This window comes from Ascaphus truei, chromosome 3, assembly GCF_040206685.1.
Source record: "Ascaphus truei isolate aAscTru1 chromosome 3, aAscTru1.hap1, whole genome shotgun sequence".
Classification (NCBI taxonomy): Eukaryota; Metazoa; Chordata; class Amphibia; order Anura; family Ascaphidae; genus Ascaphus; species Ascaphus truei.
This window is the reverse complement of record NC_134485.1, coordinates 28,331,208-28,475,386: the sequence shown is the minus strand read 5'-3', so window position 1 is coordinate 28,475,386 and position 144,179 is coordinate 28,331,208. Positions and strand designations below refer to the sequence as shown.

Sequence of the window (144,179 nt, the reverse complement as noted above, 5' to 3'; positions counted from 1 at the left end):
GCAAGCACTGTGCGTCTCTCCCCTCACAGAGGGCGCTCCTCCGGCTGTCTCCGCCTCTCCCCGCGAAAGGCACAGCACCTCCTCACCGGAGCATCTCAGCCTCTCCGCTGAGGAGCCCGAGGTGGAGGAGAACGGCGGCCGGTACCCATAGGAACAGGAACGCGGCCGTGTGCAAGGTGAGTAAACGCAGGGGAATGGGTTATTTAACGCATCCAAGACTCACCCTGCCCTTTGCCCTCCCTGCCCTTTGCCCCCCCTACCCTCCCTGCCCTTTGCCCCCCTTGCCCTTTGCCCCCCTGCCCTTTGCCCCCCTGCCCTTTGCCCCCCCTGCCCTCCCTCCCCCTGCCCTTTGCCCCCCCTGCCCTCCCTCCCCCTGCCCTTTGCCCCCCCTGCCCTCCCTCCCCCTGCCCTTTGCCTCCCCTGCCCTCCCTCCCCCTGCCCCCCTGCCCTCCCTCCCCCTACCCCCCTGCCCTCCCTCCCCCTGCCCTTAGCCCCCCTGCCCTCTCTACCCTTTGTCCCCCCCCCTCCCTGCCCTTTGCCCCCCCTCCCTGCCCTTTGCCCCCCCACCTGCCCTTTGCCCCCCCCTGCCCTTTGCCCCCCTCCCTTCCCTTTGCCCCCCCTCCCTGCCCTTCGCCCCCCCCTCCCTGCCCCTTGCCCCCCCCTCCCTGCCCTTTGCCCCCCCCTCCCTGCCCTTTGCCCCCCCCCCTCCCTGCCCTTTGCCCCCCCCCTCCCTGCCCTTTTCCCCCCCCCTCCCTGCCCTTTGCCCCCCCCCCTCACCCTTCCACTCCATGCCCCCTGCCCTTCCACGCCCGGGCAACGCCGAGTATATCAGCTAGTTGTATATATATAAGCAATAATTACCAGAGGAGCATCCGATAATGAGAAACAGCACACTGTAGGTTCAAATCAAAGCAAAGTCTGTATTGAAAACAGGAGAGGCACTGCAACCAACGTTTCTGTCACCGCAACGGGACCTACAGTGTGCTGTCTCTCATTATCAGATGCTCCTCTGGTAATTATTGTTTTTACATTATTCTTATGGGATAAGCATCTGTGCTCTGCTTGAGTTCGTGTGCCAACTGCTTCTCGTGTGTGTGTGTGTGTGTGTGTATATGTAACGGTGTTTCTGGCACCAGCTGGACCCACCCAATCTCACATTGGCCCCTGTGGTCTAACCAGTCCCCATCACATGGATGTGTCTTGTAGTGCACCTGCTGGCTACAGGACTCCTGAGTCTCCCGCATGGTGGTAGTGGGGATATCAGCAAGACAGGTGCTGAGGTAGTGTGCTTAGAGTCCTACCTATATCCAGTGCAGCGCCTCCACCTCATCAGGATCTCTGCGTCCGCAGGGAGATGGGTCTGATGAGGACCTCCTCTGGGGTGCCTCCTTCTGTGCAAGAACTTCACTCCCACACAGCAAGGGTTGGTTGAACTCGGGCATCTTTATTGTCATCATAGCAGACTACCCCTCGCAGCGATCATACTCAGCCGCTCATTATATTACAGTTCATCCTTTTTGAAGTTCTTCCCTCCCAATGGAGTTGGGTCACCTCTCCCCTCAGGGAGATCACCATCTGTGTCAGGTTCCTGAACACAGTGTAGATACTCTCAATTATATCTGACAGCCTTAACTGCTGCAGACCTCCAGAACTCTGTAGAACTCGTGAACCATACTGATTCACACCTCTCCAACAACACACTAACTTTAGACAGTGCTGTGTCTTATATAGACTTAGGAAATTGCCACACCTCTTGTGTCACTAACAGTGGACTCAGAGCATGTTACCACTCCCCTTGAGTACATATGACATCTCACCAGGGTGTGAGGGCAAACCTCCATGATTGATGCTGGCAACCCTGTATACTTACCAGGTTTACTGCCAGCATGAGAAAGAACTGTATACCATTTTTATACATGGCTACATTCTCCCCCTGGTGAACCCCAACGATCCGGCTGGGACCTAAATTTGCCGAACCTTCCTCCAGGCAGCACTGCAAAACATAACCAACAATCATATAAAAATACATTACAGTTCTCTTTCTATATGATACATATCACAACAGTGCCTGCTGACCAGCAGACTGCACTGCTCCTAAGGAGAATTCCTCTCTACCTAATAGTAGTGCCTTGGGTCTGGCTTTGTCACCTCCCTACCAGTGATGTCTTTGACAGTGACACTATATTCTCTGGGTAGCCCACTTTCTGGCCTATACTCTACCCGGTGCATATAGACATTGCGTCCAACGCTCCACACCCTCATTAACTGAGTAATCCTCTCCTCGGTTTTGAACCCAGCGTACCCACCAGACTTGGTCATAATGTTCTCCTCAATGGTTTCCCTCAGCCATGCATTTCTCCCATCCTCGATTTCCTGCATCAAGGGCTCTGGTACATAAGGGTATTCCAACCCATGGGACTTCTTGTACCTTGTAACAATGGCCCTCTCAGCCCTGCTGGTCCTAATCAGCCTTTTATTACCTGCCCTGCCTGGCAGTACTCATGACAATGGTTCATCCGGATCTACGGGGTCCCTGAATATGGCTGTCCCCTTGGGGTCTAATACTCCAGAATGAATATCATGCCATCTCAACCTAAGCTCCTCCAACCGCTCCTCTTCCGTGAATTCCCCTACTCCCCACCAATAGTCTACAACCCCTTCTCTCCTCAAAATAAACCATGTGCGGTCCAGCCAGGCCTCATATCTCTCAAACAAGGGCACCCACCACCTGGTCTCTCTCTCCGACGCTCTCTGGTACCGCCACTGGACCCTCACTGTCCTCGGGTTCTCCCCCAGAAGATATCCCTGATGTACCAGTGGATCTGGAATTCAACCCCAACCTCTTAGGCCTACTGTTGACACTCGCAATACTGGTACCTTCACTAGAACAGGACACTTGTCACGTATACATTCCTCCCCCCGACCCATCATCGGATGTGAAACAATCACCCCAGTCCAAGTTCTCCCCAGTCCGTTCTTCGGAAGTGGCTCGGGACTCCCCAGACAACCCTAGGCTAGACTGGGACTCAGATGAGGAAGTGACAGGGGCAGGGGTCTTAACTAAGGTCGGGGGTTTGGCATAGGGAAACACCATCGGGCGACGTGGGACTACGACCCGCAACTTGTCGCTACCTTGCCATCGGACTGGCATTCCGGTTCTCCCGTTCCTTGTTCCCAGGCTTCTGCAGGGCCTGCCAGCTCTTCCCGGACCCAGTCGACCTGGTGCAGCTCGTTGGTCGCAAGGACGCGGCCATCTTCCACCTGGCTCCGCTGTGTCCGCCAGATGTGATGTCGTCGATCTCGCGGGACTCGCCGCCGCCATCTTGGGTTGGGCTCCCCACCAGAAACTCTTCCTCCACAACGACATCCGCCGCCGGAAGTGAAGGTCCTGCTCTCCGCTCCGCTCGGGCCTGGGCTAGGCCTTTCTCCGCCGTTGCCACCACCGGCACCTGTGGAGGGTAAGGGTATGCCTCACCGCTCCTTCGGCTCGGGATGGGATCTTCTCCTCCATCTGCTCCGCCAGTCACCACGGCCGTGGGACCCCGCCGCTCCGGCTGCCTCCGCACAGGCGATTTCGGCACATCGAGGCTCCGCTGCGACACAGGTAAGGCCTGCTTCGTTCACAGGTTCGCCGGTAGGCGCATCACCACCGTCATCGGGGTCGCTTGTTCCTCGTCCGAGGAGCCGAACTCCGACTCGGGGAGTGGCACTCCCGCCGGGGACCGATGTTGAGGTTCCCGGTTCTCACCTCGGTTGTAGGTTCCTTTCTCTCCCGGCTCCGTCGAGATCATCAGGAGCGATCCCCATTTTCCGGGATCGACAGGTTCGGTTTTGACCGAGAGCGAGGCTTCAGCTGTCAGCTTAGCTGTGTCCGCTCCCGCCTCCACGGTCTGTCCTGGCACGAAAGACTGCACGGCCCATAGGTAGTGGATGCCACATTGGGGGCACCTAGCCGTTGTGCTGACTACACCACCCGGCAGCCGGCACTGCATGCACAAACACTTGATTATTTCTTTGCCACCCGCCTTGAGCACCAGGAAGCCTCCTGGTGCTGAGTAGGGGTGAGCGGAGATGTCCATCTCTTCATCTGCTTTGCTGGCCATGCTGATGACAGGAAAACTTTTTGCAGAGGTCTTTCCTGTTCGCCAGCTCCTCGCAACTGAATGGCAGGGATCGGTTTAGTAGCTCCTCCCTCCTCTAGCTCCATTCTCATTTGGCACAGTTGGAAACCACTCCCCCTGGTAGATATTAGGGGATGGTCCCACAAGTTCACGGGGTGACCAAGCACTGGCGCTGAGCCTGTCACTGTCCATGAGGGCGCGGCCACAGCTTTCGCGCCATATCCCCCAGCAGGGTGGGGTTTTTTGCTTGGCGCCAATCCCGGCCAACTCCTTGCACTCTTTGCGTTTGCAGAATTTTCTGCACTCTGCCCACGCGGTCTCCCAGGGAAGCGGGAGCCGCCATATTGGTTCACTCGGCCATTCACTTTAGCAACTGAGGTAGCTTTTTGGTTGTAGCTCACCATCTGGCAAGCAGATTCTCCATTTTCACCGCACACAACCACAATGTCCTCAACACTGTCCTCCAGGGTAGCACCCCGCGGTCCTAGGCAGGCCAAAAACGGCGTGGCCACCACATTAGTGCCATTCCACAACATGCTGGCAAAAGTTCCTTCTGCAGCTTGCTCTTCCGTAGCACGCACACCACGTGCGCTCCCTCCATCTGCCTTCATCCGCCATTTTGGACTATCCGCACCGCGCGGATCTTCCCTTCTTGCGGTCGCCATCTTTTCACTGTATTTACTGTTATTGCACATGGAGCTCCTCTCTGCGGGGCAGCTGCCATTCCGATGCAATAAAGAATGCCACGATGCACCACCTACGTGTACCTAATGTAAGTCTGACTCATGTTGCACTCCTCAGGCTAGACTCACTCTCTCTGTGTATGCTGTGTCCTCCTCCCTCCAGTCTGTGCTCTGCGGTAAGTGGTCTGGAACTGGCTAGAGTACTCTGGCTTCTCCATGCAGTACTAGGGCGTCTACCTCTGTTGGCCCCCCACTAGTGCAGGTCCTCTATAGAATTCCTGACCAAGTTAACAGGCTATTCTCATGAGCATTGCATCCCACAACTAGCTGCCTCAAGGTGACTAGGACAGCTATAGCCCTGTCTCCAGACCCACTTAACTCCTCTCAGGATCCTAGGTCATCCCTGCGAGCTGACAAATCCATCAGGCCCCTGACTACCCCTAGGCTCCGTCCCATACACAGCACTGACTGGCAGCATACACTCTCCCTGCTTCCCAGTGTGCCTAACAAAAGCCTGTCCTGTTGATACAGATCTCAGCAGCGCCTCCAAATGTAACGTTATTTCTGGCACCAGCTGGACCCACCCAATCTCACATTGGCCCCTGTGGACTAACCAGTCCCCCTTACATGGATGTGTCTTGTGGTGCATCTGCTGGCTACAGGACTCCTGAGTCTCCCGCATGATGGTAGTGGGGATATCAGCAAGACAGGTGCTGAGGTAGTGTGCTTAGAGTCCTACCTATATCCAGTGCAGCGCCTCCACCTCATCAGGATCTCTGCGTCCGCAGGGAGATGGGTCTGATGAGGACCTCCACTGGGGTGCCTCCTTCTGTGCAAGAACTTCACTCCCACACAGCAAGGGTTTGTTGAACTCGGGCATCTTTATTGTCATCATAGCAGACTACCCCTCGCAGCGATCATACTCAGCCGCTCATTATATTACAGTTCATCCTTTTTGAAGTTCTTCCCTCCCAATGGAGTTGGGTCACCTCTCCCCTCAGGGAGATCACCATCTGTGTCAGGTCCCTGAACACAGTGTAGATACTCTCAATTATATCTGACAGCCTTAACTGCTGCAGACCTCCAGAACTCTGTAGAACTCGTGAACCATACTGATTCACACCTCTCCAACAACACACTAACTTTAGACAGTGCTGTGACTTATATAGACTTAGGAAATTGCCACATCTCTTGTGTCACTAACAGTGGACTCAGAGCATGTTACCACTCCCCTTGAGTACATATGACATCTCACCAGGGTGTGAGGGCAAACCTCCATGATTGATGCTGGCAACCCTGTATATTTACCAGGCTTACTGCCAGCATGAGAGAGAACTGTATACCATTTTTATACATGGCTACATATATGTAGAGGTGTCTGTACCGTGTTAGCCAAGCTTAATAATCAAAAACGAATAGACAATACCGTTCTCTGGCTAACTAGAATCGGGCCCCCGTAATGCGGCGTTTTCCGTTCTATGGTTCCGTCGGAAAGCGGAACCAGCAATTTACGGCATCTGCGCATGCGCATGCGCAAACTGGCAATTCTCCCCTTCTGCGCATGCGCACGCGCACCCTAGCTTTCTTGACACACACAGCTCTGTAACCCTTTCTATACCAATGAGCATCAATGACTGCTTTCCTGATGTCCTCAGAGATTTATTTTAATCGTGGTAGGACGTATTTCCACACATCTGTATGGTGAAGACCAAACTCAAAAGTTTCTGATCTTTATATGAGGCGGGGCCTCCCAAACACACACCTGAAGATCTACCTAATTATTTAAACATCTGATTCTAATTATCACCTTTAATTTAGCTGATAAAACCAGGATTTCACTTACTTTTTCACATGCCCTGACTCTTAATTACTTATTGTTTATCTAATTCATACATCAGTTTGTTTCAAAAGACATGGAATTGGTTAATATAAACCCTATTGGATATTTTAGAAAAGACTGGTTTTGATTCAAGAAGGTTGTCATAGAAAAACTATGAAATTTACGTATTTATAATTGCGGTTCACAACATTTTTCTCGCCACTGTATACAGTTTATACAGTAGGAAGTTATAAATCTGTACACATAAGTGTTCAATTAATTCTATCATACTCCAAGTAACTAAATGCTGTAAACTTCTACCCGTCGGAGGAGAAAGACACAGAAAAATACAAGTTATTTTGCTGAATATAAGATGTGTGTGACCTCTCCCCTAATAAATCTCATGTCTGTTCTCTGCAGGTCGGCGTTCACCTGAAGTCAGTCGTGACTAATTAGATTAATTGTGAAATAGATTATTTATATAATTCGTCACTGTCGTGTTACTTTTATACTTAACAGTTGCCAATAAACACAAGGCGACTATGCCTCATCTGCATATTGAAGGCAAATCGGGAATTCACTGGGACTGTTTTCACTACCCCGATTGTGGGTAACTATTATGCTATTTTACAAACATCCTGATTTCAGCTTTCCACTTGGCCCCGGCATTTGAAACGAAACGAGAGAACTTCCTTTTCCTTTCAGACGGAGGCGGATGGGCTCCAGGGTCATACATGGCATTCTGGCTTTTGGCCATTAAAGGATTTGTCCAAGAGCACAGGTGAATTACCCGGACAGTCCACATAGCAGCAGGCACATTTGAGTTAGAAGTATATTAACCATGCTCCGTTCCAGAGGGTGATTTATTGGGTACTGAAGTGTTCAAAACAAATCCCCGCAGAGGTTTAAGTGCAATGGGGGGAGCCGTGCATTAATAATGTGCATATATAATGTTCATATTATAAGTGCATAGTTTAAGTGTAATATAAGAGTTATACAGGAGTTTGGCAGGAGATTGGAAGGGGATTGCTCCTTGTATTCTTGATTCAACAATTTGACATCAACTTGGCAACTCTACTAGGCAGCCTTGTAACCCTGTATTTAAACACTTTCAACTCTTCTAAAGTAAGTTACACAGCCATGTCTTTTTAAACTACCTTCCTGATAATTAATCTGCTGTTCATCTCTTCAGTTCTCCACTGTGATCTCTCTTCTCCCTCTCTTCTCCCTCTCTTCTCCCTCTCTTCTCCCTCTCTTCTCCCTCTCTTCTCCCTCTCTTCTCCCTCTCTTCTCCCTCTCTTCTCCCTCTCTTCTCCCTCTCTTCTCCCTCTCTTCTCCCTCTCTTCTCCCTCTCCACCCTGGACTACTCAAAAGCCTTGCATTATCTACTGAATGTTGGGGGAGAGCTCTGAGAACCAGCACACCTACCACCCCTCATTCTAATACCCATGACAAACATTGCAACTTTGCAGCCTGCAAACAATTACTAACATTTATATTTATACTGTTACTCTCTTTAGCAAAGGATATCGAACTCAACCCAAGCCCTCCATCTTCATATTTGTCCCATACCCCTGGTAATGCCCCTTTCAAATTCCAAAAATTGAACACAAGAAGAGATGGGGGAGCACAGCGTGAGGAAAGATGGGGTTGAAGTGTGTTTTCTCTCGCTGATGGTCAATGGGGTGCTCACACCTTCAATGAACCCTCAAAGAGAGATGGGCAACCCCTCGGATGGGGAGTTGACGTATATGGGTAAATGTGTCTAGGTTCACAAAATAAAATCAATAAATGGATAACATACACGGCCTTGTGTAAGTTGTATCCCATCAAGGTTTCTTTTGCATTCGTATCTTTCTTCTAGGAGATGGTTCTTCTTTCTTTCTGATCCTCTCTTCTTGTCTTTTCCTCTTACAACGTCCTTGATGTTTGTCGTTGGATAAACAGATTCTTCACAGTAGTTCGCCTCTCAGGTGGATGTAAACACAAATGAAAAGGCAATTAGACACATGTACTGTATACACAGATCGGCTGCGGTACAAGGGAAGGAGATGAAGCAATATCTTATTGCATATATATGATAATTTTCCACTCACACGGCCTAATGTGACTGATCTCCTATATCCGTATCTTGTTAAGCACCTGTGTAGATAACAGGTCTTCAGGTATATAAGCAAACACAGACCAGAGGTCCAATGTAAAACAATGGTAGAGGGTAAATGAATTGATATGTCAAAATACTCACACGGGCCAGTGTGAGCGCACACTCGTAGAGGTATCTTTGGAACTCCAAATACTGTGATTAAGAACCCCTAGGGGCTAGATCCAATCATGGATGGACTATGGGACACTTGGCACTAGGGTGGTTATGTCTTTATTGAACAAACTAGCATACACTGACAGGTACTTTAACAAACGGATAAAAACGGATAATAAAAGGTGAAGAATTTAAAGATTAAAAACCAAGAAGCAACTACTGCTTCTAGGGGGAGAAAACTAGCAGCGTAGGGAATCAACTGGTGGTTAGTGGGCAAAAGTCTCTTGTCACCGCGTCTGGATAAAGAGTTCCCACAGCATCTCTGGTTCCTCTCTAATTGCTGCACGCTGTGATCGATGAAGAGCTATGCGTTTCGCCCTGAACAGGGCTTCCTCAGGCTCGTGGAAAGTAGAATGGCTGAGTTTCCGTCTCCTTAAGTAGACCCAGGCCAGTCCTCGATGATTTTCAATTAAAACTTCATCTTCCTGCGCGACGGAAAGCCGCCATCTTGTGGGATGCGCGCGCATCCTGCGAGTGGCGCTCGGTATGACGACTGTAGGTTGCGCCCTCATTATTGAAGGCGTGTTGTTACTGCAAAGTTATGCGCCTGCGCTTTGCAGGTTCTCCTGTGGTCCTGGAGTTAGTGCTTCCCATAGTCTTTCTTGAGTTGAATTTGATGATGTAAAGTGTTCGCATTCATATCATGTTGAGTTCGCTCCTGAGCTTCTACAATACATAGACGGGTGGTTGCATACACCCGTCACGGAAGTTAAAAGAGTATATTTTCAGTACATACAACTCCCGTATAATTAAAAATACTACAATATAATCTAATCCTACATATAATCTTTCTTAAAGAGTTGTTTACAAGATGCCAAATCATCTTAAAAATTCAATTACATAATCACATATTAAAAATTCTATAAATAATATTGCTGTCAATTAATTGTTACAATTATAATTCAATATATTCATGAACATTAAAAATAAGGATACGGATATTAAAAATAGAAATGAAATACATTCAGGAAGGGGGATGCTTTATTAGCATAGGAATGTTTATTAAATATGTAATTAAAATGGCTATTGTCAAATTGTTATTATTATAGTTCATGTTAACGATAACAATTGTAATAAGTTTAATAATTTTAATAAAAATATATATTATAAATAAAGACATTCAAATACAGTATAATCAATGATTTAAAGAATGGTTCTGAAATGTCACGCCACCCAATATGCATTTTTCCAAACGGATAGTTCCACGGTACAAATTGGCCAAACTGAACTGGGTGTAGGTATATAAAGTGTTTAAAGTGTTTATCGGGATGGGTACATACATATGGAGGCAAACAAAAGATGTGGTGCGATTACATAAAAGCCCCCAGGTCTATATCGATATTTAGACCCCTTGGTGTTAACGTCTTCAATTTGTAAATCAAAAACGTTTTCAGTCTTCATTAATGAGCTATCTACAGATTGTAAGGCAGCTTCAATGCACATGTATGTGGATGACACAATCTTATATGAACACAGCCCTCGCCTCTCTGACCTTGGACACGTACTTCAATCTGATTTTTTCAAGACTTGAATACTGGATTTCTCAAAACAAACTGTTTTTAAACACTGACAAACCTGTAACTATGGTATTTGGGACTAAGCTTACATTTCTAAAGCTTCCAACAACAGAGCTACAGATCAGAACTAACTAACACCATTCTAGCCTGTCACTAGCTTTAAATATCTGGACATAAAGTGGCAAATCTCTCCCAGAGTACAGGGCAGAGGTTAATATTGTGCTTATGCCTAAAGGCAAAGATCCCCTCAACTGCGCCAGTTATCGCTCGATATCCCTGAGCAACTCAGACACCAAGCTATACGCCAAAATCTTAGCCAATGAGCTTGACGAATTCATGATCAAAAGATTAATCAAAAAGAATCCCCTTATATATAGCCCTCAGATGTCATACATATTCTACTAGTGGACACAAATGGTCCTGCAGTGATATACTGCAAGTCTGGTAAGTTTCCCAGAATCACCGAGGATATCAAAAATAATAAAACTTTATTAATTCTACATAGATGGTTAAAAACACAGATACATTGTTAAAAATCCCCATACTAATGTGGCTGATATTAATAAGGAAAAAAGAGAGATCCAGCGCTCCACGGATTTCAGGATAATGAATTTATTGTGCCAATTATCCTGAAATCCGTGGAGCGCTGGATCTCTCTTTTTTCCTCAGTGTACTTTGGAATTTTCCTGGCAGGTACTTCCTTGAACCAGCAGCACCGGTAAACTGTATGTATTTATTTATATATTGTGGTGTGTAGCCTTAAACCCCTTTACGCTGATATGAATAAGTCAAAATGGGTGAGTATAATTGACTATTTGGTGTATTAGCATATCATGACATCCAAAAAATCCTAACTGGTTACGAATCTCTAATTATCAGATTAAATACATATATTGTATAGATTCAGTCGGAGAGCAGGCTTGATGAGGTGATACTACATCTGAAAATTGTCCAGGTATATGTAATCATACTCAAAATATATATCTAGGAGCATAGTAGTGCTGAGAAGTATGGTATAATTCACTTCTATGTGGAATCGGTAGATAGATTAATCAAAGATCAGGAGATAAATTTATCTCTCTCTGCATGTCCTATAAGGCAAAGCAGTAGAATACCCTGATTCCTACATTCACCACTTATGCCAAGTTTTCACTGACAACGGCTAACACTGCAATGTAGCACAGTATATCACAGTTGCAACATTTAGTGCATAAATAACCTATATTGTAGCCAAGTCTCCTAGGTACAAGTCAAACATTTTAGCAGCTTTGTGTGCTGCTTTGCCGATACAAGCCTGTTCGTGATTCCAGCAGTAGGATGTCGCCACTTCGAGTGACGTCACTCCCGTGACGCCCTACGTTCCCGACGTATGTTTCACGTGTCCACCACGCTTCATCATGGTGAGAGACCTGTTCTTGCTACAGATTTGTTGATGCAAGATGCAGGGAGGAGTGAGCACCAACTGTGCAGACTTTGGCCAATGCTTCTATTTAAGAGATGTAAGAAATCTATGGGTGTGTGATTGGGCCTAGAAATGGATGTTATTATATTGATTCAGATTCTATTTGTTATTTCCTTTTATGTTTTTCCTCCCCTCAGTGCCCTATATGTTTCCCCCTATTCCCTACCCTAAAAAGCTGTAAACCATAAGTTGTTATATGATGTAGCTCATTATGATTTTAGATTTTCCTTGTGTCCTTTTTCCAATCTGTACCCCTTGAAAAATACTACATAAACGAACAGTTATAAATATCTGTGTATACAGTATGGCTTGACTCCCGTTTAAAATTTGGGTGGCATATTGATACTTTGACGTCCAAAACCTATGCCAAACTAAGTATAATTTATAGGAAAAAATCCTCCCTAAGCCCGCTGGTCAGAAAGCGCAGTGCATAACAGATGCTAATGCTAATTATAGACTATGGGGACATATTTTACAGCACCCCACCTTGGTAAACTAGACATCCTCTATAACTCCATATGTCGCTTTGTCCTACAATGTAACTACAACACACACCACTGCAAAATGCTCCAAGAACTAGATTGGCTAACCCTTGAGTCCACACGCAAAGTACATTTATCCTGTTTTACCTTCAAATACTTTCTTGAAAAGCTACCGCCTACCTGACCAAGCTCCTCATCCCTACCACACACAGCACTCATCACCTGAGATATGATTACAAAAGACTGTTCACGGCCCCAAGGTTCAACAAGGAATCTGTCCACTCCTTCTCTTACCATGCACCGCACGAATGGAACAACCTTCCAGAGACTCTCAAAACCGCATCCAGTTTAAGAACTTTAAGACTTCAGCTGTCTCACATTTTAATCTTGCGTGCAACTGTTTAATACAGTACGCCCATAAAATAGTCTCTAACTGTGCATGAAATGTCTGTAAATTGAATGTATCACCTCATGTAATGTAACCATGTATTGTCAGAACTTTGTGCCCAGGACATAGTTGAAAACGAGAGGTAACTGTGTATTATTTAGTGGTAGAACATTTTATAAATAAATAAAATAAAAAAATAGGGCACCATTACTTTTATTTACAAAGTTACAATGTCTTTTTTTTAATTGTTTTTTTTATTTTATTTAAATAGACTGTATCATGTCATATGTATTCATTAATATAGCATATAACTTTGGAAATAGCTTTGGTGCATTGTTTAACAGGTTTAGCATTTCTTGGAACCAGACACTGTGGCACTAATTATTTAAGGCACTTTGACAATAGCCAACCCCTTAACATCGTATATTTGCTGGATTTACTCTCCTTTGTCCTCTAATCTGTTTCTTTCAGTGGCTCTCTTCCCCCCCCCCCCCCCCCCCTCAAGAATCTTATAAATAGGGCTCAATCTATAGCAACACCCTTGTTATAAAATATAACCTGTATTCAAACATCATAAAATCTATCAAGGCAGCAAATTACTGTCACTAATTAGCCCATACCATGTTCCTTCTTTTCTCAGGATGTTTCCGCCTTCTCTGTAAAATGACAGGAGGCCGCGAGACGGACCACTTTGCTAACTGCGATATATAGTTAGGGATTCCCATTCCTATGTGGAAAAGGCAGGTTCTCAGACGGCTGCAATTAGAACCTATTCTTCCTCGCAGCCTCTTTGTTCGGCACAACCAAGCAATGTTTGAGGGACTCTTGAGTGTTTAAACTTGCAGAGAGCCACTTCAAAAGCGGGCCATGACTTGTGGCTGCTATGGGGCATTTTCTCTTTGGTCCCTTTTCCAGCGTCCCATAAAGATGATCAATGTATCTCTGAATGCAGGGCCCCAACAAGCCTTTGTGAGGGAGAGCAGCTTGCCTGTAGGTCAGAGCAGTGGGCGCACTGTGAAACATGTAGAGTATATTGTCAAAGATCTGAATTGCAGCCCGATTAATTAGCTCTGCATCACGTTACGAAGCAATTGTTCTGTGCTCGAACAGAATGAGAATGATTAATGCAACTGAACAATTTAGTTCAAGATGTTCTCTCTCACATAGGGTTATTCTATACACCAGTCCACAGCCTTGAATATTCACCCGCTACACAGTGCTTTTAACCTTCATAGTTTCTGTAGTAGTGCTCTTGGGATATGGACTTATACAAAAAAGTAACGGGTGGCTAACGTGAGATCGTACAATGGGGTACAAAGAACCCCTACTTTGTATTTCCAAAGCTAGATTTGCTTTTTAAAGAATAAGACATAAGTACAGAAAATAACCGCTCCCTTGTTGGTGTAATTTCATAAATATACCCTACAGACTAAAAAATAATGACAGAAGAGTTTTCTACCCTTTGTTCCAGATGATTATTTTTTTCACGCCTTTAAGTCGCAGAAGAAGCCAGGAGCTCATGTAACCAAAGTTGCAAATGTAAACAACATTTACTGTGACATATCTCAACTTTTCATTCCACTCCTTCAGCTTCGTACAAATCCAAGAACAAACCGGACTTGTTTAGGCCTCTATTCAATTTGCTGTGAAGTCATCTCTCAGTGGTGGAGAAAAGTCCCGCTCCATTCAAATGAATGGTTCTAACACATTTTCCAGCCAGAGAGTACCACACAGCGTACTGCACATCCCCTTACCCCAGGTACAATCCCGCACAGAGTCAACACCGACCTAAGCATATTATGTGAAAGAGGCCAATTACAAGCACTACCCTAATTTGTTTTTTAAAAAAAAGGAAGACATAAAAAGCTTGTTGGGCCCTATTCTATGACGGGACTTTAATGGGTCCTTTCGTGTGGTAGCAATGAAATGGTGCTATTGTACTTTAAAGAATAAGGGCCATAATGTATTCGCATTAGTTTTAAGGATTACCGTGCGTCAGGGAGACTCTATTGTTGCAATTTCCTCTCCCAGAATCCCATGCTTGTCTTAACCTCATTATTAATTGGCTTCTCCCGCCTCGTGAGAAAAATGACAGCATCCTTTTTGAATCAATGGTTTATCTGATTCTGCCATGTTGTTCTATCCCAGGCTGTAGGTGGGTGGGGGTGGTGGGAGGGTTTCAGAGGGTTCTTTCTCCAATTTAGAAAGGTCCTAGATTGTCTGATGGATGATTGAAGGGGAGGAGTGAAATGAATAGGATGGATGACAGCCTCTCCATGTGCCTCGGACAGCAGATATTAGATTGCATGCTCTTTCATTGCGCCTGAAAATCCTCAAATAAAAAAGTCGCCCAGTCTCATCACTATATAAATTATAGTATAACTAGCTTATATATCCAGTGTTGCCTTGGATTTCATGTTTTATGTTTATAAATATCCGCTCCCCCTCTCTCCGCTCCCCCTCTCCCTCCGCTCCCCCTCTCCCTCTGCTCCCCCTCTCTCTCCGCTCCCCCCTCTCTCTCTCTGTCCCCCTTCCCCTCTCTCCCCCTTCCCCTCTCTCTCTCCCCCGTTCACATCAATCCGGTCCCCCCCTTCACATGGATCCGGTCCACCCCCCCCCCCCCGTTCACAGCTCTGATCCCCCCCAGTTCATAGCTACGGTCCCCTCCGTTCACAGCTCCAGTCCCCCCTGTTCACAGCTCCGGTCCCCCCTGAGTCCCCTGGAATACCAATCACGCTCTCCCCCGGCGGGCGGTTGGTCACTGCAGGGGCAGACAGGAGCGTTGCTTTGCGGCAGCGGCGGCACACTGAGGGGACAGGGAGGGGGTTGCTCGGCAGTGGCTCAATGGGGGGGCGGGTTGCTTGGCGCTGGTTCAGGTGGGGCGGGTTGGTTGTTGGGAGGTCACTCACTGGGCGGCGGGCGGGAGGGTTGCGTGGCAGCTCGCTCTGGTCCCTCCCTCCCCGTTCACAGCTCCGGCCCCCCTGAGTCCCCTGGAGTATCCCTCACTCGGTGGGAGTGTTGCTCAGCGGCTCACGGTTGTTTTGCTCGGCGGCAGGTCACTGTTGGGGTGGGCGGTAGGGTTGCACGGTGGTGGGTCACTGTGGGGGCGGACGGGAGGGACGTGACGTCACCCTGTCTCGGCGACAGCCAATGAGAGCCAAGGCCCGCCCCGTAGTCACTCAATGAGAGTCAAACTCCGCCCCGCAGTCAGCCAATGGGAGCACGCACAAACCCACAGACAAACAGATTTTGAGTTTTTATATATATATATATATATATATATACAGTGGTTGACAAATCACCAAAAAATCTACTCGCCACACAAAAAAAATCTACTCGCCACCTAGTACCAAACGTGTGCTGCTTGGGCCAATATTTACTCGCCCGGGGGTGAAATCCACTCGCCCGGGGCGAGCAAATGTATAGGTTTGTCGAACACTGTATATATATATATATATATATATACATATAGATTACAGAGAAGACTTTGAAGACACTCGTGCTTCGCTGTCTGTACAGAACAAACTCTGTATTACTGAAACAAATTATTTCCCACTATGGAGGGTTATACATCAGTCTTCAAAACTGGGACAATCCTGGTGCAAAAAAAAAAGTCCCCTAACAACCCATTGGTTCCAGCACGTCTTTCTTTAATACATGGTTTGCATCAGTTTTACTATCAGTAAAGTCTGTGATACGCCTCCATAATGTGTGGGATTTTTCCATGAGAAAGTCAAATCATTCGTAATATTTTAGGCAACTTTTCTTTCCAGTCATATGAAACTATTTGCACAAAAGGGGAGAAGTCCGGAGAAAGATGGCAGAGCCCTGAAACGGTCTCAATATCTGAATAGGATAGAACCGCCTGAGAGGTTGTGTGCTCCCCGTTTCTGGTGTGTAATGTATTGAGGGGTATCATACATAGATATTATCTGTGCCATAATATGACTTATCTGTCTGATACACCCAAGGCACCTTGAATCTTATTGCAGTTCAAATTGATCACAGAACATCTGAAATAAGAGATATCTAACAGATAAAATAGTGGGAGGAAAATATTTGTCATATTTACAGCTGCCAAAATAAGATTCATTTGCATTCCAGCGATCCCCAAAGACAAATGAAATATCTTAAATTAGCTTTATAATAAATCTATTTTATGTTTAAGTTTTTAATGAGAAATGTTCATGTAGTCTTGCTTGGCCGTAGTGTGACATTAGACTAGACCAGTGATTCTCAACCAGGGTTCTGTGGAGCAGTCCCAGGGGTTCCGCCGAGCCGCCCGCACTCACTGCGGCCCGCGACGGCTTTCCTGGCTCTCCCCCTCCTTCCTCCTCCTCCCTAGGAGCGCACTCTAGCAGTCCGGCACTTCCAGTACCTGCTGCTATAGAGCGCGTGCAGTCCTTGCTGCCTCAAGCCTCCTGCCCGCTGTTGCTGCCTTTTGCCCACTGCTGCCGCCTGAGGTAGGCATATGGGATAGGGGGATCTTTGCTTTCTGCGGTGGCTGCTGCTGCTTGTGTGGTCTGGGGCGGGGGAAGAGGGTGATCTATGGTGGCTGCTGCTTGTGTGATCGGGGGGGGGGGGAAAGAGGGTGATCCGTGGTGGCTGCTGCTTGTGTGCTCCGGAGGGGGGTGGGGGGAAGAGGGTGATCCGTTGTGGCTGCTTCTTGTGTGCTCCAAGGAGGGGGGGAGGGTGATCAGTGGTGGCAGCTGCTTGTGTGCTCCGGGGGAGAGGGGGGGAGATTGATGTGAGATGCAGGGGGGAATTGATGTGAGAAAGCAGGGGGGTGGGTATATGAGGATGATGAGGGGTGCTGGGAGAGATATGAGGACGATGAGGTGTGCTGGGGGAAATATGAGGATGATGAGGGGTGCTGGGGGAAATATGAGGATGATGAGGGGTGCTGGGGGAGATTAGGATGATGATGAGGGGTGCTGGGGGAGTTATGAGGAAGATTTTACCCATGCAGCCCGATTTTTTTAATATGTATTTGGGCTACGGGGGTCTTTTTAAAATGTCTTGGTGCAGCAGGAGACTTTTTAATATGTTTTGGAGGAACTTTTTTTAATATGTATTGGCGGGGCGGGGTATTTTTATTATGTATTGCTGGGTGGGGTAATATGTATTTAGGGGGGTGGATATTTTTTGGTATGTATTTTGTGGGCGGGATTGAGTGAGAATGGGGTAATTGACGGAAGGTAGGGGTGAGTGATAGGAGGGGGGAGGGAGTGAGGAAAAGAGGGAGTAAAAGTGAGACACATGGGAGAAATACATGTGAGGCGGGAGGAGGCAGAGAGTGAGATGGAGGGGAGAGAAATACATGGGTAGAGGGTGGGAAATAGAGGGGGCTCGTGAGGTGTGAAATTAACCTAATATATAGGGGTTCCCCGAGATTTTTTGAAACACTCCAAGGGTTCCTCCAAACAAAAAAGGGTATACTAGACTATAAATATACTAATAGAATTTGGTTGCTTTTAAGCAAAATTTGATTACTTTCCGATAGCAGCGCATCTAAGCACAGAATTGCATGATGTCGTGGCACTGAATAAATGAAATGTATTTAATAAGCGTTTCAGTAATTTTTATTTATTCAGATGTACAATAAACAACAGCTTTTGATCCTACGGGATTCTTTCCAGCCTAAAACAAGCTGGTTTTGAAGCAAATTTCAATAGAATAATAGCCCTATTGTATCTGTTGCCTTCGGAAATGTCAATAGACCTTATGTAAAGTATATGTGAAACAATGTAGCACTTTTACGGCTTAACCCTTTGTTTCAAACCACACAGGTTAATGTTATGACAACCATTGCAAACACCCTATTCTCGTGTATCACTTTTGTTACGCCGTGGGCTATAAAATTACAAAAAATCCTTTGTAGTTTTGTATTAAAGGAACAGTTTAAGTGAGATTAAATAGGGTTGAAGCAGGGCGTCTACAGAGCTGAACCGCGTTGATTTCAGCTCTGGGGACCCCCTGCTTACAGAGATACTTGCCTCTTTAGGGGGTGCTGGTAGCAGCTCCAGGAGGGCTAGTTGGGGATATTGAAATGGCAGCTTAAAATGTCCAGCGTACTGGCACCCCCTATAGAGGTAAGTATCTCTGGGAATAGGGGCTCCCCGGATATGAAAGCAACGCGGTACAGCTCTTATTCAGTTATAATAATGCATATATTTAGCTATAAATGCTTTATTGACAAATCTGTGTTGGTTGTTAAATTCATACAAATAAAGTGGCTGGAAATGTAGAGTTTGCTAGTGTGCTCCATTGTATTTTACAGGATCTGTATTTAAGGTACATCATTTTTTTAATTCCATAGGATTTAGCCATCTTTACAAAATAGACATTGGGATTTTCTGCGCCATAGTGCCCCGAACGGCACTATTGCAGTTTAATGAATAACCCCCATTTGTGTTCTGTTCCAATATACTGAGAGCTCAACTGCTCAGTGCTAATAACTCATAAGCGCATATACGTCAAGTGCCAGCATGGGTTATCGCATTAACCTCCATTGACTTGAATGGGCGTTAATAACGCCGGATGGGTTGTGATAGCCTGTATCGGCACTCGATGAATGTGCCCTATAGATTTCATTACTAGATGATACCTTTTATATTTGGAGTTCACACCTACTATTAAAGTACTTTTTAATTTTTGCACAATTTCAAATTGGACTAACCTAGCTCCAGCAACTACTATTTCAGCCATATTCCCTTATTTTATACAATAAAGATTTGACAGAGGATATTCTTTGCACTGAAAGTCGATCATCCGCTAGAGACAGACCCAGGACTTGTTGAGTATGGGTGGTGAGGACTTGTAGTTTTTGAGCGAGGGAAGGTTGATGTGCAAAACCATATTTGTTGACCAACTCTTATCAGCGAGGAGAGGGAGAGGAGAGGAGGGAGACCGTCAGAAAAAAGTTGGGTCCCTGATAGTTCTGTATTAATATAACCACGGCTTTGCTAAACAAGCTATATAATGAAGCTACAAAAGTAACATGGAAACATCTATTTTTTTTCCCTGAATGGAATACAATAGTGTATTTATTTGTATATCATTACCAAGAATACATACAGTACATAAGATTATGGCACCCGCTGGCATATTATGGTGGGATATTCTGTGACGGAATGGGACATTTGGTCACAACCGTCTCACCACAACACTGTCCCCGCCAGCGTCTGGTCAGAAAAGGACTGTCCTCCGCCCCTATGATAATGTAAGTTTTAGGTTAGGTGGTTAATGTTAGGGGTTTTAGCAGTTAGGGTAAGGGGTTAAGGTTTATGATAGGAGGTAGAATTAGTATGAGAGGGTTAACACTACAGGGTTTTAGGGCAAGAGCCAAAGTTAGGAACTTACCTTGGTGGCGAACGGGCTGAGTTCCTGTGGCAAGGTCACTTGCGGCTAATTGGTCACAACATAACAGATTCTAAGATATCTTGGGATATTGCAACCTCCGAAACTTATGCTGTGAGACTCTACATGGTCAGTGGGTGTAATAAACTTTGCTACGTACATCTGTATCTACTGCTTAACCACCGTGTATTGCAGGCATATGTTAAATATCTGAGACATGCAAATGTACCCCGGTGTTTCTCATCAAAGCATGAGATTTTCTTTCTAATATAAATAATTGGTGTCTTGATGTGGCTAATCCTTTCCAGTTTCATGTTAAGTGAAAGTCCAGGAGAGGATTTATAGTTTTTGTCATTGATGAGTATTGACATATATCTAGAGGTTTCCTCCTCATCTAGAACATTGAGATTTATAGGGACACCTACTGGTTAGTGGGAGAAAAGTAACAAGTGTAAAATAGAAGATTGGTCTAAAAGAAGTTGTTTAACCAGAAGCCTATGTGAGTTCAACTCGCAGTGTTATTATTTTGGCCCCTGAGCAGGTTCTGTTTTTCAGTTTTGTAATATTAAAAAAAATAATGATTTTCGTAATCAGTCTAGCATCCACGGTTACCACGGTAACCTCAGACTGCACTGGGCTCCATTTTGATCTCCCGGATACTTAATATATCAAACGTATCTATCCCCTGAACAGAACGCTGGATATTAAAAAATAAAACAGCGATGAAAGGGCAAGAAGAGAATTCCTAAAGTAAGCAAAAAAACACCCAGCGATCAGCAAGGACGTCTACTTTAAATCTTGCTGTATAGAAGGAACGTGTTACTAGTTACAGATCCTCATATTAAGGTTGTGTACAAAAAGGATCTAAAAAGCCAACGTTCACACAACTATGAAGAACTTTGATGTTGGTTCACTAAAGGATATCACACCTTGTTTTATCCAGAATCAATATGCAATAACAGGGTATGGTTAAAAATGTCAACAGCCATTAATAATTATAAACACATGAAGAAAATAGAACATCAAGCACCTAAAAAATATAAAGAAACCAAATATAAATTTTATTCCTCTATTAGAGGACATGAATAAGTTAATAACAAAACTCAACAGGGTATTTAGAGAGCCAAAAAGGATCACAGCTGGCAAGACGTCTCCGGGCACCTCATCTTGGGCCCCATTTAATATTATTTACACCTTGAAACTGTCTTTTTAAGGCATGAGTGTCTGCCCATTCGGCATTCAAGAAGGAGTCGTCATGGTTCTCGTCGAGTTTCTGAAAAACAAAACATAAATAGATGAAATATAAACCCGCTCATTAAAAGAAACACAATATTCCCATTATCCCGTGTGCGTTTGATTCGTCTCCCTGTGTGTAACCCAGCTGCCATTCAATGGATGAGAACACTGTGGCTCAGGAAATGTACGTCTCGCATGGAAGCCGACTGACTCAAACGGTGCAGAGTTTGCACTATGAACACAGTGTCCTGTACAACAGAGTAATACTACTTATAATAAGCAAGATTGCTAGATTTCCGGGTCTGTTGAAGAGTATATTATAAAATGGCTGGCTGGGCAGCAGCTATTTGCCGTTTCCGTAGTAGCTCTGCTGCCGTGTGGAGGGATATTACAGTTCAAGCAACATCCCCAATTCAATCCTATGAGCTCATCTACAATTATGAGATGTCATTTGGGATTTAACAATTACAGGATGAATTAATGATCTTAATTATGTTGCACAGGCAAAGAACATTATGGTTCAGTGACTCATATTTCAATATCACACACTAATAACGCAACTCTCTCTTTTATATTCCAGCACAAACAATACAATGTTCCCTGACAAGAGAAGAAGGTTGCATTTTGGTAGTGGGTTATCCTCTGTTAGTTTGATACTGATCATCTCCTAAATTCTAGGAACTGTGAAACATGGTTACTTCAGTGCTGCCATCTGTAAGGGAAACGACAATTTGCCACATGTATAATGTAATGTAGCACAGAGATTTCCAATATTGTATACAATAAATTAACCAGACTTGTTTATTACATTATGTATAACAAACATGTATTTTTCTGTAGTAATAGTTAAAAAAAAAAAAAAAAAAAAATCAATGTGATACATGTTTGCTTTAACACAGAAAACAAACTGTTCCTTTCACTCAATGTTGGGAGACTGAACTCAATCTTCCATTCAAATAGTTTGCAATGTATTCATTTTTAATTAATGTTGCAATTTATTGATTGCAGTAAACCATTGTTACTGTGACATTTCTTTAACGTAAATAATAATAAATATAAATATTTGTAACATTAATCTTGGGCGAAGACGAACAAATTCGAAACTAATGAGGCTGTGTGGGAGTTCACTGTAAAGTGCGTCAACAATATAACACACTCTTGTGTCACTCATGAAGCAAACAAAACGGCTTATAGTTTAGGGTCGAAATTAGTTGAACGCAAGACATTCCTAGGATATTCTTATACAGTACATTTGCTCTCCAAACATTCAAACAACAAATGAATGAATTCAGTTGCACGCAGTGACCTATATTAGTTTCATTTCTTCCATAGAAGCAAACGATCTCTTACCTTTAGTTCTTCTTGTCGCCTGTAGTAATGCATCATCATCTGTTTCTGCTCTTCATTGCCAATAACCGGCTCACGGGATGGGGCTCCTTGTCCTCTCTGGTGGGGTTTGAAATACAGTAAAATGTTACAAAGGGCAATTTCCTCCAAACTGCCCAGTACCTACATATATACCCTTGGCGTGGTTTACTGTACTGTATGAGGGATTTACCAGCAGGAAAACTCCACTGCAAAAACCCATCTGACCTTGGACCAAGACAGAGGACCGGTCAGGATTACTTTATGGAGTTATCTCTTTGTAATTAATAATACATTATTTCTGTCACGAGGTGCATATTGTTGTTAAACAGAATTCTGTGCTTACTTTTTGTATCTTCACAATAATTTTTGTTTTCTCATTTTTGCCCACAAAGTCTGAAAGCTTCTTTTTTCTTAGTAGCTCTTTGCCTGCCCACCACAACTGAGCATCTGTTTCGTCAATGACCATCAGCCCAGCCTGGAGGCAAAATATCAAGAACAGACATCATGGACATGGGAAAAAAAGTTCAAGATTGCAGAGTTGCACCCACTCACCGAGCTACAAGTACAAATCGCAGGATGTAATTACATTTAAAATGGAAGCATTTGAGGTCACCAAAGTGCATTTACAAACATTGTAAGGTAAATGAAAAAGTACCTTCAAAAATACAGTTTAGTCCAAGACATAACAACAACAAAAAAAGGATGCTACACAATTCACGATGAACTACAGAAAATAGCTACCAAGCTAAAAGTAGAAAACGTGTATTCAGAATTAGACGTTTCTTAGTTTGTGTGACTGGGAGGTAGTGGATGGGGACTTGAGAGTACAGAGGTGTATAAAGAAACCATAACTCTGAGAAACAGGCTTTGTTTACTTCTGGGATGACGTGGCCGTATTAATGATGTCTGAATTTAAATAATGAATGTAAGTGTATGGGACTCTCTCCTGTGGCACTTTCACTACTATCTGTTATGACCAGTAGCACCCACAATAGATGTTTGATTTTGACCAAACTGCATTGGAAACTGGGACAACACTGCTGAGGAAAACTGTGTGTGACTTATTATGGCTTTTAATGTGCTGTGGATCATTTAACCCATGGGTGGGCAACTCCAGTCCTCATGGAGGCTTTGATTGAGCCACATGTGCTGAAGCAGGGATAGCCGGAAAACATGACCTGTTGGTGGCCCTTGAGGACTGGACTTGGCCACCCGTGATTTAACCCCTGCATAATTTAATCCAAGCTCAGTCTTCAAGTGTCATCAACAGGCCAGGTTTTGAGGCCTGAAGTACCCAGACAAGTTCTGTCAGTGATAATTAGAGCTACAGTATGTTAATTGGTAAATGAAGTGCAAATCAGAGACATTTTTAAAACAGCCTGTTGGTTGCTCTGGAGAACTGAACTTTAAGAGCCCTGTACTAAACAAACTGATCACCAGCCGCATTGACTTCAGGTTGTTTATTCAGAGTGAACTTGAACCTCTCAATTCACAACCATGAGGAACCTTGAGGAAGCTTAGACATGCCAGACAGAATAAAGTGTATATATGGACGTTTGGACTATTAGCAGAAAAGAGACAGGTCAGACTCGGTTCAATAAGACTTGAAAAAGATACACAAAAGAGAGTCTGGAAATCAGTCCAAGGACAACACAGGAAATTCAGCAATTAATCAGATGTACAACAAACAATGTCTGGTATACTGACATCAGTGACATTTCAAAAGACTTTACGTAACCTAATCAAAGAGACAATGTATTTTGCTCTGGGCAGCATTTCTCTCCCTCATCCAGTCAATGCCCGTCTACATATGATGCAGCTGTGAGCTTGTATGAACATGCCACTTAGTGTCTGTAAGCAGACAGAATGGGGCAGGTTTAATTGCTTTGGTACTGAAAAACATTGTGCAGAGCAGTGCACTGCAAGCCGCTGCCACCGCCCCATTCCTCCAGAACGGAATGGATTGATGATTCTGTATTGCAACAGAGCGCAAATGCATCATTTGTTCTGGTTACAGAGAGCAGACATCACTTTGCACTGCCCATCAATGTGACTACTTCAGTCAACAATGGTATGAGTTAGCCTTTTAACCTATTCATCCCTGAGAAGCACTGGGGTATTGTTATGTGGCCCCTTAGTTGGCAAGACAACATGTACTGTATTAAGTTATAGCAATTATCCATCGCCAAATACTGTTTATGTCAATGTCACACAACACATGCATAAACATGTAAACTCTTGTTATGGCTACTTCTTAGCACCAATGCTCACAGATTCAACAGGATTAGAAATAATGAGTTCATCGAGTTAGCATAGAAGTACTGAGACAATTTATTTTTAATACAACATAAAGGATTTTATTCCTATGAAGGTTATTAATCACGTAGCAGCTCTAGATGTTAATGTTAATTATGGCAGAAATACATTAATGGATCTTTCTGAGAAAGCTGGATAAAGACGCTCATAAGGCAACAAACAATTCAATTTCTAATAAACAGTAGCAGCTCTAGATGTTAATGTTAATTATGGCAGAAATACATTAATGGATCTTTCTGAGAAAGCTGGATAAAGACGCTCATAAGGCAACAAACAATTCAATTTCTAATAAACAGTCATTTAAAAAAAAAAAAAAAAAATACGGAATCACGTGCCGATGATCATGGCTGGAATCATGCTGTGTAGGTTGGTTTACCTCTTGCACAGAAACGTTTAAAGCGGAATTCTATTCTGATCCGGGCTCAACAAGTTTGAGACGCATGCTCTTCCAATGTACAAAAGCAGCAGTTCTCCATACTCCACCATGTAAATCAGTACCCAAGTATGTGGCAGTAAAGGAGAACATATGAAGAAAAGCACGTTAACTGACCCCACCCACCATCCCTTGCAAAAGTAATGGGAATCTGAATGCTACTGTGTTAAAGAATGTGTAGGCAAAATTATTTCCCCTGAAACCACGGTTTGTTGTGGTCCTGTTTCACTGGCAAACCACAAGTGTTATACCAGCAATAAAGTAGGAGGCGCTGCATACTCAACTTAGCCAGGGCTAATTAATTTTGTTGCCACAACTCCAGGGGAAATTTGTGAAGCTACTCCTGTAAGGAGTAGAACTGGCAATGAGGGAGGTACAGCAGACATTCGGTTATTTGGGGAAGGTAAACCAGACATTCGGTATTTGGGGTGTGAGAATTAATCCCATTCTTTAAGCAGGTACTTACTTGAGTTCCTGAAAGGTCTTCTTTATCTTCAAACTCCATTCTGATGGGGTCGTGCGGAGGCAGCCCCATGGGATAGACGATCATTACAGCACCTCTGAGCTGGTCCAACGCATCTTTCACCATTTGTGTATTGACGCACACATTTGCCTCAGCTTGTTTCTGTTGCAAAATAATACACAAAGAACATTCATTGGTATTCGAGTTCATTCATTTATGAGCAGTATATTTGTTGAATTTGTAATGCAGAATTACGCATGGTAAATTTGCATTTAACTGCACATTTTTTTTTTGTATCAACCAAGTAGTGAAAGGTGCAGTCCCACCTAGGACCAAAGTAATTGAATTACGTGGCATGTTTATATGGGTAAATGTAGTTGTAGAACGTAATACCTCTAGGGGACTAACATGCACATTGATTATATCAGGAATTATAGTGTATAGAGCTTTGAAGTGTCCGGTCATAGTTCTTTACATTATAATCACATCCACCATATTCGTCCGGTAAAATTAATATACATTTCTAGAGGACAATACAGCTACTAGAACTTAATACTACATTTCCGGAACCAAATCTCTTTTGTGATAACATTGTGTCGGGGATTTAGAATCTACATTCTGAACCCGCTCTTCTTTTCTTTGCTCACAAAGTAATCATAAACCCATCACTAAGGCTTCGTCCCCAGTGGCCGCGGCTGTGCGCGTGACGGTGTGCACGCCACACACAATGTACAGCCCTCCATGGGGCAGGCCCCAGTCGGTGTGTGCACACGCGATGCGCGACCGCCTTTGCCAAAAGACAATATTTTTGCCTTTTGGCGTGGCAGCCGAGCTGTGGCAACGTCACGGCGGCGGTTCAGCCAATGAGAGCGTCGCAGCCGTGTGACGTCATGGCTGCGCCACGCCCCCCCGTCTGATCTCCGTCTCTTCACTGGAAGCGCAACCGCAGACCACAGATCGCAGCTGAAACTGGTGCACGCGCCGGCAGGCACTTCGGCGTGCGCACGCAGTCACTGGGGCCATAGCCGATGGGATGCCAATTACATTGAGACGTCTACAGTTTCTCAGGCTTATGCACAAGAACATCTTGTATGATGGATGTGTTGGTCATCACACCGTACAGCGTCTTTTTACTCTGTTTCATGGAGTATTCTTTTTCATAACCTCCTAAAAATTAGTCATTTATATTTTTCTATTTTGTTTAATTTGTGTGGTATCACTGACCGTCCCTAATAACTATTTGCATTGATGTATCGCTGTTTTCCAGGGCCCTGTATATGGTGACTAGAAAATAGCACAAACATACTAAAGAGGTTTCAGGGGAGCAGGTACCACTTAACAAAAACACAGTATGGATCGCTACTTTTGGAACACGAATATCTGCAGCCAATGCACAAGACCCGCACAGGGATTATGTATTGTGACAGTTTAGATATAATGACTGGCATACTTTTAACGTAGAGAACGATCCTGTCACGGAAAGCCAGCAGTCCATAGGTCTTTGCAAAAATATAAAACTTTTATATGTGGATTGATCAAAGTTTTGGTCCAAACACGGACCCTTGTCAAGATACCACAATGGTGAAGTACAATCGTTTATATACCGGCAGGTTGAACGTTCTGACATCAGCAGGACTAAGCGTGTTCGTGAATTATATAAAACATACGTATGTAAACAAGTATGAAGGAAATCCACGCTGGTGCTGTCCTACGTAATAATGCAACTGTAGTTTGCGTGCTGCCGTCAGTAGGGGTACTCCAATCTCCCCTGTAGAGTGAGCCCCCCTAAGGGAGCTCACAATGCCACAAAAACGCGAGAAAAAACAGACAGCGCACTGAGAACCAGTATTATATATGTATTAAAAGGAATATGACTTAGCTTGTTTTTAACATTGTGAGCAGAACCGGGAGAGACGGATGATGCTGGAGTGGTTTGTCACCTCCTGACGAAGCACGCAGTGCGAAACGCGTAGATTTCACGTGGGGTTGCTGCGCGCGATTTCATTGGTGGAGAACAGACCAGGAAGAGAGAGGCTACAAACTCAGCTGATGGAGCGAGCAGTCCGGACCCTCAACAGACCACTGTTTGTTATTCTGTGTAGTCCTATGAAAGACCATAGGTTGGAAAAGAAGAGGTCCCTAGTGTAGCACTCCCTAATAGGGATCTCTATAGTGATATATCATAGTCCCAGCACCCCTACTTTACTAAGACAGTAGCGACAGTGTTCCCCCCCCCCCTCTCCAATTCCCTTTTCCCCTTCTAATTGTATTCTGTGTAGTCCTTGTCAGGACTCCTTTTAATACATATATTATACTGGTTCTCAGGGCGCTGTTTGTTTCTTCCTGTACTTATGCAAACAGTGTACATATAAAAAATGAATCCCAATGAGTTAAGGCTAAATATAAAAAATGGCAAAATTGTTATTGTGAGAATGTAGTAGCAATTGTATAATACCTAGAGAAAACATTTCATATTGGTAAATATATTATATATTGAACAAGGGTTTAAGGACTGCAAAGTCTGTACCCTGAATTCTAGGTGTGCTCAAAATAAAGTATAGATAGGTGTTGTCAACTTAATTAAAGATGAACTCTTTCAGACCTGTATCAATGTCACTTATGTGTCCGCATGTTTCAAGTTATAATTACGTATTTGGAAATATATCCTACAGCATGGTTGGATATAGATATATCTCAGTAAATGATTTTTTCGATCTGTCTTACCTTTAAATTCTTTATGGGCAAGCTACCCAGCTATCTGAACAAGCTCCTCACCCCTACCACTTGCAGCACTTATCACCTGAGATCAGACTCCAAAAGACTGTTCATGGTCCCAAGGCTCAACAAAGTATCCGGCCATTCCTCCTTCTCTTACCGTGCACCCCAAAACTGGAACAACCTACCAGAGACTCACATCCACCACCAGTTTAAGTTCTTTCAAATCTAAGGCTGTCTCACATTTTAATCTGGTCTGTAACTGTTTTATACGCTCATAATATATATTTTCTTTAACTGTGCATGCAATGTCTTGTATATAATGTATACCCGGTTCATTTATGTAACTGTATTTGTAACCATGTATTTATTATTTGTCTTAACTCTGTGCCCAGGACATACTTGAAAACGAGAGGTAACTCTCAATGTATTACTTCCTAGTAAAATATTTTATAAATATATTTATTATTTATCTCGGTGTATTTATCATTGAAATAATGTCTGTGACTGATGATATATTTTGAGTGAGTGAAATATATTCCACTCTAGGGTTTCAGTCTCGAATTGCAATCCTTAGTTTTTATACACTCACCTGTTTAATAAAACAAATACTGTACTATGTAAGGTTTGTGTATACATCAACTGGATGAAAGGTACTTATGACCGCCATGGAATTCGCTGATCACCGTTTGCCCTGCAATAGAGGCTAGAATGATCAATACAAAGAATATGTATAAAAACTAAGGATTGAAATTCGAAGACTGAACCTAGGGTGGAATATATTTGACTCATTCAAAATATGGGTTATCAGTCACAGAGATTACTTCAATGATAAATACACCGAGATATATTCAAACAGATCGAAAAATCATTTACGGAGGTAGATCTCGCTCTCTATATCTATATGTGTGTATGCATGTATGCTGACATCTTCACTGCGCTATCCCATCAATAGAATATATGTTTCCAAACATGTAATTATAACTTTAAACATGCGGACACATAAGTGACACTGATACAGGCCTGAAAGAGTTCATCTTTAATTAAGTTGAAAACACCTATCTATATTTTATTTTCAGCACATCTTGGAATTCAGTAGATAGACTTTGCAGTCCTTGAAACCTTGTCAAATATATAATATGTTTACCAATATGAAATGTTCTCTCTAGCTATTATACAATTGCTACTACATTTACACAATTATACATTTCCCATTTTTTATATTGAATTATCCTTAATTCCTTATGATGATTCATTTTTATTTTAAATATGTACACTATGCTCACATAAGTATGTTTTATATAGTTCACGAACACAGTCTACATTCAGTGTTGCAATCTTTGTTTATGTTGTGTATATGGAAAGAAACTGCTCTTCTTCACTTTGACACCATCTTTAATTTATTCACTGCACCTAGTGATGTCAGCATGCCACCCTGCACGTATATAAAACGATTGTACTTCACCTTTGTGGTATCTTGACAAAGGTCTGTGTTTGGACTGAAACGTCGATCAGTCCACAAATAAAAGTTTTGTATTTTGGCAATGGACCTATGGAGTGCTCGCCTTCTGTGACAGGATATTTCACTACATTGATTACCCCTACAGGTGTAGCCGTGCACCCGCGGCAGCATCTACCATGATGCGAGTGCTCCTACCTCTCCCTATTACTGTGGCCTATTTTAAAAGGCATCATTTTCAGAATTTTTTTTTTTGGCCAAACTTTAGCTTAAAATCAGGAATATAGTTTTCAATGCCCATCGTTCTCAAAATAAAGCTTGTTCTTTTTCTTACACCAAAACTCACATTAGAAAAACAGTTCCAGCCCTTTGTCACTTAAACGGCCCTGCTCTTGTATATTCACATTCACGATTGGTCTTCAAATGAATATAGGAATTATCAGAGCTTTGCAATAAATCCATTTACAGATTTAAGTTTGACCTCATGTCAAGCAACCCCTGGACTACACTGGAGGCCATGTTTGTGTTTAGACTGGGGATGGGTAATATACAGGCACCACAGTAATACTGTGGGGAAAAAAACAGACAAGTGAATTTGTGACATGATATGTTATTGAGGTATTACTTGGTGCAGGCCTATGGGCAGTGGCATAGCAAGGCAAGCGCGGGCCCCCGGGCAAAGTTTTTCTATTGCTTTGGCCGCGCATGTGCAGTCGGCGAGTGGCAGTCAAATTTGGATTGGTCACCCTAGAGAGCAGCCCCCACGAGTGCGGGCTATGGCTATAGCTACGCCCCTGCCTCTGGGTCACAGAGGTGCAGCTTTGAAGTGTGCTGGAGCAGTCTCTCACAGCTGTTTGGCTGCGACAGTGTTTTTAGGAGATAAAGAAATTTGTATTTTCGTGTCACGCCGCGTCACGTGAGCGCTTCAGCCAATGAAGGCGAACCAGCCGCGTGACATCACGGCCACGCCAGCGATCTAAATCCACAGATTGCTCAGGCAACAGGCACGTGATAATGCATGCCTATATCCCCATAACCCCCATCACCCTAATGCATGCCTATATCCCCATAACCCCCATCACCCTAATGCATCCCTATATCCCCATAACCCCCATCACCCTAATGCATGCCTATATCCCCATAACCCCCATCACCCTAATGCATGCCTATATCCCCATAACCCCCATCACCCTAATGCATGCCTATATCCCCATCACCCCATCACCCTAATGCATGCCTATATCCCCATCACCCTAATGCATGCCTATATCCCCATAACCCCCATCACCCTAATGCATGCCTATATCCCCATAACCCCCATCACCCTAATGCATGCCTATATCCCCATAACCCCCATCACCCTAATGCATCCCTATATCCCCATAACCCCCATCACCCTAATGCATGCCTATATCCCCATAACCCCCATCACCCTAATGCATGCCTATATCCCCATCACCCCATCACCCTAATGCATGCCTATATCCCCATCACCCTAATGCATGCCTATATCCCCATAACCCCCATCACCCTAATGCATGCCTATATCCCCATAACCCTAATGCATGCCTATATCCCCATAACCCCCATCACCCTAATGCATGCCTATATCCCCATCACCCCCATCACCCTAATGCATGCCTATATCCCCATAACCCCCATCACCCTAATGCATGCCTATATCCCCATAACCCCCATCACCCTAATGCATGCCTTTATCCCCATAACCCCCATCACCCTAATGCATGCCTATATCCCCATCACCCCATCACCCTAATGCATGCCTATATCCCCATCACCCTAATGCATGCCTATATCCCCATAACCCCCATCACCCTAATGCATGCCTATATCCCCATAACCCTAATGCATGCCTATATCCCCATAACCCCCATCACCCGAATGCATGCCTATATCCCCATCACCCCCATCACCCTAATGCATGCCTATATCCCCATAACCCCCATCACCCTAATGCATGCCTATATCCCCATACCCCCATACCCCCATCACCCTAATGCATGCCTATATCCCCATAACCCCTATCACCCTTAGATACTTTTTTCCGTTTAAAAAAACAAAAAACATTTCATTTGTAAAATGGTAAAAATATTTAAAACATATTTTTGGACAATACTTCTGAATAAAAAGTGCTTGTAAGAAAAATACCATTTCTTTAGATTTATATTCCCTGACCTTTTTTTTTTAAAACCAAATATTTATCACACTAAATGTACTGATATGATCGTGGGATTTTAATTTCTGTTTCTTTTTATATCGCCCAACCCTTGTTTAGACACAATGGAACTGGACTAATTAGTATCAAATGCAGGTACAGTGTACATGTTGTATGCAGAATAACATGATTACATATGGTCTGTATTATATTTAATATTAGATGTGCTGACATACTTACAATAGTTATTTAAAATTGTATACAGTATCAGTCATGTGGAAAAAGTATATCTTAGTGTGCCAAGTGTATATACCCAACATATACATATATTTATCAAACAGATAAATGTAGTGACACCAATCTCAAATGTATAATTTGTGTTAATAAAACAAGAAAGTTGAGACCGCGCTTATCACAAGTCCCCTGCCGCCTGATCCTCTTCTTCCCGCTGCTCCAGTACTCTCCGGCGATAACCGGGACCAGAAAACACAAACAAAAGAAGGGAGCGCAGAGAAGGCAGGACGTCCCCCACAATAAGCTATTTGCTTTTAAGTGTGGGATAAGTTTAGCATTTGAACCTCCCCAAAGAGAAACAATTGAGAGCGCTGTTATAGCTAGGCAGCGGCTCCAGTGAGAGGATCAGTTTCTCCCCATCAGTCGGCTCCTGGTGCACTTCTGGCTTGACAACCGTGTGGTGTTCCGGGTTAGTTGGAGGAGGGGGAAATGCGCGGATCTCGCGGTGCTGGAATCGGCGGTGAGGGGATGTGTTTGATCAAGTGGCGAAACTTAACTGTAAGTTTTTAAGTTGCTTTATGTATGTTATTAAAATGGAACTATTTCTCTGACGTCCTGCCTTCTCTGCGCTCCCTTCTTTTGTTTGAGTGTTAATAAAACACACAAATTCTCAGCAAAACGTTACATATATAGAAACACCTCAAAAGTATTCAGTGGAAAAAAAAAAAGGAATATGTATAAAAGTCTTAAAGCAAGTGTCCAGAAAATATGTGAGACTACAGTGTCCCACAGGACACAGGGCTCTGTGGGACACAGTAGTCTCACATATTCAGTTTGCACGGTGCACTGGGATTGAGCAGTTCTATGCATCTGACCCTGTGGCCAAGTGAACTTTTTCTTCTTACTGACCTGGGTGTTCTGATTGCGGCAATCCAGCTGAGAGGGGGCAGACCATCTGCTCCCCTTTTTAGGGGAGACAATTGCCTCTCTGTGAGAGAATTGAACGGAACCCCCACGCCGCACAGAGTACTTTCCCCTGAGTGGCGTTTCTCTGTTCTTTATCTACAGAACTACCTGATCCTAACACACACACACACACACTTTGTAAGGGCATTACTGTTTTACCTTCTGTTTTTGAATCTAGAAAACACTATTACACTATTGCATGTTCCTGCACTCATCTCTATTTTTACATATCATACAGTCACGAATACAAAGTGAAGAGCATAAATAAAAATAAATATATAAAAGAAAGGTCATACCTTCGATATTAAGGCCTTTGCTTCATCTATTGTCTTCTGTAAAACCTGCTTCATGTTGTCATTTGGTGCTAAAAGGCAAGTTAAAATCAAATAATTCTTATAACAAGAATTAGAACAGAAAACATTAACCGTTTCACTGTAGCTTAGTATGATTAGGAAAGATTAAACGGTGTTTTAAAGTGAAAAAAAAAAAAAAAAAAACATTTCAGGTCTATGTTCAATTGCGTAAATATTACTAATGGTATTTAATATGGGGGCTGACCATGAGAGTCGTTGAGAAAATGGAGTAAGAACAAATGCTGTTTTCTGACGAAACTCTTATATTTCATTGCACATATTTGTAGGCAACAGGCGAGCACAACCAGACAATGTATAACCTGCATAATAACACATGGATGCAAAATTCAAGGTTTTCCGGTACCAAACACTAAAAGGTTACCGTGTCCATTTCGCCTTCCGATATCATCCTTCTTGAAGACACTTCCCCCACTTGGTAGGCATTTTTCTTCCCACTCATCCTTTAATTTGAGGTCTTCTATCTGCTCATCGGTCAGTCCTTGCATGTTAGGAGGCATGACGATACCATGTTCTGCTAAATCTCTCATTTCTACAAATCGTGGAAAGAAAGTAACTAAATTAGGGGGCGAGGCACAAAGAAATACATAGGTTACAAAAATATACTATAGTGATTTAAATCACAAGTTATATAACGACCATCTATGTGTTACTGACTTCCACTATATTCCAAACAGTTTTATTATTAATATAAAAATCTAGCCTGGGCTCAACCAACAGACTGTATAAAGCAGCGGTGCTCAAATCCACTCCTCAAGACCAAGAACAGGACAGGTTTTAAGGATATCCCAGATTCGACACAGGGGTCTCAATCTTCGACTGAGGCCCCTGTGCTGAAACTGGGATATCTTTAAAACCTGACTTGTTGGGAGGTTTTGAGGACTGGAGTTGAGCACCGCTGGTATAAAGCATAAGGCTACAGCCCCAGTGCCTGCGCTGCACGCGCACCTGCGAGGCTGGCAGCGAGTACAGCCGAATTCCCCGGCCTGCAGAGAGCTGCAGGGGAAAAGACAGGGAGGGGGGAGGGCGTGACGGGGACACGGTCTTGATGTCACCCGGCAGGTTCACCCTCATTGGCTGAACCGCCGGGGGGGCGCGGCCCAGCGCTCCATTGCTAGTTCCCCTCACAATTTTCTTGCAGGCTGGAAAAACTCACCGCGCAGCGCGGCGCCCCCCCCCCCCTCCTCGCAGCGGGCCCGGCCCCATTGTGGGGCGGCTCTTGTCCCTGCAGCGTCCGCCACAGCGGGCGCTGCAGTAGCCAGCGGAGACCTGGCCTAAGAGGTGATAAAGATTACAAGGTTGCAAAGTATTTCTACAAAATTTGCTTTTGGCTCTTTAACTGTGATCATCTTAAATAAGTTATGGTGGGTAAAAAAAGTGAGCACATTCACATGTCTGATCATGAAATTACCTTTACATAAGTTTTTGTTTCCTTCTTCTTAAGTTGGTCTTGGGCAGACACACTAAACTGGACCAATTATTCTCTCAGGACCGTATTTAATATGCTGTGAAGCTGCCCCCCAGTTCTACAGTAACATTTTGCTCCACTCAAATGAATGGGAGTCAAATCTTCACCAGCAAAATGACACTGCTTCAGAGTATTGAATAATGGATTCAGAGAGACAGTGTCTGAATAGTAAAGCTACCAGCAAGCTGTATATCACCCAAATGTAGCTACTGTATGCTGCCGATTCCCTACTAACTGCCATCAAAAGACTGTGGTCCCAAGGTTCAACAAAGTATCCGTCCGCTCCTCCTTCTCTTACCGTGCACCTCACAACTGGAACAGTCTACCGGAGACTAACAGCAGCCACCAGTCTAAGTTCTTTCAAAACTAAAGCGGTCTCACAGTTTAAATTTGGTCTGTAACTGTTAAATACACCTATAATATATATTATCTTTAACTGCGCATAGAATGTCTTGTATATAATGTTCACTTATTGTAACTATGTATTTGTAACCATGTATTTGTAACCATGTATTCCACTGATCAACCATGTAACCACAGATCAGAACCAGGTAAAACTTAATTTAAGGGTGATTAAATCTTTCTAAGGAAGCAGATTACACTAAGGGATTGTTTATTTTTTAAATATTTTTTGTGATACTGCCCCTTTAACACACAACCAAGTCTTGTTCCATTCTACTAGAAATGATGGGCCATATTTACTAAGCCATTTTTTTACTATACGACCCCTTGCAGCCCATTCAAGTAAATACACTGTAATTAGTCTTCTAGTGCCGGAAGGTGTTGTATGGTAGAAGACTGCTTTGTAAATATTGCCAACGTGTGAATCTAAAAAAGGACAGATCTAGGTTTCTAGAATAATATACTAATAAATCAATTATAGTAATAAAGTTTTAATTGTGAGAATGCACGTGGTCAAGTGGGTATTTTTCAATTTGGCACGCGCCTTACCTGAACATATTCTGTCAATTTTAAGCTTGCCGTTATAAACCGCAGTGATTTGTTTGACCAGTTCTTCCAAGGAAACATTTACCGTCGTGTCAAACAGGAATTGGCTCTCATCTCCGTGTTTCACGTGTAAGCGAACCATTTCTGCAGCAAAAAGTCATTTAAGAACATTACACAAAGTTGCACAAAATGTATTCTGCAACAGAGGGATACTGTAACAATGCCTGACAAAATATACTCACAGGATGGTAATAGTACTTGATACAACCGTACTGGCCATTTTCACCCAGGACATTTTACGGTTGTATTTAGTACATCCAAGTACTATTACCATCCTGTGACTATATTTTGTCAGGCGCTGTTACAGTATCCCTCTGTTGCCAAGTTTCCTTATCTGACTAGGGTAGTCAGATTATCTGTTAGGCAGCCACCAGGTATTAATGGTGTTAATTATTTGTGTGTGTATTTCAGTCACATTGCATTTAATGAATAGTAGTGTGGTACCGCCCTTTTCTTCACAAAATGTATTCTGAAAACAACTATTGGGAGGTCTGGGTCTCCTCCATGGTTTTAAGCTCACCCACCCCACTTTAATTGCAGGTATATTGATATATATACCTACAGGTATGATTACCAGTCTATTGAGAGACTTCTTCCAGTAGAGAGGTAAAGAGAACATGTGTAGGCAGTGTAGGACGTGCAGTAAAGGGTTAACCTTGAGGTGGTTGCCGGCTTATAAAGCTTTGGCCAAAGGACTGATTAATGGCCCTTACTGGTAAGAAGAATAACTCACAGCATTCCATAATTTGTCATGTTGGATGTAGCATTGAGGCTTTTTTTAATCCAAATGTATTCTGGTTTATTTTAAAAAGTTCAAAAACAGCACAGGGATTTTATAATATCACAACTACACACGAGAGGGATTAGTGCTGCTCCAAACAGAGCAATGCCCACTGCCCATGTAACGCCCCATGTCACTGTGCACTGCAGATGGCACTGCTTTAACCCTTGGGTGGCCAACTCCAGTCCTCAAACCCTCCCCCTCCCACAACATGTCAGGTTTTCCTGATGTCCCAGCTACAGCACAGGTGGCTCAATCAGAGGCTGTCAATGACTGCGCCACCGGTGCTGAAGCGGGGATATCCTGCAAACCTGACCTGTTGGTGGACCTTGAGGACTGGAGTTGGCTGCCCCTGCACTAGGATTAGTTAAACAATACTCTCAGAGCAACCTTCAGCTACCTTTTATGTAACTGTACTTGTAATCATGTATTATTTGTTTTACTCTGTGCCCAGGACATACTTGAAAATGAGAGGTAACTCTCAATGTATTACTTCCTGGTAAAATATTTTATAAATAAATAAATATCTTCTAACAAAAGAATTTCCATCCACCTATGCTTTTCTTACAGTTCTGAAAATAATTTGTGGTCCTCCAATAACTCCACATTGTCAAGTCTTCTACAGTAAAAACCCTTTCCCCTGTGTCAGTTTTATTGGGCAGTGGAACATTAAGGGAAAACCCTGAAACTAACGGCAAATATAGGATTCTCATTTGGTGAATGCTAATATTCCAAAGATTAGGAAATGTGCAGTCTTCCTATGAAAGCTTTTTACACTTATTTGCTAAACCCCTTTGATGCCAGAAATGTAGAAAAAAAAGTGGTTAGGAAAACAATGTTTTTATTGTTGCTAAAAAGTGATTTTTTTAAAATCGATATATCTGGTGCTGCTTTATCATGGCACCGTTATTGTAGGTGTGTAAGTACAGTTATATTGTTGCAATCGAGTTTTTCCCCTTTTTGGTGGCAAAGGGGCCCGAAACACATTGCTTTGTCTTATATGATAAAAGCAACGTAAAACAAATATATATATATTCGCCGCGCTTCAGTGTAAGGCGCCTGCTGCTGGCGAAAAAATTGACCATACATATGTGAAAAACAGAGTGAATCCCTGCGCTTCTCCCATTGGGCTAACAATATCTGGTGAAAAATATACATATAGTGAAACCTAATGGGCGTTCTATAGTGCCGTGCGCGGAATTTGTTGGCTGACGTTAGTCAGTCTTTCTATAATGGCGCCGCGCACGGCAGGGAACGGGGAGCCGACAGACAGCGGGGAAGTGGGCAAAATAATATTTTCACGCCGCTACCGGCGCTGAAGTGTGGTGTGTGTGTACGAAGTTAATAAATATTTTTTTATAAAAGTGTTTTTTTAATAAATAATAAATTACACATTACATACACACACATACATACACAAACACACTGTACCTTCACACAGCTCACAGCTCATCATACACACGAAAAGCATGCGGCACGCGCACGGCCGCAAACAGTATAGAACGACCCTCAGTCTGTAAGACAAAGGAGACTTTTGGTTCCATCTTTTGATCAAATCATGACAAGCTTAATAACCAACGTCAAGGTAAGCCTCAATAGCAGGTCCCTATGCTAAATGCATACAAATTCTAGTGAACTATGTGAAATATGACTTTAGCAGCACACATCCAGAAGACATCACTATTACGATGTGATTAATGCATTTATCCAATCCCCCTGTAACTGCATATTGAGCAACTTGTGGGAGGTTTTAGCTCCACCCTTCTAAGTATATATTTTCCAAGTAAGGTCCCTGCAAGTTCACTTTGTACAGCATGCCACTTTCCACTTCACAAGTAGTGAGTGTCTTAAGACTTGCCTTTATGTGAGTATCTTTACTGGTTTATACCAGCTTTTAACTGCACTGTCAGAAGCATATGCGTGGTTTAACCCCTTCAGGACATATTTCGCATAATTCACTAGAATTTGTATGCATTTAGCATAGGGACCTGCTATTGAGGCTTACCTTGACGTTGGTTAGCAGGTTGTCGTGATTTGATGAAAAGATGCAACCAAAAGTCTTTTGTCATACAGGACTTAGGTTTCACTATATTTATATTTTTCACCAGATATTGTTAGCCCAATGGGAGAAGTGCAGGGATTCATTTTCTGTTTTAAGATAAAAGCAATGCTTGCCTTACATATTTACCCTTTGCAATTTTATGTGGTTTACAAACACAGAGCTCTTTAGGCCACTTCCACCCACGTCAATCATTAAACATTAGTTTGATTTGTATAATTTTCTACCAGATAAGGTTAAGATTTTGAGTGAGTTTGATTTGGTTTAAAGCAGCAATCCCCCCTGAAGCCTATATCAGTTTAACTCAATTTTAGTACTTTGCCCCATAACATGTACTGCTCCCCTCCTAGCTACTGAAATTACCATTGTAACCTTTTAGACTGCACTGGGGAGAGCTTTATTTTAACCTCCGTGGCATTTAAAATTCTCCTGAATGGAGCATCAGATTTCAAAATTAACATTGGCAATAGCTAGAAGAATCTTAAAGTATAAATAAAGTAAGTGTTTATTTACCTTGCAGCCAGATTTATAACCACCGCTCTCCCATAGCACACAATGATTTTCTACCAAAGTATTAGGCATATTAGGTTAAGGGTTAGGCTGGCATTATTAGCGTTAAACAGGCATGTTAGGGTATAAGGTTAGGCTGGCATTTAGAGTTAGGCTGGCATTATTAGGGGTATGGGTTAGTTGGGTGTTATGTGGGTATGGGTTAGGCTGGCGTTATTAGCGTTAAACAGGCATGTTAGGGTATAGGCTAGGCTGGCATTTAGAGTTAGGCTGGCATTATTATGGTCAGGATTAGGCTGGGGTTATGGGTTAGGTGGGTGTTATTTGGGTATGGGTTAGGCTGGCGTTATTGGGGGTAAGGGTTAGAAGACTTAAAGTCTTATTTACTCTGCTGCCGGTAGAATAAAGTTGAATACGTCCTTTATTTGTCCACCCACCGACACTACACATAACATATCACCCGCTCACCTCACGGCTACCGCAACGCTTCCTATGCACGGTTTGTTGTGCTGCTGACAACTTCCGTTACCAAGGAGACGAAGAAACAACTTCCGGCGCAAGCTTCGCGTTGTCGCTCTCTAGCTTGGTGCCGTGCTGCGCATGCGCGGTGAGGACAGCCGTCTATCCCTCACTAGCTGGGCGCTCTTTCTCCAAGTGTCTTGTGTGATGTGGGGAAAATTAATGTTTAACCCTCCTAAATACAGCGTTATTTTTTTGTGTGTGTGTGTGTGTGTGTGTGTGTGTATCTTTCTGCAGTAGTATAAATAGGAAGACCTCAATTAAAAAAATAAATGCATATTGAAAAATATCACTGGTATTAAAGCTGCAGAACAAGCAATATCCTAGTCTAGGGGCAGGGCTGCCAACAGAAATCATGGGGCCCTGGACAAGTTAAAGGAGCAGGCCCTCCCAACCCATAGCACACCTACCACGACATTTTTTTATTTAGCGTGCAACTTTTACTTAACCCCCAAATACATATAAAGATATACCCCCAATACATGTAAAAAATAATACCCCAATACAAATAAAAATCAGACTTACCTTGTGGATGGTCTCAGGTCAGGCCCGGTGGCTACGGGTAGGGCCGGTTGCTGCGGGATGAGCGGTTGGCTGATGGCTTAGGGAGGGCTGGTGGCTGTGACGGGGGGAGGTGGGGGCGGTGGCTGCGGGATGGGCGATGGCTGCTACTGGGGGTGGGGGTGGTGGCGGTGACTGGTATTGATTGTACACCATCAATTTCTGAATACTATATAGGAATATTTCAATTTCCATATTTCAGTTTTCTGTACAATGAAAAGTTGCTATAAAATGTTAAAAAGTGACCGTGGGGGCGCGTGCGTGACCTCAGCGCGCATGCACGTGTGCTAGTTAAACTCCGTGCATCCCTCTCCCAAATTTTGATATAGGCCTCCGATCGGCCCCTCGTAGAAGCCCCAAACTCACGGCAGCAGGCAGGAGAACATCAGGAGATGCCTCCGGACAGGAAAGTTGCGGCCCCAGATCTGTCACGTTTCGGCTGGGGACTCTCCAGAAAAAAAAAATAGCACCGGGGCGGGCTCGCGCTGTTGGAAGCAGTCCAGGAGGGAGAGAGAGACAGAACCAGCTGAGAGCCAGAGAGATGCGGCGTATACACTTACCTGTTGTATAGATATTTACGTGTCCAATATTACACATAAAATATTTTCATTCTGTACACTAATATACTGTATTAATATTTTTATATACACTGCACTTTGAATTTAGCACTTCAATTACACAGCACCTGCCAAGGGATTGGTGAAGAAACTTTTATATATTAACACTCGTTTATCTAGATTAGCACTTTTATAGTTTTGCATAATTAGATAGCGCTCCCCTTATTTCTCACATTATATATAAGAACCTAGAGGTCGTTAGATTTTTTTTTTAAGGTTAGAGCTGCAATGATCTATTTGTTAGGCTTAGTTAGGAGCGCCGGGTGTTATTTTCTTACATCAGTGCCCTACAGCTAATAGGAATTGATATATCTGTTATGCTCTTATATTTTGAGTAAGCTGTAACGAAGGTACGATCAGGAGGTTGAGAGTAAATGGGGACCGGGTGGAAGGGATACCTGTATGCCAGACGTCAGGATGCCCCCAGTAGGGCTATATGCCCGCCAGGCCAAGCCACTTAAGGACTGGCCGCAAAATTGGGATGAGTGGCTGAATACACATCTTTTTTTTTTTCAATTTAAATTCCCCCCCAAGTTCCTGATATGGGGGGAAAAAAACCTCCCCTCTTTGTGTGTGAGAGGAATGAGTAGTCAAACACCATTGAAGTTAGTGTTTTTGAATGTTAAGGGCCTGAATAGTAATGGTAAGCGCAGACTGGCCCTAAAAGAATTTAGGAAACTGGAAGCAGATATTGTTTTTCTACAAGAGACGCACTTCAACACCCAGAAGCACCCAAACACTTTTAGCGGGTTATATCCTGTAGCATTCTATTCGTCTTAGCAGCCAAAAGGGGGGGTGGGGGGGAGGACACGATTTTGATAACCTCTAATGTCTTCAACAGGATATCAAGTTAAGAGATACCAAGGAGGGAGGTCCATGGTGGTTCATGGTCTTCTCTCAGGTCTACATATCACACTGCTGAATGTATATGCACCTAACGAGGGACAAATTGATTTTCTGAGGGAAATATTGAAGTCTATGGGAGACAGCCGAGAGCAATCAATGATTCTGAGAGGCGACTTTAATATGGTGTGTAGCCCCGGTATCCCTCAGGGGATTGTCACATGCTGCAGCTTAGCCAATAGGGCGGCTGCAATTAGATAGATAGGAGTATAGCAGCTTCAGAGGCTGCAGTTTACATGTTGCTAGGCAACCAGTGAAGCTGTGAGATGATGACAGTTAAGACAGTGTTTTGAAGAGTGTCAGTTGGAGCTGCGTGAGTTAGGGTGTGTGTGTGTGCAGGGAGCAGTAGCCCCTGGCACTAGGCCTAATTAACCCCTAAGTCCCAGATAACTATTATCCTTGCCCCTGCTTGTAGTACTTTAGTGACAGGCCTTAAGGAATCTGCCCCTTTAGCTGTTTGATTAGACCAAGGAACCGCTCATCTGCTTCACTGCCTGATCACTGGGTCTGGAAGCAGACCCACTCTAGATAGACACTATCTTCACGGAGGACTCCGCCACGCAGTGACTGCGGACTGGAGACGGACCAGCCCCAAGGTATAGACGGTACGGTGTACGGTGATATTATCCACACCGGAATTCACCCCACGCGTAGGCGGACGGCACGTCGGATCAGGCGGATCCCATTCTGTTATACTGCGGTACTCGGGTGCCGGAGCCCCGGGCAGGTACCTATAGTAGTGCACTAACACTCCACTTGATAGAGCTATCTCCAACACTTTGGGTGGGCTTGGACATAAGGGACATCAGGGAATTGGTGCCCAGCACCCAGGTACTTTGGGGACACCTATGTTGATATGTGGGTGGTGAACTTCTATATGTATAGTTATATGCCTATTACTGTGTGGTACAGAGTACCAAGGTTATTAGTTATAGTAAAACGGTTGCTAGCATATATTGTGTGCGTGCATTATTATTATTGTTCCTGTAAGAGGACCATCCCACCCCGTTGAGAAACCTTACAGGTGGAGGCGCTGTATCCGAAGAATCAGGTAACCCCAGGCTCCCAGCGGCGGAGGTTCAGGCCTTCTGTGAGCCCATCATGTAATGCACCACACACGGTAACAGGTGTATTTCCACACAGGGTCCCTATCTGCGATTGGGGGGGAGGTAAACTGTGTTACAGGTACAAAACCCAGACATGGACAAATCCACACATCCAGGGTAAATCCACCTACTCAGGGCAGTCACATTCTGCAATTACATATGTTAGCAAAGAAATTTAGATCACTAACCAAAGAATTTGGTCTGCTCGATGCCTGGCGTCGCTCACATAAAGGACAGAGGGATTATTCTTTCTACTCGCCCCCACACGATTTGTACTCAAGAATCAACAATATATTTGTAACCCCAATTATCCTTGAAGTATTGGTTCATTCAGATATAGGGCCTATTACGTGGTTGGACCACGCTCCGGTTGCGATTTTGTTAAAACTCTCCCCCCCCCCTCCACCTCTCATTAGCCAGGATTCATTCATTCCATTGGATGACTCATTACTGAATTACCAGGAGATTAATTCACAAATCGGAGACTCACTTAAGCTATTTCCAGACTAAGAAGGGATCTGTAGAATCGACAGCAATATTATGGGAGGCACATAAGGTCACGATTAGAGGACAGCTTATTTCAATAGCATCTTACAGAAAGAGAATGAAAATGGAAAAACAAAAATACTTAAACGGAAAAAATAGTAACGCTGGAAAACCCAGTCTAGGAAAATTTACAAAATCCTGAGTCGGGCAAGGGAGGAACTTAAGAGGGTACAACTGGAGGATGTAGAGAAGGCCGTTAAGTAGAGTTAGCATATGTACTACGACAAGGGAGATAAGGCAGACCATATATTGGCAAATAAATTTTGAGGGATTAGGTCGAGGGCATCGGTTCCCGCCATTAAGATCAAAGGGGGAGAAGTGACCTACAATCCTTCAAAGATTGCAGAGGAACTTGCTAAGTTTTATACGGAACTCTACGACCTACAGTAGATAACTCAAATCCTAATGCTAAAATCCCTGGGTTGGCCCAGATTGTCAATTTAGGGAGGTTACAATCTCTTAGATTATCTTCAGAGGAAGACCATAACATTTTAAACGCAAAAATAACTCAGAGCTTGAAAGGATGGTCGGCTCATTGAAACCGTCAAAGGCACCGGGCCCAGATGGTTTGTCAAATTTGTACTATAAAATGTTTTATAGGAATCCTAGGGCCTTGCCTGTTGGACTTATTTAATGGTTTCCTTAGCAGAAAACAAATCCCCCCCACAGATGACGAAGGCCAATATAGTGGTGATCCCAAAAGAGGGAAATGACCCCTTATGTTGTGCTAGCTATAGGCCAATTTCACTGCTTAATACTGATTTGAAAATCCATAGTAAAATCCTGGCTAATAGGTTGAATCTAATACTTCCTAGATTAATGCATTATGATCAGGTGGGATTTGTGAGTGAACGGCAGGCGTCGGATAACACAAGAAAAATTATTAATCTAATTGACCAGATACACAAGTCTAAACCGAAAGCTGTTTTGTTAAGTCTGGATGCGGACTTCTCTCCCTCTCCCTGTGTCACCCTCCCTCTCCCTGTGTCACCCTCTCTCCCTCTCCCTGTGTCACCCTTTCCCTGTATCACCCTCCCTCTCCCTATGTCACCCACCATCTCCCTCTGTCACCCTCTCCCTGTCACCCACCCTCTCCGTGTCACCCACCCTCTCCCTGTGTCGCCCTCCCTCTTCCTGTGTCGCCCTCCCCCTCTCCCTGTGTCGCCCTCCCTCTCCCTGTGTCGCCCTCCCCCTCTCCCTGTGTCGCCCTCCCCCTCTCCCTGTGTCGCCCTCCCCCTCTCCCTGTGTCACCCTCCCCCTCTCCCTGTGTCACCCTCTCTCCCTCTCCGTGTCACCCTCTCTCCCTCTCCGTGTCACCCTCTCCCTGTATCACCCTCCCTCTCCCTGTGTCACCCACCATCTCCCTCTGTCACCCTCTCCCTGTGTCACCCTCCCCCTCTCCCTGTGTCGCCCTCCCCCTCTCCCTGTGTCGCCCTCCCCCTCTCCCTGTGTCGCCCTCCCCCTCTCCCTGTGTCGCCCACCCCCTCTCCCTGTGTCGCCCTCCCCCTCTCCCTGTGTCGCCCTCCCCCTCTCCGTGTCGCCCTCCCCCTCTCCCTGTGTCGCCCTCCCCCTCTCCCTGTGTCGCCCTCCCCCTCTCCCTGTGTCGCCCTCCCCCTCTCCCTGTGTCGCCCTCCCCCTCTCCCTGTGTCGCCCTCCCCCTCTCCCTGTGTCGCCCTCCCCCTCTCCCTGTCACCCTCCCCCTGTGTCACTCCCTCTCCCTGTGTCACCCACCCTCTCCCTGTGTCACCCTCCCCCTCTCCCTGTGCCACCCTCCCCCTCTCCCTGTGCCACCCTCCCCCTCTCCCTGTGCCACCCTCCCCCTCTCCCTGTGCCACCCTCCCCTCTCCCTGTGTCACCCTCCCCTCTCCCTGTGTTGTTCTGACTAGGAATTTATTAAATGTATTTTATTTATATATTTTATTTTAAAGCGGGGTTGGGGGCGGGACTATGGGCGGAGTTGGGGGCGGGACTAGGTGGCGAGTAGATTTTTTTGGTTGGGCGAGTAGATTTTTGGGTGATTTGTCGAACACTGTGTGTGTATGTGTATATATATATATATATATATATATATATATACACACATAATGTTATATATATATATAACATTTTGTTACGTTAGTATTACACCCCCAAAAGACTAAAGCAGATGTTCCTGGAGGGACTGTGAACACACCTGGCGCATATCTGGTTGTATTGTCCAGTAATGCAGACATACTGGAAGACAGTTTTGAAATTAATAAAAGGTGACGGACATTAAGATTCACCTAGATCCAACCTCAATTTTTCTAGCCAAATCCGTGGAAAATGTGAATCACTACACACTTAAATTGATTTTGCATATATTAACGGCGGATAGATGCGCTGTAGTAGCAACGTGGAAAAAGACACTGTCCTCCAGACGAGACGTTATTAGAAGGGTAAATGAAGTCCAATTAATGGAAAAACTCACCTAATTTCTGAATCGCACTGAAGAAAGTATGATGGGGTCTGGGATCCCTGGGATGTTGGATAGGGGAGGGATCCCGAAAGGAGATAGGGTTTGTGAGTGTTGTGTGTAGAATGTGCTGTTCATAAAATGTTGTATGACATGAAACATGACTGTTGATGCCTGTAAGAAGTCTTATTATAAAATGGTTGCCCCCCCCCCCCCCACCCCCTCTTTCTTTTTTTTTTTTTTGTTACTTAAGTTTTTTATTAATCATTTTTCCAAGAGTAAGGGGGGTACAAAAAGAAAAAAAAAGGGGGGGGGGGAGACAATACAACGGTACAATATTGCAAATAGTCTGATTACACATTAGGAGGGGAGGAGAGTATGGGAAGGGGGGAAGGGGACAGCATTTGAAACCATGTAACATATTAAATAACAGATGTGGTACAACATAGATCATAAATCTTAAATCACTCTGTTCAGAATAATCTAGTCTAAATATGGGGATATACCTGCATGTCTAAACCAAGGAGCCCATGTCTCTGAGAATTGAGAAGTGGAACCAGTTAGGTAGGCAGTGAGTTTTTCCATGTAGACTATATGCCAGATTTTGTTATTGATTTGGTTTAAGGATGGGGGAGTCGGTTGTTTCCAGTTTTTGGCGATGGTGCATCTAGTAGCATTTAGAATTTGGGAGATAACTTTAATTTCTTTTTTGTTACGATTGGCCATTGGTTTTCCCAAGACTGTATATATTGGGTCCTGTGGGACAGTGATTCCCAGAACCCTGTGTATTAAAGCAAACACTTCCCTCCATGTTTGTTGAATTTTTGGACACGACCAAAATATGTGCAGTATATGCCCCCTTTCGCCACAACCACGCCAACATAAAGGAGAGACACCTGGGAGAAAAGAGTTCAACCTGGTAGGAGTCATGTACCATCTATATATTAGCTTGTAAATATTCTCCTTAATCACCACACAGGAAGAATCTCCTCTTTCTTTTTTATACCCCTCCCATTCATGTTTAAAAACTTTAATAAAAATACAAGTTGAAAAAAGAAAAAAAAGTGACCGTAGGTTAGTGCAAGAGAGACAGGTGGACAATGTGAAAGTAGAGGTCTTTGAATACTGAAATCAGTGAGATTTGGGTATTCTGCATCCATATTATTTGAAGTGCTGATTTTTATTTATGAGATGCCACTGAAGTCCATTGAGCTACTGATACGGTTGCTTACCGCACGCGCCCTCAGGGGGCGGGCCGGGGCAGGCCAGTGACGTCACGGAGCTGGTTCGCCCTCATTGGGCGAACCGCTCACGTGACCGGCCTGTTGCGCCGGCAAGCGGGGGAATTTTAAATTCCCCAAAGACCTGCGCTTCCGCAAGCGCGCGGAAGCGCAGGTGAGCCCCTACTAAAGCCGCTCTAATTGCGGCTGTAGGGGCTCAGTGCTGAGCGGTTAACATGGCCGAGGCCTTAGTGAGTGGACAATGAGCAGAGGGTATAGTCAAGGCCATTGCCAAACAGCTTCCCCCATTGTTACAAACTGACCCCAAGCTACAGGAGGCCAGATCTGGATATTTTTCTGGTCTCACACATCTATCCCTTTAATTTCTGGCAGATCACTGCCAAAAAGTCACAGCATTTTCAATTCTAAAAAAAATTAGATGCATCTCAGAGGCCGAGATAACCAAAATATCCTCCTCCAGAGATAGCGCTTGGCAAAAGGGGTGTGTATATGTATATCTATCTATTAATTAATTAACAGCTACACTATCTCCCACAGAAAAGAACGTCACACGCAAAGCATTTACTATAGCAGATGTTAGTGAGGACATGCAAATTATGCATTATCAATCAGCTTTTCACTAAAGCCTGTTAAAAACATGTTAAATCCCCGCGTTGTCATAGCAAAACTTTGCATTACTCCCATCTAGATCCTGCAATAGAGCTTTTACAGGGTCTGGGTGGTAGTAACAGCAAAGCAACTTTTTAATAAACCTTTATTTCCCTGCTTTTTCCACACAGAAAAAGCTACATTACAGGATCTACACGGGAGCAACCAAGATAAAGTTATCCTAAAATAACATTACCGCTTCTAATGAAATGTACGAGGACCGTTGTTTTTGCAAATAATTCTCTTTGTGGACACGGTATTAATTTGGAAAACATTATAGTCATGCCAGTTTTCTGTCAAGTCATGTTATTCCCAGATTTGACATACTTGGTGCATCTAGGCCGAACAGAACAATCCCACCCAAAACCAAATAAACAGTTTATATAAAAAAAAATTACAAGAAATATCCAGGATTAAAAAAATGAAAAAATTAATACCGACTTACTTTAGTGGCATAAAAATATATGTCCGTGTCCCTCTCCCAGAGGCAGATTGGCCTACATTTCATACATGGCCTATCGGGAGTTCGGGCTTGCCTCAGTGGGCGAGTGATGCTGGTGATAGGACACCGCCCAGCTGTCAATGCATCCTCTCCCTCCTCCTGTCAGCGTCAGAAGTTGGGTCGCCCAGGAGGTGGGAGCTGCGGAGTCCGCAGACTGACGCAGGACCGGAGCAGTACTGAAACCTCACCAAGGTAAGATTGTTTGGGGGGCGGTGTTGGAGTGAAAGAGAGCAAGAGAGGGGAGACTGTAATGTAAGGAAAGAGATGTGGCGTGTAATAGGGTAACAGTAGGGGGGAGTGTAAGGGGGAAAGGGGAAGAGAGGGAGGAGTGTAGGGGGGAGTGTGTGAGAGAGGCGGGGGAGTGTAAAGGGGGGCTTGATGGCGGTACCACTGCACCTAACCCTGCGGTTTGAGGCCCCACACTTTTTCCCCACAACAATTAAACTGATTGCCGGGGGAGAGAGCGGAGTCCCCAAGTATCTCCTCCTCCAGAGCAGCGTCTCCTCCTGCAGCATCGCGTAGTCATGACGACCCTCACGTCAAATGAAGCTCCAACGTCACATGGCAAAAGTGAGGCCATAACCTGACGACCCATGGCGAGGCATCACCATGACAACGTGATGTAGGAGGGCCAGTATGAGAGAAATCGACCGGGCCGATATTGGTCTACAATCTTCCCCTGCCCTCTCCCATAATCCTCTGCTTGTCTCTGGCTTCCTGTTTGTTAGCTCCCCCTCCCAAGGGCAGTGACAGAAAATTAAAGTTTCATTTGATTCTAGGTTTCACATCGTGTCCTACCCGAAGGCTATAGAGCAGGGGTGGCCAACGCCAATCCTTAAGGGCCACTAACAGGTGAGGCTTTAAGGATATCCCTGCTTCAGCACAGGTGGCGTGGTCACCTGTGCTGAAGCAGGGATATCCTTAAAGCCTGACCTGTTAGTGGCCCTTAAGGACTGGGGTTGGGCACTCCTGCTTTAGAGGATTGCACCTTGAAAGCCAAGATTTATTTAACAGGTGTTAAAGGGCAAAGAATTAGTGCAACTTACCTTATTCAAGATAACGGGACTTAAATTACACTACGACTTGGCACCATTTAATGACTCTAAACCCTTCATTTCGGTTTAACCTTCTTCATTCGAGCAATGGATTAATACAGCAAATTATTTCACGACTATACTAAAATCATTTAGAAAGAAGTTACATTTCCATCACTCACACCTCATCAAAACCATGTCTCTCTGCAACAATTTACAAACGAATAAATCCAATAACTCTTTGTACATTGTTCTCTTTATTGTAACAATATCACACCACATATTTCACAGGAAGTATGCAGGTTATTGTGCGTCAATGAATGCAACACTGCAAGTTGGTTCTTTATGTAATCTCAAACACATACCACAGAAGCAATGTAAGATTTACATGTCAACAGAACAACTAGCCACATATACATTTCATAAAAACACTTTTTTTGTTTTGCAGTAGTACTAAAGATTCAGCAGTTGTTTTAGAAACGGTATTTAGCCCATACTGTGCTGAACAATAATTTTTGCAGGCATCTCCAGCACTTCATGGGTCAATATGGAGTACTTACCGCAAATCCCCTTCCTGTGACGTATTGTCAATATGCATGAACATACTACACACTCCTGTTACGTCCCCAGCCATCAGGGGTGATATATACAGATATTATATCGAGCACACTTAATGACAAATGTAATATTCAACTGGAAGCAGACTGATCACAAAATAAAGTACAGTGTAAACACAGCTGCTAATGGAAAATATATCCCAGACACGGACACTGTTCTATACGCACATTAAAGCAGCCGGCCTATTTCAATAAACACTTTTCTATAAAAATGTACAACAAAATAGAAGCACGATATAAAATACACCACATCCCCCATAGGTTTCATTTGGAATAAACTATTTTGTATATTGATGCCATTTAAAAATCTTGTAAATGTGTATTAGATGCTATTCTTTTTTCCCTAACAGAATTAGCCGACTTACTTACAAGATAATTTAATTTATACCTAACCTATTTTCTATGAAGTTCTTAATGAACTACATCTGTAGATGTTCAACGGCTGGAGTATAGAATGTTTGACATATAATTAGGTGAAACATGATGTTTTAGAAGGTAATACGTTTGCTGTCTCCAAGACTAGCCTAAGAGACAGAAGCTTGCAAAACTCAATTTGCTTATTAGATCCATCCATAATTATGTGCATTAGACCAGGGGTGCTCAACTCCAGTCCCCAAACGCCAACAGGTCAGGGTTTCAGGGAATCCCTGCTTCAGCATAGGTGGCTCAATCAGTCCCTGTTTCAGCCCAGGTGGCTCAGACTTTGACTGAGCCTCTGATTGAGCTACCTGTGCTGAAGTTGGGATATCCTGAACCTGACCTGTTGTGAGGAGGGGAGACGACAGAGGGGCGGGCGTGCTTGGGGACTGAAGTTGAGCACCGCTTCATTAGATATCAAAATGAGACCATTTCTTGAGCGCCACCAGTAACAGGATATTTGAGCAGGAATGTAGTCTTTTGTTCCTTCTACAGTAAGTATACAGTATGCACAGATTCCATGTTTATTACACGTTAATAAATACAGTTGCATGTTCTTTGAGGCAGAGAATAATTCAGAATATATTATGCATTCCTAATTGTAACCAGTACATTTCATTTGGAATTCCTCGGCTACATAAAAGGATCAAACTGAACCATACGGGAGTGTTCTATTCCTAACATTTGGAACACAAACACATACAAGGAGACTGGCGATAAGCAGAGTGCTGTATAGTTGCTTGTTTTGTTTCTTTAACAGGCCAGCAGTTGTACAAAGCTGAAGTGTGTACTAAACCAGGGGTGCTCAACTCCAGTCCTCAAGCTCCCCCCCCCCCCCCCCTCTCCAACAGGTCAGGTTTTCAGGATATTCCAGCTTCAGCAGTCCTCAACTGAGCCTCTGATTGAGCCACCTGCGCTGAAGCTGGGATATCCTGAAAACATGACCTGTTGGGGTGACTTGAGGACCGAGGTTGAGCATCCCTGGATAAACCATACTGATAGGATCCAAAGAACCAGTTCTCTGAATAATATGTTAGGGCTTGCACTTCCTAAACAGACTATTTACAGCAATTTGTGAAACCTCTCAGTAAATGAGCTACAGAGAACACATTTTTTTTTTTTTAAGAGAAACGGTGTACCTACCAATTTGTATCACCAGATGCTAATCGTTTTTAACCTGCTATATTTCACGCACATGTTCAGGTATCTGAAGCAGGAAATGTGTGAACCAAGCAGACTGTTATAACTATGCTATGTCCAATGCAATAGCACTATTGGAAATGTAAATCAATCAAATTAAGTGCTCAACACCATTGCATTCCCAGTCTTACCAGTTCCTTAACATTTATTATACCCAATGCTTGCAACTGTTGGCAAATGTTAAACTGTTAACAATATGGAAATAATCTTTGGAAAATAGATTTGCCAAAAATATGTCCAAGATCATTTTCTGTGTCTTACTCCACATTGGACAGGTACATTTTAATGCATGAAAAATTATCACCTGTGAAGTAAAATGAGAATGTTTAAGAATGACACCCCTTTCCTGCCAAAGCAGGTGGACATAACTGCAGTTCCCTTACAGCAAAGGAGACAACCTGACATTTCTTAGATCAGTGGTTTAAACAAACAAACAAAACAACTTGAATATATCATTTACAGAAAGAGGCTTTTTGTTTGTATTTTGCGTATTAATTTGACTTTTGGAAACAGCATAAATAAGCAAAAACAATTGTACGTTAGATTAAAAATTTTCATGTTATACAATTCCTGTGTGCCATTCTGTCCCAAAAAAACAGTACAGTACTGAGAAAGTGTGACTGTGCTTTAAATAAATCAGGTTAATATGAGCAAATCGTACAAAAAGTGTATCTGTATTTAAATGCATTTTCCTTCCTTTCTAGAAGGTCCCCCAAAGATAACTTTCCACACTATTGGAGGGACCTGTTGAAATGGTATTTAATTGTTCATTTCCGTAACGTGGATAGATACAATTCCAGGCCTATGTCACACAATGGCATAAGAAACAGGGTAGAAGGTGGGTGGGAGCCCTTTTGCCAGGAAGTTCTCAAGGATTGTGTAATTTCCCAACACTTCCTGGCTAAAAGAAAAATCCCCACTAAGTCATTTGACTTATACATATATTTACATTTCCTTTTGCTTCCTAATTGAATGCTTTATTCCAAAACCATCCAAACGTTATCAGAATAATGATCAAAACGACAACATTGTAGATAGGCTCATGACTGGTAGCTACCATTGTACATGTTCTGAATGTGATGTAGGACACCACCCCAATTCACCGAGTAGTCCAGGGGTGGCCAACACCCATCCTCAAGGGCCACCAACAGGTCAGATTTCAAGGATATCCCCTGCTTCAGCACAGGTGGTGCAGCCAAAGACTGAAGCACCTGTGCTGAAGCAGTGATATCCTTAAAATCTGACCTGTTAGTGGCCCTTGGGGACTGGAGTTGGCCACCCGTGGACTAGTGGAATTTTTGCAGCACTTTCAGTTTTGTGGGTTCTCAGCTTCAGTCTCCAGGTTACTCAAACAGGTTCTGCCACTCCTGGATATTTAAATAATAATAATAAAAAACTGTCCAAGACTTCGCTTTTAATATGGACTATAGCGCCAGTGAAAACATATAGCTAGGATATTAGGTTTTAACCGAAATAAACACCATCCTACTGACCATCTTGCACTTGGTTAAAACCCAATCAACACCGAAAATCAAGCATCCTTTCCTATGAAATTCCACGTCGTGGCAGCCTATCCACAGGTAGGAGATAAAGACATCACCAAAAACCGGTATCCCTAGATCTAGCCAATTGTACAAGGAGCCAGGTGATGCTTCATTGAATATTTCTTGGCATTTGCCAATACATCATTTGGAATATATATACGTTTGAGGCCTAAATGTAAAAAGCTGAAGCTGTGGTAACCCTCACATGCATAACAAAAAAACTCCTTTTTGGATACACTGATGGAACAAGTGTAACATTTCATGGGGAAAACTCCTTCCCCTTATGGCCCGTAATATAGTGCGCGCCCATGTGCCACCATGTGCGCGTGCGGCACTTAATATTGTCTGTGTCCTAGCCTGGTCTGCTATACTTCGGCCGCGTGCACGGCAGTGAGCGGGTGCGTGGCAGAGTACAGCAAAGATGTGAAAATTTATATATTCGCGCTGCCGCGCCACGTGACTCTGCCAAGCCAATCGCAGCGCTTCTTGGATAGGCAGGGGGGGGGGGGGTGTTCCCGGGGGCAGGAGGAGCTCGCAACTCACCCTGCACACAGAACGCTTTGTGCGCAGTTCCCACAGCGAGAATTCACACACAGGCACAACTCAAACTGGGCAGCCCTTGTAGCAAGGCGCTCTCTCCCCTTTGCAGCGGCAGCAGCCTTGAATCTGTTGTAAAAACTGTGCAGGCTGTGGCTGTGTGTGAAGCCGGGTGTGACGTCTTAGCCACGCCCACCTGTCGCTCACAGCACAGACCTGTATACACAAAAAGTGTGCTGCACATGCACTAGCACGCACGCGCCAACTATAAAACGGGCCTTAATATGCTGTGAAGCTATGTCCTAGTGCTAGAGAAGAGATCAGCTCCATTCAAATGGCTAAAATCCATATTGATGCATGCAGCAGATATCCTATTTCTCCAGCTGTTCATGAGATGCAGTGAAGGGGAGGATTCACATTATGACCCTTATTCTATATAAGTGCGATAATGCAGATCTGGTTCTATGGCACGGAAAGCCTATGACTTTCTGTGCGATAGCACCACATGGGCCTGTCACTTTGCCAAGACATTTATACCTCTCATATTCCTTAAGTGTGGATAAAATGGCTTCTCTATGCCTGAACTAGAAGAGCTAATATCCATCAAAAGCTCAATATATTCCAATATTTTTCCCACTAAAATAGAATATTTGGTTGCTGTTCAAGCCATTGGATAATGAAACATTCAGCGTACAGTATAAACCTTAAAACAGAACAAAACCTAAAGCAAGTGCATATAAACATATATGCGCAAAAGAAATGCAGACTAAACCAGTAGTTTACTTTTTTATAAATAGGTTTTTAGAGCAGAAAATCTGTGGAAAGACAATGCATCGTCTACTCGCTCACCATTTCCATGTAGAACAACACATTTGCAGCAATCTCAAGCATGTAGAAAAATCATATGTGAAATGTGACCAAAATATACACAACAATTACTTTGCAAATACATTAAATAGTGGTTATTTTTCAGCTCACATGAAAGTGCAATGCATTCCACAATGAACTAGTTATTGCACTCGACAGAAATTCAAATGCCCAACGATTACCGCAGCATGTTACCTGTCTGTAAACTCTTGAGTTGGTGAAGAATTAGTTGGGGATTTGGTGGACGGCGGTGCAGGTTTTGTCCGTGACGGAATAGGTGGTGGTGGTGCAGGAGGTCTTCTTAATGGCAAAGTAAAGGAGGAAGAAGTGGCAACTGTATTCCAGTTATTATCAAAACCTGACTGTTGTGAAGTATTTTTGGAACCGACGTGACCAAATGCCACAAGATTGTCAGGAGACGTGTTCAGTTTAGTACGGGAATTATCATCGTCAAATGTTACCCAACATTTTCGATTAGTATCTGGCAATTTGGAAAATTTGTTTGGTAATGAAAGACTTTTTTCAACTGGACCCAGTGTAAATGTTGGTCTGTTTCTCTGCAGCTCTGGTTGATTTACAGCTTTAAATGGATCCAACATGCCTGTTGGTACTAATGGCTGAGCAATCAGTGGAAGGTCTGGGGTTTGGAATGGGTTTCCTGTATTCGCTGTTCTTTCAGTGAAGGGATTGGTAGAACTGATCGCGTGTGCCCCACTGACAAACGGGTTTGGTGAGATCCGTAGGCTATCTTGGGATCCACTACGGACTGGAACAGGAAGCATTGTTGGCGTGAAACTTATGCTATTCGTATTATTGTGTGTCACAGAAGGCAAATTAATCGACTCCCTTTGGCTTGATGCTGGAACAGGAGATATGTGAACTGGTGCCTGAAGCTCTGAAATGGGAAGCTGATCAAATGAAAAGTCCACAAAAGGATCATTGTCAAATTGGCTTTCAATGCCACGGACTCCATTTGCTACAAGCTGAAATTTGAGGGGGGGGAAAAAATGCGCAGTATTAACATTGGCAATTTTGTTTTACAATTAATCTGTCTCTTATTCATTTCCAAAAACATTAATACCCTCAACGAAAGGCTTTATTCCTTTCAAAGTAAATGCTTTCACTGCTTACTTAAATAAAACACGACATCTATTAACACATACTTGCCTAGCCTTGATTTCCATTTGCGTCATGCAATAATCATGCAACAAGTCAAATGAAAAAAAAACAAACAAAAAAAAAAAAGTTAGTAGCCTCTGAAGGGTGCATAAATCAAAAGGTTAAAAACAAATTTGAGAACAACCCAGCATAAATATATCTAGTCTCATCCCATAAGATATTTAGACTGGACTTCTACAGTTTCAGTCCCTAATACAAGTTTGATAACATATTTGCACATAGGCTGCATTAAGTCTTATGGTTAGTCTCAATGGCTTTAAGATAAGGTATACACTATCAATATTAAAAATGCATGATTATGGTTATTGTACAAAAACATTAAAATTGATAATATTTACAACAAATAACTTATAAGTATATTAAATATTAATATGAATGTAAAAAAAAAAAAAAAAGCAATGGTAATAAAAAGGAAAATAAGACAGTCCGATAAGCTATCAGAAGGGTAATGCACTCACAATGCAGCTTCCCTTTAGTTGATGTACAGTACATATACCAACTTTATACATTTAAAAAGCTGACATTCAGTCCTAAGGGCCACCAACAGGTCAGGTTTTCAGGATATCCCTGCTTCAGCACAGGTGGCTCAATCAGTGCTGAAGCGGCTATATGCTTAAAACCTGACCTGTTAGTGGCTCTCGAGGACTGGAGTTGGCCACCCCTGGTCTATATTATAGCAACACATTAGCAATGCTATCTAGCGATAACAAAAAGGACAGATCACAGCAACAGTGATGAGCAGGCTGATGAAAGGGGGCTGAAAGGGGGCTTAACCAAAATGTTGATCGAGTTACCCCATGTACTGAAACTTAAATGATTTACGTTGATAAATCTGGTGATGTTTGCTTAAAGATAAAGCAACATTTTGATAAGTCCCCCCCATTCATATTTTAAGTTCTGCTTAGTTATGTTAAATATGAAAATGAATGCAGATTAAAATGATTATTTTCTTTAAGTTTGGAAAGGCAGGGAAATAGGCTTTGCGAAAACAAAACAAACAAAAGGATTGTTCACCAATTGACTGCAGTCTACGTGTCCTTCAAAATGGATGATGTCAAATTATCTTATAGTCCTCACACAATGCGAGCCTGAGCCTTTTGCTCTGCACTAAGTTGGCAAATGTACTATGCTCCTGTAACGAGTGTTGGAGTAAGTAAGAGGCTGCATTAAGTGCCACTCAAGTTAATCAAACTCTGATAGCCGTTACTGAAGCTTAATGAATCTCGACCAAAGTACTTTGCCTTTTGGAATCTGTCAAAGAAGAATGTTTTACTTTAGCTAGAGTAGTGTGCACATTCGGATTCAGGTGTCTGACGTGTTGTGCAGAGAAATTGGCAAAGTCTAATGTTCTGCAGCAGTAAAATATATGATGTTGCAAAAATTATGCCATGATAGAGATTCAAATTTTCCTGAATGTCCCCAATGGCAATAGGAACTAATGGGTTAAATCCATGACCCAGGTTACTTACCCGTTGGTGCCTACGGCCAAACGAGGACAACGGAAAAGGAAAGTTCGTGTTTAAAACAACGCTCTCCTTTCCATGCTGGACTAAACCATACCTTTCACAATTCCCAACCTAATTATAATTTGTTAGAAGTGCTTTTATAGTTCCAAACGTTTCTTTAGCGTTTACCAGCTCAATGTTACACATTGCGCAGAAGCTCACCATACATAGTCTTGTCCACCAATACTAAACGTTTTTATGCAACTTCAAAATGAACCACCATTAAATTTGGACCATAACCTCTTGCATTGCTGCAGTTTCACACTGAGAGAAGTGCTTCTGCTTCATGGGAGGTAACTGTATCTGGGAGCAGAGGGGAAAGTAGGCCACTTAAAATAACGCTTGTTAAAAATCATGCTACATTACTGATCTCTTCAGGCAGTGGGACATTCTCTATCCCTGTGGCAGGTTCTTGCGCAAAGGCCTTGCAGACCACTCAATGTTGGCAAATCCCAAAGAAACGACCAAACCTAATGCTTGTGCTTCAACTCGGTCAAATAGTAATAGGATTATCCGCATCTTTGTCATGACAAAATAAGTGCAGTGGAAATGATGGTTAACTGGTCAACATAACAAATGTGGTAATTATGATCAGTGACATGAGATGTGTAAAGCCAAATGCATCATTTACTGATGGCACAATTTAAGGTGGATTACATAGAAGATTGTTAAATTATTCAGGTACCTGTTACCCTGATGGTTGCTCCTGCTTGTGGTAAAAGACAGATATTGAAAGAAGAAATTAGGAGAATGAATACATACGGCAACCTTACCATGTACTTATTCATTATTCATAACTATACTACACATTTTTAATGATGGTACCCAGATGATAGTTTCAGAGTTATTAGAGTGAAAAAGGAAAATATACAGTGATATTTGCCAATTTCTTGTCTTTCCTCAGCCCAATTAGAAAAATGAGGGATCTCAGAAAGCATCGCACGTGTGATAGTGTGGAAGGGAAGCCATGCTATATAACAAAGAAAGGGTCCGCAGCACTCTCCAGATGAAAAAAAAACACAAAAGACATTTATTGAAACATAGGGCAACTAACGTAACCTAGAACAGTGCGCAAACAGGGGGGGGGGGCGCGGCAGTTAGAGGTCCCGCGTTCACCCCCCAGGCATTTCAATTAAATGCTGGGGGACCGCGCAACGCCTCTATAATACACTTACCTTCCAGCGACGCGTCATCATGGTAACCCAGCGTCGCGGGGTGACGTCACGTTACCATGGCGCCAAAGTCAATGGGGGGGGGCTAGGGGGCGCGAGGAGAGCAGGCAGAGGTGTTCACGGGGAAAAGTTTGCACACGCCTGACATAGAGCAATGTACATATATGCAGAAAACAAGAAGAAAAAACAGGCTCACTCCTAGTGTGATAAAGTATAAAACAGTATTTATGGGATTGTAAAATATAAAAAGCGCACTCACAAACAGAGTAAAAATAATAGCATTTATGAGATATACTCAATCGCCTTGAAGCTGTGAAGGGAATGTATCAGCCTGTCCTGTTGGTGCCACCTCTGGTTTATCCGTTGGTTCAGCAAGGTAAACTGGAGCCACCGCAGCTAGATGATGTAATAATCAGCAACACGGTTAGTACCCGTGACGAAGTCCTTAGTGACGAAACGCGTAGGGCGTTTCCCAAAGAGGCGAGTTTGTGGCTGACATTACTGCACGAACGGAGAGAGTACCTTGGAGCTGTTGCTATTTTGCTTGGGACTGCTATCGCTTCTGGTTTTGCAGTTGCCTGCTGGTGAGCAGTGAGAGCTGTGGGAAGTGTATCTGGAGGGAGTCTCTGACCGTGTTGCTGATTATTACATCATCTGGCTGCGGTGGCTCCAGTGCACCTTGCTGAACCAACGGATACACCAGAGGTGGCACCCCACGGGACAGGCTGATACATTCCTTTCAAAGCTTCAAGGCGATTGAGTACATCTCATAAATGCTATTATTTTTACTCTGTTTGTGAGTGCGCTTTTTATATTTTACAATCCCATAAATACTGTTTTATACTTTTTCACACTAGGAGTGCGCCTGTTTTTTCTTCTTGTTTTCTGCAGATATCCTTGGGATTTGGTGATCCTTATATACGGGCAGCAAAACTCCAGTGGACTAAGTACATTTTTTGAAATTTCAACTGACATCTGGTTTTTATTTTATTTTTTATGTTTCATATTTTTTATTTTTGCTATAGATTTCAGTTGTTTTTATCACAAATTCGCCCTTTTGGGGATTCTTTGGTCAATAGCCTTGTTAACTCTATCTGATTTACACAGCTGATTTATCCTTATCAAGCTTCCTAAGGCGCTACTCCAATTTGTTTGTTTTGTCAATGTACATATATATAGCCATGGGATGTTCTTCAGGGAGCCCAGTTCTTTCAGTCCAGATATATATATATATATATTTTATTTATATACCCGGCTCAGCTAAAATAAAAAAGCATGTCACAATGGTTTTAACATAATAAATTGAAGTGCAGTTGTTTTGCTTAAAGTGATGCAAATGATGCCTGGATGCTACAATTCATGCTAATCCTGGCAAGTGAAATAACTTTCTTTAGGAAGCCAACTCAGCAACCCTTTGAGAAAGTCACAGCACGTGACGAAACGCGTCAGGGAACGGAACTGCGGCATCACGCAAGCGCATGACGGGCCGCATCGAGCGCAGATTCACATTGCGGCCAGAAGACATTGGAGTTAGTACCCGAACTCAAACACTGCATCATTGATTTTAAGGAGCCTTTCGACACACGCACCAGAGAACATCTACCAGCAGCTTCAAGTGAGAGTTGGACTGCAGGGTCTGGATGCCGAGTGACCAGAGTTGGTGGTGATATGTCACACACTGCTTGATTTTAATTTACCCTTGTGAGTGGATTTTTTACCCCCCCCCCCCTTCCCTTTCCCAAATAAATGTACTGTATTACGCTATGGGGCGTGCGCTCTCTCTTCTTTTTCTCATATAGATATATATATATATATTTTATATATATACCTGGCTCAGCTAAAATAAAGAAGCATGTCACAATGGTTTTAACATAATAAATTGAAATGCAGTTGTTTTGCTTAAAGTGATGCAAATGATGCCTGGATGCTACAATTCATCCTAATCCTGGCAAGTGAAATAACTTTCTTTAGGAAGCCAACTCATGAGGCAAGTCATTTGAACCGTAAAATGAATATTCAGATAGCTAACGAAACTTTATTTACCACTATCACATTTATATCGTTTGAGGATGCGAGCCCACATATCGCTTTCATCAGATTTAGGTACAAGACCATTTCTCTGTACTTTATTTTGCTAATTCCAAAGTGTAAAGCTGCTTCTTTAAATTATCTAACTATACACAAATGACACTAGTGTACATACCTGCTTTTTTTTATACCGATAGTTGCATTGGTATCTGACTCTGCACTGGAAGCTGCCTTCTCTTACGGGGGCCTTTCTTTATCCCACACATCATGCCCTGATGGCAGGGGTGTAGGTGTAGGGCTCCTCCTGTCCTCAATCTGCCATTACTGAACCCTTCCCTCACCCTCTCCAGGTGGCGGTCATCTATCCCCCACCTGCCTCTCCTCATCCCCCTTTTGTGTCTCCAACTTTGAATCTTGGCTCTCCTTTTTCTCCTCTGACTCCCCTTCTCTTCTCTTTGAGGACTTCAACTGCCATATGCAGTGCTCGACAAATCCACTTGCCCGCTCGCCTGGGGCAACTGGATTTTGTGAGCTGGCAAGGCTGCGGCAGGTCTGACTTGAGACAGGAGCAGAAGAAGAAGCTGGAGGCAGGAGAAGACGAGCACCATGTCAGAAGGGCATCAAGAGGTGTTAGATGGCGGAAGACAGGCAGTGGCAGCAGGAGAAGATTCTTTTCTCCTGCTGCTCACATGGATATGAATACTCTCCTGCTGCCGCCGCCTGCTGTCACCATCTAACGCCACCTGCTGCCCTGCTGAAATGGTGATCGTTTTCTCCCGCTCCCGTTTTGAGTCAATCCTGCTGCCGTCCACCTAAGCCAGGTAAGTGGAGGGGGTGAGAGAAAGAGAGAAAGGGAGAAAGGGAAAACAAAAACAAAAAAAAAGTTTTTTTTGGCAAGTGACATTTCTTGTAATTTGTCGAGCCCTGGCTCTATATTGATGACCCATCTTTCTCTTGGGCTTCCCACTTTCTCTCTCTAACCTCTTCTTTTGACCTTCACCAATGGACTGCAGCCAGCACCCATACGGACTCTGTAATCTTCTAATATCTGGCCTTTGTGCCTCTCTCTCGTCTCACCTGCAATCTGTCCTAAACACGTCTGCTAGAACACTTTACTCTCTACTAAATCTGTTTCAGTCTCTCCTGCTGAAATCTCTCTCCTGGCTTCCTATTAAATCCAGTATTGCTTCCAAAATGCTCCCTCTTTTAAAGCCACCCACTCCTCTGCCTCTCCTTACACCTCCCCGCCACAATTTCTTGCTACACACCTGCCCGACTCTTGCATTCTGCTCAAGGATGTCTTCAGTCTACCCTTTTTGTATCTAAAGCCTTCTCCAGCCTGAAACCTCTCACTTGCTGTCCCCACACCTCTGGAATGCCCCCTCCCATCAATATCTGATTAGCACTCTCTCTCCACCGTTAAGACCATCATAAGATTTAACGAAGCATATGGGTAGCTCCGCTGGCTGATACATCTTATATGCATGGATCTTGACCCCTTGCAGAAGCACTGACCAGAATACCCCCCACGATCTCTAAGTTCTCCCAACTTATCACTTAGATTGCAAGCTCTTCAAGGGCAGGGACGCTTTCCTAATGTTATTTTAATGTCTGAAGCGCTTATTCCCATTATGTGTTATATTATGTCATGTGTATTACTGCTGTGAAGCTCTGTGTACATGGCTGGCGCTATATAAATAAAGATACTGTACACACACACAGTGTTCGACAAACCTATACATTTGCTCGCCCCGGGCGAGTGGATTTAACCCCCGGGCGAGTAAATATTGGCCCAAGCAGCACACGTTTGGTACTAGGTGGCGAGTAGATTTTTTTGTGTGGCGAGTAGATTTTTTGGTGATTTGTCAACCACTGCACATACATGGTATCAGATAATAAAATGAAACAGAATTACGTTCTTGTATATTCTCCATCACGTGTCACTGATGCTGGAGAACAAACATCTGCATCAGTGACAGAAAAAGTTGATTACATTGTCTACACTGAACAATAGGGGTTAATCATTACAAATGAGGTCTGCACAAGGAAATTATAAATGTAATAAAATTAAAAACTTGATTCTTCCTAAGGATATCCTTGAGTGGCTACACTAATGCATTTATCATGGTCAACAGGAAGTATTTTGTTGTCTCGGGTTATTCGGATGTCAACATTGAATTGTTTTGTTGGAAATGCAGGTTTCCTGCTATCCCATTTGCTGTAGAGAGACTGGAAGACCTACCTGCTGAGCCGCAGCTTGCTCTGAAGGCAGATTCTGCGCGGAACGGCTGCGTGGAGGAGCTTGTGGTGGTGCGTCTAGATTTTGCAGAGGGGGAGTCTGGGATGTGGGTTGCATTGTTGTAGGCAGTAGAGGTTCTTGCATCTTTTGGCAAGGAGGCTGGGGTGGTGGACTGAGTTGAAGAGGAGCTGCAAGCTGGGGTTTCAGTGGCTCAGGAAGTGAAGCAAACCCTGAAAAGGGAAATTGTGATAAATGTTCATCAAATACTATTTTGTAGGGAAGGACTTCATGTGGATTATTACAGAAGGTACGGTAATACTACAGTGGGTGCAGGCAGAACATAAAATTAAACAGGTATGTGAGGATTTGCTTCTGATCTGTAGGGTTCTATTCTTCGATTTTACGCTCACAGATACACTATACGCCCCAGGTATATATTTCTCCTTATTTTGGTATAAGGACATGGTATTCAGTACTAGACATTCAGTGTTAATGCCATGAAGTATGGCAACTACACAAAAATCATAACATTACACAGTCCAACTATCGTTTCTAATCTACTGTGTGTAACCAGGTAAATCACTGTCCTTATTTAAGTGTGTAGCCAATAATGGCGCTTTGGGTAAAGGAACTAAGCAGCAAAACAAGTAAAATCTAAAGAACCAGACAATTTCCAACCATGTAATATACTAATAAGAGACAGAAGGCCATATTCACTAAGTGGTACTACCGATTGGCTCATTTACAGTACTTGAATGGGCCAGAAAGTGTCTGGTGGAATAGTACCGCTTAGTAAATCAGGGCCATTACCCCAAAGCCAACATGTATGTCTTGCTCTAGTTTCTTTGGACACCACATACTTAGATAAAACGAGTCTTCAAGTCTTCTTAGGCCCAGATCCACAAAAGGGTGCTAAGTTTTAGCACGCTATAAATCCCACTCATATGAATGGGTGCTGAGGCACGCTATAACTTAGCACTGTTTGGGGTATTTGGGAATTAATTTGTTTTCTTTACCTTACAGCCTTGTCATAGCCCCGGCTGAAAGTGGCAGCACATGGTATAAGTATGTCCCTGTACCTTTGGCAGGCTCAGCTTGTTTGCCTGGTGCTTCCGGTGTTCTTGCTGGTGTTGGACGCACATGGCTTTGTGGGGCGCTAATAACTCCAGCACGTGGAGGAATAGTCTAAAAAGAAAAGTAAAAAATAGCTGCTGTGTCAAATTGTGTAAAGTCAGGAGCTCCGTTGTTGCGGTTGGAAATATTGATTTCGAAGGCAATTGTACTATTTTTCTATAGCTATGAAATATTTTATTTGCACAATAACTGGAATTAAATGATGGGAAGCAAATAATCTGATGTTGCTACTTTTATATTATCCCTGCTGGAAAGGCCAGAAGATCAGCACATTGTCAGCTAATTCATGAGTTATTATAACTCTTTACAAACCCACCAAAGGCAGAATTAAAGACCTGCCCAAATGAGGCATGAACCCTGTAACATTTCAGGTGTTGTCAGAACCACGACACCGTGGTAATCATTGCGATGTCCAACGGCGAAAATTGAACAGCCTGAAAATGATGTGACCGCTCCGAATGGAGTCATGTACAGACAGGAAAAATAGGTTGGGTATGAATGTTTTGCTGCAGTGGAAAAAGCCCTCTGGTTTATTGCACATGTTTTCTACCCCAAAAACGGGGTTTTTCTTCCTTCCAGAAGGGAAGCAATACATTTCTTAAAAGTCGCAATCCCATCCAGAACCAAATTTGGCGCCACACTACCTTTGGAATCTTAGCTGTTCTTATTGAACCTCCCATTCCAGAGCTCCTTCTGCCCAAGGAGTCAAATAACCATACACATGGCTTAATGCAGCAGCCTCAAAATATACTCTCCCTTCAATGTCAGCTGATTGGAGACGGTACAGTATGTGCAGTGTTTTAGTAATGGAAATAATGAGATGCCGGCCACAACACTGAAAAGACTTGGCTACCATGGCGACTTATTTATGGTTTTCAACTATAGATCTTACATGTTCATCCTTGAGAATGTGTGTTTTGTATTCGTGGGTGGGTGCCCTGTATGTTTTGCTGTGGATTGGACACCTTTTCTTCATCCCCACGCCAGTCTGTTGCACGTATTTGAATACTTTTAAATAATTACATGCCTTAGTAAGCTGCCCCCCCCCTCTTTTTTTTTGTGTTTTCTTGCCCTTGCTATGTGTGTTTTCTGTCCAAAAAATGCGAGTTTCATCATGCACTTACTTGTTTTTTTCTTTTTCTACATCATTCTTAACACAGAATATATATATATATATATATATATACCTGCAGGAATGTGACTAAGGGCCAATTCAAAGGGTATTTGTCAAAGGGTAAAAATGTGTTTCTAGAGTAGAAGGCACTGCACCTGTAAAATACTCACCGGTCTAACTGCACTGTAAGAAGCAGTGGCTGAGTGTCCAGTCTGAGCAGGAAGCTGCCGGCGCCCTGAAATGGCCATTTAACAGATCAGGTTATTTATGTGGTAGGTCGAGACAAAATCGCGTGCATTATATAACAATATATGCATGCATTATATAACAAAGAACCAAGTGTGTTAATTACATTTTGTAGCAGTGTGTGATTAGTACCAACATGTTCATATGTAAAAGTACACACATACTTGTGGTCTTGAACAATGACCATGTTTGATTGATTTCTAACATCTCAAGCCAACGTTAGGGATAACGTTTCCTGCAGATTAAGCAACACTGCAAGCACTAGGGGCCACATCTGGACCAACTACATCAAACCTTTGTAGTGTTCTGGATAACATCATGCAGAATGACACACACAGTTAACAGCATTACAAGTGTTTTTAAACACTGGCGAAGTAAATACTTATGGCAGGTCAGTTTACCTTCTACATCTTTCCGAGCTACCCCTGGACTAGGAGGACCGCCTGTACCTTTTCAAAAGAAAGAAGAAACACTAGAGACTGCACAAATAGCAACATATGGGGGCAAAAACGGCAGCAAGCAAGAGAGACAGGCAGCATAATCACATATAAAGCTGTAGTGGCAGCGAGGCAAAGCAAAGTTACAAATGGACAATCATTTTTATCTTCAACTACAGACGTCTCCAAAACATTGGGATTAGTTTAAATGGCCTTGGAGCTGATCCAAAATCCATACTGAAAGAACAGCAACTGCGTAGAAAAAAACTACACGATGATGTATGTGGCAGTATAATAAATGAATATATAATCAAGTGGCAATATACCTTATAACAATAACGTAATGTAAAATGTAGTGTTTTAGCAACACATTTATTATACTATGAATTAAAAAAAAAAAAAAAAACACAGCAAATGCGTAAAATAAAAAGCACATACCCAAGGAACAAGTAAGCATCAATATGCTTATTTACAACTTGGAATGGATTGCATTAGAGTTGTCGAGCGTTTAGCATATGATATACAGTATGGTACAAGAGGTGGGTTGTGTCAAATGTGAAAAAACACACAAGTAGCAATTACCTCCAATTTCTTTTCTAGTTGGTGCTGGACTTCTAGCCCCTTATAATGCATAAAATGATGAAGCAGCAGCATTAAGGGAAGCAAATTAAAAGGTCAAAAATAAAGTAGAACAAGATGACAGAGCAAGTAGGAAAGAATTCCTAAAATCTTCCTGTTCCACAGCTGCTTGTACTGCATTCAATGTACATTATGTGAAATTATATGGAATTCATTGAATTCCCTCCTCTCCCCTGAAAATTAACATAAAACGATCTTAAAGATTGCAAGGAAATTCTGGAATAAGACAAACAAAAAAAAAGCGAATTCACCAGTTACCTGGTGGTAATATCTGGGGGAGGACACAAAGCGCAATATTCCTCTCCAAGGTGGAAAGTCACTGGGAACCTCAATTTGAAATGAGCAGCATATGTAAAGAAAAAAGAAAACATATAGTGCAACACAATTTAATTAATAAAAACACTTGAGCAAGGAGGCTCCAATACACTCACATGCTCCAGGAATAATAAAGGCAATTTAACCACTATGGGTTCAGACGCAGTAGAATGCTCCGGTCAGCTGCTACACATCCACCGCTTCCGCATGCAACGGCGTCTGACGTCACGGCCCAGCTCTCTCAGCGTTCTAGAGGATCATCGGGCTCCGTGGTAGTCAAGGGAATGCAGGACGCACAGGCAGGAAGATGCAAAACACCAGCACAGCTGATCTCACGGCGAAGGGGAGCTGACTGCTTCACAAAGTCTGAGCACACAGGAAAAAACCCTACGCGTTTCGTCCGATAGGGCGGACTTCTTCAAGGGGTGCTCCCCTTTGCCATGAGATCAGCTGTGCTGGTGTTTTGCATCTTCCTGCCTGTGCGTCCTGCATTGCCTTGACTACCACGGAGCCCGATGATCCTCCTCTATTGCTAGAACGCTGAGAGAGCTGGGCCGTGACGTCAGACGCCGTCTGCATGCGGAAGCGGTGGATGTGTAGCAGCTGAGCCTATTGGAGCCTCCTTGCTCGAGTGTTTTTATTAATTAAATTGTGTTGCACTATATGTTTTCTTTTTGCTTTACATATGCTGCTCATTTCAAATCGAGGTTCCCAGTGACTTTCCACCTTGGAGAGGAATATTGCGCTTTGTGTCCTCCCCCAGACGTTACTTTGGGTGATTGTGAAATCACTCACACCAGCTGCATCTCCTCTTGGTGATATTAATTTTGTTTTTTGAATATTATATATATTGTTAAGGTTTGCGCTTACTTTCCTTGCACCACCTGGTGGTAATAAGATGAGGCACATTACACAGGGCTGGCTTGATGACGGTGCCCCTGCACCGAGCTTCGCGTTCTTCCCTCCACCACAATTAAACTGATGATCGGGGGAGAGCGTGGGGCCTCTAACTTGCTTGCCTGGTCCGGTGGCATCTCCTCCTACAGCGTCCCGTCCTCAAGGCACCGCGGCGACAAATGGTGTTGTGTTGCCATGACAACGTGACTCTGCATGGTGTCATGACACCTGAGAAGATACTGGACCAGGTAAGAGGCCCCGCGAAAGACCTTGCACCGAGTCTCACAAAACTACAAGCCGGCCCTGACATGATAAATGTACTTGAAGGGCCAGAAGGTGCCTTCAAGATTAGCCCTGCCGTGTAAATATTTGCATCTGTATGCCTGTGGATCAAACAACAACTCTGGGGTTCCAAATGATGTTACTAGCGGAATTCCTAATGGCTAGCCTTAATGATATTCATTTTCTGACATTTTTAAAATCAATCAATCGAAACATGTTGTACTATGGCATAAGTTATATATAATTAACAAACAAGTTAATTGATTTTTTTTTTTTTTTTAAACATACGCCCCAAACACAACAAAGTAATTCTACATACAGTGGTGAGAAAGTTTTTGCGCCCCAATGATAATTAAGGAAATTCCATAATTTTCCACGATAACCTACTTGAATAAAAACCAGGCGTTTCTTAAAGATCCAATGGGGTTTATATTAACCAATTCAATGATTTTTCAAACAAAATGATGTATGAATTAGACAAAAACAATGAGCAATTAAGAGTCAAGGTATGTGCATAAGTAAGTGAAACCCTGGTTTTATCAGCTAAATTAAAGGGGATAATTAGAATCAGGTGTTGACATAATGATTAGATTAGAATGAGATGTTCATGGGTGAGTTTGGGAGGCCCCACCCTATATAAAGATCAGAAACGCTATGAGTTTGGTCTTCACCAAACAGGTGTGTGGAAACGTCATGCCAAGATCCAAATAAATCTCGAAGGACCTCAAAAAAGCTGTTATTGATGCTCATCTATCTAGAAAGGGTTACAAAAACATTTCTAAGGATTTGGGGCTCTACCAATCTACTGTCTGACAAATAGTCTACAAATAGAGACAGTTCAAGACCACAGTCACCAAACCCAGGAGCGGTCGAACAATCAAAATCTCTCCAGAAAAAAAAAAAAAAAAAAAAAAGAACAAGAATGGTATTCATGGAAGGAAAGCCTGGAGGAAACCACTGCTCTCTAAAAAGAACATTGCTGCCTGTCTAAAGTTTGCCAAAGAACACAAAGATGGCCCACAAGACTTCTGAAACAATGTTCTCTGGACAGACGAGTCAAAGGTAGAATTTTGTGGCCTCAATAAGAATTGTTATGTTTGGCGTAAACCAACCGCTGTGCCCAAACAGAACCACCTCATTCCGTCAAGCATGAAGGTGGGAGTGTGATGGTTTGGGGCTGCCTCAGGACCTGGAAGGCTTGCCATCATTGACCCAACCATGAATTCTGCATTGTATCAGAAGATTCTAGAGGAGAATGCCAGGCCATCCGTCCATGAGCTGAAGCGAAAGTGGGTCATGAGTTGAAGGAATTCTGTAACGAGGAATAGGCCAAAAATCCTCAAACCCGATGTGAGACTGACCAGCTTAGTTGAAGTTATTGCTGCTCAAGCAAGTGCCACTAGGTATTGAATCTAAAGGTTCATATACTTTTTCACACATTGATATTGAATGTTGAATCATTTGTGGATAAATAAATGTTGAAAAAAGTATCATGTTTTTGTGTCATTTGTTTAATCAGGTTATTGTTATTTATTATTAGGACTTCGATTAATTAAGATCTAATATCATTTTAGGTTTGAAATATGTGAAAATCCTAAGGGATTCACAAACTTGTTTTCCGCCACTGTACATAGGATGGGTACGCTGGGGTTTAGCAAAGACACCACATTTTAAGGGGTCACAATATATTACAGGTTGCCGCAGTTTTAAAATGCTGAAAACCCGTTCTAAAAACTAAGCACTTAATACCAACCTAAAACACCGCAAGGAGTGCTTTACAGAGATGTGGACGTCTGGTTCAGTGTGAAACGATCGATGTTAAAACTACAGCAGGTGACCAGCACGATTTCCGTAATCCCCCTTTTTCAAGATCCCTCATCCAAAATGAATCTTGTTAGGGATACTTTTGGCCCATGCAAGACTGAATGCACCTCTGCAGCCAGGACACACGTCTTCAAATTATTTTTAAAAAAATGTAAAAAAAATCTATACGATGTAATAAAATATATTCTACAAAACGCCTATTTTAGGAGTATCCTTTCTGCCCTCACTACCATGGAATCGCATCACACAAATCAGATCACATTCTAAAACAGTTGTGGAGTAATATAAATAGAGGACATCACTTGCTGTTAAGCACAATTTGCAAGGTCATGGGAAACACAAGCAAAGCAGGGTACCATGGAGTTGCAGCTCACATATTTTGGAGCCGTTTTGCCCTTTTGTAAAAGGTTGCTACAAGCATTAGAGGCCCAAGAAGAACCCGGACCATTGTGTGCAAAACCCTTGTGTAGGCTTAAAAGCACGACAATGATAAAACGTGGCAATATGTATAGAACATTGTGGCGAAACACCTGTTTTTCTTGATTTAAGCATGCAAAAAGTGCAATTTAAAAAAATATATGTTTATTTCCCAGGTTTGGTGCTCCAATATACTGCTTTGATTTGTATCAAATTTGTGCAAATGTTCGGAGTTAAAGTTTAAATACTCTGTATATTGTTGTTTAATCATAACGATAGCTACCTCAAGAGGAGACTTTAGGATATTTCTAGGTCACCTCCTCACTCACTAGAGAAGCCATTATAGCATAAAAATACTTCCTCTGCTGGCGAACAAGAGGTTGGGTTTGTGGACTTTAAAAATCATGGAGGCGGCTACATGTTCTGCTTCTCAAACAGAACAAACCTGTCCTCTTCAGTGCCGGCTCAAACATCATGTGATCATGAAGGGTGAGAACAAATGAGCAATCCAACCGGTTAATTTCCATATTAATTTCTTTCTTACAGAGGATTGAAGCAGGGGGTCTCCGATGCTGAACTTCATTGATCTCAGCTCCGCGGACCCCCTGATTCCAGAGATACTTACTTCCAAAGGGGGTGCCGGGATCTCCTGCAAGGTTAAAGTTCCCACGTCACGTGGGCCAATAGAAAAACACCGGAAGACATCACGGCTTCCTATTGGCCCGCAGGAGGTTTGAAAATTGGCTATTACGTGAGCCCTGGTAGCTAAAAATTTAAAGTTAAAAAACACAGCCAGCTTTGACTGCCCCTAAAAATAAGCAAATAAATAAATAATAATATTCGGAGTGATTAGTGAGGCATTTCTGCTATTTGTAGTGTTACAAATGACATCACAAATCCAAATAACAGTTTCCCAAGTCCAGAAGAAACAGAAATACTCTCAATCACTGATTTTTTTTTTTTTTAAAGTTCCATTTTTTAAAGTTATATTTTTAAAAGGGGCACATGCTTTTTACACGTTGATCTCCGGCACTAAATAAGTGGATGACACAAGTCCCCTTTTATCAGTAGTGCATTACTGCAGGGGAGCGCAAACTTTTCCTGCTGTGCTTCCCTGCCTAGCTTGCCCCGGTAAGGCGCCCCCCCCCACCTTACAGCCACATCAAATGACGCTGTGGGGTCATGTGACGTCATGTCACATGATCCGTGGCACAATTTGACGCATGTGACGTCACATGGCCCGCAGTGTCATTTGACGCCCCGTTGCCATGGCGATGTGTCACACAGCCGTCCGAAACAAGGCAAGTGGAGTGTTGCAGGGGCCTCACGTGATCCCCGTCATTAAATTAAATGCCTTGGGGAAGAGCGTGTGGCCTCTGCAACCGCCCGCACCTGCCAGAAGAATCACCTGCCCCCCCCCCCAGTTTGCGCACCGCTGCATTACTGTATAACTCAGGAGTGGACAACTCCAGTCCTAAATGGCATCCAATACGTCCTATTTTCAGGGTACCCCTGCTTCAGCACAGATGGCTTAATCAGTGGCTAACCCACCTGTGCTGAAGCAGGGATATCTTGAAAACATGACCGGTTGGTGGCCCTTGAGGACTGGAGTTGGCCACCCCTGGTCAGGGTGTTATAGAGTATATATACTGTGGTTACAATGTACACCTGCTATTCTAGCTGTAGTTTACCTGATGGAGGGGGGGGACGCTGCGGTGGTGCTGGACGTGCAGGAGGAACACCGGGTCGTGGAGGTGGTGCGCGTTTAGGTTCCAGGCTCAAAGAAACAGACTCTTTCTGCTGCACTATTGGTTGAAACTCTACTGGAGAACCTAATAACGCAAACCAATGTATTACAATCCATATTTAACAAGTGCATGAACATTTCCTGTAACCGGACTACCTTAGGTTAAATGCCAAGGCAATATCAGTGCAGAACAGTAAATCTAGTTACAAGAAAGTTAGCACAATACTGATGAAATCCCGACTTACAATCTGACAAAATGAACAAGGGCTAAATGATTATAACCTGCACCCTGCACGGGGTGCTCTGCTGCTGGTGACCTTCGAAACTGCAACCCGAACCAGTAACCAAACAGGGTACTTTTTGTAGCCACTATTGCATCTTTACACTTGACTTGCAAAATACAGACGAGGCTCCTACTGAACACCGATCCCATCCACTGCATATAAGGAAGGCCCTAAATCTGTGAAGATTAATAATGTACCACTATCAAATATGTGGCAAAGCTGCTTCCCAGTGCTGGAGAACAGCTGGAGAAAGCTAAACTTTAATGACTTGAACTTAAGTCTCCTCCAGCATGGGGAAGCTGCTGCACAACATATTGAATAATAGTTTGTGATATAGTTCGAGGCCACAGCAAAACAAGAACATGAACGGAGCTTCGTTCACAGAAAACTCAGGGACCAACCACTGCAACCATTCACCCGTTTAAGGTTTTAATTTTTTACTCCCTTCCATGCCATAAGAACATATACAATAAATATGTTGGGTTTTTTGCAGACAGTAGAACCTGCAACACAGTCCTCTATGGATATACATTTTTTTTTTGCATACTTCTTTGGTAGGGTATAGGAGAACCCTAATAAAGTTTTAATCTTAGAAATATTTGATGAACAACTCATACGGCGAGGGATTCACTGTCACATTTGCACTTCTGGTCTAAAGTCATCGCAAAGCCAAGTTAAACATAAAAAAATGTGACGAAAGCTGGTCAAACACCAATAATATTGCAGGTGTAATGTATGTATTTAACATATGGCAGATATGAATAGTCAGCACACTGTGTAAATACCTTGGGATGAGGACACAGGGGGTCCTGGAGTTCTTGTAGGTGCCCGACTTGGGCGCACCGGAAGGGAAGGGGGAGGAACATCTGGCATTGTGGGTGATGGACAGGGGCTTGAGTGAGGAGAAGAGCTGGGGGATGCTCCCAGCGCAGAGCATGTAGACAGCTGTAAATGCTGAGGCAGAATTTCCTCTACTTCGGCACAATAATCATCCACGTCTCCTGGAGGAAAGCCAGGTTTGAGAGAAACGCTATGAGGCAGTAAACATAACCCATTTCCCCCACCATCATAATAGCAGCAAAAGATTCTCATTTGTGATGTCACTGAAATCTAAATACACATTTACAGAACTGGGTTTTCAAATGATAAACCTAAAAACAAAAAATGTAGACAAGAATCAAAGAAAAGGCATTCCACAGACTCATCTACCATAGGCCTTCAAATTCTAACCTACTTTTGTTTTGCAACAACTTCTTTACATAAATTCACCATAAACACTATAATACTGTGTGACTGTTGAGTAGTTAATGTCATTTTTTTAATTTTATTGCAACGTCTTTGATATGTTAAGAACAGATAAATAGGGGGGGGAAAAAAAAAATCGAGCCGAGTTCATTTCGAACGTCAAGTCACGCTTCAAATGCTGATCGGCAGTGTTGAGCTGTCGGTTTACCATTATTTAATTACCCCTAATTAGTTACATTTTTAACTAGTTTAACAGTATGGTTCTAGTTCTAGAATAACATGTAAGAAAAGACTGAAGGAATGTTTTGATTCTGAAGGTTTCCAACTACAGAACTAACTTATGTTTGTAACCTTAATATTGATGTTGTTTAGAACTCACCTTCCATATCGAAGTCTGCCGAAATCTCTGCATCTTCACCAAGCAAGGTCGAGCTTGTGGAACAAGGCAAGTTCAAACTTATCCTCTCCAAATTCATCTCTTCCTCCAACTGCATGATCCAGTCAGGATTTTTCAACTGAATGTTGATGACTCTTCCCAGTACCTGGATTTTAGACGGAATGGAATATTGGAATCAGATCTTAAAGGTACAGTACATCATTTTTTGTTCATGGATTTCCCACTTTTTAATGTGGCATTTTCCTTGTATTTGTATGATGTAGCAATCTGGAGATAACCTGTAAGATCGTCAATTTTTGACTGGAATGAAGACAGCTGCCTTTTCCCCATAGAAGTCAAAGGGATAAAGCTGGCGTGATAAATTATTATTTTAGCATTTCTAATGATGGTTGAAAAAACAATGTACAAGATATTTTCAAGAGTACCAAGTAAAGGCAGAACTTACTTTACAAAAATGTCAAGTAGAATTTGAAAGTAAAGGCTTAAATGCAAAGTGCTACCTACTATGGAGAAAATAAAAAATATATTTAAACGTTGCATTTATATTTCCTTTTTATGAGCTTCTACTTTTATTTCAGATCAAATGAAATAAATACATTGTAGTCAGAAACTTAAAAATCGCAGGAATTGCTCATTTTCTACAAACTCATCCGCTGCAATATTGGAAGTCGTCATTTTTGTTTAATGAAGGTAAATGCCCTTAAACCATGCTCAGAAACAAGAAGTACATGTTCTATATCCCGTTCTATTGTCTGTATTGTTCAACAGTGACACTTCAAGGCCAAGTTAATAATGTTAAATGGTATATTCGGTTTTATATGCACAACTGTATTATTTAAAAAATCCATTTATATTTCCAATAATGCAAAGAAAGGTTTACAACTCTAAAACCTATGAGAAAATGTAACTTATTGAATTGCTGCTCCTGGACTGGCACGCTGCCTCCGGAATCCCCTTCTTTGGCCATATAGTGCATTAGACAGAGATCACCTGGTAACTTTGTACGCAGAGAAATGGAGACAAAGCTCTGTACAGACCTCTCCCCATCCATGACAAGTATCAGTACAGTGAAGGTGCAATATAACGACATGTAGACGTATCATTTCTGGGGGAGCTTTATTAAAAGTCATTGTTGCCAATGAACTGGAGTCCAATCACTGCAGTCAAATTAATTGTAATAAGATCTCCGTTCAATATGAATTTGTAACCCTCTCCTAATGTATGTTGAACCAAAATTGAAAGATGGATGTGGGGGATGGGGGGGGCTCATATAAATAAATATTTTCTTTAATGCAGCTCCAGGATATGTTGGTCTGCAACTTTTCTTTTCACCATCAGTGAAATATTGAAATGGCCATTAAATAAAACTAGTGAGATGCTTGAAGGTATTACATTTCAGCAAGCCAATAATGGTAAAACTTTTGGATCCGATCAGGATACCATCAAGCGCACAAATTATGTTTCAGGAATTATGATCCGTAAAAACACAGCCGCCTCTCCTCCCGCTAACGCGTGCATTACCCTCACCATTCACTTGGAGGTTTTTGGAAATTATTCTTTGAATGCTGTAACTCAGGGGAGGCCAACTCCAGACCACAAGGACTACCAACAGGTCAGGTTTTCAGGATATCCCTGCTTCAGCACAGGTGGCTCAATCATTATGACCCTAGAAGACTGAAGATGGCCACCCCTGATATAGCTACTACATCTTGGGGTCCCTGGAGTGTCAGACCCCCGTGACGTGACAGCCACTTCTTGGGACATCCTAAGGGTTTAGTAATCAAACACATGATCAAATCATTTCTAAGGTTGGTCTGTATTAGATCTAAAGAGTGCTCACATTACCTCAACACCACTCAAGTTCAGAACAGCAAGAGCAGAACTGCCTTCCAGAAATGTTAACCACATTTTATCTTCAACAAACCTGTGAAAGCGCAACATAAAAACATTCAGCACCCATCACAACTTTGTTTTCAAGAATTCATATATTTATTGTCAATAAATGATGGCGTTCATAATGAATGCTATTCACCAATATAACACGTTTAGCAGACTTCCTTCACAGTTGTTCTTGCATAAAAGCATGTGTGAAAACCCCGATAGCATCAATTCCTATAACGGCTACCTAACTACTAATTGATTTCACCAGAAATTGCATAACATCTTGGGTCTAGAATATGACGACTTGAAGGGGAAGAATTGGGGGGCCATGGAAGAATAGCCTGAATGTCAAGGCTGAAGAGAATGCGAGCGACAGAAAATGAAGTATGTATGAATATACAAGCTGTTCAAAGGAGAATAAAAAGGAGCCGGCGTGTTATTTGAGAACAGAATGGTTAAAGGCATATGGAATGGAGAAAGGAATAAAAAGAGAGGTGTGGAAGATTTTTAGGGTGTGTGCCAAGGGTCACACAATGTGAAAGCATGTAGAATCAAGCGATTGCGTGTTGGAGGGGGAATCATATAAAAACATGTATTTCTCCTATGTTACAGATGAAAAGAATTAAAAAAAAAAAAGAATAGCTAGGCAAATAGTGACTGTTGGCCTTCATAACTTTTATAGGGAGGGTGTGTGATTCGGAGAATGTTTACGACAAGCCTATCATAGTAAAAAAAACACAGTACTGTGATAAAGATTATTGCATAATGGGCTCAGGAGTGTGTAGCATTCACTCTGTAATTCATCAACAGTTTCAACCCCATTCTGCAGGCCACAACTGAATACCAATATCATTTATGGTTAAATGTTAAAGTATCCAAGTGAGCAAAGACCACGCTACATTCAATATAATGAGGCACATGGCATTCTAATTTGAAATGTAAAGTCAGTCTTTTCTAACCTTATCAGTATGACTTCTCCGTAGCTTGAGAACTGTTGGTGTAGTTCATCAATCAAACTATCATCAAAATAGTTATCTTCTGGTGAGCGGCTTTGTAGGGACACCATAACTGTGCCATCGGGTGGCCCCTGCGATGCAATCACCTCCTTGTAAATATTCTGCCGCTCGTCTGAATCCGATTCGAATATATCTACATCTATCAAAGCTACAACTGGCCTTGAAGAAGCACATACAAAACTTAATCAGCCCACATTAAAGTATTAAGGCATAAATATAGTTCATGTGAATAAACACAAAATATGGCACAGTTGTCTTTCGCTCAAGATTTTACCTGTGATCAGAGGTTTTCAGCTCTGCTCTGCCATAGTGCAGCAAAGTACCTGGGTTCCAGGTATAAGGGTAATTGCTCCCTTCCTGTAAACTAGAATTCAGAAGATCCAAGTCTTCCGCTGAAAAGAAAAAGTAACCCCACAACTATCAGCTTAAAGTAAAAGTAACCCCACAACTATCAGCTTAAATTAAAAGTAACCCCACAAATATATCAGCTTAAAGTAAAAGTAACCCCACAAATATCAGCTTAAAGTAAAAGTAACCCCACAACTATCAGATTAAAGTAAAAGTAACCCCACAACTATCAGCTTAAAGTAAAAGTAACCTCACAACTATCAGCTTAAAGTAAAAGTAACCCCACAAATATCAGCTTAAAGTAAAAGTAACCCCACAAATATCAGCTTAAAGTAAAAGTAACCCCACAACTATCAGCTTAAAGTAAAAGTAACCCCACAAATATCAGCTTAAAGTAAAAGTAACCCCACAACTATCAGCTTAAAGTAAAAGTAACCCCACAAATATCAGCTTAAAGTAAAAGTAACCCCACAAATATCAGCTTAAAGTAAAAGTAACCCCACAAATATCAGCTTAAAGTAAAAGTAACCCACAAATATCAGCTTAAAGTAAAAGTAACCCCACAACTATCAGCTTAAAGTAAAAGTAACCCCACAAATATCAGCTTCAGGATAAAGAAAAAGTAACCCCACAAATATCAGCTTAAAGAAAAAGTAACCCCACAAATATCAGCTTAAAGTAAAAGTAACCCCACAACTATCAGCTTCAGGATAAAGAAAAAGTAACCCCACAACTATCAGCTTCAGGATAAAGAAAAAGTAACCCCACAAATATCAGTGAATCCCAGCAATAGTTTTGCATGAAACATACTAGTGAAGTGTAAGTATGTGTATCTGACTGTTCCTAGGCCATGCCCAGGATAATCCCTGAAAACATTTTTTTGGGTCTCTATGCTTCTTTGTAAACAGGTTGAACCCACTACATCTTTTACTATAGGTTTTCAGAGTTGTAAAAATGGCAGTCTAACAAATATAATGTCTAACTAAATAGACAAATTGTAAATATTCAACCAACTGCTTAGGAGTCTTCTTGTACCTTGTTCTACACAAAATAAGTGAGACACTTACCCGATCTGTCAAAAGGCCACTTCCTTCTTCTCCAGAGGATGCGGTCAGTCCATGCTGGGGTACGACACTTTTCACTCGTGTCGTAGTCATCAGAAAACAAGTCGTATTTGTATGTGGGAGCAAAGTTCACTTTCCCCTCTATAAATCCCCGAAAAATCTGCGACAGAAAAAAAAACCAAAAACAACAAGGAGTAGGAACATTACTGTATTAATGTTCCTTACAGGTACAGTTTTTCTATGCGGCACTTCTAATTTCTTCCCACAGAAGGATCTACATATTTTATATAGTTTGTCAATTTTTGTTATTTTTTTATTCAGCACCAGAAGTGGTTAAATGCTAAAAGTGATTACGCTTCTGTCTCAATGGGGACACTCTTATTCACATGCCTGTGTGACATGGAAACAATGGCGGATTCCGGCGCAACTGCGCATGTCTGACTCAGAGAGGCTGCTGGGATCTTCAAAAAACTTTATTCATGGAACACACAAGGGCTAGCACCGCATTCTCCCCCTTAACGCGTTTCACCCTTAGGAGTAGGGCTTCGTCTTGGAGATGCAGGTGAGGTAAGTTACCAACAGCCCCCTGCACCGGTCAATTCTGTGGCCAAGCGGAGCTCCCTCATGCGCTGCCCCAGTGTCTGACACAATTTCAGACTGCCACTCTGCACACGGAAGCGCAGGACAGATTCCCACATTCTCTGTGTGACATGGAGCCCATGTATAATGGGGATTCATAGGGCACTGGTCATACACTTTAGTTTTATTTACTGGCCATAATACCTGTGAACTGTCTCATGGCTCTTCTTGTACCATGGCCTGAATAAGCCGCCTGTGAGATTTGAAAGATCAACTATTTGTTTGTCCATTAACCACTAGAACACAAGCCATTTTCTACTCTTTGTAGTGTTACATGAAACAATACACCAACACGACAACCCTCTTCTGTCACATTACCTGCCCATCGTTCTTTTGATTGATCATCTGATCTCCTAAATTAAGAGAATCCCAGTTTTGACTGCGTATCATTTCTTTAACTTCTTCATTTTTCAGATCGATTCGGTAGTTAAAGTCTCCACACCAAAATACGTAGTCATGAGAAAAGAGCATTCTTCCCTGATACAAAAAAAATACAACAGCAACGGTAAAGGTAACAGATTGTATAAATCCAATATAAGAACCTGTATATCAACACACAAAAAGGGGGTACACAAGGAATCAGCAGAATGGGACAGTATGTGCTATAGGCATACACAAGTGTAACAGATGCATTTGGTGTACATGAGCAAGAGGAGAAACTACCTGCAATATGTATAACAGATTAATGATCAGTAGGAAGAGAACCGAAAGGCGTTCCTAGGAAGTGGGGTTTTCATAAGAGGTCCAAGTATAGGAAACATGGGTATGGGAGGAGGCCCGTAAGGGGGCTGAACATTTTTCATTAACGAGGGAAGAGAAGGCAGTAGGGAATGTGAGACCAAGTGTAGCAGACTGCAGCAAAGGAAATGCATCAAGAGAAAACTAAATGGTAAATATATTATCTTCATGCAACGATTTTGCTGGTTTTCCTTTGATTTCGTGTAGAGACAGATAATGTTTGAATGACTCATGTACAGGATACACTGTGCAGCACATTGTTTCACTGGCGTGGTACACGGCACGTGGGAGGGACACATTTGATTGAGCATCTGTTCATGCCTTCTCCAGTTTGCCATGTTCCTACTTAATTCATGCAGACAAATTCTCTGCTGTGTTTAATACATGTTAAATGACGTGAACAATTAATGGGCCACACTTCCAGTTTCTAAAAATCTAAGTGAGACCTATTTTGCACTTACCATCGGAAAGCTAAGCTTACGGGCTATTTCCATGTAGTCCTCATTTCGCTCTTTGACTTGCGACTGCCCTGCTGCAAAGTGACTGCAGACGAAGCAGAGGCTTGTTGTATGTATTAGTAGTCTTATGGCCACTGCCCCTTTGTTCCCGGTAGCACCTCCCATACCGGTCTTCACAGTATCAACTGCAACATCCCTGGAACAAAGGAGAACATTTTTGAGGACACGATGGCCAAGTTGATCAGTATACAGTACCATCAAAAACAAGGACTGGTGTTAATAAAAATACAAGACAGAAGAGTGTGCAAACTTACCTGATAAAAGGTGCATGCTGGGGCCTTATAAATATGAAGAGGCAGACACCCACAAGTTGCTCTGATGCCAGTAACACATACTTGTTGTCCCTTGAAATAGTCTTTTGCAGTTCAGCTGCCCACAGCTTCTGATTGGTTGTGCTGAAAAACAGACCCTTGCAATCTTTAATGACTTATTTCTGAGTAATCCAAATGGAAAACATTCTATGCATTGCTAGTATATTTTCAGACATTGCTACCACATTTCTGCACTTTAATATTTAGTTTAATATTTAGCCATCCATATGAAACATATGTAACTCAGTTTAAACACAATAATTTAAATGTATTTTCTTCTAAATGCAGATTAATTATTAGAAGGGGATATAAAAATGGTATGAGTTTCAGGGGGGTAAAACAACACTATATTTATAAGGACAGGCAACAAAAAAACATAGCGGGCAGTGTATTATTCTATACACTTGCATCTCATACAAGTTGTCAAAGTCATGTATTACACTTTTTTTTTAACCTGCAATACATTATAGTTTCAGGTGTAATCTGCTCACAGTTTTACAATGGAAATAAAACAGTTACGTTTCATCGGGGGAGCAAAAAAGAATGACCTGGGCCCAGGAGACATGTGAGCAGGCCCATCGTCAGGATAACCTGGGCCCACGAGACATGTGTGTAGGCCCATCGTCAACATAACCTGGGCCCAGGAGACATGTGAGCAGCCCCATCGTCGGGATAACCTGGGCTCAAGAGACATGTGAACAGGCCCATCGTCAGGATAACCTGGGCCCACGAGATATGTGAGCAGGCCCATCGTCAGGATAACCTGGGCCCAGGAGACATGTGAGTAGGCCCATAGTCAGGATAACCTGGGCCCAGGAGAAATGTGAGCAGGCCCATCGTCAGGATAACCTGGGCCCAGGAGAAATGTGAGCAGGCCCATCGTCAGGATAACCTGGGCCCAGGAGAAATGTGAGCAGGCCCATCGTCAGGATAACCTGGGCCCAGGAGAAATGTGAGCAGGCCCATCGTCAGGATAACCTGGGCCCACGAGACATGTGAGCAAGCCCGTCGTCAGGATAACCTGGGCCCAGGAGACATGTGAGCAAGCCCGTAGTCAGGATAACCGGGGCCCAGGAGACATGTGAGCAGGCCCATCGTCAGGATAACCTGGGCCCAGGAGACATGTGAGCAGGCCCATCGTCAGGATAACCTGGGCCCAGGAGACATGTGAGCACGCTCGTCAGGACCTGGGCCCAGGAGACATGTGAGCAGGCTCGTCAGGATAACCTGGGCCCAGGAGACATGTGAGCAAGCCCGTCGTCAGGATAACCAGGGCCCCGAACTAAAGCCATTACCTAGGCCCAGAAGAAGTGTTGATTGGAGGAGGGGGGAGGAATGTTTGCACCAGCAGGCTCCATGTGAGTAATAGGAGGGACGTTGACACGGGTGACGGTGTAATTGTTGGTTTAGTTTATCCACGCAAGATGAGAAATATTAAGAAAGGTATCTATATTTGATCAAAGTTTGCACCATCTTTCAAGTCACACTCGTAGAGGACATACGAAGAGAGAGGAAAGCCCTCCTCGTTGCTAACTGGTACCAGTGGGGTTCAAAACTTGGGATGTTTCTCGACATTCTTTTACTGATATTATCTAATATTTTACTGATTATTTGAGTTTCCAGATTTTTTTTTTTTATGGTTTAAAAAAACAAAAACAAAAAAAAAACGTGTATTATGCTTGATGATATTTTAGAAAGGTCCTGCTTATTTTAAGTATTTGCCAAAATTAAAACAAAACAAAGTTTTTAGAACACAAGAATTCTTTAAAATATATATTTTTTTTTAAACACCAGTTCAAGTATCTGCCCTGAATAAGTAAAAAAAATTTTTAGTTGCACATGCTGTGTATAGTTTGCAGCTGTTGCAAGAAAATATTAAAAACCCCTCTTAAGTATCAGCAGGTTTACAATGTTTGCAATGCTTACCTTGCATTAACAATGTTTCCTGCATTTAACTCAACCATTTCTTCAAATCCAATGGCAAATATATCAGTAGGCTTGCTTCTTCTATCTAAAAGAAATCAAATATTAAAGTAATGCATTAGTCATTTATACAGCTTTGGAACAATATATTGTAGCTTAAAAAGGGAAACGGTTTAAATCAAACTCTGTACTCTTAATACAGTCATTAAAAACATCCAATTATGCTATACTCTTCTATTCTGAACCATAATCCATTTACAAATTCTAATTTCTCTGGTGTTGGTCAACTTCAGCCTACGTATTCATTCAAAAAAGCTTGGTTGTGAGGCGGTGCAACTGCCGTAGGGGGGAAAAAAAGTGAAACTTTTTTTCCCCCTTGATAAAGTGCAGGCATCTGTGTGAAACGCGCAAGAGGATCATCCCTCGCTGTATTCATGTGCCAACACATTTTTTGTTGTACTTCATCCGACAGCAGTTCGGTTTCACATTTTTTTCCCCTACGGCAGCTGCACCACCTCACAATCAAACCTCTTTACCGATCTCTTCCCGGCAGGAGCACCCCGAAGACCCACGTAACGGAGTGAGAAATTCATTCAACATTTTACATTCACTCCGTTACGGACGTCTATCATATTGGGCTTCATTGCTCTTACAACTGCAGACCCACACAAATTATTCCTAAATGTTTAGGTTAGTGAGCCTGCCTCCGGTGTGGTTTCCTAAACGCCTATTAGGTTTCATAATGGCTTTATGATATCAGTGACCATTACCAACTCCGTGGGACAATTTATTTGGGTTTACAGACACTGTCTGGGACATCATGTGTATTTTTCTTTACACTCAGAGATGAACTTTCATTTTTTTGTATTGTATAAACTATAGACCATCATCTTAGTAGCATCGCTGGGGGCTCTGCTCCCACCATTTGTGCTGCACATATTCAGTCATGTTTCAAACTCTTAAAGGCAGTTACATCCCAATTAAGAAAAAAATATATTCTCAAATGTTTTTAGATATAGTTCTATGGTTCTTAAATGTGATGAAAAATAAATAAATAACGCAAAGTAGGATTTTACATGATCAGCTGTGCATCTCTCTGCTTTACAGCGGTCACTTCCTGCGATGTCATTTAGGACTATGGCACGAGGGAGTGCTTGAAAAGGAGTGTGATTTTAGTATATAGTTTTAATTTGAGACAAAGAATATTTTCATTTTAGGGGGCAGTTTCTGTTACGATCACACTCTTGCATTGTCTCCCAAACGTAGAGCAAAAACAAACACAACAGATTGGGTCTCAGAGATGAGCACGATAGATTTGGGTGTCAACTCAAACTGGACCAGAAGTTATACTGTGATAAGTCAAAACTCTGGGTGGGTCTTTTTTGTTCTTTTCACAGTGAATGTTACATTCAACCTCTTCTTCCACAAATTACAGTTCTTCAGACTCCAAGCAGCTTCTAATGAACCCATTTTTAATTTCTAGATGCATTCTTTTTCATGTCAACACAGAATATTTTTATATTCAACAAAACTGTAATTCCCATTTGATTTTTAAATAAAAATAATACGAAGAAGCAGCTATTCATCTTACTCCAGTCCCCTTCATAGCACTGATCTATAGAGATTCCCTTTACGTTTCCTTGCTCTCTGCCACTCCAGTGACTGCATTGTTGGACAGGCCTATTTATTCTAATGTTTGACACAATTGGCATCTCTTTTCAATAATATTCCGGGTAAGTTATTTCCCCGCATACAATTATGTAAACTAGTTTTGGCTTATTATACGCTTATTCAACGAGGCAAGGAAGCACTCTGTGTTGATTGCTAAAACTACAGCAATTAAAATAGTTAAGAATGACCAGAAAGAATTAAGGTAAAAAACAATTTAATTAGAAAGCCCGAGTTTAAACTCGGACTAAAAAGTGATAGGGGCGAAAGTCCAGAATCAAATAGGATCGGAGGTTTTACAACATATAGGAAAATGGTCAGACTTGGTGGGCCAAGTGGTTCTTATCTGCCGTCACATTCTTCTGGGCAGATTAATCAAGCACCAATACATGTCAGAGCACCGGATCCAGCATTAACTCCCGTTTAAATCAATGGGATTTAATGCCGGATCGGGGGTGCTAACCTGCACTGGTGCTTGATGAATCGGCCCTTCTGTTTCTACCCAGTAACATTTCCATTCCCCTTCCTCCATACTGACATCTAGTTGCATTGCTTACCCTGGAACTCCTGGATGCCGGCTATTCTTGGTGCGTCTAACAGCCAGTCTGTTAGAGTCTGATTCTTGAAAGCAATGCTTCTGAATTGCTTCCCGCCGTTGACATTCCAGGTCCCCACACAGATTCTAATTTTCCTGGGCTTGCAATACCTAGAATACTTTTCACACATGCTCCGTAGTACTCTCGGAGATGCTACGAGACATAAAACATTCGTTCAGTCGACACGCCATAATTCCCATTACTTCGTAGATGTATTTACGCAACAAAGGCAAACACATATGACACATTGAGCCTCGGTAATGCCATACAGAATTATATTTTGCAAACACACCAGGCGCGGATTATTTATATTTATGAAGACAGGTAAACAACATTTATACATAAATAATATTATGTCAACAGTCTAAATTACTATACCTGATTGCAACATCAGTTCTGACACTGGCCACGCAGCAGAAAGGAAAGAACAAGGATGGTGGTTAAAAGCACGAGTGCTAGCGCACGTCAGGCACGGAATCACTGTGATTTATCATATCAACACAGTCAAAGGTTTCAAGAAGGCTCCTAGTTAACCAATAAGTAAAGTTGGTCAGAACCGTTTCCTGCATTACTTATTGCAATTGATTAAAGAATTCATTTGAGGTTTTATTTCCTCTCCCAATCCTTTACACAAGTATAATTAATTACCTATCCCTTTTGAAGTAAGAAAGATCAGCTTTATTTCTTTATTCTACCAAACATCTAATAAAAATATAAAACTGCATGACAAAATATTGATATATTGATATCCGACTGCTGTTTGAGTATTGGGTTTTAATGGAGGTGGGTGCTCCAATTCATTGGTGGCACTCTTCATCAAGATGGTCATTTATTACAATGATGTCCTCTGGACTAGGCTGCTGTTAATAAGGATGCCATGAAGGAGTCATGCCTGAACTTAACACAAGTGCATTACAACCTATTGCAATTTTATAATATAAGAAACAGTAAAACCCAGCGCGTGTTCCTGCTCAAACAAACATATGCATGTACAGTATATCACGCACAAAAATGTAACTCTGCTCAACACTAAAACTTAACTAGTATGGGCCATACATCTCTCTGACGCCATCTGCTTACTGACAAAGGGGAGGATGCAAAAATTGTATATACCGTATTGGGCCAAATAAAGTGCGACCTCGCACATAATACGACAAACTCCCCCTCCCCCCATCTGCTCCTTGCCTAGGGGCGTATTTTATATTTTTCTGGGGGAATTTTATCACTGTTTTAGCTCTTTTTTTTCCACACCAACACACACACACACCCACCAACCCTTACTTACTTACTCCCACACACACAACCAACAGGGAGATCTAGAGAGGAGCAGCTCAGAGCAGGAGTGCTCAGCAGCGCCACCTGCTGCCCAGAAGTGGTTAAGCAGCCAGACAGCCTACTCTCCTCCTCTCTCCTGTCGGGTACAGCTGTTCTTATCGGCTCCGCAGCATCCTCTTCTGATCTCCTCCAACCTCCACTCCCCTCTTACCCGGCCAAACCGGGAGGGCACCAGCTTAGGTCAGTCCCTGCTAAACCGGGATGTCTGAGCACCGCAGCCCTGGGGCCATCTTGGATTTTTTTCCCCCAGTGTAAATGCTAGGATGCGAATATAGTGCGAGTGCAGGTTTTGGAAGGGCAATTTTCAGGGGGAAAACCTTGCACTATATTCGGGCCAATACGGTACATGGAAAAAGGCAGAACACACAGCAAAGTAGCAAAAGCTCTTGAATATGCATTAAAGCAGAAAAGATATCCATGGTGACACCTATGCGTATTGAGTCCAATATTTTGGTCGTAGGGTCCACACCCTGAGGTATGTCACCTTGTGACCAAGAGGTCGTACATTATTCACACATTGAGATCTTTATCATCTTGCCTCTACTAAATATGCAGGTGCTTTTTTCTTATTTTGCGGTGTGCTCGGCCTGCTCTTCTCAAATAAACATACGTACCGTGTAAACTGCCAGTAGTGAGCAGCGCTCGCGCTTTATCAGCTAGATCGCTGTTTAGGGTATTCCCCAACAGCAAGACATCTATTGCTTCTTGTTTTGAGCCGTCAAAGAAGTTACTCTGAATGGTTCTCGTCACAGACCGCGCACCGTCTTTCAGCTTTCCGCCCTGTTATAAAAAGCAGCATCATAAGAATACTCCCTCCAAAGGAATGTGAAGCTTTATAAAGATCTGTTCTACCATTAACTGCACCAAAAAAATGCCCCAAAACTTAGAAGCATTGTGCATATTTGTAGACATGTACAGTTAAAACAATTTTACAATGTTTGAGGTGAGCATTATTAAAACAAAATGCCCCTTTCATTGCTCAGTTTTACTACCACAAGGGATGTATTATATTTGTAATTTGCTTTTGTCTACAATACGTTTCAGGCATTATTTCAAGTTCCAACCTAAAAGTTTATTGAATCCTTATGTAATTCCATATATCCGATTCTCTAGAACACGGGTGGCCAACTCCAGTCCTCAAGAGCCACCAACAGGTCAGGTTTTCAGGATAACCCTGCTTCAGTACAGGTGGCTCAGTCAAAGAGTATTGGAGCCCCCATGCAGTAAGAGTATTGGAGCCCCCCAATGCAGAAAGAGTATTGGAGCCCCCATGCAGTAAGAGTATTGGAGCCCCCATGCAGTAAGAGTATTGGAGCCCCCCAATGCAGTTTTGCCTTCTACTTCCAGCCGCTAATGTGCTCTAACCACGAGGAAAGACAATAGGGAAAAAACAAATTCCAACCCACAAATATAAATTTAAAGGGACGCTTTTTTTTTTTTTTAATAATGATGATTTTCCCATGTTTAATACGTATATAATGTATTTCATTTATGCCAAGAACCCCAACATCCTATTAAAGATTAAGCTACACCACCAACTTATTTTACATTAACTTGGTCAACCATTTATAAAGAGTAGCATAATAAACCGTCCCATTTACTTTCAACATTTATAAAAGTATCGCATATATTATTGCTTTAGTTGAGAAACTCACCATTCACAACGTGAAATTGAAAGCAGCCCAGAGAAAGCAGAAGGAAAGCAGTCAAGAAGTTAGATGTTAAAATTGTCACAACATGTCTAATTTTATGTAAAGGAGAGAGGAAAACAAGTTACATTACAAATCATGAAGTTAACCGCTTCAATGTCAGGAGGTTACACTGTACGGCAGGGGGGCGCAAACTTTTTTCCCTGCGCCCCCCTGACGGCTGTCCCCTCGCTCCCGCGCCCCCCCCCAACCCCAACTTACCCGCGCTCCGGCGTAATGACGTCACGTTGCCATAGCAACGTGACGTCACATGACCTCGCAGCGTCATTTTGACGCCGCGTTGCCATGGCGACGCCGGGAGGAAGCCGCCGGAGCCACGGGTAAGTATGGTTTACAGAGGCCCTGCAGCTCCCCCGGCACTTAATTTAAGTGCCTTCGGGAAGCGCGCGGGGCCTCTGTAAACCCCGCGCCCCCCGTCGGCAGTCTCGCGCCCCCCCTGGGGGTCGCGCCCCACAGATTGCGCACCGCTGCTGTACGGCATGTACAACCTTTTCTGACACCGAAAGGGTTACGGGATTCGCCCTCCGAGTGAAACATAATATATTGATTTAAATCCACTTTATCTGCATTTACAGCACAATGTGCATAAGCCATGCTTTGTCAAACATTGCATGCACCGCCATTTCGTGCAATTAGATTCGGATACGGTCTAAAAAGTGATTCCAAAGATTTACATCAGCAAAAGACTTTGTTTTTCTCATCTTGCATCTACAAACCATTTCTGAATTGTTCCAGAAACATGTTCAGCTTGTGGTTTGCTAAAAAAGGATTGCAGGAGAAGAAAGCACTATGTGCTGCACTCAATTAACTCTATGATTCATGATTAGTACAGCTAAACCCCGTTATAACGCGGTCCTCGGGGTCCACCCCGAGACCACCGCGTTACTAACGGGGTCGCGCTAATTTAAAAAAAAAAAAAATGGCCGCCGCATCAGTGCATATAGTATTTACCCCGCGGTCCCGGCTTCCCCCTGTCACCGCGTGACAGGAGATGGGAGGGGGGATGCCCCTCCGGCTTCCGCTTCCCCTGTCACCGCGTGACAGGAGATGGGAGGGGGGATTCCCCTCCGGTCCGGCTCCCCCTGCCACCGCGTGACAGGAGATGGGAGGGGGGATTCCCCTCCGGTTCCGGCTTCCCCTGCCACCGCGGTACAGGAGATGGGAGGGGGGATGCCCCTCCGGTCCGGCTCCCCCTGCCACCGCGGTACAGGAGATGGGAGGCAGGATGCCCCTCCGGCTTCCGCTTCCCCTGTCACCGCGTGACAGGAGATGGGAGGGGGGGATTCCCCTCTGGTCCGGCTCCCCCCGCCGCAGCACAGGCCCCTCGCGCCGCAATACAGGGCCCCCTGGCCCTGCCGTAGCGCAGGGTCGTCCTGCCCTCCCCCCCCATGCCCCCCCGCGCTGCACCAGGCCATCCCACCAGCCCCCGCAGCATCGGGGGCCCCCGCAGCAGCCATCATCCCCCTCCACCGCAGCACCACCCCCACCCTGCAGCCACATGCCTCAAAAATCATCCCCAAGGTAAGGTAAGGCTGATTATGTATAAGTGTAGTGTGTGTGTGTGTGTGTGTGTGTGTGTGTGTGTGTGTGTCAGTGTGAGCAGTGTGTGTGCAGTGTGCAGTGTGAGCAATGAGCAGTGTGTCAGTGTGTGCAGTGTGAGCAATGAGCAGTGTGTCAGTGTGTGCAGTGTGAGCAATGAGCAGTGTGTGTGCAGTGTGCAGTGTGTGTCAGTGTGTGTGCAGTGTGAGTTGTGTCAGTGTGTGCAGTGTGATCAATGAGCAGTGTGTGTCAGTGTGAGCAGTGTGTGTGCAGTGTGAGCAATAAGCAGTGTGCAGTGTGTGTGCAGTGTGCAGTGTGTGTGTAGTGTGTCAGTGTGTGCAGTGTGAGCAATGAGCAGTGTGTGTGCAGTGTGCAGTGTGCAGTGTGTGTGCAGTGTGTGTGCAGTGTGTGTGCAGTGTGTGTACAGTGTGTGTACAGTGTGTGTACAGTGTGTGTACAGTGTGTGTACAGTGTGTGTGCAGTGTGTGTGCAGTGTGTGCAATGAGCAGTGTGTGTGCAGTGTGTGTCAGTGTGAGCACTGTGTGTCAGTGTGAGCAGTGTGTGTGCAGTGTGAGGTGTGTGCAGTGTGAGCAATGAGCAGTGTGTGTGCAGTGTGCAGTGTGCAGTGTGTGTCAGTGTGAGCAGTGTGTGTGCAGTGTGAGCAATGAGCAGTGTGTGTGTAGTGTGTCAGTGTGTGCAGTGTGAGCAATGAGCAGTGTGTGTGCAGTGTGCAGTGTGCAGTGTGTGTGCAGTGTGTGTGCAGTGTGTCAGTGTGTGCAATGAGCAGTGTGTGTGCAGTGTGCAGTGTGTGTGCAGTGTGCAGTGTGAGCAATGAGCAGTGTGTGTGCAGTGAGTGTGTGCAGTGTGTGCAGTGTGTAAAAAAAAAATTTAAATTTAATTTTTTTTTTTTTTTTTTTTTTTAAACGGGAGCCATGGGGAAACCGCGTTATAACCGAATCGCGGTATAGCGAGGCGCGTTATAACGGGGTTTAGCTGTAGTAGGTAAAAAGGAGCTTTTATTAAGTATAAGGCTACGTTTATAGTGCCGGCGACGTCAGGCGGCGGTCGCTCGAAAAATCAAATTGAGATGACTTCCAGCGATCGCGACCAAGCCGTCGCTCCGCGCTTACTATAAAGCGCACGCAACGGCGGAAATGCATTTGTTTTGACACGACTTCGCGTCGCCGTCGCCATAAGCACAGCGTTACTATAAAATAATGCCCACTAAAAACAGTCAGTGAGAAATAGTGATGAACATATATACATAAAATATCAAAAAACATATACACACACAAGTTAAAAGTGTGATTACTATCAGGAGTAGTTAAGTGAAATGCTGATGTCCTGATTAGGCACATCAGTACTGATAGTGTTACATTAACAACAACCCTGGGCAAGTAGAAAAAGGATGATTAATATGGCATTTCCAGGCACATAGAGACTAGGTAGTGAAGATAGAAGTGTACAATTGGAGGGATCTATAATAAGTAAACCCAGTTACACTAGTCTGAAGTAATATTCCTACGTAGGTATACTAGTATAGTAGCGATTTGTAGAAGCATATATATGGAGAGCTACGTATTCCCTTGTCTAGATCAGGAGTGCGCAAACTTTTCTGTTCAGTTACTTATACAGGATCAGCGTGTGTGTTTCCTCCAACCCCCATTCAGCATCTCTCACCCTCTTCTTCCACCCCCCACCCGGCCCACCCTCCCCAGGACCTACCTGCATCCTCCACAGCCCCTCCATGGGCTGGTGGTGGCGCCAAGGACCCCAACAGGGCCCCCCTCTGCGGGCCATGTGAAGGCCCCTCTGTGGGCTGTCAACAGCCCTCGTGGCCCCCCGCGGGCCATTAGCAGCCCCTCATAGACCTCCTGTGGGCCGTCTGAAGGCTGTGAGCACCCCTCCAAGGCCCTTTGTGGGCCTTGAGCACCCCTCCAAGGCCCTTTGTGGGCCATCAGCAATCCCTCCAACTCCATGTCCCCCCGCAGGCCGCCTGAAGGTCCCTTCGCCGGGCATTGCATATCCCGCCTTCAGGCTCCAGCTCTCAAGGTAATCTCCCCCTGGCTCCTAGTCCTATACCCCTTACACTCCTATGCCCATACCTTAACCCACCAGGCCCATACCTTACCCCCCCCTCCTTCCCCCAGGCCCATACCTTACTCCCCTTCTCCCCCCAGGCCCATATTTAACAACTCCCCCCCCTTGTCCATACCTCTACCCCCACCCCCAGGCCCATAACCCCCCTTCTTCCCCCGGGCCCATACCTTACACCACCCCCCCCCCCCCCCCCCATCTCCCCCGGGCCCATACCTTTCATCCCTCCCCCATCTTCCCTCGGGCACATATGTTACACCCATGTCTCTCTCCCCAGGCCCATACCTTCCCTCCCAGCCCATACCCTCCCCCCCAGGCCCATACCTGGCAACTCTTTATGCAACTTAATATAAATATTTAAATAAACAGATTGCATTGTAATATTTTGTTTTTTGTTTTCAGTCTTCCAATAACATTTACTTAAATATTCTCTTATGTCCTAAACATTAATTTTTCATGGTAGGTGTGCTATGGGGTTTTTTTTTGTCCTAGGCCCCAAGATTTCCGTTGGCGGCCCTGTATAACCAACTAACCAACATAAAGAATCTCGCAGAGATTTTTCCATATGCATGCCCATCAAATGATATCATGGCAAATTGCCTTGAAGAAGTTTCCATATTAAAGTCCAACATGTAATACCGTATTTCCTAGATTGTAAAGACGCCATCGATTATAAGACGCACCATCGATTTGGCCCTTACAATCGAGAAAATTACTTTTTCACTTGCCATGTTTCAGGAGCGGTCCTATATCAGCGGAGGATGAAGCAGGCGGTGACAGGAGAGGTCCCACGTCTGCAGATGGTTGAAGATGGACAGTGGGCGGACGGGAGAACAGGTCCCAATTCTGCAGGTGAATGAAGATAAGAGAGTGGGTGGGCGGTGACAGGAGATCATAATAGCAAGAGAGCTGAGCAGGATCAGAGCAGCGTAGGGGAACAGCTGGGGAGGAGCACACGGTAACACCGGAGGTTGACTAGTGTCTGACTTCCGGTTACAGTGCGCTCATCCCCAGCCGATCCCCTATGCTGCTCTGCTCCTGCTCAGTTCTCCTGCTATTATGATCTCCTGCCACCGCCCGCCCGCTGTCTTATTTTCTTTCACCTGCAGACTTGGGACCTGTCCTGCCACCGCCGCCACACTCCCGCCCGCTGTCCATATTCAACCATCTGCAGACGTGGGACCTCTCCTGCCGCCGCCCGCTTCGTCCTCCACTGACATCGGACCTCTCCTGAAACATGGTAAGTGAAAAGAGGGGGCTAGTACAGCAGACACTTTTTATTTTTTTTAATACATCGATTCTAAGACGCACCCCGATTTCAGACATGTGAAAATCGGAAAAAAGGTGCGTCTTAGAATCGAGGAAATAGGGTATCTGCCCATTTGCCATAGAAACAGGTGAAAGGGAAAAGTGAATGGGGAGTTGGCCATGATGCAGCGAAGGCGATACTTCGATGGCATGGGGGCGTTCCTTCCTCCAGGGCCTGGGGCAGCGAGCCTAAAAGCAATGGTAGTAAGGCAGGAAAGTAAAGCGAGTAGCCAAAATAGACTTGCAGAACATCTCCACAAAAGGTACAACGTAGAACCCGGGACGTTTTTCCCACACAGCAAACAATATAGCAGCGTTCAGTTGCATACACGAGGAAAAAGCAAATCATGAAGATGATGGGCATGCACTGGAGAGTTCTTGACTACCAGGAAGATGACAAAACATGCGTGTCTTGAAGAGGCTATATGAATATGTTCAAAATATTTATGCTTGGCAGAGGCCACGTTTACCATAATGATGGCTAAACATGCATGTGCAGCAGAGGTAAAAAAAAAAACATGTCATTTATATACATGCAAGAGACCGTCTTACCAACAATGTTCAAATACGCAAGCCTAAATGTGGTCAAGACTAGGCAATAAACATACAACTGGAGCGAGAGTGGTTACCAACAGTAATATTGAAACAAACAAAAGAAGCACATTGAACATGATGTGCTTAGTCTAGATCACTTAAGAAAAAAGGGGTGTCAATATATTCCAGTGACGCATGAGAGTGTAATACATTATCTGTATTATAGAGTACCAAGCTTGTGCATGCTAAGGCTGAATTTATGGAGGTATCTTTCCAAGAAGCTTTTATTGGAATCCTTCATGCTTACAATCGTATGATCTTTTTAGAACATTCTCATTATGCAGCCAAGGAATGCAATTTGATAGAAAGGAAAAGTTTAAACATTGCATAGCTGCTCTTACCAAAACAAGTTGTACCTTACCTTAGCCTTTCCTTCAAGAGCTCCAGTGCCAGCATAAATTTTACTTATGGAGTCCCCATTCATTGACCACATGGAACGGAAGACTTCCTGGAAGCGTGTGGCCAGTTGTGGTTTCTCTGCCAAGCCCAGATCTTCCAGCTGCTTTAACAACATCTGAATATAAAATCATGAGAGCACAATTAACAATTATATCCAGAGAATGCCTTTAGTCACACAAGAAATCAGTACAAAAATAAATAATTATACTTGTCTGCGCCTAAACTTTTCCACCTTATTCTCTACCTTTGGTGCACTGTGGACTTCAAACAAGCAACATTTTAGATTATGATGTACACAGAGAAATCCTCTTCATATACAAGCAGCAGGATAAAGAAAAACGGTCAAGCATGGGGCACTTACAAATGGTACTGTAAGACAATAAAAGTGTAATAACATTTAACTGGGAAGATAAACATGATAGTTAAAAAGTACATTTTGATTCAACCATGCATTTTATCAGATGTCTGAAATGATGCATTTTATACAGCGACTCAGCCTTTAAAGCAATGTTATAAAGGCCCCACTACGTCTATGCTGTTTATTGCCATTAAAAACATTAACAACTAAAAAAGCAAACAAACTGCATGAGAACATCCTGAGATGTTGTGCATAATCCCCGCCCCTCATTTTATTTCTCAATCGTTTATATGCATTGTAAATCAAAACACACATTGTGTTTTCTTAAGCTGAAGATTCAATTGAGTAATCAAATGCAATTCTCATTAATTAAGGTTTTAATGCTATAGTGAAATACACTAGAAAACCAGGAAGCTTATATCAAAGTCAAGTAAGGAGCTAGAACCATTACTGGCTGTTGTACTAACGCAATGTTCATCATCCTGATTTTGCTCACATTAAGAAGTTCTGCATAGTTCAATTATTTTATTTAAATTACATATAGTAAAATGTAATAATGTTGTAATTGCCCTTAACATTGGAAATATAGAACTCAATGACAATCATCCTCTAATAAGGATGCACAGAGCCGACTGTGAACATAGCACAATAAATAGCATTTTGCAGCGATTTCAAGCTCTGGAGATTAAATGTAAATGTTTGAAAAATAAAAAGACCAGAAGTGTGTGTGAAGAGTCCCATAATACCATTTTGCCCTGAAAAATAAATAAATCAATGATATAATCCTTTGTACGGTGCAGATTTTATCTGTTGCTGATGGAGTATGTCCCAGGTGTCTTTGTAATTAATTTATGCTAGCCGTTGTGAGCATTATTATTTTGTCTATATTTAGCAGACAGGAGGGATTTTATTTTTGTTAGTGAGCAGTGCTGTAACATAGCATCAGCAAAATGGAAAAGATAAGAAAGCCCTGAGGAGTAATGATATCTAATTGTAAAGATAGGCCAATTAACAATATACCCCTTGCATCGATCAGATGGATCTTCTTAAACAGTTAATACAGGTTTCAGTGAACATATTTATTTTTAAAGAGGAGAAAGAATATCGGTGATGACTTTATTCTCACCTCTAGCCCAAAGAAAGCCTGGACGCTGTTGGTTCTGTCCAGGCAATCCAAGCAGTTCGCTCTGATGCTTCCACTTTGTGTTCTAAAATTAGAGGAATAATGAAAAGCATTGTGAACAAACTCCATTGTGGACATTACTATTTATCTGCAATCCCCCCTGTGGACAATGTCGAGGCAGAGGTGTACAGCATGTATATTATGTAAGCCGTTTCTTTAGGATAGGAGAGAATTGTTTTACCGTAATTTTCTTTTCCTGGAAGGTCTTTCCATGGCAGTGCTCACCAATGGGTTAAGTTCCACCCTACTGCTGAGATAACACAGAAATAGTATCACCTGCGGGAGGCCCTATAAATAGCCACACCTTTCCTCCCCAGGTAGTCTTATGATGCACAAGCTGAAACATAATATATACACGTTAATATCGTACATCAAATGTTATTGGGTGGGAATTTGGTGAGCAATTTCATGGAAGGACCTTCCAGGAAAAGGAAATGACGACAAGATCTAAACCAATTTTCTCCTTTCCGGTTAGTCCCCATAGCAGTTGTCACCCATTGGGACTTGCCAAAGCTGTACCCGTAAACAAAAAGGGGGAGCTCCACATAATTACCTCCCAAAACTTAACAGTAAATCAAAGTTTCTTTATTAAGACGAAACAATGGACTGAAGGACTTTCCTGCCAAAGCAGGTGTCTGACGAGGCATGTACATCCACATGATCGTACTTTATAAGTCTGTGCATAGAAGTCCAAACTGCTGCCTTGCATAACAGGAGAAGCTTCTGCCTTCGGAATGGGACATTTGGTCACGGGTAAATGGCCACCATGGTTTGGCCGCAGACTGACTCTGCGCCGCAGCCGATACGCTGCTGGAATCCCCGCAGCCGGATGCTTCTATGGCAAGTTTTATTATGGTTTAGGGTTGAGGATTCATTTAAAGGATTTTAGTGCTTAGGGTAGGGGGTTAATTTAAGGGTTTTGGTACTTAGGGTAGGGGGTTGTAGGGTAAGGGCGTGGGGTAGTGGGTTATAGGGTAAGGGTTCAATGTAGGGTGTTTTAGGGTAAAGTCTTAGGGTAGGAGGTTTAGGCACTTATTTTAGTGGCGAATTGGCCAGTGGCGGCAGGTTCCGGCAGTGGAGTACGTCGAGGTGAAGCACTGGCGGCCATTTGAACGCTGCGAAACGGCCTCGACCAAATGCCCTAGACTGTCTGCCTTTGCTGCCCAACATGCAGCCATCGCCCTTGTAGAATGTGCCTTGACCAGCTCTGGAGTTGTTCTCTTCTGCATGTTGTATGCTTTATTGATAGCATTACAATCCAATGGTTTACCGTTACCTTTGAGGCTGCTTGCCCTTTCCTTCCTCCCGTTGGGAGCACAAATAAATCTTATTTCCTGAAATTAGTCGTTCTGGCAAGATACTGTTGAAGATACCTTACTACATCCAGTGTGTGCAATTCCCATTTCTGATCGCTCTAAAGATTCTGACAAAATAACGGTAAAATCAATTGTTGATTAAGTTGGAAGGGTGAAACCACCTATGTGAAACAAAAATGACCTGCGCTCCTTAGTGATCAGTGATAGGTGATAGTGACTTAAAAATAATAAATTACAACCTGATTGGGGTGAGGTTTTATGCTGCTGTTCAATTAGGATGGCTCAGCACACCAGGCTACATGGAAACAGAAAAAAGACAGCGCAAAAAAACCATAGTGTAGTATATTAAAAAGTTCCATTTATAAGGTGGGGGTGAGTGTTGCACGTACATCAATAAACAAAGTTAACATCATGACATGTTAGGGACATGTAACCACTCGACGGGGACAGCAGGACACGAACAGGTGTAGCTTGGACGTCCTCCCTCTAGCTGCTGGTATCCAGGAACGGTGTGGGAAGCTCCACTTTGGGAAGCCTTCCCGTGTGCTAAAGGTACTTCGGGCGGCGGTTCAGAAGGGGTGATCTCATGGAACGCGCCCTTCATTTTCTATTTCTACTCCCACTGCGGTTTTATTATATTGCACTTGTTTTGTTTGGGACTTGTTCGGGACTTTCCTAACCACTCGATAAGCTATCAGTGAGGAAAGACGCAGTAAGACGCGACCGGCTGAGAGACGCCGCCAGATGACGTCAGACGTAAGCGTGGACTAAACCGGAAGCGACCAGGAGATCACCCCTTCTGAGCCGCCGCCCGAAGTACCTTCAGCACACGGGAAGGCTTCCCAAAGTGGAGCTGCACACACCGTTCCTGGATACCAGCAGCTAGAGGGAGGACGTCCAAGCTACACCTGTTCGTGTCCTGCTGTCCCCGTCGAGTGGTAACATGTCCCTAACATGTCATGCTGTTAACTTTGTTTATTGATGTACGTGCAACACTCACCCCCACCTTATAAATTGAACTTTTTAATATACTACACTATGGTTTTTTTGCGCTGTCTTTTTTCTGTTTCCATAAAACCACCTATGGTAAGAATTGCTGGACTGGTCTTGGTTAAACATGTCCTGGTGAAATATCAGGAATGGCTCCTTGCATCTTGATAATTTTGCATGCCGATGTTACTACTATTAATAGTACCGCCTTAAGTGTTAAATCTATGTCTGAATTCTGTTGAAGCGGTTCAAAGGGAGCGCTTGTCAAAGTATGTAGGACAAAGTGTAAATCCCAGGCGGGAATTGGATCCTTAAATTGTGGTCTAATTTTCTTGAAGGCTTGAAAAAAAACCTCATTATGAGATCCACCGCAGCCAATTGTCTTACCTATAATGCAGACAATGCCGAAATTTGTTCCTTCAGGGAACCAACACTGAGCCCTGCCTCCAAGCCCTCCCGTGAAATTCTAGGGTTGCTGAAAGAGGTGGATCCAAAAATGTTATATTCTGACGTTCACAGCAGTGAAAGAAGAGTTACCAAATTCTGTAATACACCATATTCTGTATGAAATGCTCTCCCTGCCGGAAGAGGCAGGCAGGAGATGGTACGCAGTGGCAGGCCACCAGCGTTGATCAGAAGAGCAGCTGGCGGAGAGAGAGGAGAAAGAGAGAGGAGAAAGAGAGAGGAGAGGAGAAGAGAGATTCCATAGGGCCCATTCTCCAAGTGCAGAACTTCACTCACCGCTTTAACGAGAGGTTCAATGAGCCCCAAATCAAACACTGACAATTCCTCTATGGAATAGTCATCTGATGATTCAGGATCTGTCTCCATGCTGCAGAATTGTTCTTCTTCCAACTAATCAGAGGAGGAGTTCTGTAGTCTCTCCAGACTGGTATGTGACCTTGTGCATTTTTTACCTTTGTTTGCAGACGTGGAGGATACCACCTCAATTCCCAGTGTTACGGCGTCCTTTATCCACAACATGAAACATGGCTCCACATGTTACTTTGCTGCTTCCTTGAGGCAGTCCTCACAAGTTTCTATTGTACAAACTGTTTGTTATTTTTACAGGCAGAGCAATATTTAGTTTTCCTTGCAGCATTCTTCTTAATGGTAGACTCAGAAGCCAATTTAACTCCACCTTCCTCTGGCTCTATACCTGCAGCACTGATAGACGTGCAGGTGAATTGTAGCCATCTCTTTTTTGAAAAACAAAAATGGAGCAAAAACAGAACACACTAACTAGGCTTACCTTGTACTTTTAGGGCAAGCACGTTAATTAGACTACCAGGTTATTTTGGCACAATTTCCAACCTCTGCAAGCTTTCCAGCTTCTGAGCAGTCCTTCTAATGTCTGGACAATTTTCTCCTGCTTGTGCAGGCTCCTTTGAGTGTATGCCAGCGGTGTTCACTGGTCAAACATGTATTTTCCTAAAGGGCCGCGTGTCTTTCGCCTGACGCGTCACATCCGCCCCTCCCCCCGCCACGTGGTAGCGTCCACCCAAGCTGACGGGAGGGCTGTGTGTGCAGGCGCTTCAGCGGGTGTCTGCAGACTGACTGCAGCGGTTTACCCTCGCAATACTTTGCAGCATAGCCGGCTGGTCGGCTCCACGGACTGGAAACTCCTTGGAGTGTGGGACGTCCGGGCTTCAGTGGGAGAGAGGCCAGAACTCCCCTGGATCAACTACCTAAGGCAGTCAGGTAAGCCCTAAAATGTAATCTTCCAAAACACAACAAACACTACCTCAGCTAACACAGGACAGAAAAAGACTACCTGGGGAGGAAAGGTGTGGCTATTTATAGGGCCTTCCACAGGAGTAAATCTTTCAGTCCTATCTCAGCAGTAGGGTGGAACATAGCCAATTTTTGACCACTGCCATCGGGAATACAAGAAGGTTTCTTTTCTTCTTCCATAATACAAAAAGAATATCAAAACAATCCATAAAAAAATCACAGAGGATTAAGATTTACACACAAATTGAATACTGTATTTAAAGCAAGTCAGGACATAGATTACAAGTGGGCTACAAAACATGGGGAATAACTTACACTGTAGCTTGACCAAGCATGTAAAAGAGTAGAAATCCCTTTTTTGTGCAATGTAGTAACAAAGGAGGGAGAGGGAGTATGTGGCATGATACATTTTATTGGAACAAGTGGTTGATATGTTACAAGCTTTCCAACCTCTCAGGGTTCTTCATCGGGTTCTACTCTGGGAGGTTTGAAAGCTTGTAACATATCAACCACTTGTTTCAATAAAATGTATCATGCCACCTACTCCTTCTTTGTTACTACGTGGAAGGACCAACCCACCCTTTGCTTATTGGTGCAATAAATTCATACACAAATATTTAATTACAATTAATAAATTGCCATTCATGATACAATTCATACGGTACCATTTGTTTTTGGACATACAATCACCGCCGTAAAACACATGAGAAATGAAAAAAAAAAAAATACATGAAAATGTGATGGGTGACCATGCTAACATTCTGCAGATCAACATTTACATAAGAATAAAAATACTTATTTGGGCTTTAAAAAAAAACAACCAAAATGAAATAAGATCTAAAATGGTTCAAACCTGTGAACTCCGTTCTTGTCAAGATAAAAAAAGCCACACTCTCCCAAGAACATCTGGACCTTCGGTTTAAGGACGCTATGGAGTTTTTCAGCTTTCCCACCTCTAACCATCTGATGATAGTCGAAGTTCACCATCTGAATATCTGCAACATGTTCCGATGCTTTTAAGTGATTCTGGAAAGGACAAGGCATAAAAACAAATAACACTGGATACAGATGGCATACCCTTGGCAACGTATATTTTGGTAGCAGTATAGTTGGCTCAGTCATCTGATTAACACAGAGAATTTCCTTTTTTTGCCACAAGAAATTCCGGGAAAAAAAATCATTGAGCTCCCAAAAGCAACTAAGAAGGTGGGCCTCCATTTGAATCTCAGCCAGAGCAATGTTATGTTTAACAAACTTGTCAACTCTACAAAGATCGAAACACATGGAAAAGAACTAGAAGTCAAAAACAACCAGTAGGTATTAATGGATGGAATCTATAAAAAAATAAATAAAGCAGTGCACGTCGCACGTGGCTCCATAGTGTAAAATCTTATTTCTCAGATAAAGATCAGTTTCAGTTCCAAACAAATGAAAGGAAAGAGCTCGTCACAATAGAAGGGGGGAGAATTATCAGGTGTGAGTTTCTATAACCCCGTCCTCAGCGTCGGCTGGGATGTTTGCAGGGCTCGGTGCAGGGACATGTGCGGGGCCTCGGCTCTTACCTTCTCCGGCAGCATCTACTCCCGGCATCTTTCAGTCATCATGGTGCCGCAACGTCGAATGGTGTTGCGTTGCCATGAGGTGTCACGTTATGGCAACGTGGAGTCACAGGGCGGCTTCTCAAGGTAACAAGACGTCACATGGTGTCGTGACGCCATTGGACATTGCAGGGCCATCATGACGGAACCATGCAGGTGATGCTGGGAGATGGTAAGAGTTACAGAGGTCCCGCGCTCTCCTCCGGCAATCAGTTTAATTGACGAGGGGGAGAGCGTGGGGCCTCTTACCGCGGGGCTGGGTGCAGTGGCACCGCCATTAAGCTGCCCCTGCTCGTTCTCATACACACTCATGGTTCCTCTGTTCTGGTGTTCTGATGTCAATCGTTCTTTCGAGACAGCTCCTTGTCATTTTTTTTTTTTTTTTTTACAATAGTAGACAACCCCTGAAGTTGTGTATACGACAAAACGCGTTAATTCTTCCCTTTCTATTGCTTGTAACAAACTCTCTCCTTTAATTTGTTTGTGAGTACAAATGATCTTATATAATCGGAGACATAAGATATTTTATACTATGGAGCCATGTGCGCTTCTCTATTTCTTTTTAGATGTGTTCATCTTGACGTGGTAGGTCAGAGCGGCTGCAGTGGACCCGCTAGCGATTCCATCTCCAAAGTCGGATTGATCGGAATACCAGCATCAACAATACCATCTGTTGTTCTTGATGTGGTTGAGGAGAGTGGCTATATTGGTCCTATTAGAGATTTCCTTTTAAAACTCAGCACCTGTGTTCATGAGCATTGTGAGATTAATCTTTTATCATCACATAATGGAAAAAGCTTAGAGTGGAAGTCCCACATTTTGTATTTACACACAGATCTATAGAGATTTTATTTAAAATATAATTTTTGTATGATGCACATATATACACACACAAATAAATAAAAATACAATATTTATATATTAGTAAGATTATTATATATCTGTATTTATAGTGATGTTAACTCTAGTTTAGTGCTGATTTTTTTCATCATCAATGGATGGGAACCTTTCCAATTAAATTATAAGGGATGGAGGAATGAAGATGGGATGGAGCGTATTTGGAAGAAACAGAACAATCTTTCAAGGGAACATTTCACAGTGCCTCAAGAGGAAAGCGTTCCACCAGTGTATTCTGCCCATGCTCATGAAAGAATGAGCAACTTAGACCCTAAATACGAAGATAACTCAGAAGCTTCAGACAACTCAAAGAAGTATAGGGAGATGTATGCTGGGTTATTACCTGAAGAGACAGGAAAAAGAACGAATGGGATAGAAATCAAAGAAGTCAGGGACATCATCAAAAGGGTGAAGAATTTAAAATCGTCAGTGGTCCGGAAGTATTGCATAGAACAGTGGTTTCAAACCTTTTTTTGGTTAAGGAACCCCAAGTGAAATTCTGAGGAAACCCCAACCATCTCTAGTAGCAACTCTGATCAGATGCATTGTAAATTCATCTGTATTTGATACAATTTTCAAATGACCAGAAAATTTCAGAGCACCCTTTAGGGATGCCCAGGGAACCCAAAGAGTTCCTAGGAACCATGGCTGAAAAACACTGGCATAGAGAAATAACCATTGTTGGGCAAATATAGAACTCAACAAGATTCCAATATCAGAAGACCAAGATGATAACCAAAAGGAAGATGGGAGGATGAAATCAGAAAAATTGTTGGCGCAACATGGAGAGGCTCGCAAGCACAGTACTTGGAAAACCATTGGGGGTGCCTTCATCTAGCATTGGATCGACAAGTGCTGATTGATATAGCTATAACTATATAGATATTCTCTCTTTCAAGAATTAACTAGAACTGAAGATGTAACCCTTTCATTGGTGAAGGGTCTAAAAACTCATTGCAGCAGTAGTTAAAATCAGAAACCTTCCTATTTACCTGAAAGGCTCTACTGAGCATGGTCTCTCCTTCTTTGGACCCAAGTAGGTTTACTATGACTTGATTACCATATAACCTTTTCAGAGTCTGGAAATGCCTGTTTGATAAAATACAGAAGTGAGCATTGCAGAACTGGAAAGAAGAATCTTTAAAAATAGACTGCAAAAGAACGGATATGAAAGTGAATACAAATTAAAGTATTTTATTGTACCTATCAAAAGCTGGTGCATTGGCTTCAAATCCCCTGGACATCCTTACACGATGCGATCCAACCTATCACATGGAGATGTGGAATTACATTAAAGGAAATGAAAAGCACCAGGTACAAGAGATATGTTACAATGCAAGCATTTCATACAATCCGTTTTAAAGTTGCCAAGTATAAACAGCCTGATCCATTAGAAATGCTAGACAAAACCCCCCTTATTTCTTATTTAATTCCCCCCTCAACCTCACAATTTGCTCTGCTTTTATGTCTTTAATGTCATTGTAGAATGTACCCTTCCCCTCCTCTTTTTACCATCTGTACCCACATACTTTTGAAAATGTCAATAATAAAAAAAAAAATGTGAAATAATGTTTTACAGGGAAACTCATTAAATGCTCCCCCAATTCTCTAAAACATACTGCTAACATATTTTACATCCTTTTAGAGAGTGACTAAGACTTGTCAGGCAATATATATAGCACAGCTGTACCAAGCATAATAAAATCAATTAAATCTGATAATCCACAAAAAAAAAAAACAGAATTCTGCCACTAATTACCGCCAAAAAAATATTTCTTATCTACTGCTTACTTGCAAACCAGGTTGTTCCCAAAACAGAGGAACCGATCCTCGAACTTGTATAAATGAAGAGACACAATCATCCAGGTAGACCACCTAGGGGGAAAAAATACGTCACTACACTATTAGGAAGGAAATATGTTACGTTTATCATATTTCAACAAATCGTGCGTTTACATCATATTTTCAGTCACTGGCTCTTTTACCCTATTTGCCTGGAAGGCATTCAAATACAAAACACAAAAGACTAAACTCTCCTCTTGACTTTGATTCATGTCATGGGGAGCGCAGATATGTGAAAAAATATATATAGAAAAAACACAGAAATAGTGTAATATGTCTAAAAATGGAAAGTTCACGTTTTGGCAGTTCTATAGTGTGTGTACTCACATACTCCAAATACTTTTAGGCATAACCATAAACTGTGGTAATGTTGTATCTTTAGACTTCTGATGTCTGATGTGTGGTACCCTTAGTATAGAAATTGAAACCACATAGCGAAGACTGATAAAATTATTTATCTAGGAAAGGTAAAATATTGCACTCGTGTGATGCTAGTTTTAAACAGGCATTTGGTAAATGAGACAGGTTAGCATCAGCTGGGGTGTATGGTGTGCACACCGCTCCTTTCCACAGCTCACCCGCGTCTCCTGCCTCTCGTCTGGGGCTGGCTCCTGCACTTCCTGATTGGAGTACACGGATGATCACCGGACTAGTAGCAGCTCAGCAAAAACCTCCGTCAGCGTCCTGCACAGCGGTGATAGTAGTCACTCAATGCATTTCACCCGAGTCTCCTGACGAAACCGGGTTCCGGAGAAACGCGTTGAGTGACTGTCTCATTTACCAAATGCCTGTTTAAAACTAGCATCATGCGAGTGCAATATTTTACCTTTCCTAGATAAAATTATTTAAACCTGCACGGGGTTTGGTTTGAGCTCCATTTTTTGATAAATCACTTTATTCACTTCTCTTGGCTTACCTGCTCAGTTTCCACAAAGTTGGCAACTTGACCAGCATCATTTGTTCCTCGTACATTGAACCTGGTCCCCGCTCTCTCGCAGCTCAGACGGGAAATAATGCATGCTTTGGCTTGTTTGTGAGCTGCATAAATCGTTCTAACCTCCACTCCGCCGCACATTAGGCGCAGAAGCCAGTCATCACAGTTTACGCCATAGTGCTTTAGATGTAAATGCAGAGACTGATTCCTATTTTTTTTTTAAAAATAAATAAAATAGCCCACGTCACATAGCATGTGATAGTAAATCAGAGTGGTAAGTTTTGTGAAGTATTAAACAATTCTGCCCAAAAAGATCCAAGGAACTTACCCGGAACTTAATCCCGCTTTGCACTATTATTTTTTGACAGTGGTGCAGGCCCTATCTTGGTTGAGGATACTGGACTGCGGTAGTCATTACTTGACAGACTATTATGCCATAGATCCACAATTCTGCATTGTACATTTTTGGCACAATTGTTCACCCTTTTTTTTTAACTTTTGATACTGAATATACATCACAAATCACTGTAACTTTATCTTGATAACATACTTATTTGTGCTATTCTACAGTGACTTATTATATTAAAACATGAATGTAAAGCGAGTCATTATTCCTGGACATAAATATCTGCCTTTGCCTTCTTCTCACTAAGGGGCGGATTCTATATCCGATCAAGTGGCCCGTTCACGGACAAAATTCCCCATTAAAGTCTATAGGGAATTTCGGCCCAAAACGGTTCAATCACCTGCTTCGCCACATCTAGAATCAGCCCCTAGGTGTCAATTAAAGCAGAAATCCCAACTTGATTTATTTTTTCAATGATTATTTTTTACACCATTTTATAACTGCGGGGTTCCCCATGGATGATCTATTTTTAATCTCTAGGTACCATCAGCCCCGTTCCAAGATATTTACCTTTTAATGGTTTACTTTTGGAAAATCAATATGGCAGCAAACTAAGCCTCACTTCCATGGGCCTATAGAAAGTCGCAATGTCATCAGAGTATAACAGGGGTGGCCAAACAGTGCTCAAAAACCACCAACAGTCCAAGTTTTAAGGATATCCCGGCGGTGGCACAGGTGGCTCTATCAAAATGATCATGCGTCGCGTGTATTATTGGTGTGAACCGCTATGTACATTAATGGCGCTATATAAATAAAGATATACATACATACATACATACATGATGGTGCCACTGATCGCGTCACCTTGCGGAAGCAGGGAAATCCTTAATACTGGGCCTGTTGGTGGCTTTTGAGGACTGAGTTTGGCCACCCCTGGAGTATCAATTTCTTCAAAGTGCAGGTCTCCTCTAAGACAGAGATACAAAGTAGAGCTCTACTCACAAGTTCATAATGCAATTCTCCATTTAATGTGACAGCCAAGAACCGTGGGAAGACCACGTTCCAGGTCCTGTATGGATCTTTCAACAGGTGATAAAAGGCCCATATGGGACCTGGAAAGTTGTCTTCCCACTGTTCTTGGCTGTCACATTAAATGGAGAACTTCATTATGAACTTGTGAGTAGAGCGCTCCTTTGTATCTCTGTCTTAGAGGAGACCTGCACTTTGAAGAATTTGTTTGTCTATGTTGCGCTGGCTGCAGGATTCTCCTCGCCTGAAACGGTTTCCCCGCACTTTGGAACTGCACCCCTGGGAGTAGAACATTCCTGCTTACTATTGGATGACCCTGGATGCCATCATTGCTGTTACTTTTATTTTAGGAAAAAGGAATGAAGATGGGGCACACGGATTTCCAAAATAAAGAGATTTATTAAAGCATACACAACGTTTCGACCCCAAGGTCTTTGTCAAGTGCAAAAAGCGGCTTTTGCACTTGACAAACACCTTAGGGTCAAAACGTTGTGTATGCTTTAATAAATCTCTTTACAGGCATACCCCGCATTAACGTACACAATGGGACCGGAGCATGTATGTAAAGTGAAAATGTACTTAAAGTGAAGCACTACCTTTCCCCCACTTATCGATGCATGTACAGTACTGTAATCATCATATACGTGCATAACTGATGTAAATAACAGATGTGTAACAGGCTCTATAGTCTCCCCGCTTGCGCACTGCTTCGGTACAGGTAGGGAGCCGGTATTGCTGTTCAGGACGTGCTGACAGGTGCATGCGTGAGCTGCCGTTTGCCTATTGAGCGAAATGTACTTACTCGCGGGTGTACTTAAATTGAGTGTCCTTAAACCGGGGAATGCCTGTATTTTGGAAATCCTTGCGCCCCATCTTCATTCCTTTTTGTATGCCGTGGATTGGATGCAGCCGATCGTACATTGATGGGAGCACCGGTAACTGCATCACTCTTTATCATATTGTGGTGTGCAGCATTTACACTTTGTTATATCACTTTTATTTTAGGGACAGGGTGGCCCCTGGAGAGACTATAGGAGTAGCCTAGCTCAGCTCCAGGAGACCTCTCGTTTTCAGTCAAAAAAAATAAAAATGTAATTGAATATTTTAATGTTAGAAATTAGAGTTTGTGGTAGCTACATCGCTTTCCTTGTCTCGTACTGGACGTTTTTGTAGATAAACGCATCTTAACTTTAATGTTGGCCTGTTAAAAAGGTGTCACCATGTAACAAGCCCAAACCAATTCAGGACCAATGCAAACACTTGAAATCTGCAATGTAGTTCTCAAATTAATTTTGTGGGTGCTTGCACCTTTCAGGGTTGACAAAAACTGATCAACTCACCAGAAAAATCTATTGTCCGTTCTTTGCTCTTGTGTGCTACGGTGTGCATTGAGACTGAGATCTAAACTGACTCCGGTAGAAGACCATGCAAAATAAAAACTGCCAGAGTTTAACACTTTGCGCACTTCTGCAATGCGATCTTCATCCATAGGATCCATTCGCAGGGAAATAAACTCAGTGCAAGTCACACGAAATACTTCGGAGTCCTGAATCTTCCCCACAGACATGCATCCAGTTACTAGCACTAGATAATGTGACATTGTGTCCCCTGTAAGGGGAAAAAAAGGGAGTATGGTTATCTGACGTATACATTGTTACCACATCATAAAAACCTGAAAAGCAAAAGTACTGTACATGACACTTTTATATCAAATAATTATGTAACAAGGATAACATGATGGGTCCAATAATCTCTACATAGGCATTTAGAGCTAGAGATTTAGCAGTAATCTTTCTACATTTATTTATTTATAAAATGTTTTACCAGGAAGTACATTGAGAGTTACCTCTCGTTTTCAAGTATGTCCTGGGCATAGTTAATATGACAAATAATACATGGTTACAAATACAGTTACATAAATGAACAGGGTATACATTATATACAATACATTGCATGCACAGTTAGAGAAGATGTATATTATAGGCGTATGTAACAGTTACAGACCAGATTAAAATGTGAGACAGCCTTAGTTTTGAAAGAACTTAAACTGGTGGTGGATGTGAGAGTCTCCGGTAGGTTGTTCCAGTTTTGGGGTGCACGGTAAGAGGAGGAGCGGCCAGATACTTTGTTGAGCCTTTGGACCATGAACAGTCTTTTGGAGTCAGGGAGGATTTGTTCCTGTAAAGTACACCTAGTTTGGCATAGGTTTTGGATGCCAGGGCATCAATGTGCATTCCGAATGTTAAGTGGGAGTCAAACCATATGACCAGGTTTTTAAAAAACTAGTAACATGAGTTAGGGTGGTGTTAGCGTTGGTTCTGATCTGGAGCTCAGTCACTGGAAGCTTTAAAAATTTAGTCTTGGTCCCAAATACCATTGTTACAGTCTTGTCAGTGTTTAAAAACAGTTTGTTTTGGGAAATCCAGTTTTCGAGTCTCAAAAAGTCAGACTGAAGTACGTGTTCAAGGTCGGAGAGGCTATGGCTGTGTGCATATAAGATTGTCATCTGCATACATGTGTATTGAAGCTTCCTTACAAGCTGTGGGAAGATCATTGATGAACACTGAGAAGGGTAGGGGCCCCAGAACAGAGCCTTGCGGGACGCCACAGGTGATATCCAGGGGGTTGGAGTTAGAGCCTGAGATGGACACATGTTGGGATCTACCTGATAGGTAGGACTGAAACCAGTTTAAAGCATGCTTCCCTATTCCAGAGCTCTGGAGTTTGTTAAGCAGGATAGCATGATCAACTGTGTCAAAAGTATTTGCAAAATCTAGGAATATTGCACCAGTGAGTTGACCACGTTCCATTCCACACTGGATTTCATTGCAAACTTTTAGCAGGGTAGGTACGGTAGAGTGTTTGGGGCGAAAGCCAGATTGGAATTGGCTAGGGAAATTTGTCTTGGTATAGTAATCGCTTAGTTGGGAGTGGACACATTTTTCCATGACTTTGGATAGCATTGGGAGAAGGGAGATTGGCCTGTAGTTTTAGACAGTGTTTTTGTCCCCACTTTTGAAGATTGGGACAACTCTAGCAGTTTTCCAGGTCTTAGGGATATGGCCTGCAGACAGGATAGAGTTGAGTTTCTAAATGTTCTAGTGAGGAGAACTTTAGGGCTTGATTGGGGCGGTTTAGTTTTCCTTACACAGTACACTATTGTATGGTCACTGAAAATGTCAGGAAGGATGCCAGAGGATTGGATTCTGCTGGGATTTGAGGAGAGAATCCAGTTAAGCAAGGAATGGTTGTGCGATTTCAGGTTTGTCCATGTGGGTTGGGAAATGAGTTGCGATAGGTTAAGCGATTTGATTCTGGATTTTGTGGTTTTTAGGGTCAAGCCAATTGAAGTTAAAATCCCCAAGAACTAGCAGCTCACTCTTTTCATTCAGAGAGGAAATGGAGCCAAGAAACTGGGTGATATCATACATATGTTCAGTTCTGCAAAGCCTCCTACACATGAAGCAAGAGGAAAAATGTATTACATCTCTCTAATTATATACTCGATTTATAAAATATGTAATTCTATATCAGAAGCAATTATACATAGTGCTGTATACATTAAAAGCAAATGTTTAACATAAATATAAAAGCATGAATAAAAGTACATAATTGATACTGTTCCAAGTTACACAATGCTCATCTTGCACAACAGATGTGCCAAATGTATTCACTTACCAAGATTTAGCCGTAAAACCCCCAACAGACCGTATGCATCCATGACTTTAGAATACATGTTCTTGATCGCTTCTTTTTCTGCTGATGCTGGAAGAAATAGCAAACAATTATTGCAGCACAGATCCACAGGACGGTTGTGATGTGGTATTGTGGAAATATTGGATTACAATAAAAGTGTTTTAAGAAAATGTCTACGTGAAAAAGTCTGTGTGTGTTATAAAAATGCCTATTGGTCATTGATAGGAGGCTTCACTTCGCAAAAAAAAATAAAAACTTTTTTTCTCCAGGACAAATATAAATACAACAACTCTTCTCTACCCATTCGAGCCTGAAAGCCATATTTCTAGTCACCCAATACCAAATGAAATCTGCAATTGTGCTTTCTGACTGTTTCCTATTTTTTTCAACAAACTGGCTTTATTGAAAGGGTTAAGCATGCCTGCCAAGCACTTCAAGTCCTGTCACTTGGATATTAGTCTAGTCTCTCTCTCTAACCAAGATGCTCTTCAACTGTCATTTTGGCAGCCTCTATATGCCTATTTATCCTAAAGAATAATGATATCAGAGCTACCAGAGCCTGCAGTATAAGAGTTACTGTATAACACCAAAACATTGCTATGGTCATGCGCAGTAGTATTTGTGCAAGAAAGGAAATAGCTCCTACAATGTGTGCTGCCTGAACAGTTTCCTGGTACCCAAGGTGAGCCACTGCAGCTAATGCAGTTGCACCTTGAAGACGTGTTTAGGAGGAAGCCCCTAAGCCGGATAAAGACATACACGGGCAGGGGACCAAGGTGGCTGGGGTTCCACATTCATTATTTTCAGGCTGGATGCCACCCCAATTTGGCTGTCTATTTTCTGTGGGGCAGCAGCCTGAGTACTGGGGGAAAAAAATTACTTGCTTACATTTCCAGGTGTCACTATGTAACAGGAATGCTCCTTGACACAGAGGCACGGCCAGTGTCACTCTTGCTGACCTTCCGCTGCTGTACGCTCTGTACAAGTGAAAACCCTGGAAGGGGATATAGCTACACTTTTCCCTTCAGCTTTTTACTTTGAGAAAGAGAACAGGCTTCCCCAGGTCAGTCATGATAACCGTTTGCAGTGACTGGAGCAGGAGAACCGTAGGATTAGCCGACGCTCACCAGACGTATTTGATCCATCATCAGAACGGTAACATGTATCCCGAACATGCCCGGTCCAACCAATGTGTCCTTGCTATACGTGCATATTATACCACTTTAATATTTATACTTATATCTGTACTATTTTACACTAGGAGATGACGTGCGCTATCTTTTCTTCACATGTGATCTTTATGGTGTTGAGCCATCATTACTGACGAGCAGCAGACCCCATCACTTAAAAAGGTTAAAAAGTATTTTTCCTTTGGTGCACATATATGGTTTAACCAGTATTTTATATGAGGTATTATATATAAAGCACAATCACATTCACATAAGTTAATTTTACAATTTGTGCGCAGTATTCTTTTTATTTCTTTAACAGTCATGATCACACCTATTGTTCCTTCACCACGGCTAGTAGCAGAACACGGTTCCAGAAAGCACTAGGGATATTGACGTGAATATTATGGTTATGAAACAGAGGATGAATTGCTGCCCTTCTCAACATGCACTCTAATTGTAGTGCCAAAAAAAAGGTACAGTTATCTACCCAAGGTCATGTGCTGGCAACTCATCTCAACATAGCCTTTACCAAGTCATCCCATCAATAAACTACAGTCTCCATGTGTATCAAGTATCATGCCTCTGCTAGTGGCAATACAGATCAGAAACAAAACAGATTAAATTACTACCTGAGCACATTCGCATGTCTCAGACAGGTCTGCAAACCTGCTTTTCCCCATCATCTCTTAGCACAGAGGGGCGCAAACTTTTTTCCCTGCGCCCCTCCCCCCCCCACGTCGGCGTCATGTTGACGCCGCGTTGCCATGGCGACGCGTGTGAGAAGCCGCCGGAGCCAAGGTAAGTTAGGTTTACAGAGGCCCTGCAGCTCCCCCGGCACTTAATTTAAGTGCCTTCGGGAAGCGTGCGGGGCCTCTGTAAACCCCGCGCCCCCCTGCACTCAGTCTCGCGCCCCCCAGTTTGCGCATCACTGTCTTAGCATACAGTACAATGCTGCCACTGCAGCCAGGGATTCTGGGAAATAACATGAAAATGAACACAGAGCCACCTTTTACTTCATGTCCATTTTAACATGGACATACATACATACATACATACATACGTAGAAAGAGAAATCTCTGCTTCTGTTTGAGAAATCCCAAAGCCTGGTAACACTAAAGTAAACCTTGTAACCTGTGAGGGGAATGTCCCAAGATTAAGAATGAATCTTCATTCAATAGGTGTGCATGATGAGAGAACCTCACGTTGAGTCTGCCATGTGGACTTACTTTGGTGACTGCTGCCTCTGTCCTTAAATCCAAGATAGGCACAATAGAGGTTTTGGTTTTCCTACTGGCAGTGTCAGATTTCAAAATTAGGCCGGGGCCTAGGGTGGCAAAATTTGGGGGCGGCAATTGCTTTTGCCACACCTCTTGGGCCTATCGGACCAAATGGGAATGCACTTGCCTGTGCCAGCCACCTCCTTTCTGCCGCCCTCCTGCTCCTTTGGAATCCCAGCGTTAAATGACGCTGCGGATGTCACGAACGTGACGTCACACGGAATCTCGGTGCCATGGCAGCGTGACGTTGCGGCGTCAAATGTTGAGTTTCCATGGCAACGTGCGGTCATGCAACGCCACGTTCGTGAAGTCCGCGGCGTCATTTGAAGCTGGAATGCCAAAGAAGAACGAGGGCGGCAGAAAGGAGGCGACTGACACAGGCAAGTGCCTAGGGACTGCCTACTGTGGTTTAGAGGTGGATAAGGGGCATTAACCCTTTCCGGTCAAATGTTGGCAGCTGACACCGGAGGTAGGTGGGGGGTGCGGCTGTGAGAGTGCAGTGAGTGCAGTGAGTGCAGTGAGTGCAGTGAGTGCAGTGAGTGCAGTGAGTGCAGTGAGTGCAGTGAGTGCAGTGAGTGCAGTGAGTGCAGTGAGTGCAGTGAGTGCAGTGAGTGCAGTGAGTGCAGTGAGTGCAGTGAGTGCAGTGAGTGCAGTGAGTGCAGTGAGTGCGCGAAAAAATAAAGCTGTGTTTTTTTTTTTTTTCCCCCCCCCCCCGAAAATTAAATTAGATTTACTGGCGCACTTAATGAAAATTAATTGGACCGCAAAGGGTTAAGAGCTGACACAGGCTCACAGCTGCTATAGTTAATGGCAACATAAAATGCTCTTATATGGCTCCATTTTCTATATTTGAACTGTGTTTATGGAGCATTCGGTTTATCACAAAAAAAAAAAAGAAAAAAAAAAAAAAAAGAAGAAACAATCTCCCACAGCTAAAATTATTAATGCAATATGCCTGCCAGAATTACACAATGTTAAAAAAAAAAAAAAAAAAAATGCTATGCAATATGTTTCAGACCTCTAGCCTAAATAGTGAAACTGAAGAGAAAAAAAAAATGCAACTCAGAAGATAGCCAAAATTACATAAAAACAAATTGCAGACAAAAAATAAACCCCAGCATCTTCCACACTGCACAGAAATATAACAAGGTCAACAGGTAAAAGCCTGCACATGCATTTCAAGGACAAACCCTCCCTACGATTAAAGTGAACTAATTCCAGTGACATCTCAGTGCCCAGGACATACTTGAAAACGAGCGGCAACGCTCAATGTATAACTTCCTGGTAAAACATTTTACTGTATGATCAGCAAGTGCTTGAAGAGCCAGAGTTCTCTGCTCACCGCCTCTTAACTTTAACGGGTACCCCGATACTGAAAGGGTGGGTGGGATAAGCGTAAAGAAAACACTTGATTGACAAGCACTTCCCCATTCAGAGGCTCCTAAGAAATACAGCTTGTTACTAGACAGTCTAATTATTATTTTCTGGGTGACTATGTGGATTGAACTTTTAAATACTACCTTTACTTAAAACATATTCTTTATTTCAAAAGATTACAAAAAAAAAAAGGTAATAACTGTCATACCAATTCCATTCCCAAAATTTCAACAATTGTAAAGGGGGGGAAAACAGTACGACAGCAACATGCATTCATTAAAATAACTGTTGCATACTAAATGTGAAGGACATTAAGAATTCATGGTGGATAACAAATACATAAATTATAGTGGACATTTTCTCTAAAATTCATATGAAATGGCACGTCCCATTCTTTAATTAAACCACAAATAATATGGGTATTTAATGTCAAAATCCTGTAAAAGTCTGTTTTAGACCGCTTAGAAATTGTAAAGCTATAGTACATGTCCCAGGAATATATTTTTGAACAGGTATCATCTCTTTGATGTGTATACTGATATCAGTCATAATACAACACACAATGTTGTGAGATTAGATGCTCCACACGTCCTTTCACAAATCACAGAAGAGATTATATAACATTGGGTATTCAAAATGTATTGACTTATTCTCTGCAAAAAAAGCATCTAATTTATTGCAAACCATACTGTGAAGTAGAACACCCTGTGGAAATGGCACTTAACGGAGGGATATATCTTATACTATATTAGTGAAAGCACTGTATGTTTGCCTGCCTGCCTGCCTGCATGCATGCATGCCTGCCTGCTGGATGTCCGGTGTCCCTAGCGGCAATCTCATTGGTCCCTTGGCCCGCCCGCCCCCGCACACCTCTCATTGGCCTCACACACTCACACCACCCCCTTGGCCCGCCCCCCACACCTCTCATTGGCCTGAGGCGGAGTGACGGGCCAAAGGTCCAAAAAAATAAATAAAACACACACACACACACACACACACACACACACCTCTCTCCCCTCTCCAAATCACCTCTTCCCCCTCCCCAGCGGCATCATCTCTTCCCCCTCCCCAGCGGCATCACCTCTTCCCCCTCCCCAGCGGCATCACCTCTTCCCCCTCCCCAGCGGCATCACCTCTTCCCCCTCCCCAGCGGCATCACCTCTTCCCCCTCCCCAGCGGCATCACCTCTCCCCCCTCACCGCTCCAAATCACCTCTCCCCGCTCCAAATCACCTCTCCCCGCTCCAAATCACCTCTCCCCCCTCCCCGCTCCAAATCACCTCGCTTCCCGCAGCTGCCACGCGGCGCGTAAGATGGCGGACCCCCTTCCTCCCTCGCGGCGCCGAGTCAGACGGTGGCGGCGCCCGGAAGTACAGGTAGGTGTCGCTCCCCACCTCCGGCGCCAAACGGAACTGAGAAAGGGCGCATCAACTGAGGTGTGTGTGTGTGTGTGTGTGTGTGTGTCACTGTCCACTGCCCCCCCCTCCTGTCCACTGCCCCCCCCTCCTGTCCACTGCCCCCCCCTCCTGTCCACTGCGTCCCCCCTCCTGTCCACTGCGTCCCCCCTCCTGTCCACTGCCCCCCCCCCTGTCCACTGCCCCCCCCCCTCCTGTCCACTGCCCCCCCTCCTGTCCACTGCCCCCCCCCTCCTGTCCACTGCCCCCCCCCCTCCTGTCCACTGCCCCCCCCCCTCCTGTCCACTGCCCCCCCCTCCTGTCCACTGCCCCCCCCCTCCTGTCCACTGCCCCCCCCCTCCTGTCCACTGCCCCCCCCCTCCTGTCCACTGCCCCCCCCCCTCCTGTCCACTGCCCCCCCCCTCCTGTCCACTGCCCCCCCTCCTGTCCACTGCCCCCCCCTCCTGTCCACTGCCCCCCCCCCTCCTGTCCACTGCCCCCCCCCCTCCTGTCCACTGCCCCCCCCCTCCTGTCCACTGCCCCCCCCCTCCTGTCCACTGCCCCCCCCTCCTGTCCACTGCCCCCCCCTCCTGTCCACTGCCCCCCCCCCTCCTGTCCACTGCCCCCCCCCCTCCTGTCCACTGCCCCCCCCCCTCCTGTCCACTGCCCCCCCCCCTCCTGTCCACTGCCCCCCCCCTCCTGTCCACTGCCCCCCCCCCTCCTGTCCACTGCCCCCCCCCCTCCTGTCCACTGCCCCCCCCCTCCTGTCCACTGCCCCCCCCCTCCTGTCCACTGCCCCCTCCCTCCTGTCCACTGCCCCCCCCCTCCTGTCCACTGCCCCCTCCCTCCTGTCCACTGCCCCCCCCTCCTGTCCACTGCCCCCCCCTCCTGTCCACTGCCCCCCCCCTCCTGTCCACTGCCCCCCCCCTCCTGTCCACTGCCCCCCCCCTCCTGTCCACTGCCCCCCCCCTCCTGTCCACTGCCCCCCCCCTCCTGTCCACTGCAGGAAATGCAGGGGGAGGAATCCATGCCTTTGAGGCGCCCCCCCCCTCCCTTTGACGCCCCCCCCTCCCTTTGACGCCCCCCCCCCCTCCCTTTGACGCCCCCCCCCCTCCCTTTGACGCCCCCCCCCCCTCCCTTTGACGCCCCCCCCCCTCCCTTTGACGCCCCCCCCCCCTCCCTTTGACGCCCCCCCCCCTCCCTTTGACGCCCCCCCCTCCCTTTGACGCCCCCCCCTCCCTTTGACGCCCCCCCCCCTCCCTTTGACGCCCCCCCCCTCCCTTTGACGCCCCCCCCCTCCCTTTGACGCCCCCCCCCTCCCTTTGACGCCCCCCCCCCCTCCCTTTGACGCCCCCCCCTCCCTTTGACGCCCCCCCCCTCCCTTTGAGGCCCCCCCCCCTCCCTTTGACGCCCCCCCCTCCCTTTGACGCCCCCCCCCTCCCTTTGACGCCCCCCCCCTCCCTTTGACGCCCCCCCTTCCCTTTGACGCCCCCCCCTCCCTTTGACGCCCCCCCCCTCCCTTTGACGCCCCCCCCTGCCTTTGACGCCCCCCCCTGCCTTTGACGCCCCGCGCGCACACACTGACTGACTGCCGCACGCACGCACACACTGACTGACGCGCACACAAAGCCTGACTGACGCACGCACACACTGACTGAGGCACACACTGACTGTGTGTGCGTCAGTCAGTCTGTGTGTGTTTGTGTTTCTGCCTCAGACTCACTGACGCGCGAGCAAACACACAGTGACTGACGCACACACGCTACATGAAGCTGTAAAGGAGGGAGGGAGGGGGGGGACTGGATTGATGTTAATGGGGGACAAACAGAGAGAGGGGGGAGGAGAGAGAGGAACGGGAACATTACATCCCGGGCAACGCCGGGTCTCTCAGCTAGTAAAGAATAAAACTAAAAATTAAAAAAAAAAGTGTGCAAAACACCACATTAAGTGTGTAATTCACAAGGATGGGTTATCAAACTTCTAAAGAAACTCTTTAACCAGATCCACCTGCAGGAAACATTGTAAGGTGAGAGGATCAGTAACATTATACTGTAGTTTTGCACATTCATTATGCATAACAGACTGGGTAACTAACAAGCCTCGGTCATACATTTTCATATTCTGGATGAACTACTGAGCAAAGGAGGCAGCCATGAAACAGTGGGTTAGTTCATTTTCATGGGGAGGACCACTGTACTATTTTAGTTGTTGATCTTAATCAAAAATACATGAATTTTAGAGAAATCGTTATGAAAACATCTAAATGCCATGGTGTCCACAACCCTACGAGAATATGATACAGAGTATGATTCAGTAGCCGTTCCCAGCTCCTTTTACAACGATGACCCTAGCTCACCTAGCAATGCCTTGGTTATGGCAGTAGCATTCACGGACAGTTTTGTACTAGTCAGCCGTAGCCTGCAATGAATTGCAAAAAAGGAAGTAGGTTGTAAAGCAAAGAAATGGTATTTTGTACCAACCATTATAGAAAGGAAAATGTAACTTATTTATGGGTCTCATGCTCTCCAAAACATAAAACACTGCCTCTTTTTTTCTAAATAAATCCATCATAAAACCTTTCATTTTAAATATACTGTATTTACATATATACATTAACAGTACATCAGGTGAGAGCAGATTGTAATAGAGTTAAAAAAATAGTATTTATTAATTTATATACAAATCTGGAAAATACGATACTGTAGTGATAATTAATTTAGATTGTCAAATGTATTATACAGTACCAGTATGTACTGCGATTGAAATAAAATGTTTTAGATAGAAAACTAGCTAAAGTGCCCGGCTTCACACACGTTGAAGTACTCTGGAACCAGTCTGGCTTTGCACGGGTCTCCCTTCCTCTAGGTCTCTCCCTCCCATCACTTTCCTTTAATGCGTTATGAAGTCCCCAATTCTTTCCAGCTCTCTCCCCTTCTCCAGCATTCTTGCTTTCTCCTCATGTGTCAACTGACACCCTCTCTCTTTATCTGCTTTCCTACTAAAACTTTGTAACTCTGACTGTCCCTATCTGCCACCAAGCTATTGATGATGATAGATCACAACATGCTAACTTTAACCTTAGTCTCGTATTGTTTTGTTATTCTGACTGGAGCTCAGGGATACTGAGCTGGGTCCTGTCCAAATACAGAATGATGATCTAAAGCCAAACAACTGTATCTTGTCAACCCCAAAGACTGGCCAAAGAAAAAGAATAGGAATTGTGTGGTAGAAAAGAATAAAATGACAAAATAAAAAGATAGGAACATGTAAATAGTATGGTCAAGCAGTGCCAGCTTTTGGCAGATGCTCTTGCTGCCCATGCACAGGGCATATTTCTATTCTACCGTTTGCCTCCAAGCTACTTGATCGACTTGTATACAACTGGTTGATTCACTTTCTCCACTCCATCTGCCTGCATAACTCTTTTCAATCTGGTTTCCGTCTTGTACACTCCATCGAAACACTAACCAAAGTGGCCAATGGCCTACTCACAGCCAAGTCTAATGGTCACTTCTCCTTAATCTCTCGGCTGCCTTCAACGATGTTGATGACCCCCTTCTCCTGAACGCTCTCCACTTTATTGGCCTCCATGATGCAAGCTTAAGTGTTTCCTTCTCTCGTGTCTCCTCTTCTTCACTTCCTCTTTCTGTTGGGGTCCCACAAGGCTCTGTCCTTGGCCCTCTGCTCTTCTCACACTATACCTCTTCTCGTGGTAAACGAATACAATCTTTTTGTCTTTCAGTATAATCTCTATGCCAATGATATCCAAATTTACCTCTCCTCCCAGGTGATGTTGTAAGATGATGATGATATATTTATGGCTCTTTGAAAAATTCTAAATCATTGTGCTACTCATATTTGGCTCTTTTGGACTAAGAGTTTGATGACCCCTGCTCTAGAATCAAAATGTAAAACCCTAGTTCTGACTTTCAAAGCGCTCAACAATGCTGCCCCTCCCCTTACATCTCATCCCTCATCCCCAAATATATCCCTAAACGCCTCATATGTTCTGCCCACGACATCCACCTTTCATCCTACCTTATTACCTCCTCGAACTCCCACCCACAAGACTTCGCCCATGCTGCCCCCTCTCTCTGGAATTCCCTATCACGTACCATCAGACTCTCCCCAAGCTTTCAGACAATTAAAAACTCCCTGAAAACTTCACCTTTTCTTGGAAGCCTATCTGGCATACCTCTAACATCAACTCATCTCGTGTATAAAACATAAATAAGCAACTCATTCATTATGCTACAAGTCACAAAAAGGCCATAAAATTAACAATTACATTTACAACACAAAAGTACAAAAATTAAGCAGTGCCATCGTATCTAGGGAAAAGGGAGAAATGCATTGGCAGAGACGCACAGCATTTATGCCTATCATCCATTTCACAGCAATCCTGCCAATAACGTAAAGGCAATCTGGGCGTTCTGTGATACAGCAGTTAAACCTAGAAATAATCAGCATTGTGATGTCAATTTACACCATCACACTGGCAATGTAAATCCATCGACATACCACCAATCCATTGCCACTGAATGATCATTAAGTACAGTGGAGAGCAAAGTTCAAGGATGGAAAGGAGTTTATTTTCTGGGTGCAATTCTGTTCCGAATAGGGCCGTTCCATAGCTAAAGTACCTTCCTCTCCTCCTCCTTGCACTGAGGGGGGGAGGGGGGGCTGCATGATTATGAGGTCATCATGGGACAGGAACAAATGTACAAATGGTGGATCCAACAGTTGATTAACCTGCATCCAGTATTTCAGTGTTCACATTGAAAAGAAGCATAGAAAAGGGAAATACTTTAAGGACAATTAAACTTGATGAGAACCAGTGCAGCATGAAACGAGATGGGCTTCTTGACGAATAAACCTTAGAAAGCAGGGTTGGGCAATAACAAAATATATCCCATGACGACTAGAAGAAATGCACTGCAAAATCAATATTCATCATGTTAAATATAACTAAATCTGGGAAGGAGGGGTGCAGCAATCCTCCAAAGCAAGTGTGCGCAAACTTCCTGCGCAGTGCCCCGTCTGCGCTCCCCGTGTTGCGCCCCCCACCCCTTAACTTTAATGCGGCGTCATATAACGCCACGTGACTCCGCGGTATCATTTGACGCGACGCCATGAAGTCACATGACTCAGCGGTGTCATTTGCCGTTACGTTGTCATGGCGACGCGTGACCCGAAGCCGGCTCCATTCAGGTAAGCGAGTTACAGAGGCCTCGCACTGAAGTTTGCGCACTCCTGCTCGAAAGGGACATGGGGGCTTCCAGATGTGAAGGAAAAGGAGGACAAGGGGCTCTGATAAATCGGGGGGGGGGGGGGAATCTAAAATGTTTGTATTATGGAGGTATTCCGATTAAACCGGTATATTGCCCAGCTCTATTTGAAGTTAATTTTGCTTTTCAGAATCAGTCTTATGGTTTATATTTTCTTGCAACTATGTCAACGTGTAATCTTGCGCTAGCTTCTTAAACACCTGGGTGATACGGTATACTATATATGTATACAAAACCTTTCCCTAAAACATAGAATTTGATGGCAGATAAGAACGGCTTGCCCCACCATGTCTGCCCATTTTCCTACCTGCCGTAAAACATCAGACTATATTTGATCCTTGGCTGTCGTATGTAGGATACTATTGTCTATCCCAAGCAGGTTTGTATTTTCTTACTGCATTAGCCTCTCTCCATAAAGTACTTATTCACATTTTAGCTTAGCCTGCAACCCTCCACAATTCTCAGCCAATAGTCTATAAAGTGCCACCACCACCCCTCTTTGTGCTGCGAATACATCTCCCTATACATCCTGCTGACCTTCCGCATAGCTATGTTACATTGGTCGCCTACTTTTCAGTCTGCTGAAACAATGACTCCCAGGTCCCTTTCCTCTATAGTAGTTGACATAGTACTGTACCATTAAATCTGTATTTTTCCTTTGGAGTTCTGTTTGTGACAACAGAAAATAGAAGGTGCTATGCGAAATATAGATATATTGACACACACACACACACACACACACACACACACACACACACACACACACACACACACACACCTTAATTAAGGTGTGGTTGAAACCTATCCCAGCTTCAAATTGCAAAGCCAGTATAACCAACCTCACACTGATGAGACCCAAAAGGTCAAAACAGCTGTCTGTGAGTAGGTTTACTGGCTATGCACTTCTTTAGCCCAGGCTGTGATGAAAAGCTGTGTAATGCGGCAGGCATAAGCTTATAGGGGTCCATGTCAAAATGGATTTAAAGCACAAGGTGACACTGTGTGCTCATTTACATGTCATTTCCCAGAATCCCTTGCTGCAGTGGAAGCACTGTATGCTAAGAGATAATGGTGAAAAGGGCTGCAGACCTGTCGCACAAGTGATATTTTCATCACACACACACACACACACACGTAACAGTACAGGCTTTAGTGTGGCAAAAGCTGGAATCAATGTCTGTGCCAGCTCATAATGCTGAACAATGATCGTTTCTCAAATTATTTCAAGTCTCAGGCTAGTACCGGCAGGTGAGGAAGTATTCACAATTGCTTAGATTCAGTGCTAGAGGTGCCTGGAACATACTGCAGAGTAATGTGATGCAGGCCACACTGACAATCAACAAAGGATGGTTTCCACAAAAAATATGTTGTTCTATTATGTCTATTTCTCAAAGGAAAGCTCAGACACGTAATAAAAAAAAGCGGAAACAGAGTTACCACAGCAAGATAACCGTCGCTAAACATTTTCATAACAGTATGCACAATGCAAAGCACAAAGAACACTTTCCCACAATAAACTATTCTTTGCATTACATTTATACACCGGAGCGGGAGTTCAAAAAGAGAATGGAAGAAAGTTTAGACAAAAGATGCCCTGTGTATTTCTCCTGTGATTTTGCAGAATATATGAAGAAAATCTTATTTATCCGTTTGAGCAATATAAGCATAACTTGATAATGTTCTGAAAATACTGTACACCATCTGTCCGATGCTACAGGAAGAAAAACAGATTATCCACCCATATATGAACAAAGCAGCTAAGCTCTATTTCATTAACATTAACTAAATTAGAGTAATGAAATTTTAGTCCATATAGGATTTGAGATATAGATAGATATATACAAACACACGGCTTGTATAGTTGGAATTGCAAAACATACTGGACACCTAACAAGCTCCTATTGAACCCCCAAAATGACCACAACATATATATTTAGGCACTGTACCGTGTATGAGTCTCACTGGATGTGCTAAAAACTGAGCTTTGTCTGTGTTTTATGTTCTGTCTCTGGTTTTTAGTTGGAATTGCTCCTGCCAATGGCATGACAAAAATTAACACAATATTTCTGTGTAAAGGATTATCCATTTATATCACGCTAGCAGCTCTTATACGCAAGAGCAAAATAGGTGGGCATTCCAATCATTTTCGGTACAATTTTAGCTTTTATTAATGCCGTTTTAGCATTCTGAAGCAGGAGTCTCTGTTTATGACCCCTCTGCCTCCAGGTACGAGAGAAGATTTTTTTAAATGTTTTCCCTATTTGGGAACATAATAAAAGCCCTGGGCTACATGTCTGCTTGTTGTACTTAATACTTTAATTGTTTTCTACTGTTGTGCAGTGCTGGTATTTCGGATAACAGGCACTCTATCTAGTGTGTGCAGCCATCTTGCCGCGATATATAGAAGTTAAAACAAAAAATTATTCTCACCTTAAAAATGCACTAAATTCTGTTTTAATCAATCACCCAAGGCTCCGATCTATATAAATGCTGCAGGGATGAGAGCTTGCAATATACAGGCATACCCCACATTAACGTACGCAATGGGACCGGAGCATGTATGTAAAGCGAAAATGTACTTAAAGTGAAGCCCTGCCTTTTCCCCACTTATCGATGCATGTACTGTACTGCAATCGTCATATACGTGCATAACTGATGTAAATAACGGATGTGTAACAGGCTCTATAGTCTCCCCGCTTGTGCACAGCTTCGGTACAGGTAGGGAGCTGGTGTTGCTGTTCAGGACGTGCTGACAGGCGCATGCGCGAGCTGCCGTTTGCCTATTGGGCGACATGTACTTACTCGCGAGTGTACTTAAAGTGAGTGTCCTTAAACCGGGGTATGCCTGTATACCAATATAAAAATGACCCATAAAAATCACCCATTAAATATATTAAAATAAGCAAATATTTTATTACCACATTCTAGAATCAGGCAAACAGCTTGAGCACGGCCCGACGTGAACGCGACACCTTCATCTGGGGCTGGTAATAACCGGAACTACCTGGGAGGTTTAAATATTCTCCATCCACCCGCAACTCTGTATACAATGCAAGAGTATTGTGTATATATAAGCTGAAATCCATTTGTACTATATGAAGAAAATCAATATTAAATATCTCGGAGGACAGACAATGCACAGAGCCGATTAGACACTTTTCTGACACCTAAAGCCGCTATTAGAATACTTACAACAAATACTACTTAATTTGTATTTATGTTTTCAGTATCCAATGAATATAATTCCACACAAACACCCCACTAGCATGCTCTAATTAATACCAGGATTACCAAGCGCTTTCATTTCCTGCATCCAATACAGTTCTCTTTGCAGAAGCTTCTTGTATTGGTTGCCACCTCTCTCTGGAATTGGAATATGTTCTGTAGCAAGAAATTGAAATGGGCTAGAAGATGTATGTCGAGCTTCCTTAAAATAAATAGCCATTCATCAGAAGATAGAAATACACAACGGCGAACAAGAATTAACAAATTAAGGCATTTGTTATATTCCAATCACGGATTTAGTTGTCAGAAAAGTGTCTTAATTCTGAATTGTGTCTATCATATTTTATACTGATTTTCTTCATAAAGTACTAATGGATTTCAGGAGATACAGTAGATAGATAGATACACACACAATACTCTTACATTTTATACAGAGTTGGGGGTGGATGGAGAATATTTAAACCTCCCAGGTAGTTCCGGCTATTACCAGCCACAGATGAAGGTGTCACATTCACACCGGGACTGGTCGAGCATTAGGACCATGCTCAAGTTGTTCACCTGATTTTAGAATGTGGTAATAAAATATTTTTATTTTTATTATATATACACAGAATGGGTTATTTTTATATTGGTATATTGCACTCTCTCGTTCACCTTAGCTCTCATTATATTTCAATAGAGTTTGTCTTATCTATTGCAGGTATGGCTACACTTACTAATCAATGCGGGTACTTTTGCCAACACAAACACTGGTCAAGTGAAAACCAACTGGGCAGCAAACGTGCTTATGCAAGCAAGAGAATCTTATTGATACATTGTATTGTTTCTAAGGAACCTTCAAATGTAAAACTGGGCTTCTCATGAACACCTTGATCAGGAAGGGGGAAAAAAAAAAAATAACACGGCCACAATCATTAATAAAAATGTTTTTAAAAAGTGTGCGTGCTTTTCACAAAGAGGGTGAATAATACATGTTTTGTAGGGGAGGTTACCTTCAATGGTCTCTCTTAAAGCAGCAAAACACTCTTCTTCTATTGGAGCAAGGGGTCTCCCGAGCTGAAATTAATTAATTTCAGCTCAGGGACCCCCTGGTTCAAGAGATACTTCCCTCAGTAGGGGTGCCAGTATCTATGCAGGCAGAGAAACGGTGTGCCCAGCATAATGGCGACACTTAAATGTCCCGTGTCACAAGGGCCAATAGGAATTTGTGACGACATCCGGTGTTGCTTCCCATAGACCCGCGTAACCAGGACCTTTAAACTCCCCAGATATACTTGCCTCTATATGTGGTGCCTGCATCTCTGGAAACAGTGGGTCCCCAGAGCTGAAATGAATGGGGTTCGGCTCTGGGGACCACCTGCGTCAATCCTGGGGTGAGGGGAGGGAAGATGTAGTGAAAGGTATTTTTGCTGCTTTAAATGTTATGTTATAATATTATAAGAAAATATTGGCTGTGCAATACCAATAATAGAAACTCAATCTTCTAGTAAAAAAGATTGTGTGTGGTATAATAAGCCTGCAACGCTGCCTTTAAATGTAGTTTTGTAGCACAATGCGATGATTTGATTTGTGCCAAGGTCAGACAGATGTAATTGGTGTTGAATAATTAATGCTGTCATACACTGAAGCTAAAAGACCTCCACAACAATAATCAATTAATGAAAAAGATGTCAACAGAAACACTGAATAGAAATACTGAATAAACTGAACTTAACACAAACTGGGATAACTGCACACAATTATGTAACATTACATTTAATTTTAGGTGTATACAAATGTTAAACGCAGCAATTTTGCTCCCTCAATAACATTCAAAAACATAATAAACTGCTGCAGTTTCTCTAGCAGAAAAAAAGCATATAGCCAATAACACATTGTATCTAATAATATATGGTAACTTACAGAGAACAGCCACGGCTCCAGATTCAAACATAAGACATTCTTCCCTGTTTCTTGCCTCCACTATTAAGCTGAATGGAGGAGGATCCAGCTTGTGAAAGATCCGATATCCTTTACTGAAAGCCATGATGTTCTCTTACGGTCAGATGAGAAGCCCTGTAAAAAAACAATACTTAGGCCTGTCTGCTGGGAGTCCACAGAAATCAGCTATGTAACGTATTGCATAGGTGCAGAAACATGGTGAAAGATAATGTATACATAGTCAGAGAGCTACAGCACATCGTACATGTATACAGGTGCAGCCGCCATAATTTTACGAAATCACGCGGTTTATACCTCGGAATACCCATGACATGGCGCGGGATTTCTTCCAACCGTACCGCCTTTAGACGCGAGCGCAGAAAATGGCATTTTAGTGTTCTGGCTTATAAACACCTGAAATTGACACAGCAGCACAGTACTGTACACATTACAATTCATTCATTTCATTGCATATAATTGTACACAATCCATAAAATTCAAACAAAGCAAACACGATAAACGCGCGAGCCTGGGGCGATTGGCCGTCTTCATGCCGCGTGGAGTACAGCAGCGCACACGAAAGCGGCGCCGTGATGCCGTAAAATAATGGCCGCTGCATCGGTGTACCTACCCAGTATTGTTTCCCACAATCCTATCATCTCTTGGTGCAGCTCTACCTATAGCCCAGGTCTACATAGCAACATATGTTGGAGTCGCGATTAAGGTAAAAAAAGTGAAGCCATTCTTAAGGCAGTTATAAAATATTTACTATTTTGAAGGACCAGTAGACAATGTTTTACATCAATAATCTCTTTAAAACAAAATAAACAAACAAAAAATTATATTGGGCAACTTTGCAAGAAATCAAGCTGAAAAATTCAAAACAAAGGCAACGTCTACATTGTATATGCTTATGGAAATGAGGCTGGAGATGCAGTAAAACCTGGCCACAGAATGTACAGCCACAAAATCATTTGACGTTTTTGATTTGCATGTCTTTTGGTGACTAAAACCAAACTAATCAGTATAATTTATTTTATAGCGCTGACCTAGTACACAGAGTGTTGTACATTTAATAGCACAGACAAAATGAGCCTAAGCCCCCAGAAAGCTTACAATCTAATGTTGGTGCCTAACATCCCCACTTCAGCCCATTTCAGGCCTGAAATGTCAGTGGCAACATGACCATGCATCTCTCATTTAAAATAAAAAAAAAGTGTCACATTTCTTATAAAAGAATAAAATGTATTCGAGTGTTTGTTTATATTAGAACATTTTGTATGTTGTGAGTGACATTTTACAAGAAGTAAACATTTGTATTATTGCAAGATAAATCACACTTTCACTCACTCTCCTTGGCTAGCTTCTATACTGCATAAGGTCTCCAAAGAGACAGGCTGATCTTGATTTAAAATAATAATAATATATATATTTTCCCCCTTAAACTGTAAGCACATGTAATATTTACCAGCTTGTTCCCTTTGATGCGAGCAAGGAGTGATCCACTCAATTGATTGTATGTAGGTATGTATACATACTGTATGAAAATATACTTCACCAAACATTTGATTCTACCCATTTATATTTTTTTAAACTTGTGTGCTGTCTCTTTTTCCTCACTCCTTGAAACCTGGTGGAGTATATTTTCTATATGCTTTATAGGATGTGTGCACTTTCCAATATCGGCTTTATCAAACACACTAATAAAAACAAGAATGAGATAAACAAAAAGAATAATGATGAGAAACTGTTTAAATTACCACCCCAAGGCTGTCACATACTGGTCGTTTTCAGAAGTACCACAAGGCAACACAGGTGTTCATCCCTTTCGTTGTTATCATTGCCAGCAATTCAATACAAGTTGATATTTAGGTTTATATTAACTAAGCGAAGACCTGCAAAGCAATGGCTAAGAATGAGCTGTATGGGGTATACTAATAAAGCACATCCTTGTAAATATGCACCATCCAGACTCTTGCGTTCTTCTCAAGGATGTCTTCTTTCTACCCCCTTTGTATCTAAAGCCCTCTCCCGCCTTAAACCCTTTTCACTGACTGCCCCACACCTCTGGAATACCCTTCCCCTCAGTACCCGACTAGCACCCTCTCTATCCACCTTTAAGACCCACCTTAAGACACACTTGCTTAAAGAAGCATATGAATAGCACTGTGAATATTCTGAACACAGGATACATAAAGCTTGGCCCCCTGCAGACGCACTTACCAGAATTCCCTCCTAAGGTCTCTATATGTTCCCCTACCTACCAATTAGACTGTAAGCTCCTCGGGGCAGGAACTCCTCTTCCTTAATGTTACTTTTATGTCTAAAGCACTTATTCCCATGCTCTGTTATTTATTTGATTACCACATGTATTACTACTGTGAAGCGCTATGTACATTAATGGCGCTATATAAATAAAGACATACAATACGTGCCCTAATATCAAAATACATTGCAATACTTGCCATGTTGCTTAAAGAACATAATACCGACCCAATCTAACTGACATTTTCTCTAGGCAAATACAAGGAGTGGCCAACTCCAGTCCTCAAGGACCACCTACATACAGGTCAGGTTTTAAGGCTATCCGTGCTTTGGCACAGCTGGCTCAATCAATGACTGAAGAAGGGATAGCCTTAAAACCTGACCTGTTAGTGGCCCTTGAGGACTGGAGTTGACCACTCCTGCATCAAACCATCCAGGACCAAAAGGAACCTGCAACTCAATGCATCTGAAATATAACTTTAAACTATATTTTCAAAGAATAGAGATAAGGCTGAATAGAGATAAGCCCGGGTGTGCTCCAACAAGTGCGCTTCTTGTTAGGGATCAGGTTGTATTCACAGCCATCTCAATTCTTTGAAAATATACCTCAATTCAGCACACAGGTAGCACCCACATGCCGCTCTTAGGCATTAGGGCGCAATTCAAATATATAATACTTATTGCACTTCATTATCAGTGAGCAGTACAGTCTCTTCTAATTTTGTGAAAATAACTTTAAACTATACTCAAACCTACATTAAGACTATAATTTCAAACACATCAAAAACAAGCAAGGCTACCTTAACCCCTTTCAGTATCAGATGCTCCTGCATCTAACGCACCTGAAATATCCTTACAAAGCACATTTAAAAAATTACATTTTTAAAAAAAAGTGACAACCCAGAGGTTCTCTTTTTTATTTTTATTTTTTAAACAGGGACCACACCGAAACTGTGTATTTTGTGTTAGGTACCCCCATTCTGTATTCAGTCTACAAAAGGAAAGAGATCTAAGAATAAAACCCATTAAAAAGTTGAATATGGTATTTCACTGGCTGATGCAGGAAACCGGTCACTGGGCATTTGTCACCCTCCTCCCTTCTCTGTGCCATTTCCTTTATCTGTCAGTGTCTCAAACCCTCCCCCCCCACTTCAGTACTACAGGGAGCAGCACACAGTGCATCTCACATTATATTATAAAAGCACATTAAAATAAAGACTACATATCCCTATGCATTACTAGATCTGGACCTATGGAACCGAAACAGGATTCCCATGCCCTCCAGCTGCACCTATTTGTTTATGACTTGCACCTATTAAACCCAGAAATACCTATTAAACCCAGAAATACCTGCTGTGCCTATTCCTGTCTCTCCCCTCAGGGCAGCTCGGGATATTACAGCAGTATGAAGATCAAGGACTGATGTGATAAATATCCAGAGGGTTATAATAGGGGAGCTATTACTGTATGTAATGGATATATAAGTATATACACAAATAAGTGCTGTGTGGGTAGAATGATATGAATGTATTTATTACATTGCATATGGAGCTGCTGGTAGGCTCCTCTATACACAGTGACAGAGGAACGGAAGCAACCCCATTCTCATGTTCCCAATGTTAGGGGGTCTGGATTTCTATTATAATAATAAAATACAGATTATGATGGGAGTGCTTTGCAGGCCCCTCTGGCATTGGAGGGGTTTATATATAACAAACAGTATAATGATAACACATAGCGTTATGAGCTCGGGCTGGCCGTGGTGCTGTGGGGGCCTCACACCCCATAACCAGCCCTCTGACAGCTCCCCCTCCTCCTCCATGCTGTCACTGGAGGGGGGGGTGGAGGCAGGACAAGCACCGTGTCTCACTGCATACGGGCGTGGTTACATACCCGGTGCGCGCGGCGAGGCTCCGGTACCGCGTCGTCTGCCGGGAAACGGTGACAAGTTCCCGCTGCGCGCTCCCGACTGGACCCGCTGAGTGAGTGAGGCGCGCGCGGAAGGTATCAGCCGCAGCCTCCCCAGTGTCTCGCGCTAGCCCCGCCCCCCACCTGCTGATCAACCACCCAGTACTGGGGGGGCGGGTCTTTACCCGATGGCGTCAAGACGTCAGGGGCGTTAGTACGGCGGCTGCTGCCATACCTGATTCGGGCAAATGGGGGAAGTGTCTGAGGATCACGTGGCCTTACCTATGATCACCATAGAGGTTATTGTAGATGAGATATAATACAATAAGACCCAAAGGGGGGTCCAAAAGAATCCTATGATGAGCACTCGCTGTGGATATCAAAGTGGTGACCATATAAGTCCTAAATGTATAAATAACCTTGATCAGTATTAGTGATTATGGGTAAATGACTTCACAAATACACAACCTCCTATATAGATCATATAGGATACGGATGAAAAATAATAAAGTTTTATTTATAACAATGTTTAAAAATGCATGGAATATATATGTAGCACATGTACCCCCACCCTCTAGGAGATACAGTTTCTGCTACCGGTATCTGTGGTGCGCATACCTGTGAGGGTCCAGGAGAGCCGAGTTGATCTGCGATATTTTGGAGATCAGGACAGGCTTGTGATGTCTTCTAGTTCTGTGCCAGCGCCTCCAGCTTCAGTGGACTCTGGAAGTACCAGAGGCAGTCCCCTTCTGAAGCACTCTCTTACACTCCGCTCAAATACTGACTCCAGGCAGGTGTAACATAGAACAGGGGCTTTATTGTGCATCACGGCATCCGATGGTGTCACAGCATCTTTAGGGTCTCAGATGATCCCAGGCATCTGGTTGGTGCTTGTTCATGAGTCTGGAACCTTGATGATTCAGGCCAGTCAGCCCTGCGGCCTGACTGGCCTCTCCCACTCCCTGGAGGGGAGGAGGGGGAACTCACATCCTCTCCTTAGGAAGGAGGGGAACAGACTCTTCAATTTGGCACTGCCTTTCTGAGGAACCAGAAGAGGAGGGCTCAAAGTCTGTACCTACGGTATACCTGATACTGGCTATTCACAGGCCATGAGTCACCACCACACTTCAGTCACTCGGAGAGGAGCATGAGGGGGGTCAAAAGCCCACAGAATGGCCTGTCACAGCCTAGACTACTAAGGCCTTACGTGACAGGGGTAAGAGACAGGCAGAAAATACTAACCATGTTACATATACATAACATAAGTAATAAAAACCCTCCATGATGATAGGCATACACCAGCATAATGTGACAAAGATAAACTAACGCGCTCTCTCTTGACAGGATAAGTAGAATAAATAGATAAACATTGACAATACTACCGTAAACCAACAGGCTCCTACATGCACTCAAATAAACAGTGCACTACTTCGGTGTCTGCTGTTTGCTGCTCAAACCTCAAGGAATCTTTCCAGGATCCCCAAGATAGGAAGAAACAAAATACAAGGTGAGCGTAAGGGAAACACACTAGAAACTCCTCAGACTAATGCTGAGTTAATTCCTTGTTATATGATACACAGCCTGTGCATTGGGAGACGCACAGGTTACCAATGAACCAATTGATGGGGTAGGTACAATAAAATATAGTATAGTATGGTCACTACTCACACGGCCTTGTGTGAGCAAAAGTTTCAACTGGTATTTTTACAGTCTCTGTTGGATTATACGGCCGCCATTGTGGATCGGCGCGCGCATGCGCAGTGGTTGCACATGCGCAGATAGCGATCGGGAGTTGCGGCGGCCATTGCAGAGTCGCGCATGCGCATTTACGATCGCGCACGCGGCCCCAATGGTCAGTAGCCTCCGCGGGACTACAATTCCCATGAGGCCTAGGGAGGCATGTACCAGGTGCCCCAGAGCAGCCAATGAGGGTCAAGGATTCCCTGCAGCAGGGAATGGATACTTTTCGCGCGCGGAGAGAGAAGGCAGTTGAAGCTGGGAGCTGGGTAAGTGAGGGTGCAGGGGAGCAGTAGCCCCTTGCACTAGGCTAGTCACCCCTATAGGCCCCAGATAACTATTATCATTGCCCCAGCTTGTGGTGACTTCAGGGACAGGCCGTAAGTAAGGAGATCTGCCCCTTTAGCTGTTTGATTAGCCCAAAGAACCAGTCATCGGCGCGCAGCCTGATCACTGGGTCTGGGCTCAGACCCCCTCTAGATAGAGACTATCTTCACGGAGGACCCCGCCACGCATTGACTGCGGCCTGCGGGCTGGAGACGGACCAGCTCTAAGGTATAGACGGTACGGTGTACGGTGATATTATCCACGCCGGAATTCACCCCAGGCGGATCCAATTCACCCCAGGCGGATCCAAGTCTGTTATCTTGCTGTACCCAGGTGCCGGAGCCCGGGCAGGTACCTATAGTATTGCACTAACACTCCACGGGATAGAGCTATCTCCAACACTTTGGGGTGGGCTTGGACATAAGGGACATCAGGGAATTGCTGCCCAGCACCCAGGTACTTTGGGAACACCTATGTTGATATGTGGGTGGGGAACTTCTATACGTATGGTTATATGCATATTACTGTGTGGTACAGAGTACCGAGGTTATTAGTTATAGTAAAACGGTTGCTAGCATATGCTGTGTGCGTGCATTATTATTATTATTGTTCCTGTAAGAGGACCCTCCCACCCTGTTGGGAACCCTTACAGGTGGAGGCGCTGTATCCGAATAATCAGGTAACCCCAGGCTCCCAGGGGCGGAGGTTCAGGCCTTCTGTGAGCCTATCAGGTAACGCACCACACACGGTAACACAAGTGTATTTCCACATATGGTCCCCATCTGCGATTGGGGGGGGGGGGAAACTGTGTTACATATATATATATACAAAGGGACCCCAGCACGCAAATAGATACAATAGACAATTTGAATAAGTCAATAAAGGTGTATTTGGCAAAATTAGTAGCAGCTGTACAATATAATGCAGGGACTGGAGATCATATCTTGCGAAACAACAACTACAATAATGTGGAGGGAAGGGAGTGGTTGGGGGTGAAAAAAAGGGGGATGGAGGATAACAACAATGTGACGACAAAAGGAGGGGAAAAAACCCAGGAAAAACGTATAATACACGTAAAAATGTAGGGTGGAAAAAGTAAGGGACAAAGAACGTTTCGGGGCCTTTGACGCCCCTTCTTCAAGCCCGTTCCCACAGATAGAAATGATCTGTGGTTCTTCCTTAATTAAAGCTGCAGTTCAGTCTTTTTTTTTTTTTTTTTTTTTTTTTTACTTCAATAGTTTCATGTGGGCAATCTCTAATTACCTAAAGAACTGTATAGCTGCAGGTCAATTCGTTCTCCATGTATTGATCGGCGAAATTTGGTGACATAATTAGTGAAGGGATCTGTTTTTCTTCTGCTTCTGTCTCTCTGTGGAAGCTCAGGAATATTCATGAGCACTCCTGCACTGACATGTATGGCAGGGCTGACAAAGGGGTGTGCCAGGGCTTGTGACAGGACATGAAGGGGCAGTGCCTTAGCAAATGGCTGTTAAAATAGAATACAAGAAAATTGGTCTTTCAAAGTTGTTGTTTTTAAAACAGAAAATGCTAAAAGTATTTTTTCTTACTACAGAACTGATTTATTAAAAAAAACACACATGCAGGATATTGACTGAACTGCAGCTTTAACACCCCTCCAACACCAAAATCTCTAGATAAACAGCACATATGATTTACTAGATGTATAGACCTAGTCTAAATAACATTAAGGTAAACTAACCTGTATAGTTCAGATAATCACAAGATATGATCAAGGGAATAAGTAATATTGTTAAATCCTATAACTTGTATAATGAGTATATTCAGATAATCACAAAATGTGATGAAGGATATGCAAATAATCAATATTGCTAAACCCTTCCTAGGATGCTATTGGATTGCTAACATACAGTGCAAGTCCCACCATGAATTCTATAGTCAAAGCCTGAGACTAACAGCTGGAGGTAAACAAGTAAGTATAAGTAAAGCAAATAAGGCAAAATACGAATCCTCTGCTGTTGCAAACGTCTATGACTCTCCTGGGGCAGTCTGGTGGAACTTGCACTTTTTACGTGTATTATACGTTTTTCCTGTTTTTTCCCCCTCCTTTTGTCGTCACATTGTTGTTATCCTTCCTCCCCCCTTTTTTTTTACCCCCAACCACTCCCTTCCCTCCACATTATTGTAGTTGTTGTTTCACGAGATGTGATCTCCAGACCCTGCATTTGGGTATATTGTACAGCTGCTACAAATTTTGTGTTTGAGGTGAATCCTTCACGTCAGCTGATCCTTGGTCACGTGCACACGCATCCATACGCTCTGACGTGCAGTCTGGGCGAAGCAGGTCCCGCTGTCTACGCTCACCCCATTGTATACATGGGAGGCATTGAAATATCTGCAACTGCATTATCAGCTAAGACGTCCTGGAGGGAAACTACTGCGGAGTACCTGCTACCCACCAATTGGACAAGAGATTACATCAGATGTGCCTGATTATATCCTACTTCTCGTAAGTAGTGTTCCAATTTTCCCCCATTAGATGAACACCAGCATCACGCTTCCTATGTGATTCAATTGTTTTATATTATTTTATATTTTATTAAATTGTTGTACTTTATCTAGCATCTGTTGTGGAGTGTGTATGTGTTTGTTGGTCTATTATAGTTAATTGTGTACAGTCTATTGTTTTGTTGTTTGTATGTAGTGTACCTTTAGTATTTGTATCTGGCAAACAGTATACTGTACACTAGGATATTTTTATATACTTATCTCCACATGTCCTGAGGACATCTCCAAGGTCATCCGAGGCATACTGGATTTACCGTACTGGACGCACATGCATGGATTGATCCATCCTGTTACCTTGATATCTGGACATTTATTTAGAGGCGCCGGAATATATTTGTTGTTATCTATGTATTTCTGATTTGTATCAGTCAGTACTTTCTAGGCAGCACCGTGATTACACATTTAATAGTCTCCAATGGTGATTAGACATGTGATAATCTAGGTGTATTTTCACATTACAGTATCACTGCAGGCAAGAGTTAATTACTGTAGTCCTTCTTGAGCATTAGCGCTTCAGCACTTTCCTTTCTAGCACTTTCAATAGCAGATGTCAATGCCTCTGAAAGATGTTTCTGATATCATTGCACTGATTTTATTTATAATTTTTTTTTTACTAGGAATTATAGGCTAAAGCTTTAAAATTCTGGGCATTGTTGAAATCCCTACTCTCTGATTGGTTATTCATTCAGTAATACCCGGAATTTTAGCAGCTTGCAAAGTGTTTATTTCCAGCCAATCAGTTTTTCCTTTTGTCAGAACAGCTCTGAGACAGGGCAGGGGATTGGTCAGGAAGCAGCAGCAGGCAGTGACTCCTCCCCTTCCCTCCGTGAACACAGCTTCATTTTGAGTTGAGGAGAGAGAGAGTGTGTAGCTGCAAAGTAAGTGGCTGTCTGCAGTTTGTTTGTAACCTCTATCTCTTTAGTGTGTGTGTGTAGCTGCAGTATGTGTGTGTAGCTGCAGTGTGTGTGTGTGTATGTACTGCAGTGTGTGTAGCTGCAGTGTGTGTGTGTATCTGCAGAGTGTGTGCGGCTGCAGTGCGTGTGTGTGTGTACACAGAGGAGGTGGCAGTGTGTGGATATAGATAGCTGCAGTGTAAGCGTATATAGAGGTGCTTTAATGTATTTACCATTTTATTTTAATTAAAAAAATCTATATAACTATACAAAAGTGTCTATTATTTATTAAATAAGCCTACATTTAGCCTATAATAGTAATAATCCCCTCAGAACAGGGCATTACTGACCAATAATGCCCTGGCTGGGCTAAAGTCCCTCGGCTTCGTCTCGGGCCTTCAACTCTTCCAGCCAGAGCATAATTGGCCAGTAATGCCCTGTTCTTCAGGGATTATTACTTAAGTAATACATTGAGAGTTACCTCTCTTTTTCAAGTATGTCCTGGGCACAGAGTTATAACAACACATGGTTACATTAAATCAACAGAGTCAAAGAGTACAGTCAATTCACAGACATTTCATGGACAGATAGAGTTGGAAAATTGGGCACCGGGGCTAAAAGGGCTGGTGAGTTTCAGATTGAAATAGAGAAGCTTTAACATCACCAAACATCAGTGAACTGCAGCAAACGGCTCACACCCTTTGGCTGCCCTTCGGCTGAGCCAAAGGCTGTCCAGCTTTGTGGCGACACAGATGTACACTGAAGGGGTTCAGATTAAATGCAGCTGTGAATACAAAGTTCTTGGCTCATTAACATTCCAGTGGGTGGGGTTGACGTTCCACAAAAGTACAAGCAAAGGTTAACCCTTAGCACGCTAATCCTGTGCAGAGGGGAGCAGCTCTTAAGGAGCCCCATCAGGCTGTCCGCCTTTGGGGCAACACAGATGAACACTGGGGTGGATGAGATTCAATGCAGCTGATTACTGATTGTACCGATAAAGCTGATAGTATCCTCTCTCCGATTGTTGGTATTTAAATCTGTGATAAGAAGTTTGGACCTAGTTGAAGCAGCCCGTCGATAGGCCTTCTTAATTGTCCCTTTTGTGTATCCCCTTTCCTGAAAACGTTCACTCGTTGCCTGCTTGGTTGTTAAGATCTTGCAATGTAGAACAATTGTACCTCAGCCCGAGGAACTGGCCCGTTATTAACCATATGTTTCGGATGGTGACTATCGGCCCTCAACAAACAGTTTGTTGCCTTTCCTGAAGATGGTTGTTTCTTATTTCCCTTCCTTATTTTTGGTAATCGTAAGGTCGAGGAAATCAATGCTTTCTTTACTGATCTGGTACATGCGTATCAGGTTATGGTCATTTAAATTCAACGTATTGATGAATTCTCTGAGTTCTTCCGTGCCCTTTCAGAGGAGCAATATATCATCAATATACCTGATCCACGCCTCAAATTCAGTATATTTCTCCATTTCTGTTGTATACATTTAGTCACGCCCACTAACACTCCTTTTGACACTTTTGTACATATATATTATGTGGTAATAGTTGGGGTTTCTCAGAGCTTGTTGGGAATCTGTGTATAGTGGTAGAAATGCGTAAGATTATTCATAAAGAATTATGCCACGGCCCGATTGTGCAAGTTCAGCTGTGCGCGGAAAAAGTCTTAGTCAAATGTAAACCTGGAGAACATCCCAGAACGATTTTAACATGGCTCCCCACAGCATTAAGGGCTCTGATGTCACAAAGGTTGCACCCATGTGTTGTCATGAGTAGATTGAGCAATTAATTTGTCTCGCTGAAGACCATGTCTCCTCCCACCAGCTTCAATATTTAGCTCTGGGCCGCCACCAAATGGAGGATTGTAATATTGCATCACTTATGTCACTTTTATTTCCTGTCATGTTTGATGCGATTAAAATTTTATTATTTTCGTTTTTATTATCCAGTTTGGATCTCCTCAAGAGGATGTTCTGAGTCAGCTGTCTCATTATATGGTACCCACTCCCAGTGGTAGAGATTGTTATACTATTTCTGACTCATATGGTCATTTACCACCATTCTTCAGTGAGTCCTTTTCAGGTTTCCCTGCACGCCTGGCGTCATGGGGGCGCCGCTTCGCCCATTCTCTCATGCGCAACCCCCTCCGTGCACTACCGTACTACCAAAAAAAAAAAACTAAAACTCCTAACCTCCGCTTGATAGGACAAAAAAAATTAAATAAAGACCACCTGTGAGGAGTGGCTATATGTAGGACCTCCTATAGGTGCATGTCTTTAATTTGTCCTATCCCAGCTCGAAGGTGGGACTTAACCCATTGGTGCCCACTGCCATAGAGATGCTCAGGAAATAAATACCTTCTTTTCCTGATACTTTGTTATATAGAATAAAATGAATAAAGTTATCATTTATTGTATTATCATTGCATAGCTGAAATTACACTGCCTTTGAAGTGGGTGAACCTAGTTTCACTGTAGCCAGTTGACAAAGATATCTTTGTGTGTTAGAATCGTGTTTCTCTCTCCTAAATCTGTATCAGCGTCTCTCCTGCTGAAATCCCTCTCCCGGCTTCCTATTAAATCCCGTATTACTTTCAAAATTCTCCTCCACACTTTTAAGGCTTTACACTCTTCTGCCCCTCTGTATATCTCAGTCCTAATTTCTCGCTATACAGCTGCCCGACTCTTACGTTCTGCTCAAGGATGTCTTCTGTCTTCCCCTTTTCAATTTCCTGCCTAAATCCTCTCACTCACTGCCCTACAGGATGCAGGCAGGGGGGGAGGGGGCGGGGGGGAAGAGAATTATTGCGACTGCATTTTGGACAGTTCAGCACATCTCAGGACTCGCATGTCTTAGCACTGCCTTTTTAAATTTTCCACTAAACCTTAATGCCCTGTGGGAGACAAAAAGTGAACAGGCAAATTTGCAACAGATGAAATTAGGACTGTGAAAACATTTGTGGCGTATGCCCTCTGGTCCTAATATAATCGATTAATTACACTGTACACACTTTGGAGCAGCGACTCCTTTAGGTTACACTCTAATTTATACAACTCTTTCCGGTGTTATGCCCTGTAAAATACATCTGTAAATTGCTGCCTACATTGGCTGGCGTTATATAAATTCTGTAATAATAATTATACAAACGCCTGTCAGTAAGGCCCTTATTCTATATACAGGGAAGGGGCCATATTAAAACAAAGCAGCTTCACAAGAATTTAAAAAATAAAAATGGGTGAACAATGTGTAACACCCCTTAGTATACATGTATACACGCTGCCCCCCAGTGGATATACGTAGTTAACCTGCTCTGCATACCACAATGTTCGTCAAAAAGAAATATCGTGTGGCGCAAACAGTTAAAGTGACAAAAAAAAAAAAAAAAAAAAAAAGAGGAAAGTAACTAAAATTAGTGATCGAAAAATCAGCCAAGTCCGTGCAATGTCCCAAATCTGAAAATAAAAATACACGTCATGGCAGCAGGACTGTGGAGATAAAACGGGCAGGGTGTGAGCGGAGAGGGAGACCCAAGAGTGAGGACCTGTCCCGAGGAGCCCGGCAGAAAAGGGTGGCAGAGCCTAAAACACCAGCAGGACTGCAAGGGACAGAAGCTGTGGTTCACATAAAGCCAGAGACCAGCTGGGAGCCCGCTCCTACAAACACGAGGCCTTGTACATACTGTAATAGGTGCGTGCGCGCATGACGTCACGCGCGCCTGCTGCACAGGCGATCCGTGGCCTATGGGGTCTGGAGGAAACGTGACCAACAGCTCTAATTCAATGTTTGGGGGCGTGCCTGTGAAATCACGTGAGCGGTTCGCCCTCAGTGGCTGAACCACGCACGTGACCCAGCCGTCACACGACAAAATCAAGATTCTCGCAAAAAAAAGTCGCGCTCGATGGCCGTACGCATTGCCTTATAGGCTTTTGTGGGCGGCACACGCAATGTTGTGCTAACTATGGACACGGGCTTAGTATCCTTTCTAAGTGCTCTGGGCACAACACCCACTGTAAAGTAACAGGCGTGCAATTATTTCAACTACAAAACACTACACAAGCTCCAACACTGTGCTGGCACCTAGTGGCCCTTTAACTTCGGACACAGGACTGAACAAGTTACTCTGTGGGACATTTGTGCAGCGAGGTTTATTATACTGCATGTATATCGCCTTAAGTGGGGTCTGTGGTCTCCTGACATTGAAGGCCACTGCATGCGATTCCTGTGTTCCCTACATATATACAGTAGTACTATTATTTATACGTTGCGTGTCCTGCTTCATTCCCTGACTGCAGCCTGGTTATTCTCTCTAAGGTACAGGGGAGGTGGACTCGGGCACCCACCCTAGTATATACATATAGGGAAATAAAGAGGGGTTACAAATGAATTGCTCAATCTACTCATGACAACACATGGGTGCAATCTTTGTGACATCAGAGCCCTTAATGCTCTTAGGAGCCATTTTAAAATCGTTCTGGGATGTTCTCCAGGTTTACATTTGACTAAGACTTTTTCCGCGCACAGCTGAACTTGCACAATCGGGCCGTGGCACAATTCTTTATGAATAATCTTACGCATTACTACCATTATACACCGATTCCCAACAAGCTCTGAGAAACACCAACTATTACCACATAATATATATGTACATAAGTGTCAAAAGGAGTGTTAGTGGGCGTGGCAAAATGTATACAACAAACAAAAATGCCCAAAGCTACTTCCATTGTGACAAAATTACACAGTGCAATACCTATCTATCTCTTGAAAAAAGGGTAATTTAGTTTAACCCTTTGGCCATAGCGTCTTAAGCCTGCTGCCACTTACAAGACATGACCGAAGCATTACTACCACTACACAGAAAGCCTTGAGTAGAAGAGGTCATCACCTGGTGGCAGGTTTAGGCCACAAAAAGTAAAATGGAAGAGCTATTCAGTATCCATAACAATGGTTGTGACTTCAAATCTGAAATATTTATTTCGAAAATGTAAATGCATAATATACCTTTTTTCTGCTGTGCAAGAGGCATATAGCAGCTCATTTCAAGATTGCTAAAGCACGAGTACTGTTCAGCTAGTGTGTTTGGAGTCTAAGGAGCATGACTGTCGCAGGCTATGTAATGTGTGACACCACCATGGGTATATATACATGTCATCACGTGGACGTCGGCATCCAGGAGAATGGCTGCTTCGAGCACGGTTGGGTGAGTACTGAAGAGGTATAAATATCTGTATTAGTGTTAATGTCCTGTAGCCCGCTCCTTGAAAAAGGCAGCTGTATACTGCCGAAACGTTAAGATTCTCTGGCACAATCAATGTGTATGCTTAAGACCGTGTGCTTGCCTCCCTTCCCTGATATGTAACATGTTCTTAACATTTCTTTTCCGGTCAGCACTTCACTAAATAGAATAACCATATAAAACCTGACCTAGCAATCTCAGTTCCATAATCACTTCCATGTTTAGTGAGTAACAGGACCAGACAGAACACTTGTCCTTTTACATTTCTACCCTGCAAAAAGTAAAATGAAAAGATCTTAAAGTACAAAACAAAATTATCTTTCCCGTCCACATCGGGACGTTCTTAATTTTACAAAGGTATATTTACAACTAGCTGAGAGCCCCGGCGTTGCCCGGGATGTTTGTGGTGTGGGTGTGGCATTTGGGTGGGGAGTGGTCCACGCGGCCCATGTGCGGTGGTAGTGCTGCTGTGGCTGTACTGATGGTGATTGTATTGGTGTGCTGATTTGGGAGGTTTTGGTGCTGATGTGGGGGTGCGGATGTGGGTGTGCCGATGGGGGAGGTGCAAAGGTGGCGATGTGTGGGTGCTGATGGTGTTGATGGGGGCTGGGAATGGTGGGGAGCCGAGAATGCCAGTGTGCTGGGGGGGCATGGGATACCGGTGTGCTGATGTGGTGGTGCTGGGGTGTGTGTGTGTATACACGTGTGTGTGTATGTGTATACACGTGTGTGTGTATGTGTATACACGTGTGTGTGTGTATACACGTGTGTGTGTATACACGTGTGTGTGTGTATACACGTGTGTGTGTGTATACACGTGTGTGTGTGTATACACGTGTGTGTGTATACACGTGTGTGTGTATACACGTGTGTGTGTGTGTATACACGTGTGTGTATACACGTGTGTGTGTATACATTGTGTGTATGTATATATTGTGTGTGTGTATACGTGTGTGTGTATACACATGTGTATACACGTGTATACATGTTTGTGTGTGTGTATACATGTTTGTGTGTATACATTGTATGTGTGTGTGTGTATAAGTGTGTGTGTGTGTGTATAAGTGTGTGTGTGTGTGTGTGTGTGTGTGTACACATGTTTGTGTGTGTATACACATGTGTGTGTGTATACGTGTGTGTGTGTATATACATGTGTGTGTATATACATGTGTGTGTGTATACATGTGTGTGTATACATGTGTGTGTATACACATGTGTGTGTATACACATGTGTGTGTATACACATGTGTGTGTATACACATGTGTGTGTATACACATGTGTGTGTGTACACATGTGTGTGTGTACACATGTGTGTGTGTACACATGTGTGTGTGTGTACACATGTGTGTGTGTGTGTACACATGTGTGTGTGTGTGTACACATGTGTGTGTGTGTGTACACATGGGTGTGTGTGTACACATGGGTGTGTGTGTACACATGTGTGTGTGTGTACACATGTGTGTGTGTGTGTACACATGTGTGTGTGTGTACACATGTGTGTGTGTGTGTGTACATGTGTGTGTGTGTGTGTGTGTGTACACGTGTGTGTGTGTACACATGTGTGTGTGTATACACATGTGTGTGTGTATACACATGTGTGTGTGTGTATACACGTGTGTGTATACACGTGTGTGTATACACGTGTGTGTGTGTGTATACATGTGTGTGTGTATACATGTGTGTGTGTGTATACATGTGTGTGTGTGTATACATGTGTGTGTATACATGTGTGTGTGTGTGTGTATACATTATGTGTATGTATACCTGTGTGTATACGTGTGTGAGTGTATACGTGTGTGTGTGTATGTGTACATGTGTGTGTATGTCTCCACGTATGTGTTTGTATGTCTCCATGTGTGTGTGTGTATGTCTCCATGTGTGTGTGTACGTGTACATGTGTGTGAGTATACGTGTACATGTGTGTGTGTGTACGTGTCTACGTGTACATGTGTGTGTGTGTGTACGTGTGTGTGTGTGTGTACGTGTCTACGTGTACATGTGTGTGTGCGTGTCTACGTGTACATGTGTGTGTGTCTACGTGTACGTGCGTGTGTGTCTACGTGCGTGTGTGTGTACGTGTGTGTGTGTGTGTCTGTGTCCCTGTGTGTCCTTTGGCCCGTGACTCCGCCTCAGGGAAGGGGGGGGGTGGGGGGGGAGGGAGGTGGTGGGAAGGAGGGGGGTGGGGGGGAAGGGGAGGTGGGGGGGAGGTGGTGGGAAGGGGGGGGGGTGGGGGGGAGGTGGTGGGAAAGGGGGGGGGTGCGGGGGAGGTGGTGGGAAAGGGGGGGGGGGTGCGGGGGAGGTGGTGGGAAGGGGGGGGGTGCGGGGGAGGTGGTGGGAAGGGGGGGGAGGTGGTGGGAAGGGGGGGGTGGGGGGAGGTGGTGGGAAGGGGGGGGAGGTGGTGGGGAGTTGGGAAGGGGGGTGGGGGAGGTGGGAAGGGGGGTGGAGGTGGTGAGAGGTTGTAAGGGGGGAGTGAAGGGAAGGTGAAGGTGGGGGTGGAGGGGAGGTGAAGGGGAGGTGAAGGGGGGGGGGTGGAGGGGAGGTGAAGGGGGGGGGTGGAGGGGAGGTGAAGGGGGGGGTGGAGGGGAGGTGAAGGGGGGGGTGGAGGGGAGGTGTAGGGGGGGGTGGAGGGGAGGTGAAGGGGGGGGTGGAGGGGAGGTGAGGGGGGGTGAAGGGGGGGGTGGAGGGGAGGTGAAGGGGGGGGTGGAGGGGAGGTGAAGGGGAGGTGAAGGGGGGGGTGGAGGGGAGGTGAAGGGGAGGTGAAGGGGGGGGTGGAGGGGAGGTGAAGGGGAGGTGGGGGGGGGGGTGAAGGGGAGGTGAAGGGGGGTGAAGGGGAGGTGGGGGGGGTGAAGGGGAGGTCGGGGGGGGTGAAGGGGAGGTGAAGGGGAGGTGGGGGGGGGTGAAGGGGAGGTGGGGGGGGTGAAGGGGAGGTCGGGGGGGGTGAAGGGGAGGTGGGGGGGGTGAAGGGGAGGTGGGGGGGGTGAAGGGGAGGTGGGGGGGGGTGAAGGGGAGGTGGGGGGGGGGTGAAGGGGAGGTGGGGGGGGGGTGAAGGGGGGGTGGAGGGGAGGTGAAGGGGGGGTGGAGGGGAGGTGAAGGGGGGGTGGAGGGGAGGTGGAAGGGAAGTGGAGTGAGGGGAGGTGAGGGGTGGGTGAGGGGAGGTGAGATGAAGGGGGGTGAGGGGAGGTGAAGGGGGGTGAGGGGAGGTGAAGGGGGGATGAGGGGAGGTGAAGGGGGGTGTGGGGAGGTGAAGGCCGCTCCCTCACCCGTCCGGCCGCTCACTCACCCGTCCGGCCGCTCCCACGTGGATCTGAGGCGGGAGGCAGCTTGTTGTGGCCGGTCCCCCGCTGTGTCCCGGGCGCTCGCTCGCTCCGCTGACTGTAGCGGCGCCGGGGGGGGGGGGTGGAGGGGAGGTGATTTGAAGGGGGGTGAGGGGAGGTGAAGGCCGCTCACTCACCCGTCCGGCCGCTCCCACGTGGAACTGAGGCGGGAGGCAGCTTGTTGTGGCCGCTCCCCCGCTGTGTCCCGGGCACTCGCCGCTGACTGTAGCGGCGCCGGGGGGGGGGGGGGGGAGGTGATTTGAAGGGGGGTGAGAGGGGGGGGAGGTGATTTGAAGGGGGGTGAGGGGAGGTGAAGGCCGCTCACTCACCCGTCCGGCCGCTCCCACGTGGAACTGAGGTGGGAGGCAGCTTGTTGTGGCCGCTCCCCCGCTGTGTCCCGGGCACTCGCTCCTCCGCTGACTGTAGCGGCGCCGGGGGGGGGGGGGGGAGGCTGATTTCGGGGAGGAAGAGGCGGAGGCTCCGGCGGGTATGTGAGGCCCCCCCCCCCCGGGTTATACATGCTGCTAATGTACACCCCCCCCTAGTGTGTGTGTGTGTGTGTGTGCGTGTGTGTGTGCGTGTGC

At 43.7% G+C, this 144,179-nt stretch overlaps 2 protein-coding genes and 1 long non-coding RNA gene across 13 annotated transcripts; 1 reads left to right on the top strand and 2 right to left on the bottom strand.

The window, feature by feature from the left end:
• Positions 1–21,188: 21,188 nt before the first annotated feature.
• CFAP298 (cilia and flagella associated protein 298) lies at positions 21,189–40,313 on the bottom strand. 3 transcript variants are annotated; one of them, XM_075593882.1, is made up of 8 exons: positions 40,180–40,313; positions 36,305–36,445; positions 34,250–34,417; positions 33,811–33,878; positions 25,968–26,126; positions 23,096–23,227; positions 22,735–22,830; positions 21,189–21,421 (listed from the first exon to the last, which is right to left on the bottom strand). In XM_075593882.1, the coding sequence occupies exons 2-8, from the start codon at positions 36,441–36,443 to the stop codon at positions 21,311–21,313; spliced, it is 873 nt and encodes a 290-aa protein (XP_075449997.1). In that variant the 5' UTR covers positions 36,444–36,445; positions 40,180–40,313; the 3' UTR covers positions 21,189–21,310. The 3 variants fall into 3 exon arrangements, with proteins under 3 accessions (XP_075449997.1, XP_075449998.1, XP_075449999.1); XM_075593883.1 differs by lacking the exon at positions 40,180–40,313 and adding an exon at positions 39,715–40,113; XM_075593884.1 differs by lacking the exons at positions 21,189–21,421; positions 40,180–40,313 and adding an exon at positions 21,450–22,096.
• Positions 40,255–41,413, top strand: LOC142491381 (uncharacterized). The gene is made up of 2 exons (XR_012800387.1): positions 40,255–40,379; positions 41,121–41,413. It is a non-coding gene; the product is annotated as an uncharacterized LOC142491381 (long non-coding RNA).
• Positions 41,414–50,060: 8,647 nt separating this feature from the next.
• Positions 50,061–129,676, bottom strand: SYNJ1 (synaptojanin 1). 9 transcript variants are annotated; one of them, XM_075593880.1, is made up of 32 exons: positions 129,522–129,676; positions 125,346–125,498; positions 109,694–109,780; positions 107,356–107,623; positions 104,623–104,848; positions 103,656–103,739; positions 103,068–103,129; positions 102,857–102,953; positions 100,223–100,395; positions 95,273–95,354; positions 93,751–93,903; positions 86,757–86,922; positions 85,186–85,209; positions 84,769–84,960; positions 82,547–82,631; positions 80,564–80,704; positions 80,253–80,445; positions 79,372–79,530; positions 78,418–78,574; positions 77,277–77,394; positions 76,946–77,161; positions 75,951–76,029; positions 74,088–74,250; positions 73,249–73,464; positions 72,124–72,264; positions 66,641–66,679; positions 66,023–66,070; positions 65,546–65,610; positions 64,207–64,312; positions 63,131–63,357; positions 58,374–58,397; positions 55,850–55,987 (listed from the first exon to the last, which is right to left on the bottom strand). In XM_075593880.1, exons 2-31 carry the CDS (start codon positions 125,467–125,469, stop codon positions 58,377–58,379), a joined length of 3,912 nt encoding a protein of 1,303 aa, XP_075449995.1. In that variant the 5' UTR covers positions 125,470–125,498; positions 129,522–129,676; the 3' UTR covers positions 55,850–55,987; positions 58,374–58,376. The 9 variants fall into 9 exon arrangements, with proteins under 9 accessions (XP_075449987.1, XP_075449988.1, XP_075449989.1 ...); XM_075593881.1 differs by having other exon boundaries at positions 58,374–58,394; XM_075593872.1 differs by lacking the exon at positions 58,374–58,397 and having other exon boundaries at positions 50,061–55,987.
• Positions 129,677–144,179: the final 14,503 nt, after the last annotated feature.

Bases quoted from the DNA above. Each gene is read 5' to 3' on its own strand.
- CFAP298 (XM_075593882.1), bottom strand. From the start codon at position 36,443: ATGGTTCGCTTACACGTGAAACACGGAGATGAGAGCCAATTCCTGTTT. The intron at 23,228-25,967 runs GTAAGTACCTGC...TTTTGCCTCCAG, and splicing joins AAGACCTTTCAGGAACTCAA to GCTGGGCTGATGGTCATTGA. The intron at 21,422-22,734 runs GTAAGAGATCGT...TTTGTTTTTCAG, and splicing joins GGCGACAAGAAGAACTAAAG to AAACTCGACGAGAACCATGA.
- SYNJ1 (XM_075593872.1), bottom strand. From the start codon at position 125,469: ATGGCTTTCAGTAAAGGATATCGGATCTTTCACAAGCTGGATCCTCCT. The intron at 109,781-125,345 runs GTAAGTTACCAT...TATTTCTTCCAG, and splicing joins TGGAGCCGTGGCTGTTCTCT to CATCAGCAGAAAAAGAAGCG. The intron at 66,680-72,123 runs GTAAACTACAGC...ATGCATTATAAG, and splicing joins GCGTCCCCCCCCTCCATCAG to GGGCTAGAAGTCCAGCACCA.